This window comes from Mya arenaria, chromosome 4 (assembly GCF_026914265.1).
Source record: "Mya arenaria isolate MELC-2E11 chromosome 4, ASM2691426v1".
In the NCBI taxonomy this organism is placed as follows: domain Eukaryota; kingdom Metazoa; phylum Mollusca; class Bivalvia; order Myida; family Myidae; genus Mya; species Mya arenaria.
Genome location: NC_069125.1, coordinates 7,093,250 through 7,237,428, shown reverse-complemented (window position 1 = coordinate 7,237,428; position 144,179 = coordinate 7,093,250). Strand labels below are relative to the sequence as shown.

The 144,179-nt window shown below is 35.9% G+C and overlaps 6 protein-coding genes and 3 long non-coding RNA genes across 12 annotated transcripts; 7 read left to right on the top strand and 2 right to left on the bottom strand.

Moving 5' to 3' along the window:
• The first annotated feature begins 6,357 nt into the window (after positions 1 to 6,357).
• On the top strand, positions 6,358 to 8,593 carry LOC128232141 (protein ABHD15-like). The gene has a single exon (XM_052945528.1). The coding sequence runs from the start codon at positions 7,367 to 7,369 to the stop codon at positions 8,552 to 8,554; it is 1,188 nt and encodes a 395-aa protein (XP_052801488.1). The 5' UTR covers positions 6,358 to 7,366; the 3' UTR covers positions 8,555 to 8,593.
• A 7,973-nt stretch (positions 8,594 to 16,566) lies between these two features.
• LOC128232204 (protein ABHD15-like) lies at positions 16,567 to 18,797 on the top strand. The gene has a single exon (XM_052945617.1). It carries the CDS (start codon positions 17,571 to 17,573, stop codon positions 18,756 to 18,758), a length of 1,188 nt encoding a protein of 395 aa, XP_052801577.1. The 5' UTR covers positions 16,567 to 17,570; the 3' UTR covers positions 18,759 to 18,797.
• A 6,742-nt stretch (positions 18,798 to 25,539) lies between these two features.
• LOC128232151 (protein ABHD15-like) lies at positions 25,540 to 27,795 on the top strand. The gene has a single exon (XM_052945545.1). The coding sequence runs from the start codon at positions 26,569 to 26,571 to the stop codon at positions 27,754 to 27,756; it is 1,188 nt and encodes a 395-aa protein (XP_052801505.1). The 5' UTR covers positions 25,540 to 26,568; the 3' UTR covers positions 27,757 to 27,795.
• A 9,923-nt stretch (positions 27,796 to 37,718) lies between these two features.
• On the top strand, positions 37,719 to 40,725 carry LOC128232774 (uncharacterized). Its single transcript, XR_008260569.1, has 2 exons — positions 37,719 to 37,850; positions 40,450 to 40,725. It is a non-coding gene; the product is annotated as an uncharacterized LOC128232774 (long non-coding RNA).
• A 10,924-nt stretch (positions 40,726 to 51,649) lies between these two features.
• On the top strand, positions 51,650 to 60,782 carry LOC128229933 (uncharacterized). Its single transcript, XR_008260146.1, has 3 exons — positions 51,650 to 51,807; positions 55,897 to 58,617; positions 60,528 to 60,782. It is a non-coding gene; the product is annotated as an uncharacterized LOC128229933 (long non-coding RNA).
• A 17,170-nt stretch (positions 60,783 to 77,952) lies between these two features.
• LOC128230326 (uncharacterized) lies at positions 77,953 to 93,266 on the bottom strand. Of its 3 annotated transcripts, none has more exons than XM_052942509.1 (4): positions 93,081 to 93,266; positions 81,780 to 81,955; positions 81,159 to 81,311; positions 77,953 to 80,253 (listed from the first exon to the last, which is right to left on the bottom strand). In XM_052942509.1, the coding sequence occupies exons 2-4, from the start codon at positions 81,952 to 81,954 to the stop codon at positions 80,108 to 80,110; spliced, it is 474 nt and encodes a 157-aa protein (XP_052798469.1). In that variant the 5' UTR covers position 81,955; positions 93,081 to 93,266; the 3' UTR covers positions 77,953 to 80,107. The 3 variants fall into 3 exon arrangements, with proteins under 3 accessions (XP_052798469.1, XP_052798470.1, XP_052798468.1); XM_052942510.1 differs by having other exon boundaries at positions 77,953 to 80,271; positions 81,852 to 81,955; XM_052942508.1 differs by having other exon boundaries at positions 77,954 to 80,271.
• LOC128230327 (uncharacterized) lies at positions 86,454 to 91,314 on the top strand. 2 transcript variants are annotated; one of them, XR_008260198.1, is made up of 4 exons: positions 86,454 to 86,774; positions 87,118 to 87,243; positions 88,083 to 88,241; positions 88,872 to 91,314. It is a non-coding gene; the product is annotated as an uncharacterized LOC128230327 (long non-coding RNA). The 2 variants fall into 2 exon arrangements; XR_008260197.1 differs by having other exon boundaries at positions 87,118 to 87,321.
• A 13,230-nt stretch (positions 93,267 to 106,496) lies between the features above and the next one.
• On the top strand, positions 106,497 to 119,106 carry LOC128231477 (RNA polymerase-associated protein LEO1-like). Its single transcript, XM_052944360.1, has 15 exons — positions 106,497 to 106,570; positions 106,787 to 106,946; positions 107,077 to 107,472; positions 107,725 to 107,880; positions 108,218 to 108,243; positions 109,351 to 109,455; positions 109,606 to 109,727; positions 111,198 to 111,346; positions 111,850 to 111,934; positions 113,564 to 113,682; positions 114,980 to 115,114; positions 115,720 to 115,855; positions 116,185 to 116,374; positions 117,210 to 117,322; positions 118,397 to 119,106. The coding sequence occupies exons 1-15, from the start codon at positions 106,513 to 106,515 to the stop codon at positions 118,556 to 118,558; spliced, it is 2,112 nt and encodes a 703-aa protein (XP_052800320.1). The 5' UTR covers positions 106,497 to 106,512; the 3' UTR covers positions 118,559 to 119,106.
• A 332-nt stretch (positions 119,107 to 119,438) lies between these two features.
• Positions 119,439 to 127,399, bottom strand: LOC128231478 (ubiquitin-conjugating enzyme E2 L3-like). Its single transcript, XM_052944361.1, has 4 exons — positions 127,347 to 127,399; positions 124,264 to 124,359; positions 123,175 to 123,361; positions 119,439 to 122,355 (listed from the first exon to the last, which is right to left on the bottom strand). The coding sequence occupies exons 1-4, from the start codon at positions 127,371 to 127,373 to the stop codon at positions 122,201 to 122,203; spliced, it is 465 nt and encodes a 154-aa protein (XP_052800321.1). The 5' UTR covers positions 127,374 to 127,399; the 3' UTR covers positions 119,439 to 122,200.
• Between the last annotated feature and the right edge of the window lie 16,780 nt (positions 127,400 to 144,179).

Here is a 144,179-nt window from a genome sequence, read left to right as displayed (position 1 = left end):
TACACCTAATACAATTTACGTGGGCAATGTCTTTTATTCGCAACACATCTAATTAGCTTCTATTTTCCGTTTGAAAAGTGAGCCAGTGTGTCACCTGTTTATTTGATAGACAAGCATGGCAATTTTTGGTGTATTTTAACCTTCTGAATTGCTCATTAACAAAAGATCTGACAAATTAGATTTCCTTTAATGAATTGGTAAGACCAAGACCAATTTAATTTCTTTAATGAATAGAAAAAAGAGAATTCATTAAAGACGTATTTTGTTTATCTCTTCAAAAAATACTTTGTCAAGAGGTGTCTTTGTGAATTGTTACAAAGACGGAACAGAACTTTTTCTATGTCTATATCTCGTGTTTAATTTGTCTCCGTTAAGTTTGAGCATTAATATTATGACACACCAAAATGATGATTTGTGTTAAATGTAGGCAAACATTGTTTTATGACTGATACTGCACAAGTACTAAAGCAAACAAACCTATTGCTTTGATAATGCAAATGTAACTTCCAGCGACAATGAACATACTGCTCTAGGTGGATTAAGCACCTTTGCATGTGGTGTCTGTATCTTGTCTTTTCTTCAGTTAAAAAAGGGATGATGATATCATAGCACATGAGGGGGTTGTTTATTGAGCGATTCTTTCGAGGAAATATTTTTGTTGAAAATGGTTCTTAATTCGTACATATATAAGGTTTAACTCAACACATCATGCCGGAAGAAATGTTACGCTTCCCCTAAATTTCCGGTATACATGACAAACATGAATTAAATGAGGTTAGCAATTGCTTATCATTTGCCCAAAAAATATATTTTATATAGTACATAGTCTCGTTATTTTTTCACGTACATTTTGCTCTTGAATATTAATTGTTGACTAGATTTTCAATAGGTTTAAGGAACGTCGGCAATTGTCCCAAACTTCATGAACAACCATCGTATTTTTGGGTTTCGTCATCTGTACACAGTAAAATATTGTACACTTAGAAAATGATTATGCATAACATACGGTTCATGCCCCAGAACACGTATTTTTGTCACATCCATACCTTCTATCGTTCTTTCTAATCTTAATTACAAAGCTCAAAGTTGAATTTTTAAACATTTCTTTTTTACATATGTTGTATTACGAATTGCGAATCTTGCATGTTCTGATTACCACCACTACTCCAATTTAAATATAATTTGTATTTGATAATAGACATGTATTAAAAAAGGAAAAGGAAACTTCAGGGTCGTTATGCATGTAACATATAAAGTCATTTTCTACGTTATTCTCCTCATACGTTACTCACTGTACATATGATATAACATCTTAATAATATCTAAAAGTCATAATTTGCATTAATCGTATGTTATATACAAAACAGATATATTAAAAACCCTCGTACTTTTCATTTAATCACACTATGTAATTGAAAAGAAATTGACTTTATTATAAATTATAATATATGTAAACAAATCAATAACAATAAGATGTCGTAGAATGGGGAAAGGTAAATGAAATTACAAAACTAGGTTTCATTCACTGTATTAGTACATAGTTACCATACAGTATTACTAGATGTATTATTTATAGTTATCCTTCCTATCTGATATATTTGTTTGTTGTATATAATTTATGTAAATTTTTGTTCAATATGTTTCTTTGTATTATGTTTATAATGTGTCATGTCTCTTCATATCAGAGGAAATAAAGAATCTCTCTCTCTCTCTCTCTCTCTCTCTCTCTCTCTCTCTCTCTCTCTCTCTATCAATCAAAACTTTCGAAACAGGTTTACAAACTACCGAAACCCTTAAAACAACACTATAAACTAGTATGACAACAACAAAAACGCTCTCAAAGGCTTTATAATTGAAATAGGACACACTATTTGATATTGAGTTGTTTTTCAGTGGTGGACAAAGTCATCGTAAGAGGCGTAGAAATTAATCACGGCGGACGTCGGACGCCTTTTTGAATATTAAAATATTTAGTATTACATTATATTCAACTTACAGATATGTATGACATATATTGTACAACGACACGTGAGCCATTAATATCGCTTATTTTTTCTCTACAACTAGGCAATATAATTCCTCTAAATGATGAGAAGGTTTGGAGAACCTAACAAACGGACATACACATTTTGAGCAGCCAACGACCGGATACAGACATTTTTCCCAACAACCGGACAAAGTCATCTGCAACTAGGTTGTAATGGATTAGAATCCAACACCTGCTTTAAAGTACGACCATGGTACTTTTTGAAACTATACGATATTGGTTTTGGCACCTTATCCAAAGTGGACGCGGATTCACACCCAAGTAGGAGCATCTTTTTTTCTTTCTAAAATTTGACACAAGAAAAGATTTCTTCCCGGGAAACAAAAAGACTCGAACGCGTTTTAAATGTTTCCATCTATTTTCATAACATATTCCGATACATCACGAGCGCAAAGCAATTAAAATATACCATGAACATGTGTATGTATGTTTGCATGCACAGTATCGACATATTACAACCAAATTATGTACCTACTACTGATATTTGATGTTTGAAAATGTCGCAAAAATGCTGCTTGAATTTATTATTTGTATTTACTTTTGAAATAGTGTGTGCCCTTAAATTTTGTAAATTAGATACGACCCAAAGAAAAAGTTGATCGATCTTTCCTCTTTTGCTACATGTTTTCTTTGTTTCAAATATTGTTCAATTAATGTTCAAGTGCGTAATAACTTTTTCTTAAACCATTAGTGTTGTTGTAAAATGTTATAAAGTAGAATAACGTCATTGTAATAAATGGGAAAATTCTGAGTTTTAGCAGGGAATTCATTTTTTCCTTTTATAAGGAAACCTTATAATGGTGCACAAATACGCCAAACAGCAAGACAATTTAAACAATTATAGGATGTGTGACCTATGACATTCATAAAAGAAAAACCTCTTGTGATGTCTTATACTGATATTCTGAACAGAAGAACTCAAACCTTAACTCCAACCATGAATATCAAGACGCTTTACGTCTGACGTTAGCGACATATATTTTATTGTATTAATAATTGTTGATGATACCCCTGGACACTCTCAAGAAACCTATGGTGTGGAAGTTAAACCGCTTTACATGCACACCAGACCACAGTTTAGATACTAATTACAGTTTCTCAGGTGTTACATAGTAGCGCATACACTGTCTGTGGTGAACAAAACCCAAACAATAGCTTTTCTCAGCAACTTAAAAACACTAAAGCAATTAACAACTGGTTGAATTATTAACAATGATGTGTTTGTTATATGCCTATCAATTTACTTTTCTATAGCCAACAGTTAACATTCAGCGCGCCGTTTTGAAAAATCATTGTCAAGATTCTGTCCAAACCCGTATCAGCATAGTAGCATTTGTCGATTGGTACCTTTTCCAGACTGATGGGTTTTTTTTTTAAGATTTTTTTTTCAAACTTTCTATTATTCAGTAGCATACATTTTAGGATCGTTCAACTTTTCCTAAAGAAATGGATTCGAATGTATTCAATTGCTAATTTGTATATATATTCAATAAATACGACATCGAACTTCCGGGACATTTCCTGTAAAAATTAAGCTATTTGCATTTGCCATGGTGTTAACTTAAAGCAGTACGTTTAAACATGTAAATGATCAAAGGACACATCAATTAAGGAATATTACAATATGACGCTTTTCTGACTGTCTGTAACACGTAATAAGAATAGCTGCTTTGCATATGACATCTGATGATAACATAAACGGTTGAAACTCATTAGAATGAAAACAAAAACACAATAGAGGTATCAATATTTAGTATGCATATAACACAAAATAACAGTTATTTCAAATTCTGAACAGTAAAAACCATTCATGATACATATGATATGAAACTTTTCATGAACGGTTAAGATCAAGGAACTCCATTATGCACCTGCCATTGATGTAAAACTCGGTGTTGGAATGTATAAATCAAAATTATGGATGTAATAGATCTGCAGTAATGATCAATTACATGACGTACCAAGGTGATGCATGCCAACAATATCAGTAAAACCAAACATTTTTTGCGGACAAAATGTTTCATCGCTGCGTCTTCTATTGTCTTTCACTTCAAATACACTTCCGATTTTAATGTTAAAATGTTTATAGACTCTAACGAGTAACATAATAAACTGCAGCCGGATTCATTCATTCGTATCACACGTAATTATTACAGCTGTCAACAGCTTGGTTTATTTATTAGAGGTTTTATTTCCATTAAACATGGTTTAATGAAGTGCCATTTTATCAGATTTACTGCACTGCACTTTAGTATTCAAGCTATAAAAAGGTTATTAGTACGGGAGGTTGTAATCGACTCAAATATTATTTTTGCAGACACGGAAAGCACCTCATGAAATCAAATTCTGCTTGATCCATGCGAGTGTAATCCGACCCCCGGGTCATTTAGCAGTTCTAATTAACCTTACTGGTTTTAATCATCAACAAGGGACGTTTCAACATACTAGGAAACAAAATTTGCTTTCATAACGATGTTATATATCATGCAATGGTACTTTTATGTTTGTTTATATATCATAAGTTAATTGTATAGTAATAAACAGAAATCAATTAAACATTCCTTTTGTCCAAAATATTATATATAATACTGAAAAGTTATCATTTTACCCATGTGACCGTCTCATTATTGTGTAGAATTTAAAAAGGACTCTAATTTCTAAATGATATAAAAAAATAACAATACATTGCCCTTTTAATAAAAAGTACAAACTCTCATGTGTCACATGTGTCTTCTATCGAACCCCTTTTTGGCATATTGGTAATAATTTTGACTTTATGACCAAAGTTGCTAGACAGTAAGTATCAAAACACAATGGCATAGATACATGAGTGTTTAATCTGATGTGTTATGCTATCAAAATAATTAATCTTCAATCATACGACCCGATTAGGCAAATATACCTATTTCCTTCTTCATTGTCACCACGATCAAGTATTACACCCTATCTTGACACCATCTGTTTCGTTATCGCTGTGAAACATATTGGTAACCCTGACCTATCGTTACCTGCTACAGATTGAAAAACAGCATGTGTCACCACTGGGCAAATGACTAATATCTCACACCTTTCTTAATAGCGGGGATGCAAAAAACCTTTCGATACTCACGGATAAGCCTGGAGCTCGTTGATACATCGTTTCATGAAGGCGGCCTATAAATGCTCAGGTAACCGGAGGGAGAAAGTTGTCAATTTCACTTAGGATGGACTGGAAACGTATGTTTATGCTAGAAAGGCCAAACAAATAATAAGTCTCGATTGGTGAACTGAGCTATCCGTAATTATAGGGGCCGACTCTAACATACTTCTATGGAAAAAAAAGAAATTGAGTGCGAACAAATATTACAAAGGATGAAAAAGCCTTACTGTATTTAAAAAATTATTCGGTTTTGATTGTAATTTAGTACCGGGGTGGCAAAAAAATAAATAATACTATGTCCACAGAAAAGACGCATATATAAATGGCTTATTAACACTGATATTTTATCAAATAAATGTACCTTTTTACCGGCATGTCACATGAACCAGATCAATTGTTTTCTTTGGCTTTTAACCGAAATGTTTATCAAAACATATTAAAAAATAGAATAACGAAACGTTATTTTGCAAGATCTGATAACGATATTTTCAATTGAAAAAGTTTGTAATTAGAACGCAACGTATTTTTTACGCGGAAAATTTTAATTGGTTTTATGGCAATACGTGTTGATTTGAAACCTTGGATTGTATTTCAATGAGTCTTGTTTAATTTATACCTGACTCTGTCGCTGTTGAACAATCAGCCGTATTTCATTCATAAAATGCAAATTTCATGAAATGGGTGGGTCGTTTGAATGGAAATTTTATCAACTTTCATTGACATTGCATACATTAGTTTGAACGTTTTAAAGAACAACACTTCAATATCACTGGGTAAGGCGATATTTTATTTTGGCAACATTTTTATAATATGTTCAATTAAGTCGTTTAGTCTTCCTTTTATAAAAAAGCAAAATAGTAAACATTAGTTTGTAAATCAATGCAAATGTCGTTTTCAAATATACGTTTACTTACACTGTTTATCAAAGTTTGAAATCATTCTTTAAGATACAGCTCTTATTTAAACAGTTGATGATGGTTTTACTCATTAAAACAATGGGCTTTTCACATTTCACACAAAATGGTGTTTGGATGTTTTACCCGTTACACGTGAACGTGTCCCTTTAATTGTAAGTATGCGTGTACAACGCGCTATGTCAGATATGCGCAAAATGAATATAAAACTGGTGATCATGGGATCATAAAATTGATAGCATAGCGACAAACAATAAAATAATGAGGATATTGGACTTATTTGTTCTAACGTCAGGTGTACTGGAATGTATGTATCGCTGTGTTAGATCCACAACCTAATATTTATTTATTCGGAACAGTACATCTGGTTCAACTAGCGATTGCATCTCACCTGTTGCAGGCAGTTAAACATAAAGTCATACCTTCGTAATGACAATGTTTCTATGTGGTGGGATGCGGTTAAAAAGATTAAAACGAAAAGCTTCTATAATTCTGTTTGAACATAAGAGAACAGTTATCGCTTGAAAATATTCGAAACAGAAGTAAGAACGTTTTTATGGAGTTTCGCTGTTGAATGACAAGGAGAGGATATTTATTTTAGAGAAGTTGGAAAGAATATTGTGTTATGATAAGTTGAAACGCTATATCATGATTTAATAGTTGAACAGTGTTTATGTTCATTTTAGTTTTGGTTATAATATCAAATTTCGCTTTATCGTTACATTATTACGTACAAAGGAAGCATGGATATCATGTAACATAGATCTGGGCCATGGAGTCACATTACAAAATATAAAATGAATACATTAATGTGTTTTTCGACCGAGAGCAGGAAATGCTTTCAAACTTCAGTAAAGTGTATTGGTGATAATTGCGCATTAAGGCGATGACATTTAATGGTGACCGCCGGGACGTTTTACGACCTGATATTGCATAAATACACCAAGCGATGTGTGTATGATCATACAGCAAATGCTTGGACAATAAATATTGGTTGTGTGAACGCCACCGTAAGGCAGATCGCTTCATCGAGGGAAACTTTATGTCTGATCATTAAGTCAGGGAGCAGTTTGAGTGACAAGGCGTTGAACAAGTGGATAAGAAAATATTCATGAGTAACATATGTAAGATATAAGACAAATGCTACTAAGAAAAGCAGGATTAACAAGTTAACTGACCGCACTTTGTAGACAAAGTTTCTACCAGATATTATATGATATGGATACTTTTATGTGCGCCTTCCTTGGAAAATAGTACAGTTACAAAATGTTCTTTGCTGTTTACTCAGGGATAACATCGATTCCTATTATTGTGGCTATCTTTGGAACTATAATTGTTAGTGGTTTCATTTACGTAAGTTCTTTCTTGAAACCGTCTTCAACTATTCCAAAACTGTACTTTAAAGAATCGGCTTTGGCATCCCACCTTCTAAAGCGATGCAGACTTATGAACCGCAAATTCGATCCACCGTGGTATTTAAGGAACGAGCATGTGCAAACGATAGTGTCGTATTTAATTCCAAAAATCTCGAAGGAGTTCGACAGAGAATATTTGCAGATCAAAGACCGGGGTGTTGTTGCGCTTGACTGGGCTTTGCATGTTTCAGTCTACAAAAGAAAGCGGTGTACAGTGTTGATTATACTTCCTGGATTAACAGCGAGCGCATACGATGTCTCAAATATGTGTAGCCTAGCTGCCCATAAAGGTTTCAGACCAGTGGTGTTTAATCCAAGAGGGTTTGGAAACTCGGTGCTAACAACAGCAAAGATTTTAAGTACCGGTGATCCGTACGATATGCGTGAAGTAGTGAAATATATCCATGGTCGTTTTCCTAAAGCTTTGGTTTCAATGGTTGGATATGGAACAGGATGTTCTATTATGCTGTCTTATCTCGGTGAATTCGGGTCATCGGCAAATATTTGTGCTTCAGCCTGTATATCAGCGTGCTTTGATAGCCCAGAGAGGATCTCTAAAGGCATTCAGGGAATTTACGATATATTTTACATGTTGAAATTAAAGTTCATTTTAAATGCTCATTCAAAAACATTTTCAAAGATTGTTAATTTTCATGAACTCCTTAATTGTTGGTCTTACAAACGCTTTGAAGAAATTTTATATTCCAAACTGTACAATATCTCGAGCGTAGATGATTTTATAGAGCGCAATAATCCCCTCAGGGACGCAGACGAAATCGCCGTTCCCTTACTGTTTATAAACAGTCTAGACGATCCATTTTATTCCAAAATGAAAATTCCATATGAACTTTGCAAGTACTATCCTCATATCCTAATGGTGTCTACAAATAAGGGCGGCCATTGTGGATTTATTGATAAACTGTGGGATGTAAGCTGGGCAGAAACATTGGCCCTGGATTATTTAGATTCAGTTTTAGATTTCACAAACAAAGGCCATAGGATTAATTACGGTAAACGGACTGCAAGATCAACAATTTGATACCTATGTCAAGGAAACAAGAATAAATGATAAATGTACCATTGTGTTATGTGTAAATTGAAAACTACAGCCAAATAGCCACATAATAAATAATAACCAAGTTTAAAGGCACACGGTCAGAGTCCTACATACACTAAACGAAAAACAACGTACTAAACAAAACAGACATAAAAGAAATGCAAATATATTTATCGGCAAATGAATGGTTACCTACTCCGGACCTTCCTCGTTTGAAGTCATTGTGAGTTTAAATGTATTACAGATTTCGAAGTTAAAGATATAAGCCTAATCGAGGACCTCTTCAAATTGAAGGCAATGAATTCTGAAGAAAAATAAATAATTTAAACCATCTAAGCAAATTAACGTACTCAAAAGGCTTAAATTAAAGTTGGCGATGACTCCTAAGATGCATACAAAGCGTTAAGCGATTCTTTGATACATTTGCTATTTTAATTTTCTACTTTAGAAATCTCCTTTCTAATTTTATGTTACAGTTTCGTGGCTAAAATTCAGGACCTTATATCATAAAAACTCAATGCCTTTAGCACCAATTTAATTTACAATTTCGCTGCTCTGAAATATAATTGATATATTTGAATGTTGAGTGTTGCTTTTTAGGTGGGAGAGGCATGATTACAAGTTATATTTAGCAATAATCATTTTTTATATGTTAGGCAATGTTCATGAAATTATACTATTGGAAAATCTGTGATCAACACAGACGCCACAAGGTTCACAAATACCCTGTTTAAAGGCAAGACCAGCAGCCACATATTTGATATCGGACTAGTCACAAGGCACAAGGTCGAAGCCAAATATATACACTGAACAAGATACACAACGTACAAACATGACCAACAGACCACATCTGAATCAACATTTCCTTATATCAATAAATGTTGGGGTCACCATATTGGAATAGTCATCGAAAAAGGAAGTCAATTGGGGTTAAACTAGCGGATAAGTACCACCAAACCTCACACTGGTCCCGAAATTGTGGTCACCTCCTTGGATCTTTCATCGAAACAGGGGGTCAATTGGGTTAATCTAGAGGATGACCACCCAACCTCATACTTGTCCCAAAACTGTGGTCACCTCCTTGGATCTTTCATCGCAACAGGGGGTCAATTGGGTTAAACTAGAGGATGACCACCCAACCTCACACTTGTCCCATAATTGTGGCCATTCCTTGAAATGGTCATAGAAACAAGAGTCACTGGGGATTAAACTCGTTGATGAGTTCGCAACCTCACACTTGCCCCAGAATTTTGGCCACGCCTTGGAACTGTCAGAGAAACAGCGGGTCACTGGGGATTAAAATTGTTGATGAGTTCCAAGCCACACACTTGCCCCAAAATTGAGGTCATGCCTTAGATCAGTCTTCATTAAGGAGGTCACTCGGGGTTAAACTACAGGATGAGCACCAAAAATCTCATACTTTTCAAGAAATTGTAATTGGATAGAAAGCCAAATCGAAGCAAGCATCAACATGAAGACAATGTAGAATAAAAATCACATAATCTAAAATCTTCCGAGTAGATACAGACATCACTTCCATCAAAAGTGCTACCTACTCATTTAATGTACCATACAGTCATACAAAAATAGCTATTTAAATTATGGGCGTAAATTTAAGGTATACAACTAGGTGTGCGTATTGTACTGTTGTACAGGTCAATCAAACAAAAACACAACAAATGCTATGATGAAATAATTCAAACGCTTCCAGACAATCTAACTCTTACAATGTGTTTACTTAAAACGAAATACATTTATGATTTTTTTTGTAGAATACTACATACAATCAGTAAATCTGATTCAAATTGACAGTATATTAGAAAGAACCTTGGAGATCACGCACTGATACCGCGTGTGTAACAGCTTTCGAGTCAAATGAGTAATAAATCATATTTTGCCTAACGCAAGCGAAGTGGAAGGAATATTTGTGTCGCTATACAAGTAAAAACATTGTGTTTCACGTTCAATTTATGGACTAGCGTGGAAAATATATTGTGGTGTTATAATCTGATAAGCTGATCAAAAAATAAACGGTCTTTCCAATTAACTTTAACCCTAAGAAATTTGGTGACTGAGAACAAATTAATAGCTTTAACGAATAGAAGTAAAACTAAGTGTTAACACCGATTGTCAGATACAAACAAGAGCTCAGTATTCATGTTTCTCAGTTTATATTATGTATTATTTGCTTCGCCTTTACCATCAGACATAACAAATATATTACTTGTTAAAATAACACGGAAATAACGTAAACAAAAGAAAATTATTGTCTTACGAGTAATGCGTATGGAACGCTAACAACACACAGTGAACACAATGATTAAGCAATGTAAACCTAGATGGTTTCTTACAGCATACACTGAACACAACTAATTGGCAATGTAGCAATGTAGCCGCAGATGGTTTCTTACAGCAAACAGTAAAAACAACTATTTAGCAATTTAGCCCCAGATGTTTGCTTACACCAAACAATGAACACACCTGTTAAGTAATGTAGCCCGTAGTGGTTGCTAACAGCATAAAGTGGAAACAGCTGTTTGGCAATTAAACCCATTATGATTTCAAACAGTATACAATAAATACAACTGTTTGGTAATGTAGCCCAAAATGTTTGCTAACAGCATACAGTGAACACAGCTGTTTGGTAATGAAACCCATAATGGTTTCAAACAGCATACAATGAACACAACTGTTTGGTAATGCAGCCTATATTGGTTGCTAACAGCATAAAGTGAACATAACAATTTACAACATAACAAATGGTTTCTTACAGCCTGCAGTGAACACAACTATTTGGCAATGTAACACTAGATGGTTTCATACAGCATAGAGTGAACACAACTGTTTCGCAATGTAGCCCAAAATTGTTTCTAACATACAGTGAACACCACTATTTGCCAATGTAGCATCAGATGGTTTCGTACCTCATACAGTGAACAGAACTATTTCGAAATGTAGCATCAGATGGTTTCTTACAGCCTGCAGTGAACACAACTATTTGGTTATGTAGTTCAAGATGGTATTAAACAGCATATATTAAACACAACTAGATGGTTATGTAGTCCCAGATGGTATTAAACAGCATATATTAAACACAACTAGATGGTTATGTAGTTCAAGATGGTATCAAACAGCATACATTGAACACAACTAGATGGTTATCTAGTCCCAAATGGTATCAAACAGCATACATTGAACATAACTATTACGCAATTTAGCCCCTGATGGTTTCTAAAAACATATAGTGTATACAAATATTTAGCAATGTAACACCAGATGGTTCCTAACAGCATTCAGTGGACATGACTGTTTGCTATTTTAACTCCGCATAGTTTCTACCAGCATTCAATGAACATAACTATTTAGCTATTAAGCCCCTGATGGTTTCTTACATCATATAGCGAACAAAACTTTTTGACAAAGTAGCACCAGATGGTTTCTAACAGCCTAAAGTGAACACAAATTTTGGCAATTCGCCCCAGATGGTTTCTAACAGCATAAAGTGAACACAAAAATGTTTGGCAATTAGCCCCAGTAGGTTTCTAACAGCATACAATAAACACAAGTGTTTGGCAAATAGCCCCAGATGGTTTCTTACAGCCTGCAGTGAACACAAATGTTTAGCAATGTTGCTCGGACTGTTTCTTACAACATGCAGTGAACACAACTGTTTGGCAATTAGCCCCAGATGGTTTCTATCAGCATAAAGTGAACACAAACGTTTGGCAATGTAGCCACAGGAGGTTTCGAAAATCAAAGAGTGAACACAACTATTTTGCAATATAGCTCCGGATGCTTTTTAATAGCAAACAGTAAACACAACTATTTAGCAAAGTAGCCTCGGATTGCCCCAGCTATTAACAATTGTGTTCTGTATGATATACAAGTACATTAAAATATTTAGATTTAAGTTAATGTGACTTTAGAAGATATAATTTACTTTCATGAAGCATGTAAATCAAGCAATTGGGACACGTTTTGGAAACTCCATTTCAAATAATTATTTATTAATACATTTCTGTACATAAGCCACCAACCACACCCATTGGAAGTTAATACAGAACGTCAATTAAATATTGATTGTATTGCTCCTTTGTTTATGCAAATACAATTTATTTTTATTCCATGCTGGTAACTCATACAAAAATCGTTTATTCATACTAAATTGTGAAAACGCACTAAAATTTAGCCAAATGACATCAAACCGGATTTTTCGTCCAAGCAGCTTTAACGTTTGCGATCGTTTTTTATTCTGAAAATGGTGAGCTTACCAGGATAATCAATCATTACTTTCAAAACTGCAAAATATTAGAATTGAACAAATATCAATGATTTGTTCTCGATATATAAGGCTAATTATGTCAGATCTTAAACAGGAGAATATAAACATAAATTTCAAACAAAAATCTATAATTCATGCATATCTCCGGGTTCCGAATTTTGCTGTGATTTCATGAGTACCCTTAAAAGGTTCCTCCTTATATGCAACACAGTTTCAAGTTTTTAAGAAAAAGACTTCGTACATACACTTAAATAATAGTTGTTTTAAAAAAAAACACACTATATCGTGGCTGATGAGTTGTACGCGCAAGGCAATCTTTAGTTTAATTAAGTCTAAAGTTAACTGTTTTGTTTGGTATATTTCTGTTGCATCACATACTGAAAGCGGTGAACCGAATTGCAAATAAACGCTTCAATCACCTATAGATAGAAATACGATACGGACGGAATCATTTAATTGCGTTGTTTGCCGTTACTGATGTTTGATTATTGTTGTAAGGATGATTTATCATTGTTTGAAAAGTACAACTATTAAGATATAACAAAGCGGATTGTTTTTTTTCTTTGATTGCCTCACAAATTAAGGTTTTCCATTTTCTTAATTCTGATCCTATAACTCATCGCAAAACTTAAATAATGAATTATTTCAATATTGTTTTTAATTACTTTAAAGCTGGATTGTATTCATTACATTTTTCATCTTTTGCATCAAAAATGTTCCTTAGAGTGTTAAATTAATACTGATTTATTATTTCGGTTCGTTTATGCAGTATCAAGTATGGGCGAGAGTTTACAATTTCATGAAGCACTTTCGCGTAGAAAGAAACGGCAGATATTCCAAGCGCCGTGTACATTGGTCAAACTGCGTTGCGCTTGTCCAATCAGATTGCAGCATTCATTAGCAACATCGTCATAACGCCAACCGTTTCATGCAAAAATGAAGTCAATACTAATCAACTTCTACAACAAAGAATAGTTTAATAGTATCAAAATGACACCATGTATGTAATACGCCTTATCTTTATACTGCATTGTTTTGGCATTCAGTAATTGTAATTAAACCATACTTCTTTGAAGTAACGAAGTACATTTAAATATATATAAATTACTGAGCCGTATCTTTCATCATATTTGTATATATTAATCGTTTTGACCTTGTCGTAATTGATTTTTCAAATAATAATATATGTATTTCTTGTGAATCGATGTATGCACAACGTTAATTGTATACGTACATATACAAAGACCTTTTACGTTTTAGTCATTATGATTTACCGCTTCAGATATGATATGGAACTTTTCATGAACAGCTAAGATCAAGGAACTCCATTATGCACCTGCCATTGATGTAAAACTCGGTGTTGGAATGTATAAATCAAAATTATGGATGTAATAGATCTGCAGTAATGATCAATTACATGACGTACCAAGGTGCTGCATGCCAACAATATCAGTAAAACCAAACATTTTTTGCGGACAAAATGTTTCATCGCTGCGTCTTCTATTGTCTTTCACTTCAAATACACTTCCGATTTTAATGTTAAAATGTTTATAGACTCTAACGAGTAACATATTGAACTGCAGCCGGATTCATTGATTCTCATCACACGTAATTATTACAGCTGTCAACAGCTTGGTTTATTTATTAGAGGTTTTATTTCCATTAAACATGGTTTAATGAAGTGCCATTTTATCAGATTTACTGCACTGCACTTTAGTATTCAAGCTATAAAAGGTTATTAGTGCGGGAGGTTGTAATCGACTCAAATATTATTTTTGCAGACACGGAAAGCACCTCATGAAATCAAATTCTGCTTGATTCATGCGAGTGTAATCCGACCCCCGGGTCATTTACCAGTTCTAATTACCCTTACTGGTTTTAATCATCAACAAGGGACGTTTTAACATACTAGGAAACAAAATTTGCTTTCATAACGATGTTATATATAATGCAATGGTACTTTTATGGTTGTTTATATATCATAAGTTAATTGTATAGTAATAAACAGAAATCAATTAAACATTCCTTTTGTCCAAAATATGCTATATAATACTGAAAAGTTATCATTTTACCCATGTGACCCAAGGACTCTAATTTCTAAATGATATAAAAAAAAACCCAATACATTGCCCTTTTATAAAAAGTACAAACTCTCATGTGTCACATGCGTCTTCTATCGAACCCCTTTTTGGCATATTGGTAATAATTTTGACTTATGACCAAAGTTGCTAGACAGTAAGTATCAAAACACAATGGCATAGATACATGAGTGTTTAATCTGATGTGTTATGCTATCATAATAATTAATCTTCAATCATACGACCCGATTAGGCAAATATACCTATTTCCTTCTTCATTGTCACCACGATCAAGTATTACACCCTATCTTGACACCATCTGTTTCGTTATCGCTGTGAAACATATTGGTAACCCTGACCTATCGTTACCTGCTACAGATTGAAAAACAGCATGTGTCACCACTGGGCAAATGACTAATATCTCACACGTTTCTTAATAGCGGTGATGCAAAAAACTTTCGATACTCACGGATAAGCCTGGAGCTCGTTGTTACATCGTTTCATGAAGGCGGCCTATAAATGCTCAGGTAACCGGAGGGAGAAAGTTGTCAATTTCACTTAGGATGGACTGGAAATGTATGTTAATGCTAGAAAGGCCAAAACAAATAATAAGTCTCGATTGGTGAACTGAGCTATCCGTAATTATAGGGGCCGACTCTAACATACTTCTATGGAAAAAAAAGAAATTGAGTGCGAACAAATATTACAAAGGATGAAAAAGCCTTACTGTACTTAAAAAAATATTGGGTTTTGATTGTAACTTAGTACCGGGGTGGCAAAAAAATAATACTAAGTCCACAGAAAAGACGCATATATAAATGGCTTATTAACACTGATATTTTATCAAACAAATGTACCTTTTTACCGGCATGTCACATGAACCAGATCAATTGTTTTCTTTGGCTTTTAAGCGAAATGTTTATCAAAACATATTAAAAAAATAAAATAACGAAACGTTATTTTGCAAGATCTGATATGCAACGTATTTTTGACGCGGAAAATTTTAATTGGTTTTATGGCAATACGTGTTGATTTCAAACCTTGGATTGTATTTCAATGAGTCTGGTGTAATTTATACCTGACTCTGTCGCTGTTGAACAATCAGCCGTATTTCATTCATAAAATGCAAATTTCATGAAATGGGTGGGTCGTTTGAATGGAAATTTTATCAACTTTCATTGACATTGCATACATTAGTTTGAACGTTTTAAAGAACAACACTTCAATATCACTGGGTAAGGCGATATTTTATTTTGGCAACATTTTTATAATATGTTCAATTAAGTCGTTTAGTCTTCCTTTTATAAAAAAGCAAAATAGTAAACATTAGTTTGTAAATCAATGCAAATGTCGTTTTCAAATATACGTTTACTTACACTGTTTATCAAAGTTTGAAATCATTCTTTACGATAGAGCTCTTATTTAAACAGTTGATGATGGTTTTACTCATTAAAACAATGGGCTTTTCACATTTCACACAAAATGGTGTTTGGATGTTTTACCCGTTACACGTGAACGTGTCCCTTTAATTGTAAGTATGCGTGTACAACGCGCTATGTCAGATATGCGCAAAATGAATATAAAACTGGTGATCATGGGATCATAAAATTTATAGCATAGCGACAAACAATAAAATAATGAGGATATTGGATTTATTTGTTCCAACGTCAGGTGTACTGGAATGTATGTATCGCTGTGTTAGATCGACAAATATTTATTTATTCGGAACAGTACATCTGGTTCAACTAGCGATTGCATCTCACCTGTTGCAGGCAGTTAAACATAAAGTCATACCTTCGTAATGACAATGTGTCTATGTGGTGGGATGCGGTTAAAAGGATTAAAACGAAAAGCTTCTATAATTCTGTTTGAACATAAGAGAACAGTTATCGCTTGAAAATATTCGAAACAGAAGTAAGAACGTTTTTATGGAGTTTCGCTGTTGAATGACAAGGAGAGGATATTTATTTTAGAGAAGTTGGAAAGAATATTGTGTTATGATAAGTTGAAACGCTATATCATGATTTAATAGTTGAACAGTGTTTATGTTCATTTTAGTTTTGGTTATGATATCAAATTTCGCTTTATCGTTACATTATTACGTACAAAGGAAGCATGGATATCATGTAACATAGATCTGGGCCATGGAGTCACATTACAAAATACAAAATGAATACATTAATGTGTTTTTCGACCGAGAGCAGGAAATGCTTTCAAACTTCAGTAAAGTGTATTGGTGATAATTGCGCATTAAGGCGATGACATTTAATGGTGACCGCCGGGACGTTTTACGACCCGATATTGCATAAATACACCAAGCGATGTGTGTATGATCATACAGCAAACGCTTGGACAATAAATATTGGTTGTGTGAACGCCACCGTAAGGCAGATCGCTTCATCGAGGGAAACTTTATATCTGATCATAAAGTCAGGGAGCAGTTTGAGTGACAAGGCGTTGAACAAGTGGATAAGAAACAATTCATGAGTAACATATGTAAGATATAAGACAAATGCTACTTAGAAAAGCAGGATTAACAAGTTAACTGACCGCACTTTGTGGACAAAGTTTCTACCAGATATTATATGATATGGATACTTTTATGTGTGCCTTCCTTGGAAAATAGTACAGTTACAAAATGTTCTTTGCTGTTTACTCAGGGATAACATCGATTCCTATTATTGTGGCTATCTTTGGAACTATAATTGTTAGTGGTTTCATTTACGTAAGTTCTTTCTTGAAACCGTCTTCAACTATTCCAAAACTGTACTTTAAAGAATCGGCTTTGGCATCCCACCTTCTAAAGCGATGCAGACTTATGAACCGCAAATTCGATCCACCGTGGTATTTAAGGAACGAGCATGTGCAAACGATAGTGTCGTATTTAATTCCAAAAATCTCGAAGGAGTTCGACAGAGAATATTTGCAGATCAAAGACCGGGGTGTTGTTGCGCTTGACTGGGCTTTGCATGTTTCAGTCTACAAAAGAAAGCGGTGTACAGTGTTGATTATACTTCCTGGATTAACAGCGAGCGCATACGATGTCTCAAATATGTGTAGCCTAGCTGCCCATAAAGGTTTCAGACCAGTGGTGTTTAATCCAAGAGGGTTTGGAAACTCGGTGCTAACAACAGCAAAGATTTTAAGTACCGGTGATCCGTACGATATGCGTGAAGTAGTGAAATATATCCATGGTCGTTTTCCTAAAGCTTTGGTTTCAATGGTTGGATATGGAACAGGATGTTCTATTATGCTGTCTTATCTCGGTGAATTCGGATCATCGGCAAATATTTGTGCTTCAGCCTGTATATCAGCGTGCTTTGATAGCCCAGAGAGGATCTCTAAAGGCATTCAGGGAATTTACGATATATTTTACATGTTGAAATTAAAGTTCATTTTAAATGCTCATTCAAAAACATTTTCAAAGATTGTTAATTTTCATGAACTCCTTAATTGTTGGTCTTACAAACGCTTTGAAGAAATTTTATATTCCAAACTGTACAATATCTCGAGCGTAGATGATTTTATAGAGCGCAATAATCCCCTCAGGGACGCAGACGAAATCGCCGTTCCCTTACTGTTTATAAACAGTCTAGACGATCCATTTTATTCCAAAATGAAAATTCCATATGAACTTTGCAAGTACTATCCTCATATCCTAATGGTGTCTACAAATAAGGGCGGCCATTGTGGATTTATTGACAAACTGTGGGATGTAAGCTGGGCAGAAACATTGGCCCTGGATTATTTAGATTCAGTTTTAGATTTCACAAACAAAGGCCATAGGATTAATTACGGTAAACGGACTGCAAGATCAACAATTTGATACCTATGTCAAGGAAACAAGAATAAATGATTAATGTACCATTGTGTTATGTGTAAATTGAAAACTACAGCCAAATAGCCACATAATAAATAATAACCAAGTTTAAAGGCACACGGTCAGAGTCCTACATACACTAAACGAAAAACAACGTACAAAACAAAACAGACATAAAAGAAATGCAAATATATTTATCGGCAAATGAATGGTTACCTACTCCGGACCTTCCTCATTTGAAGTCATTGTGAGTTTAAATGTATTACAGATTTCGAAGTTAAAGATATAAGCCTAATCGAGGACCTCTTCAAATTGAAGGCAATGAATTCTGAAGAAAAATAAATAATTTAAACCATCTAAGCAAATTAACGTACTCAAAAGGCTTAAATTAAAGTTGGCGATGACTCCTAAGATGCATACAAAGCGTTAAGCGATCCTTTGATACATTTGCTATTTTAATTTTCTACTTTAGAAATCTCCTTTCTGATTTTATGTTACAGTTTCGTGGCTAAAATTCAGGACCTTATATCATAAAAACTCAATGCCTTTAGCACCAATTTAATTTACAATTTCGCTGCTCTGAAATATAATTGATGTATTTGAATGTTGAGTGTTGCTTTTTAGGTGGGAGAGGCATGATTACAAGTTATATTTAGCAATAATCATTTTTTATATGTTTGGCAATGTTCATGAAATTATACTATTGGAAAATCTGTGATCAACACAGACGCCACAAGGTTCACAAATACCCTGTTTAAAGGCAAGACCAGCAGCCACATATTTAATATCGGACTAGTCACAAGGCACAAGGTCGAAGCCAAATATATACACTGAACAAGATACACAACGTACAAACATGACCAACAGACCACATCTGAATCAACATTTCCTTATATCAATAAATGTTGGGGTCACCATATTGGAATAGTCATCGAAAAAGGAAGTCAATTGGGGTTAAACTAGCGGATAAGTACCACCAAACCTCACACTGGTCCCGAAATTGTGGTCACCTCCTTGGATCTTTCATCGAAACAGGGGGTCAATTGGGTTAATCTAGAGGATGACCACCCAACCTCATACTTGTCCCAAAACTGTGGTCACCTCCTTGGATCTTTCATCGCAACAGGGGGTCAATTGGGTTAAACTAGAGGATGACCACCCAACCTCACACTTGTCCCATAATTGTGGCCATTCCTTGAAATGGTCAGAGAAACAAGAGTCACTTGGGATTAAACTCGTTGATGAGTTCGCAACCTCACACTTGCCCCAGAATTTTGGCCACGCCTTGGAACTGTCAGAGAAACAGCGGGTCACTGGGGATTAAAATTGTTGATGAGTTCCAAGCCACACACTTGCCCCAAAATTGAGGTCATGCCTTAGATTAGTCTTCATAAAGGAGGTCACTCGGGGTTAAACTACAGGATGAGCACCAAAAATCTCATACTTTTCCAGAAATTGTATAGAAAGGATAGAAAGCCAAATCGAAGCAAGCATCAACATGAAGACAATGTAGAATAAAAATCACATAATCTAAAATCTTCCGAGTAGATACAGACATCACTTCCATATGAATGAATCCAGCCGCATCAAAAGTGCTACCTACTCATTTAATGTACCATACAGTCATACAAAAATAGCTATTTAAATTATGGGCGTAAATTTAAGGTATACAACTAGGTGTGCGTATTGTACTGTTGTACAGGTCAATCAAACAAAAACACAACAAATGCTATGATGAAATAATTCAAACGCTTCCAGACAATCTAACTCTTACAATGTGTGTACTTAAAACGAAATACATTTATGATTTTTTTTTTGTAGAATACTACATACAATCAGTAAATCTGATTCAAATTGACAGTATATTAGAAAGAACCTTGGAGATCACGCACTGATACCGCGTGTGTAACAGCTTTCGAGTCAAATGAGTAATAAATCATATTTTGCCTAACGCAAGCGAAGTGGAAGGAATATTTGTGTCGCTATACAAGTAAAAACATTGTGTTTCACGTTCAATTTATGGACTAGCGTGGAAAATATATTGTGGTGTTATAATCTGATAAGCTGATCAAAAAATAAACGGTCTTTCCAATTAACTTTAACCCTAAGAAATTTGGTGACTGAGAACAAATTAATAGCTTTAACGAATAGAAGTAAAACTAAGTGTTAACACCGATTGTCAGATACAAACAATAGCTCAGTATTCATGTTTCTCAGTTTATATTATGTATTATTTGCTTCGCCTTTACCATCAGACATAACAAATATATTACTTGTTAAAATAACACGGGAATAACGTAAACAAATGAAAATTATTGTCTTACGAGTAATGCGTATGGAACGCTAACAACACACAGTGAACACAATGATTAAGCAATGTAAACCGAGATGGTTTCTTACAGCATACACTGAACACAATTAATTGGCAATGTAGCAATGTAGCCGCAGATGGTTTCTTACAGCAAACAGTAAAAACAACTATTTAGCAATTTAGCCCCAGATGTTTGCTCACAGCAAACAATGAACACACCTGTTTAGTAATGTAGCCCGTAATGGTTGCTAACAGCATAAAGTGGAAACAGCTGTTTGGCAATTAAATCCATTATGATTTCAAACAGTATACAATAAATACAACTGTTTGGTAATGTAGCCCAAAATGTTTGCTAACAGCATACAGTGAACACAGCTGTTTGGTATTGAAACCCATAATGGTTTCAAACAGCATACAATGAACACAACTGTTTGGTAATGCAGCCTATAATGGTTGCTAACAGCATAAAGTGAACATAACAATTTACAACATAACAAATGGTTTCTTACAGCCTGCAGTGAACACAACTATTTGGCAATGTAACACCAGATGGTTTCATACAGCATAGAGTGAACACAACTGTTTCGCAATGTAGCCCAAAATTGTTTCTAACATACAGTGAACACAACTATTTGCCAATGTAGCATCAGATGGTTTCGTACCTCATACAGCGAACAGAAATATTTCGAAATGTAGCATCAGATGGTTTCTTACAGCCTGCAGTGAACACAACTATTTGGTTATGTAGTTCAAGATGGTATTAAACAGCATAAATTAAACACAACTAGATGGTTATGTAGTTCAAGATGGTATTAAACAGCATATATTAAACAAAACTAGATGGTTATGTAGTTCAAGATGGTATTAAACAGCATATATTAAACACAACTAGATGGTTATGTAGTCCCAGATGGTATTAAACAGCATATATTAAACACAACTAGATGGTTATGTAGTCCCAGATGGTATTAAACAGCATATATTAAACACAACTAGATGGTTATGTAGTTCAAGATGGTATTAAAGAGCATATATTAAACACAACTAGATGGTTATGTAGTTTCAGATGGTATCAAACAGCATACATTGAACACAACTAGATGGTTATGTTGTTCCAGATGGTATCAAACAGCATACATTGAACACAACTAGATGGTTATGTAGTCCCAGATGGTATTAAACAGCATATATTAAACACAACTATATGGTTATGTAGTCCCAGATGGTATTAAACAGCATATATTAAACACAACTAGATGGTTATGTAGTTCAAGATGGTATTAAAGAGCATACATTAAACACAACTAGATGGTTATGTAGTTCCAGATGGTATCAAACAGCATACATTGAACACAACTAGATGGTTATGTAGTTCCAGATGGTATCAAACAGCATACATTGAACACAACTAGATGGTTATGTAGTCCCAGATGGTATCAAACAGCATACATTGAACATAACTATTACGCAATTTAGCCCCTGATGGTTTCTAAAAACATATAGTGTATACAAATATTTAGCAATGTAACACCAGATGGTTTCTAACAGCATTCAGTGGACATGACTGTTTGCTATTTTAACTCCGGATAGTTTCTACCAGCATTCAATGAACATAACTATTTAGCTATTAAGCCCCTGGTGGTTTCTTACATCATATAGCGAACAAAACTATTTGACAAAGTAGCACCAGATGGTTTCTAACAGCCTAAAGTGAACACAAATTTTGGCAATTCGCCCCAGATGGTTTCTAACAGCATAAAGTGAACACAAAAATGTTTGGCAATTAGCCCCAGTAGGTTTCTAACAGCATAAAATAAACACAAGTGTTTGGCAAATAGCCCCAGATGGTTTCTTACAGCCTGCAGTGAACACAAATGTTTAGCAATGTAGCTCGGACGGTTTCTTACAACATGCAGTGAACACAACTGTTTGGCAATTAGCCCCAGATGGTTTCTATCAGCATAAAGTGAACACAAACGTTTGGCAATGTAGCCACAGGAGGTTTCGAAAATCAAAGAGTGAACACAACTATTTTGCAATATAGCTCCGCATGCTTTTTAATAGCAAACAGTAAACACAACTATTTAGCAAAGTAGCCTCGGATTGCCCCAGCTATTAACAATTGTGTTCTGTATGATATACGAGTACATTAGAATATTTAGATTTAAGTTAATGTGACTTTAGAAGATATAATTTACTTTCATGAAGCATGTAAATCAAGCAATTGGGACACGTTTTGGAAACTCCATTTCAAATAATTATTTATTAATACATTTCTGTACATATGCCACCAACCACACCCATTGGAAGTTAATACAAAACGTCAATTAAATATTGATTGTATTGCTCCTTTGTTTATGCAAATACAATTTATTTTTATTCCATGCTGGTAACTCATACAAAATTCGTTTATTCATGCTAAATTGTGAAAATGCACTAAAATTTAGCCAAATGACATCAAACCGGATTTTTCGTCCAAGCAGCTTTAACGTTTGCGATCGTTTTTTTATGCTGAAAATGGTGAGCTTACCAGGATAATCAATCATTACTTTCAAAACTGCAAAATATTAGAATTGAACAAATATCAATGATTTGTTCTCGATATATAAGGCTAATTACGTCAGATCTTAAACAGGAGAATATAAACATAAATTTCAAACAAAAATCTATAATTCATGCATATCTCCGGGTTCCGACTTTTGCTGTGATTTCATGAGTACCCTTAAAAGGTTTCTCCTTATATGCAACACAGTTTCAAGTCTTTAAGAAAAAGACTTCGTACATACACTTAAATAATAGTTGTTTTAAAAAACACATACTATATCGTGGCTGATGAGTTGTACGCGCAAGGCAATCTTTAGTTTAATTAAGTCTAAAGTTAACTGTTTTGTTTGGTATATTTCTGTTGCATCACATACTGAAAGCGGTGAACCGAATTGCAAATAAACGCTGCAATCACCTATAGATAGAAATACGATACGGACGGAATCATTTAATTGCGTTGTTTGCCGTTACTGATGTTTGATTATTGTTGTAAGGATGACTTATCATTGTTTGAAAAGTACAACTATTAAGATATAACAAAGCGGATTGTTTTTTTCTTTGATTGCCTCACAAATTAAGGTTTTCCATTTTCTTAATTCTGATCCTATAACTCATCGCAAAACTTAAATAATGAATTATTTCAATATTTTTTTTAATTACTTTAAATCTGGATTGTATTCATTACATTTTTCATCTTTTGCATCAAAAATGTTTCTTAGAGTGTTAAATTAATATTGATTTTAATTTCGGTTCGTTTATGCAGTATCAAGTATGGGCGAGAGTTTACAATTTCATGAAGCACTTTCGCTTAGAAAGAAACGGCAGATATTCCAAGCGCCGTGTACATTGGTCAAACTGCGTTGCGCTTGTCCAATCAGATTGCATCATTCATTAGCAACATCGTCATAACGCCAACCGTTCCATGCAAAAAGGAAGTCATTACTAATCATCTTCTACAAAAAAGAATACTTTAATAGTATCAAAATGACACCATTTATGTAATACGCCTTATCTTTATACTGCATTGTTTTGGTATTCAGTAATTGTAATTAAACCATACTTCTTTGATGTAACGAAGTACATTTATATATATAAAAATTACTGAGCCGTATCTTTCATCATATTTGTATATATTAATCGTTTTGACCTTGTCGTAATTGATTTTTCAAATAAAAATATATGTATTTCTTGTGAATCGATGTATGCACAACGTTAATTGTATACGTACATATACAAAGACCTTTTACGTTTTAGTCATTATGATTAACCGCTTCAGATCTCATGGATGAGAAATGAACGATTAAAAGTGTTTTTCTCACTTAAAAACCACTTATGATATGTTATAAATTAAATGGGTTAAAACAAACAAGTGTTGTGGATTGTATTTCAATGAGTCTTGTGTAATTTATACCTGACTCTGTCGCTGTTGAACAATCAGCCGTATTTCATTCATAAAATGCAAATTTCATGAAATGGGTGGGTCGTTTGAATGGAAATTTTATCAACTTTCATTGACATTGCATACATTAGTTTGAACGTTTTAAAGAACACTTCAATATCACTGGGTAAGGCGATATTTTATTTTGGCAACATTTTTATAATATGTTCAATTAAGTCGTTTAGTCTTCCTTTTATAAAAAAGCAAAATAGTAAACATTAGTTTGTAAATCAATGCAAATATCGTTTTCAAATATACGTTTACTTACACTGTTTATCAAAGTTTGAAATCATTCTTTAAGATACAGCTCTTATTTAAACAGTTGATGATGGTTTTACTCATTAAAACAATGGGCTTTTCACATTTCACACAAAATGGTGTTTGGATGTTTTACCCGTTACACGTGAACGTGTCCCTTTAATTGTAAGTATGCGTGTACAACGCGCTATGTCAGATATGCGCAAAATGAATATAAAACTGGTGATCATGGGATCATAAAATTGATAGCATAGCGACAAACAATAAAATAATGAGGATATTGGATTTATTTGTTCTAACGTCAGGTGTACTGGAATGTATGTATCGCTGTGTTAGATCGACAACCTAATATTTATTTATTCGGAACAGTACATCTGGTTCAACTAGCGATTGCATCTCACCTGTTGCAGGCAGTTAAACATAAAGTCATACCTTCGTAATGACAATGTGTCTATGTGGTGGGATGCGGTTAAAAGGATTCAAACGAAAAGCTTCTATAATTCTGTTTGAACATAAGAGAACAGTTATCGCTTGAAAATATTCGAAACAGAAGTAAGAACGTTTTTATGTTGAATGACAAGGAGAGGATATTTATTTTAGAGAAGTTGGAAAGAATATTGTGTTATGATAAGTTGAAACGCTATATCATGATTTAATAGTTGAACAGTGTTTATGTTCATTTTAGTTTTGGTTATAATATCAAATTTCGCTTTATCGTTACATTATTACGTACAAAGGAAGCATGGATATCATGTAACATAGATCTGGGCCATGGAGTCACATTACAAAATATAAAATGAATACATTAATGTGTTTTTCGACCGAGAGCAGGAAATGCTTTCAAACTTCAGTAAAGTGTATTGGTGATAATTGCGCATTAAGGCGATGACATTTAATGGTGACCGCCGGGACGTTTTACGACCTGATATTGCATAAATACACCAAGCGATGTGTGTATGATCATACAGCAAATGCTTGGACAATAAATATTGGTTGTGTGAACGCCACCGTAAGGCAGATCGCTTCATCGAGGGAAACTTTATGTCTGATCATTAAGTCAGGGAGCAGTTTGAGTGACAAGGCGTTGAACAAGTGGATAAGAAAATATTCATGAGTAACATATGTAAGATATAAGACAAATGCTACTAAGAAAAGCAGGATTAACAAGTTAACTGACCGCACTTTGTGGACAAAGTTTCTACCAGATATTATATGATATGGATACTTTTATGTGCGCCTTCCTTGGAAAATAGTACAGTTACAAAATGTTCTTTGCTGTTTACTCAGGGATAACATCGATTCCTATTATTGTGGCTATCTTTGGAACTATAATTGTTAGTGGTTTCATTTACGTAAGTTCTTTCTTGAAACCGTCTTCAACTATTCCAAAACTGTACTTTAAAGAATCGGCTTTGGCATCCCACCTTCTAAAGCGATGCAGACTTATGAACCGCAAATTCGATCCACCGTGGTATTTAAGGAACGAGCATGTGCAAACGATAGTGTCGTATTTAATTCCAAAAATCTCGAAGGAGTTCGACAGAGAATATTTGCAGATCAAAGACCGGGGTGTTGTTGCGCTTGACTGGGCTTTGCATGTTTCAGTCTACAAAAGAAAGCGGTGTACAGTGTTGATTATACTTCCTGGATTAACAGCGAGCGCATACGATGTCTCAAATATGTGTAGCCTAGCTGCCCATAAAGGTTTCAGACCAGTGGTGTTTAATCCAAGAGGGTTTGGAAACTCGGTGCTAACAACAGCAAAGATTTTAAGTACCGGTGATCCGTACGATATGCGTGAAGTAGTGAAATATATCCATGGTCGTTTTCCTAAAGCTTTGGTTTCAATGGTTGGATATGGAACAGGATGTTCTATTATGCTGTCTTATCTCGGTGAATTCGGGTCATCGGCAAATATTTGTGCTTCAGCCTGTATATCAGCGTGCTTTGATAGCCCAGAGAGGATCTCTAAAGGCATTCAGGGAATTTACGATATATTTTACATGTTGAAATTAAAGTTCATTTTAAATGCTCATTCAAAAACATTTTCAAAGATTGTTAATTTTCATGAACTCCTTAATTGTTGGTCTTACAAACGCTTTGAAGAAATTTTATATTCCAAACTGTACAATATCTCGAGCGTAGATGATTTTATAGAGCGCAATAATCCCCTCAGGGACGCAGACGAAATCGCCGTTCCCTTACTGTTTATAAACAGTCTAGACGATCCATTTTATTCTAAAATGAAAATTCCATATGAACTTTGCAAGTACTATCCTCATATCCTAATGGTGTCTACAAATAAGGGCGGCCATTGTGGATTTATTGATAAACTGTGGGATGTAAGCTGGGCAGAAACATTGGCCCTGGATTATTTAGATTCAGTTTTAGATTTCACAAACAAAGGCCATAGGATTAATTACGGTAAACGGACTGCAAGATCAACAATTTGATACCTATGTCAAGGAAACAAGAATAAATGATAAATGTACCATTGTGTTATGTGTAAATTGAAAACTACAGCCAAATAGCCACATAATAAATAATAACCAAGTTTAAATGCACACGGTCAGAGTCCTACATACACTAAACGAAAAACAACGTACTAAACAAAACAGACATAAAAGAAATGCAAATATATTTATCGGCAAATGAATGGTTACCTACTCCGGACCTTCCTCGTTTGAAGTCATTGTGAGTTTAAATGTATTACAGATTTCGAAGTTAAAGATATAAGCCTAATCGAGGACCTCTTCAAATTGAAGGCAATGAATTCTGAAGAAAAATAAATAATTTAAACCATCTAAGCAAATTAACGTACTCAAAAGGCTTAAATTAAAGTTGGCGATGACTCCTAAGATGCATACAAAGCGTTAAGCGATTCTTTGATACATTTGCTATTTTAATTTTCTACTTTAGAAATCTCCTTTCTAATTTTATGTTACAGTTTCGTGGCTAAAATTCAGGACCTTATATCATAAAAACTCAATGCCTTTAGCACCAATTCAATTTACAATTTCGCTGCTCTGAAATATAATTGATGTATTTGAATGTTGAGTGTTGCTTTTTAGGTGGGAGAGGCATGATTACAAGTTATATTTAGCAATAATCATTTTTTATATGTTTGGCAATGTTCATGAAATTATACTATTGGAAAATCTGTGGTCAACACAGACGCCACAAGGTTCACAAATACCCTGTTTAAAGGCAAGACCAGCAGCCACATATTTGATATCGGACTAGTCACAAGGCACAAGGTCGAAGCCAAATATATACACTGAACAAGATACACAACGTACAAACATGACCAACAGACCACATCTGAATCAACATTTCCTTATATCAATAAATGTTGGGGTCACCATATTGGAATAGTCCTCGAAAAAGGAAGTCAATTGGGGTTAAACTAGCGGATAAGTACCACCAAACCTCACACTGGTCCCGAAATTGTGGTCACCTCCTTGGATCTTTCATCGAAACAGGGGGTCAATTGGGTTAATCTAGAGGATGACCACCCAACCTCATACTTGTCCCAAAACTGTGGTCACCTCCTTGGATCTTTCATCGCAACAGGGGGTCAATTGGGTTAAACTAGAGGATGACCACCCAACCTCACACTTGTCCCATAATTGTGGCCATTCCTTGAAATGGTCAGAGAAACAAGAGTCACTGGGGATTAAACTCGTTGATGAGTTCGCAACCTCACACTTGCCCCAGAATTTTGGCCACGCCTTGGAACTGTCAGAGAAACAGCGGATCACTGGGGATTAAAATTGTTGATGAGTTCCAAGCCACACACTTGCCCCAAAATTGAGGTCATGCCTTAGATCAGTCTTCATAAAGGAGGTCACTCGGGGTTAAACTACAGGATGAGCACCAAAAATCTCATACTTTTCAAGAAATTGTAATTGGATAGAAAGCCAAATCGAAGCAAGCATTAACATGAAGACAATGTAGAATAAAAATCACATAATCTAAAATCTTCCGAGTAGATACAGACATCACTTCCATATGAATGAATCAAGCCGCATCAAAAGTGCTACCTACTCATTTAATGTACCATACAGTCATACAAAAATAGCTATTTAAATTATGGGCGTAAATTTAAGGTATACAACTAGGTGTGCGTATTGTACTGTTGTACAGGTCAATCAAACAAAAACACAACAAATGCTATCATGAAATAATTCAAACGCTTCCAGACAAGCTAACCCTTACAATGTGTGTACTTAAAACGCAATACATTTATGATTTTTTTTGTAGAATACTACATACAATCAGTAAATCTGATTCAAATTGACAGTATATTAGAAAGAACCTTGGAGATCACGCACTGATACCGCGTCTGTAACAGCTTTCGAGTCAAATGAGTAATAAATCATATCTTGCCTAACGCAAGCGAAGTGGAAGGAATATTTGTGTCGCTATACAAGTAAAAACATTGTGTTTCACGTTCAATTTATGGACTAGCGTGGAAAATATATTGTGGTGTTATAATCTGATAAGCTGATCAAAAAATAAACGGTCTTTCCAATTAACTTTAACCCTAAGAAATTTGGTGACTGAGAACAAATTAATAGCTTTAACGAATAGAAGTAAAACTAAGTGTCAACACCGATTGTCAGATACAAACAAGAGCTCAGTATTCATGTTTCTCAGTTTATATTATGTATTATTTGCTTTGCCTTTACCATTAGATATAACAAATATATTACTTGTTAAAATAACACGGGAATAACGTAAACAAAAGAAAATTATTGTCTTACGAGTAATGCGTATGGAACGCTAATAACACACAGTGAACACAATGATTAAGCAATGTAAACCGAGATGGTTTCTTACAGCATACACTGAACACAACTAATTGGCAATGTAGCAATGTAGCCGCAGATGGTTTCTTACAGCAAACAGTAAAAACACGTATTTAGCAATTTAGCCCCAGATGTTTGCTCACAGCAAACAATGAACACACCTGTTTAGTAATGTAGCCCGTAGTGGTTGCTAACAGCATAAAGTGGAAACAGCTGTTTGGCAATTAAACCCATTATGATTTATTTCAAACAGTATACAATAAATACAACTGTTTGGTAATGTAGCCCAAAATGTTTGCTAACAGCATACAGTGAACACAGCTGTTTGGTAATGAAACCCATAATGGTTTCAAACAGCATACAATGAACACAACTGTTTGGTAATGCAGCCTATAATGGTTGCAAACAGCATAAAGTGAACATAACAATTTACAACATAACAAATGGTTTCTTACAGCCTGCAGTGAACACAACTATTTGGCAATGTAACACCAGATGGTTTCATACAGCATAGAGAGAACACAACTGTTTCGCAATGTAGCCCAAAAATGTTTCTAACATACAGTGAACACAACTATTTGCCAATGTAGCATCAGGTGGTTTCGTACCTCATACAGCGAACAGAAATATTTCGAAATGTAGCATCAGATGGTTTCTTACAGCCTGCAGTGAACACAACTATTTGGTTATGTAGTTCAAGATGGTATTAAACAGCATATATTAAACACAACTAGATGGTTATGTAGTTCAAGATGGTATTAAACAGCATATATTAAACACAACTAGATGGTTATGTAGTTCAAGATGGTATTAAACAGCATATATTAAACACAACTAGATGGTTATGTAGTCCCAGATGGTATTAAACAGCATATATTAAACACAACTAGATGGTTATGTAGTTCCAGATGGTATCAAACAGCATACATTGAACACAACTAGATGGTTATGTAGTCCCAGATGGTATTAAACAGCATATATTAAACACAACTATATGGTTATGTAGTCCCAGATGGTATTAAACAGCATATATTAAACACAACTATATGGTTATGTAGTCCCAGATGGTATTAAACAGCATATATTAAACACAACTAGATGGTTATGTAGTTCAAGATGGTATTAAAGAGCATACATTAAACACAACTAGATGGTTATGTAGTTCCAGATGGTATCAAACAGCATACATTGAACACAACTAGATGGTTAGGTAGTTCCAGATGGTATCAAACAGCATACATTGAACACAACTAGATGGTTATGTAGTCCCAGATGGTATCAAACAGCATACATTGAACATAACTATTACGCAATTTAGCCCCTGATGGTTTCTAACAACATATAGTGTATACAAATATTTAGCAATGTAACACCAGATGGTTCCTAACAGCATTCAGTGGACATGACTGTTTGCTATTTTAACTCCGGATAGTTTCTACCAGCATTCAATGAACATAACTATTTAGCTATTAAGCCCCTGATGGTTTCTTACATCATATAGCGAACAAAACTATTTGACAAAGTAGCACCAGATGGTTTCTAACAGCCTAAAGTGAACACAAATTTTGGCAATTCGCCCCAGATGGTTTCTAACAGCATAAAGTGAACACAAAAATGTTTGGCAATTAGCCCCAATAGGTTTCTAACAGCATAAAATAAACACAAGTGTTTGGCAAATAGCCCCAGATGGTTTCTTACAGCCTGCAGTGAACACAAATGTTTAGCAATGTAGCTCGGACGGTTTCTTACAACATGCAGTGAACACAACTGTTTGGCAATTAGCCCCAGATGGTTTCTATCAGCATAAAGTGAACACAAACGTTTGGCAATGTAGCCACAGGAGGTTTCGAAAATCAAAGAGTGAATACAACTATTTTGCAATATAGCTCCGGATGCTTTTTAATAGCAAACAGTAAACACAACTATTTAGCAAAGTAGCCTCGGATTGCCCCAGCTATTAACAATTGTGTTCTGTATGATATACGAGTACATTAAAATATTTAGATTTAAGTTAATGTGACTTTAGAAGATATAATTTACTTTCATGAAGCATGTAAATCAAGCAATTGGGACACGTTTTGGAAACTCCATTTCAAATAATTATTTATTAATACATTTCTGTACATATGCCACCAACCACACCCATTGGAAGTTAATACAGAACGTCAATTAAATATTGATTGTATTGCTCCTTTGTTTATGCAAATACAATTTATTTTTATTCCATGCTGGTAACTCATACAAAAATCGTTTATTCATACTAAATTGTGAAAATGCACTAAAATTTAGCCAAATGACATCAAACCGGATTTTTCGTCCAAGCAGCTTTAACGTTTGCGATCGTTTTTTATGCTGAAAATGGTGAGCTTACCAGGATAATCAATCATTACTTTCAAAACTGCAAAATATTAGAATTGAACAAATATCAATGATTTGTTCTCGATATGTAAGGCTAATTACGTCAGATCTTAAACAGGAGAATATAAACATAAATTTCAAACAAAAATCTATAATTCATGCATATCTCCGGGTTCCGACTTTTGCTGTGATTTCATGAGTACCCTTAAAAGGTTTCTCCTTATATGCAACACAGTTTCAAGTCTTTAAGAAAAAGACTTCGTACATACACTTAAATAATAGTTGTTTTAAAAAACACATACTATATCGTGGCTGATGAGTTGTACGCGCAAGGCAATCTTTAGTTTAATTAAGTCTAAAGTTAACTGTTTTGTTTGGTATATTTCTGTTGCATCACATACTGAAAGCGGTGAACCGAATTGCAAATAAACGCTGCAATCGCCTATAGATAGAAATACGATACGGACGGAATCATTTAATTGCGTTGTTTGCCGTTACTGATGTTTGATTATTGTTGTAAGGATGACTTATCATTGTTTGAAAAGTACAACTATTAAGATATAACAAAGCGGATTGTTTTTTTCTTTGATTGCCTCACAAATTAAGGTTTTCCATTTTCTTAATTCTGATCCTATAACTCATCGCAAAACTTAAATATTGAATTATTTCAATATTGTTTTTAATTACTTTAAAGCTGGATTGTATTCATTACATTTTTCATCTTTTGCATCAATAATGTTCCTTAGAGTGTTAAATTAATACTGATTTATTATTTCGGTTCGTTTATGCAGTATCAAGTATGGGCGAGAGTTTACAATTTCATGAAGCACTTTCGCTTAGAAAGAAACGGCAGATATTCCAAGCGCCGTGTACATTGGTCAAACTGCGTTGCGCTTGTCCAATCAGATTGCATCATTCATTAGCAACATCGTCATAACGCCAACCGTTCCATGCAAAAAGGAAGTCATTACTAATCATCTTCTACAAAAAAGAATAGTTTAATAGTATCAAAATGACACCATTTATGTAATACGCCTTATCTTTATACTGCATTGTTTTGGCATTCAGTAATTGTAATTAAACCATACTTCTTTGAAGTAACGAAGTACATTTAAATATATATAAATTACTGAGCCGTATCTTTCATCATATTTGTATATATTAATCGTTTTGACCTTGTCGTAATTGATTTTTCAAATAAAAATATATGTATTTCTTGTGAATCGATGTATGCACAACGTTAATTGTATACGTACATATACAAAGACCTTTTACGTTTTAGTCATTATGATTAACCGCTTCAGATCTCATGGATGAGAAATGAACGATTAAAAGTGTTTTTCTCACTTAAAAACCACTTATGATATGTAATAAATTAAATGGGTTAAAACAAACATGTGTTTGTCGAGCTTTTATACTTTCAATCATAAAAATATCAAGTAAACAATGGAGTTATTGACAATTATTAAGACACCTTGGTTAAAAAATGCAAATGATTTCGCTCTTTTAAGTAGCATTGTGTTTGACTAAATGGCAATTCAAAACAAGAAAAACTGTGATACAAAGTATCACAGCGGGCCCACAAACAGATCTATCATGTAAATATTTTGAAGTTGGTAATGAACAAATAATAAATAAAAATAAAAGGTTATACTTATTTAGCCATTAATGATTCATGCTTTATTTTTTTTCACATATGAACATTTCATTAGCAACAGTTTGCCTTGTTTTCCACAACGAAAATACAACAGCTTAAAATGAAATCATTTCTCAATTAAAATGATCAATGATGGATTGGCAAACAACATTTTTTTGTTCGTTCTTTGATGTTGTGCAGATAGTTTTTCACAAGTTGTGAGGCTAACATTTAAAGCTACATTTACAATTAAAATGATTGGTTTAAACAATTGTAAATGAAACACCTTAAACAGTAATTTAATCCGTGATATCTTCTCATCTTTTCACCAAACCAGCAAAAAAATAAAAATTACTCTTTTCAATGAACTGCCATTTTCAATAAAAATACACAAACGTCCGTCTTTACGTACACTTTAAGTAGTATATAAAATACATTAAACAAAATAAGTTTTAAAAAATCTTTAATTTCAAAACTTATTTTGTTTCCTTCTTTGTCTATATGGTCAGCAACTCTACTCTATTTATATATCGTCAGCTAACTCGTCAGCACTTTAGTACGTGCCCAGAAATGTTGCGAAAACAAACGTACGAAAGACAACTCTGTAAAAAAAATAGACTGTGTCTACAATTTTGATGTCAAAAGTAACACCGTTTATTTAATGACGAGACAGTCATATGGTAAGAACGACAACTTATGTATTCAAGGGAAATATTGACTGCGTCTACATTTCCAGCTCAAAAGTACTTGAATATTTTAGGAAAAAGAGACGCATATTTTCAACCAAGTTCTTAAGTCTCCATCAACCTTTTACTCACCACGTATTAAATATAGCGGGCCGCTGCAGTCATGTTCTAAATAAGTGTAACATAGTCATTTGTGTAACATAAAACCTCCTAAAACATTGTTGCAAAAATTTAACACTAGAAAATGAATGTGGATTCAAGGGGCAATGAATTGATATGAACAACACTTTTTGTGATATATGTCGAAAAGTATCCATTTTTAAATGATGATATATGTATATAAATTATATATATATCGACCTTTCAAAAATGTATACTTCTATATATATGACGTTACATGAGTGAAAGAGGTTGGCAAAAAAATAGGATGTACGCATGTAATGTCTCTTTCAATTTGTTTATAATTTTCTTTGACCGACAAGATTTATATAAATGTCACATCACATAGTTCAGGCATACTTCATACATTCAAATTCAAAACCTAAATGCATAATGGTTGCAAATAAATTTTGTTAATGCTTGTATAATGTTTGAAATAGTTAAATAAAGTAATCAATTATACATCAGTACCAGACTGTAATGTCGCGAATGTTATTTAGTGTTTAGTTCAAAGACCAATTCTCAGTTTATCATCATTTGTATCATTCTGTACTGTCTCGATTATTTTTAAAATGCTACCAAAGTCGGTCGTTCGTAAAATCGAGCAAGAGAACCGTTCAATGGCCAAAGATCGCCTGCCGGAGGGTACAGCTGTAGGTATAAACTTACGCCATAAAATTCAAAAATTCATATTCCTTATTTAAATGTAATTTGATTCTGCCCATTCGAAACTCCTCGGCCATTTTTATCGAAAAAACCTCAGATGTATTTGGACGGTTTACATACTCAAAAAGTGTGTACGTTTTAGTCCGCTGCAAGTAGATCGCGTAGTAATTTTATTTAGCATTTAAACTTTATGACTCAACGTTTGGGAAACTTAATTATGTTTGCAATAATACACTTCACTGGCAATAAATTCAAACTTAGACCAATAAATACAATTCTAAAACACTATATTTAATTAATGATATAATTAATGATTAAAAAATACGAACTACTTCAAATGATGTATCAGCATAAATCCGAGGTTGTTTTCGATCAAAATGACCGAGGAGATCCGAATGAATTCTGCCAAGGAACTATGTTGCATTATATACTTGTTTTACAAGCAGGTAGGAAACGAAAAGAACATTCTAGAAGCCATTACTGCAGTAAAGTCATTGGTACCTGGTTTGTATTGCGGGCATTTCAGTTGAAATATGATGATTAGTAGGCACTAAGTCTGTTTTAGTGTGTGTTTTTTTTATTTTGTTCACATAGGAACTTTATTAACAATGTTGTGGTTTCTTTATCAATAGAGCTTGTGGAACGCGTCCATGCAAAACATATACGGATGCCGGCACTCATTATAATCAATGATAGTAATAGTGATTCTTTATTTATAAGATTACCCTTTATTCTTTCGTTTTTAACGGTGTTTATGCTTTTAACTTTCAGCTACTGAGCTTGTTTCTGTAGTTTTTCATATAAGTATTATGAAAGTTCATTATTTGCATGAGTCTAAAGTTTGACTTGAAGTTGAAGTTTGAATTGACTATTTATGACAGCTTTGAAAATAGCCAAATCCACAGTCAAATTCGAGTTTTTGAGAAAAAGGTATTGTTTTAACATATGTCACTCGAAATCCTACTTAATAATTGAAATTCAGAAAATGCCAAAAGGTTAAAATTTACATTAAATAATGCAAAAACAACAAGTCGATAATGGCGCCAATGCACTTCCATAAAAGCTATTAATGTCACGATTCTAATATAAGAGTGCAAATATGATAAACAAAACACTTATAGTCAGATTGTATTAGGTTTACCTGGTTGTTACTGAATTGTTACATACCACTTAATAAGTGTTATATATATATATATATTCCTTAGAGAATTGACAATTGAAAATATTCATTGATAGTATTTCAAACCCCAAATACCATATATAAAATTTCCAAAATGTGTGTACTAAACATAAAATAAAGCCTGAAAAAGGTACGTTTCTTAAAAGAGAAATGAAATAAGTTGAACGTAACCAATATGTCTTAAAAAGTCATTAGGACAACCTCGGCCATTTTCCATCGAAAACAACCTCGGATGAATATTGACGGTTTACAATGGCAAAAATCTTTATATTTTACTACGCTGCAAGTATACCGCGTAGTAGTTTAAATTTATCAGTTGAACCTTATAATTTTCCTCGCATGAATCTAAATCATTTATGCAATAAAACACTTCACTAGCAAACAAATTAAACTTAATAATACAAAATACACGTTAAAACACTACGATTAGTTATTACTCTTATTTACAATTTTGTGAACTATTTCACCAGATGTACCGGCATACATCCGATGTTGTTTTCGATGGAAAATGGCCGAGGTGTTCCGAATGCAGTTAAATGACCCAATTCGGCGTAAGTTTACCAACAATGAGACGAAAATGTGGAATATGTAGAGCAATTACATCCAGCATGTAAGGCAATATTTTGAAATCAAAAACCTTTTAGCTTCAAAGCCACTTAAAATTGGAAGTTGTCAATGATCTGAGATGGTCTAACCATGCCTAGATTTACTGCAATGTGTTAAAAAAAATAACACTGAGTTTATGTTATTTGCGTTTTTAAAATGTCTATCCTGGAGTTATATTGTTTTGGGTAAAGTATCCTAGAAGTAAATGAGCGGCCCCAGTCTCTCCATTTTGTTTTGCCCAGGCGAGCTTTAGAGGTAAAACATTGGAAAACACGTGATCCCGTTTTAATTCAGCCGGATCGACTTTGATGAAATTTTGTATAAAAGTAGTTTGCCAGGATAGATTACCTATATCCAGGTCTTCTCTTCAAGATGCGCTGCACACTGATTATCTGCGTTTTGTTACTTGCTCTGATAGGAAGTACCTGTGTTCCGAGCGTCGAAGGTACGTGTAATAGTGTATATGGCGTTGTAAGTCAACTTAGTAAATAAAGATATTGTCAAATTGTAAAGCCTCAGTGCCACTTAGGAATAAATAATTAGAGAAAAAGTGAGTGTATGAATAAGATAGAGTCTTATATAATGTTTGGTAAATTCTAGAGGTCCACACGATGCTTTATTAATAGGGAATGTTTGGGAAATACCAATATAATTCCAAACTGGAACACTGACTCACTATATGCTAATGAGGTAGATAAGTGGGCGGAGCATGGCGCTTTGCAAACAGTTTTTAAGCAGCTGCCAGAATAGACTGGAGAAATAACTAGATAAATACTGAACATTGTCAAAATTCACATGAAGAAATCAAGCTTCTGTTTCTAAAGTAAATGAGATAAACGTATTTTTGAATGAAAAACTATTAATGTTGTTTAGTGGAGACTCGCAGATTGGTACTGGCTCATGTTTTTGTAAAATGCAATTTTGGCGTATGACAAAATAAAGTGTGGCAAATCATTTTGTGTGTTAAAACTAAGATACCAAAAGCTAAAACTCAACAGCAAATCTTTATATTTGCTCAGATAATGTTTTCGAAGACTACAATTTTCAAATAAGCGTAAACAGCTTTGTTGTTGTGTAATTGGTTAATTGACATTATCACGTGATTTTATCAATGTTTGCTTAAAAATATGTCAAAATAGTTCATGCTTTTATGAAAATCCTAATGGTCACGTGGTTAATGTGATCAATTTCTAGTGTTTTTTACTTGACTTTACCGGCGGGGGTCCGCACGCCACTAAAACCAACATATTGTTTCTGCAATTTCGATATCGTAAAGTAAAATAATAAAAAATAAGTGTTTTCAGATGCATAACCGGGAAAACTATTTAAACCTTACACGTCTTAGTTAAAAAATGCAAATAATTAGTAATTCACGTAAAAGTCACGTGAAAGTTTTTTGTTGTTTTTTGTGGGGGGAGTAAAAAAGGATAAAACGGTTAAGAGAAGTCATTTGGATATACATACAAACAAATAAGTTTGCATTACTTAAACGTAATGGGACTTTCAGAGACGAAATATATTCAGCGTCATTTTAGTACGATTTGACATAAAATAACACTAGGGCTTTGTACGAATGCTGAAAAATTAAGTTAATATTTATCCTGTCACATTTTTTTCGTATATTATAAATTATTTGAAAAAAATATCGGTTTTAGAAAAATAAATGCATTGAAAAACAACAAAATAGGAAATAGTTAATGTTAGGTATATTTTTTATAGAAGTCATTATTCTTGAAACAGCTCAGAATTAACTCCACTAGCAAAATTTGAATTTTCATGTCGCCATTTCCAGCATCCCATGCATCAACTTACGAAGTGGCATAATCAGTGTGTGTATACCTAGTGATAAATTACGTCATATATGCTACATCGGAAAAATGAGGACTTACATCCAAGTCAAGTCAAGTCAAGTCAAGTAATATTTATTTATAAAGTTGGGTTTACAACATATAGAACACAAGCTCTGAAGAGCTTTTAAAACCAACATAACTTTTCATTTTTTCACCATTTTAAATGAAATAAAGGGCAGTCTATGCCGCTTAAAGAGCCCCGACTTCTTTTCATTACCGGAATTTGAATAGGTGGCGGTTTTGTGAAAAGATTGTCGAAGTGTTTTCAGAAACTAAACTCTCAATCAAACTCAAAATATTGCCTTTCGACGTAGCATTTATGACTCAATTTACCACGTGGTACTTGCATACACTGATACCTAATTTGTCGATATATTCATAACACGTTGAATGTCCAATTTTCACCTTAAACATCATTTCTTACCTGACATTGTGTTAAATACTGAGTCATTAAAAAAAATACCTACCAATTCAATGTAAAATAAAAGGAATGGACGTGGACTTTATCAGTCCATTCAATATTAATACGAAGTCGCACTTATATATGTTAAGAAAAAAGTGGTTTAACGAAAATACATATTTCGAATAACTTCATTTGTCTCGTGACCTAGGATTAGAATCACGTGACCAATAAAGCTTGTAACATTTATCAGGCACCTTGTTATTATGCTTGAGGACTAGCTCCAGACTTTTGTAATAGACCACAACGTTTCAACTGAGTCCCTGAGGAGTTGAAAATCGAACTAGAATGTACCAGAGTTCAATGAAAATCAATTCATGAAATATACCTGGAATAATGATTGATTTACAAAATAAGTCAATGTTTAGTTTGAAGTAAGAATGTGTGATAGTTTACATATATTAAGAATTAACACACTTATAAAACACGGTTATGAATGGAAAAAACTCCTTTAAACTGGAAAACACTTGGCAGTTGTGGTTTTGACCTCATTGCAATAAGATTGCATAATAATTCTAAAAATAAGGTTCTACAGGGGAGGTAATTCAGATATACAGTACATAAATAATGAAATGCGATTTTCTCACTTCTGTACTGCATCAGCTCTAAAGTAAGTTAACGATGAGAAGGAATCGTCGCTCAAGCCGTTCAGCACTATCAGTGCTTTCATTTTGTCGATTGCTATGCAAGTGTCACTTTCCATTGTTAAACTAAATCACCATTTCTTATTTCAGCCCAGTGCCGTTGTGGGTTTTCATGCGGTAGCTCTGAATGTTACGCCGGAAGATGTGGCAGGTTGGGTTGGCGTAAATGGTGCTGCCGAAAAGGGACTCAAAAATGCCGCTAGATACTGCATGTGGACACTTTCATCTAGACTTTTGTCAAAGATTGTTTTAATTATATCTTGCTAAAACTGTTCACATGACTAGTGTTTACCTGCAATAAAACAAAAACAAAAACTATCTGCATATAAGAAATATGTTTACTAAAATAAACACATACTCTGCATACTTAAGCTTTTGTTTGTGTCATTAAAAAAGACTCAAAATGTATATACTGATGACGGTACTTTGCGGTGCATATTTGATCACAATGTTCCGAATCTTTTTGCCTCCACACACAAAACCAGATTTCATTTTTTTACTTATTATCTAGGGAAAGACGACTATGACTATCAATTTCCTTTCCTGCATCCATTCCTGAAAAAACAGCACGTCGTATCCCGTATCATGTTAGTGTCGTGTGTTGATTGCTACCTTTAACACACTAATGTGAGTTTTTGTGCAAATGTTTGCATCATTGACCCACTTTCGTTCAGAAACCAGGTCAATCAGCGTCCATTGTTATGATGCGGACCCTGATAGCGCTAATGTAAAACAAAAAGCCGGGCATTAACGGCACGCGAATTCACTGAATAATGCACGTTTTCTACTGATAACGCCCGACTTTGCGTTTTAACACACCAAAAACGGACCGAAAACACACATTGTATGCAATAATGTTAATTAAAACAACGAAAGGTCCGCTTAGATATGAAAATTATCAAAGAAGGCACACATGAAAAAGAATTCTACGAGATGACGCTTTTAAAAAAATCTGTATCACATAGTGTTCGATGTGATTAAACATGCATCTGGCTCGACTGTTATGCGATCTCGACAATGCGGTACAGCACTCGACGTAATACAGGACGTCAGAAGAAAAAATACGTTTATATAATCTCATATATATCACAGACATCGCCAAAATATCTTCTTTGAAAGTACAGAAGATTCGGTACATTGATTTATGTATTTTGAAATAATGAGACAGATCTCGAGCAAGTGACGTCGTTTCCAAAAGTGCACTTACACTTTAATTGAGCTTAAACATATTTTAACACAGTTTGATTACAATATAATATCTTGAGCAACGCAACCTTCGCTTAAAGATGCACTCTACTTCAAAATAACATTTACCACAATTAATAGTATTGTTTTAATATGCCAAAAAGGATGAATAAATGTCGAAAACAAGCGTTGTTATGAAGGATACCGAGATTAATTTGAAAGAATTGAGCATAAAACACGGTATTTCTACCTAATGAGACTATAGAATACCGCAGTAAATATTTTACCATTTACCAATCATTTAATATTTTTGCTCTTTCTGCTATTAAATACACGGTTACAATCTTGTTATCAGTAATTTATATTTTCCATAATTGCAATATTTAGTAAGTAGTTAAAGGTTTATCAGTCAAGATTGATGTTTGTTATACATGACTGTCTATTGATTTTGAATAAGAGTGTCACTTAATCTATTAATTTATACAGCACATATAAGCTAGGTGGTCACCAACTCGGATAAGTGGGTTTGACCCCCGCAGCACAAAATAACATTCTGACGTAACATCGTGTCAACGAGAGGAATAAACATGATGTTGAATTAACTGTTTCACAATCGTTGTAAAATAAATAAGTTTAAACAATCTATTGTTAAAGCTGCATGTTTGAATATTACGCAAATCGCGCTGAGAAAATAGTGTGTGTCTAAAATTCCAGGGCCATGAGCAATTCCCATGGATGTTTATGATGCAGCATGGACAGTGTTGTCCTCTCTGTTCTCGTTCAGGTACAAAATACAAGATACAAGAATCTTTATTTAAAGACGAGTATACATAAACAAGAAACATTAGCTCAATGGGCTATTTTCCGACATGAATGACAAACATACATAACAGATCAAAACATAACAATGAGCTTTTGACACATACTGGAACAAGTATTTACAAAAGCCGTCCCATGCGTATTCATGCATACACTTACAAAAAGTAAGATGGAATAGAGCATTTAAAACAGTGATACCATCAACAAGTTATGGAAAACAGCTACAAAAGTTATACACATTGTTATGCACCAGTCAGTTGTAACCACGGCACCCCCAGGTCCGGGGAATAGCGGGGACTTTGACTTTCGGTTCAGCCAAGCCCGGATAAAATCCCCGCCAAATGCCCCCGCACCCCAGGGACCCAAGGTAAGGCCCATTCCCCGCTATTTTTGGCCCAAAGACAAAACCACCGCATTTACCCGGCACTGCGGGCCACATGAAAGATAAAAACACGGCCCATTTCCCCGGCTATTCCCGGTATACCCCCGGACCACGGTGGCGTGGTTACAATTGACTGGTGCATTACGTAAACAGAACTATTTGTAACTTTAACTATAGAGCATGGACTTGCGTTAAATAGTTTTTGTAAGAACAAACCAGCTGTCGGGACAGTCCAAACGCGCGAGGTTTTCCCTACAGATTAAACGTTTTAAGATATTCAACCAACCATCAAAATATTACAAAGGGGGATGAACATGTTAACTTGTAGAATAATCTAGACACATAGGAACACTCTTTGGAAAGTATTCCCTATAGGAGGTATTATATTGAACATGTAATTTGAATACTACTAGATTTTTCTGATATTATCAAAAACAGTAGCGTACAAAGGCAGTGTTGACCCTATGGTTCGGTCAATCCCTACACCTATAGGTAACCATCCATATATATTCCCGATCACTGACCATATCAGCACCTACTATTGTGTAAGTATTCTTATTGAAAATGTAAACTCGTAACATCTAAACAAAATACTTGTCGAAAGAAAAAAAAGTAGTTGTATGTGTTCGACAGATTCTATATAAAATTGAAACTCTCATAAATAGATATAAGCCCATATAATTTAATTTCATTATTTGTTGTTGTTTTTTAAAATGTCCGCTGAAATATTTTCTGGCAATGTTATGCTATATATTGTCCAGTGGGTGTAGGCCATTCCATTGAAAACTCATTTTCCGTTAAAACAAAGGCTAAAAGATATTCAGTGAAACATCTCATAATCTCAATCATCTATGTTTTAAAGCAGTTAAGTATAATTTGCACTTAAAGCATTTACAAGATGGATCTGTCCAGGTGCGGATCAGCCCTCGTAATTCCAGGTAGTTTTGAGAGCACTTTATTTCCTTTTGGAGGCTGTTCCATACCTGACTGGCCTCAAAGCGGTTCTTCCCATAATTAGTTGTTCTTACTGATGGAACATCTTCATATCTGAGATTAAAAGTAAATGTCTTAAAAGCTACACGGTTTTGAACATATTCTGGTGAGATACAACACAGAGTTTCAATAGCAATGTATCTTATCCTTCTCATATGTTATGTTGGCAATTGAACTCTATGAAGACGATTTTCGTAAATTGAGGTGTAATCATAAAAAACAATTTTAATACTCTGTATTAAATCTTTTCCAATTTTTCTAAGTTGGTCTTGCTACAAAAATGCCAAACGACAGAACAGTAGTTGAAATTAGATCTGATAAAAGATAATAAGCTTAGTATTGGTTTTCAAAACATTGCTTAGTCTATGAAGGATATTCAATTACTAAGCTGCCTTTTTGCACATTTTTGAAATCTTGGCATCAAAATTTATTAAACTATTAACATCAACGCCTAAAACAATGGTGTGATTAAGTATATTGATTTGTTCGAGTAAACTATGCAATAAGAAATTTACTATTCATTAACTGCGGTGCATACCTCAGGGCACTACAATCAAATGGAATTCAAGTGAGTATATGACTGGCATTTTCAATGTTTGCCCATGTGCTTATATAAGCTTGATATTTGAGAAAACCTACTATTAAAAGGTAAAACTAAAGCACAATCGATTAACATTACAAACAGTAAAGAGATAGAGAATACTTTACATGTATGGGCATTTGTCTTCGCATCTAAAACAAACGTCCGTATGTTCGAGTCCTGCCATGGGGTGGATCTAGTGATATAACATCGTCGGATACTCCCGGTGCACTATCATTCTCTGCTTCATTGAGTACAATGGGTCATTTCGGTAAGAACATCTCGTAACCAATATCAATTCATGCGTTATCAAAGCCAAACTTGAGTGAGTTTTTTGCTATATTTAGGTACAAAACCCATGGTGACGTCTTGGTTAGCATTATTTTGTTATATGCGATTTCACAAGAAGTTTTCTAACCTACCTCTTTACACATTCACGTAAATGAGTGTGTCAGTCAATTTCAAGTTTTATAATGTAGTGTTAAAGATGGTGGTATAAGTATTGGTGATTTATTGTTATCCGTCTCCAACTATAGAGGTAGCAGCAGATTTAAGCACTATCAGTGGGGTTATAGTTGTTTAGTGGTATTACTCATGGTAACTTTCGTATAAAGCTGTCGTCAGAATTCGATGTATGATGATTTATATGACACTGGCACATTATCTTGCCAACTCCTGAACCGCCCTTAAACGCTAGAATTTATATCATACAGCAGCGTCGTAACCATGAAAATTTATGCTCTGTCTAAACCTGGGGTAATTTGTTGCTTAGGTTGGTTCCTTCGTTTTTCCAATTGTATATACTATGGAGAAGTTTGGTTTTATGTCAACAACATACACTCTGTGTGGGAACGGACACCGGATATAGCTTAAAAAGTGATAAATCGATAAGCGTTTGATTGTGACACATGGACAGTTTTCTATCATTTTTTTGTAATTTATGGTGATATATTTAACAAAATCGAAGAGTTTTGAATTACTTGATACTTTGCAATATATGACTACGATGGAAATGTGTCTCTTTTTTTCATAATAGCCCAATTCTCGCCGAAAGTTGCATGATCGCTCACAAATGTTAATTTATGTGGTACGATTCCAAACATAAATCAACAAACTTAAAATAAAAATAAAAACTGAATCGAGCGATTTCATTGTAATTACATAATCTAGTAATGTGTAAAATATCAATATGATATATATTACAAAGATATTCATACCTTTTGATGCCCTGACAGTGTACTGGGGATAGATGAAGCAAATAAATACCTGCACAGAGGAAACTTATTAAGTGGACTGAGGAGAGTAACGATGTATTTAGAATAACGAGACTGTGATAATGATAACGGCTATTTACATATACGCGAGCTCAAGGGAAATTGTTCGATGTTGTCCATATCGAGGGATGGGAGCAAAAACATGTTGTTGTTTTTTGTATCTGTATGCACTTAAAACTGTTTTATTCATACATATTAGTTAATCATGATGTGTTTTCACAAGCATCAATATCTAAATATTTGAAATACGCCGGTAATCTGATTTATTGAGTAACACAAAACATATGGCCGTAGAATTTATGTGGTGTTTGCTATTCATATATAGAGTATTGCTTTGTAAATCAAGTAGGTACGTTTTTGCACACAGAAAGTCACCAGTAGGGAATGAGATATTGTGATCAAATTTGGAACACGTAAAGCTTTTTTTCTAAGCTTGGGTCGATGTTGGTATTACTTAGAACAGAATAATGGTCTCTGCTCGTTCACTTCAGTGAGAAAGAATGTATTGTGACCAACCCTGATATTTACGCAGCTTGCATATATACGTTCATTTAGGAGAGCATGGATCAAACTCATTGTTAACCAAAGTTTGCTCAATAATTTCTTATCAAATTGTACTCTCACTTTTTGCTGATTATTTGAAAGTTCGAAATAAACATATACATGTATATTGTATATTATTGTGTTACTATAATTTTTTGTTCGATTTTACATGTTATCACCAGGACACACATTTCTCAACTTTGAAACTATCCCCAGTACATAATACCGCTATCCCCAGTACAGTATTGTGAACATTTCTAAGGGCATATCTTTAACAGTTTAAAAGTTACATTGCCATCTCTTACAATAAAAAATAGTTGAGCTTATGCTTGTGAAATCCTTCCATTCAGATTTTTTTATTTATTCGATATATTTCCTAAAAATAACTTGTCGAAATTCTGAAAGTTTTCAGGTGATCATCTAAGATTTGTAGAAACATTTTACGAGGTCTGCTAAATCGTAAGCACTTTAAAGTATACCATAGGCCAAATTTAGCATTCAGCTATTAGTTCAAGCACTTTAAGTAATGAATGTGGAAACGTTTTAAGTTACCTGAAAAACATAAACACTTAAACCGCCTTTTCTTTCATATCTTTTTCAGTCTCTATGTTGGAAATCAACGGATCCAGCTCTAGTTCGGCTTAGAACATCATGATGTAAATCTAAGTATTTATAGACTTCCAAACGATTGGAGTGACTCGCTCAAGTTTTTGGACCAACAATAAGTTTTCCCGGTTATGCATTTGAAAATACTTATTTTATCATTATTTTACTCTATGATATCGAAATTGAAGAAAATATACAGTTATAGCATAGAAATGTGTTTTGGTTTTAGTGGGGTTTGAACCCACGCCGGTAAAGTCAAGAAAAAAAGGAAACAGCCGGCTAATCCAAACGGCAACCGGAACTTTAACAAAAATAGCGGATATGTTGACCTGTTAAGGATACATTGATAACATCACGTGATAATGTCAATCAACCAAACACGCAACACCACATCCGTAATTAATTTACAGTTATAAACGCTAATGAAAATTGTGGTCCTCAAAGACGATATTTGAGCATATATCAACATTTGCTGAAGGGTTTCAGCTTTTGGTATTTTTGTTTTAACACTCCTTATGATTTGCCACATTTTATTTCGTAATTAAAAATAGTTCATTTTACAAACCGAGTCACTTTAAGTCTGCAGGTCGGATGCCTTCGCCGTTTAATCGTTTAGTAGACCAAATATAAATGCTATTTAGAGTATTCAGCGCGAAATAACTATCAAAAATCCTTATACTAGTCAGTGCGCATGAGCAAGCTTCTTAATAACTAACTTGCAAACTGGTTTAAACCCCCAGTAAATTTATATTTTATTGACCGTTCCAAGGCGGTACCTTACAGTCCTTGATAAACACACCTAGTTTTTATATAGTATATACGCACTGTGTTGTTTGTGCAATTTTGTGCTGTTGTTCCATGTTTCTTGTTTGTGATTCTTGTTTATGTGTTATATGTCTTTGGCGTTTACGCTGTGTCATTAAACCGGGTTTATGTTTATTTTTTTGGCTACTGAGCTTATTTCTGTAGTTTTTCATATAAATATTGATAAACCAAATATCTACTAAATGGCAATTTGGCGGTTGCCTTCGTTTGTAAATGGATGTGGGTGGTATTTGTTTGTCAGAGCTCTTTTTAAAGATTAATTGTGAAAGTTTAAATTCTATTTGCGGAGGCAAGTGATTCAGGTGATGCAATATTTATTTTACTATTTTGTTATGTTAAATATGAATTTTTGTTATATGCAAGTTTTTGTTTTTTTGTTTATTTTAAGACCCGAAACTTGTTCGAATGCTCCGTGCTCCAGACCATTAAAGGGGCTGTACTCCGTATGTTGAAATAGCGGAAAAAAGAAAATTTCAAAAACTGACATAAACTTGGTATCAATGTGTACAATGCATTCGAACTTACTAACTGAAGTACCACATAGTTTACAATTAAATTATTTTTCGCAGTTTTTTCGTATTTTTCCATTAAAAGAGATTACTAGGTATGTCTACCTAGTAGAATTCATTCCTTATGCGTGATTGGCTAGTCGATATTTCACGTGAAATTACCAAGTTAGGTAATATAGCTTTAATATTCCAACCGTTTAGGGTACACTTTCGTAGCACAGTGAATACAACACTGGACTGTAACTTTGGCGACGCCGGTTCGAACCCGGACTCCGACCCGATTTTTGTTTACATTTTGTTAAAAAAAATACAATTATGATATCAAAGAGTAAAACATTTTATTAAATGATTGTCCTGAGATTCGTTACAAATAAAAACTTTTTTGGTGCCAATCTGGTGTAAAGTCCCTTTAATTCATTAAAAGCAACAGTAACTATAAAACGATACAATCATATCTTCAAACATGCTACTGAAATATTTTATAAAGCTACTTAACAATATATCCAGTGTGTGTATACCACATTGTAAATTGCGTCACAAATGCTATGTCGGATGGCAACATTTTGCTTCGAATGAAGACTTTAAACAAAGATAACTTCATTATTTTTTACCATTTTAAATGAAACATAGCACAGTCTATGACGCTTATGGAACCCCGCCTTCGGTCTTTTACCGGAGTTTGATTAAGAGTATAGTTTCTTAAAATACTTCGAAAAATCGTTTCACAGAACGGCCGTCTGATGGAGCACTGTCAAAACATTATTTTAAAAACAGGTTTGTCGAAGTGTTTGATGAAACTAATCACCTTATCATATTCAGGTAAAAAAGGCGGGGCTCTTTAAGCGACATAGACTGTCCTTTGTTTCTTTTAAATTGGTGTAGTAAAAGAAAAGTTATCTTTGACTTAAGTCTCCATTTGAAGCAAATTGTTGCCTTCCGACGTAGCATGTATGGCGTAATTTATCACCTGGTATACACACAGTGATATGGCCCATACAAATGTTGTCATCATAATTATATTCATGTCGACTTATTTTATATCGACACGATAGTTCGCAATAATGTCGACGTATTGAGTTAATAAGTCAACGCGTCGATTATAAGTGTTGCGACATTTCGAGCTATAACTTGCAAGTTGACATTTAACTAGTCTACATGACCACAACATCTGTATGCACGATACCCTCTTCTATCGAACATCGTTGTAAACGGCATCGTTTTTTATCTTTAAAGTGACACTCTTATTTCAAATCAATAAATACACATTTATAAAACTAATATATTTTGAGTGATAAACCTTTAACCACTTACTGAATAACGAATTTAAGATAAATATTAATAACTGATAACAAGAGTGTAACCGTGTATTTATAGCTAACACGCACAAATATTAAATGATTGGTGAATGCTAAACGATTTTTAGTGATAAACTATCGTCTCATGGGGTAAAAATACCGTGTTTGCTACACCTTTCTTTCAAACGCGACCCTTCATAAGAACCATTTGTTTTCGATATTTAATTATCTTTTCGGTAAATTAAAACAATTGTATTTATTGTGGTATTGCTTATTTTGTGAGTAAGAGTGCATCTTAAAATTCTTATCTGCTCTGTAAGTGTGATAGATACACTTGTGAGCTTTATTTTTTTAAACAGTTTTAACTGATTCAACTGTACTTATATTATCATATGTACACCTCAGCTTCCATTCCTTGAATGAACTACCTTTCGGCAATTGCGGATATTTCCGATGAGCGAAACATCTTCGGATATATTCATATTTATGACAACTGTTTCAGCTGAATCTATATTATTCAAATAAAACATGTCAAATTTTTATGTTAACAGCGATGACGTGAAAAGAGGTTCTGGCAATCGGTTCTTTATGGTTTTGGAAGAATTAAAAGTTGTGTGTAAAGAAAAAAAAGTGCAAAGAATATAACGAATAAAAATAATTCATGTATGCTTTTGTATCCTTGAACGCTTGCGAAATATGTCAATTCACTCCACTTACAATTTAACTAAAGAGCAAAAACAAAAAACTTTTTTGTGTCTGATTTCATTTTTTTTTAAAAAACAATCATCAAAAAAATTACCTTTCAAATGATACAAACATTATATGAAGTCACCGGGCAACATATAATTGAATGCCGAAGTATTGATGAAATGACAAGCGTAACAACAACAACAACAACAACAACAATGACAACAACAACAAAAACTTCAACAACAACAACAACTATTATTGCATAGGCGATTATAAATCGTAACAGCAAACATGGGCTTCAATCAATATTGATCGCATGAGGACACTTAGCTTAAAGTGACACTCTTATTTAAAATCAATATATACACATTTATAACAAACGCAAATTTTGAGTGATGAACTTTGAACTGCTTACTGAATAATGCATTTAAGCAGAACATTAATAACAATATTGTAACTGTGTATTTAATAGCTAAAAACGCACAAATATTAAATGACTGGTGAATGCTAAAAGATTTACAGTGATCTACTATCATCTCATAAGGTAGAAATACCGTTTTTTCTGCACCTTCCTTTTAAATACAACACGGTATCCCTCATATGAACCATTTTGTTTCGATATTTATTCATCCTTTACGGTAAATTAAGAAAAAATGAATTAGTTGTGGTATAACTTATTTGGAAGTAAGCGTGCAAGCGTTTGTTGTTGCCTGTTAAATTGGGATGATAGATGACTTTGTTTACATAATAAATATAAGAAAACAGACAAATCGTGTTTGATTTCAAATGGAGATCGCTAAATATGCATCGGTACCACACTGTAACGTCGCGAACGTCGTAAAGATAATTGTGTGTCGTTCGTCCGTAAAAATGAGCAAGAGAACCGTTCAATTACCATTGGACGCCTTCCTGAATCTCTACCAAATAATGATTGTTTTGAACAAAATATTATAAGCAAATAAATAAATTTCTTCCCCGGAATCGTTCATTTCAAATAAAAAATTAATAATCATAAGAGAGTTCCAATTGTCCACGGTTTCCAAAACTATTTCACCATTTTTGATAACCAAAATTTGTATGCTTGAAGAGCTTCAATTTTTATTGTATATTTTATTGTTATGTTTTGTTTAGAATTTCAGCCTGTTTTAACACCTTAGTCTCTCATTCGGAATTCCTCGGCCATTTTCCAAAAAAGTGTAGTATTAAAACGTGTATTTTGTATATCTAAGATTAAAATGATTGCCAGTGAAGTGAATTATTGCATAAATAATGAAGAGTCCCAAGGTTTAACTGCTTAATTGAAATTACTACGTGATATACTTGCAGCGTAGTTAAAATGTAAAAAAATCTGACATTGTAAACGGTCCATATACATCCAAGGTTGTTTCCGAGGGAAAATGTCCGAGGAGTTTCGAATGCTTAATCTCTAGTTTTGCCGAGCAGAACTTCAATCTTAAAGATTTATACAAAAATAGTACGCATCAAAAACAACTCGTTAGCCCTTTATTTTGTTCTCATTCTATTTAGAAGTTTCAATGTTTGAGGTTTGCCCAGACGAGCTTTTGTTGTAAAGTGATAGACAAGAACGCTTGATTAAGACGTGATAAGATTTTGTATAAAAGGAGTTTGCATGCCGCATTAATACCATTATTCAGTTTCCTCTATGAACTCAAAATGCGGTGTACACTGATTGTTTGCGTCTTCATACTTGCTCTGATTGGAAGTGCGTGTGTTCCGAGTGTCGAAGGTAGGTTATGGTTTGTACATTTAAATACATAATTAAGAAACATGCCGTCAGATTGTAAATGGCTTGTGGATGGCATTAAAAATAAACAAGATGTTTATATGTCTTATCAAAATGAATGATACTTTTGTGTCGCTTGGAGAAATGATATAAATGTTTTACTTTTGGCGTCGGCGGCAGGGTCGGTCTCGGCCGCATCAGCAAAAGCTTTATGCAGACAATAACCATAGTCAAGTTTGTGTGTTGGGAAATACGCAACGTTAACTTAATAGTTATGACCATTAACGTTAAAGCTGCACTCGCACAGATAGAAAGTTTTGACTTTTATTTTATTTTTTGTCTCAGAATCAGCTGATTTTGGCATCACTGCCTTCATTTTAGTCGTATAAGATAACTAACAATAAAACAAATCTTAATTGTTTTGAGAACTGCCGAAAACTCATTTGTCTTAAAGCGTTAGTAACGCCACAAAACAGCAATTTTCGAACAAAAATATGAAAAACTGCAATCCAAAATTTTCTCAACAGTTATACATTAATCGTTCCTAGACGTGTATGCAAGAATTGGCTCATTCCAAAAAAAAAAAACTGTTGTCAAAACGGTCAATCTGTGAGAGTGCAGCAATAAATAATAGTTTATGTCTCGTAGAGACAATTACTTAAGTAGTATTACCCTATCATTATGAATCTTGGTGACAGTATTTGTGTGAATAATGTCTCGGTCAAGTTCGATCGCGGGGTCAATCGAATCGGTAACTCTAGAGCTATGCCCCTTTATGTTAAAATAATAGAGTGATGTCTTGTTAAGACAACACCTGAGGAAGAAATTATCCAACTCTAATAAAACTTCGTGACAGTTTTTGTGTGCATAAACGGTCCGAATTTCCTAGATGGTGAACAACCCGTCGATAGCGTTGACCATTTAAAACAATGTCCGAGATGGTGAACAACCCGTCGACAGCGTTGACCATTTAAAACAATGTCCGAGATGGTGAACAACCCGTCGATAGCGTTGACCATTTAAAACAATGTCCGAGATGGTGAACATCCCGTCGATAGCGTTGGCCATTTAAAACAATGTCCGAGATGGTGAACATCCCGTCGATAGCGTTGACCATTTAAAACAATGTCCGAGATGGTGAACATCCCGTCGATAGCGTTGACCATTTAAAACAATGTCCGATATGGTGAACAACCCATCGATAGCGTTGACCATTTAAAACAATGTCCGAGATGGTGAACAACCCGTCGATAGCGTTGACCATTTAAAACAATGTCCGATTGGTGAATATCACGTCGATAGCGTTGACCATTTAAAACAATGTCCGAGATGGTGAACAACCCGTCGACAGCGTTGACCATTTAAAACAATGTCCGAGATGGTGAACAACCCGTCGATAGCGTTGACCATTTAAAACAATGTCCGAAATTGTTAACAAGCCGTCGATAGCGTTGACCATTTAAAACAATGTCCGAGATGGTGAACAACCCGTCGACAGCGTTGACCATTTAAAACAATGTCCGAGATGGTGAACAACCCGTCGATAGCGTTGACCATTTAAAACAATGTCCGAGATGGTGAACATCCCGTCGATAGCGTTGACCATTTCAAACAATGTCCGAGATGGTGAACATCCCGTCGATAGCGTTGACCATTTAAAACAAAGTCCGAGATGGTGAACAACCCGTCGATAGCGTTGACCATTTAAAACAATGTCCGATTGGTGAATATCACGTCGATAGCGTTGACCATTTAAAACAATGTCCGAGATGGTGAACAACCCGTCGACAGCGTTGACCATTTAAAACAATGTCCGAGATGGTGAACAACCCGTCGATAGCGTTGACCATTTAAAACAATGTCCGATTGGTGAATATCACGTCGATAGCGTTGACCATTTAAAACAATGTCCGAGATGGTGAACAACCCGTCGACAGCGTTGACCATTTAAAACAATGTCCGAGATGGTGAACAACTCGTCGATAGCGTTGACCATTTAAAACAATGTCCGAAATTGTTAACAAGCCGTCGATAGCGTTGACCATTTAAAACAATGTCCGAGATGGTTAACAAGCCGGCGATAGCGTTGACCATTTAAAACAATGTCCGAGATGGTGAACAACCCGTCGATAGCGTTGACCATTTAAAACAATGTCCGAGATGGTGAACAACCCGTCGATAGCGTTGACCATTTAAAACAATGTCCGAGATGGTGAACAACCCGTCGATAGCGTTGACGCTTTAATACAATGTCCGAGATGGTGAACATCCCGTCGATAGCGTTGACGCTTTAATACAATGTCCGAGATGGTGAACATCCCGTCGATAGCGTTGACGCTTTAAAACAATGTCCGACATTTTGAACAACCCGTCGATAGCGTTGACCATTTAAAACAATGTCCGAGATGGTGAACAACCCGTCGATAGCGTTGACCATTTAAAACAATGTCCGAGATGGTGAACAACCCGTCGATAGCGTTGACCATTTAAAACAATGTCCGAAATGGTGAACAGCCCGTCGATAGCGTTGACGCTTTAATACAATGTCCGAGATGGTGAACATCCCGTCGATAGCGTTGACGCTTTAAAACAATGTCCGAGATGGTGAACAACCCGTCGATAGCGTTGACCATTTAAAACAATGTCCGAGATTTTGAACAACCCGTCGATAGCGTTGACCATTTAAAACAATGTCCGAGATGGTGAACAACCCGTCGATAGCGTTGACCATTTAAACCAATGTCCGAGATGGTGAACAACCCGTCGACAGCGTTGACCATTTAAACCAATGTCCGAGATGGTGAACAACCCGTCGATAGCGTTGACCATTTAAAACAATGTCCGAGATGGTGAACAACCCGTCGATAGCGTTGACCATTTAAAACAATGTCCGAGATGGTGAACATTCCGTCGATAGCGTTGACCATTTAAAACAATGTCCGAGATGGTGAACAACCCGTCGATAGCGTTGACGCTTTAATACAATGTCCGAGATGGTGAACATCCCGTCGATAGCGTTGACGCTTTAATACAATATCCGCGATGGTGAACATCCCGTCGATAGCGTTGACGCTTTAAAACAATGTCCGAGATTTTGAACAACCCGTCAATAGCGTTGACCATTTAAAACAATGTCCGAGATTTTGAACAACCCGTCGATAGCGTTGACGCTTTAAAACAATGTCCGAGATGGTGAACAACCCGTCGATAGCGTTGACCATTTAAAACAATGTCCGAGATTTTGAACAACCCGTCGATAGCGTTGACCATTTAAAACAATGTCCGAGATGGTGAACAACCCGTCGATAGCGTTGACCATTTAAAACAATGTCCGAGATGGTGAATAACCCGTCGATAGCGTTGACCATTTAAAACAATGTCCGAGATGGTGAACAACCCGTCGATAGCGTTGACCATTTAAAACAATGTCCGAGATGGTGAACAACCCGTCGATAGCGTTGACGCTTTTAAACAATGTCCGATATGGTGAACAACCCGTCGATAGCGTTGACGCTTTAAAACAATGTCCGAGATGGTGAACATCCCGTCGATAGCGTTGACGCTTTTAAACAATGTCCGAGATGGTGAACAAGCCGAAGATAGCGTTGACGCTTTTAAACAATGTCCGAGATGGTGAACAACCCGTCGATAGCGTTGACGCTTTAAAACAATGTCTGAGATGGTGAACAGGCCGTCGATAGCGTTGCAATTTTAAACCATTTTAACCAAAGATAGAATGTTCATAATAGAACAGCATTGTTCATCATAAACCTCTTGAAGCGATGTCATTATTTTTAATTTAAAAAAATCCTTATTGCTGTTGACACTTATATACATTCTGTTTTGTATACCCAAGTAAACAGTACTACAGTTCCGCGCGTGTTCGTCGATATATAAAAAATTGACACCGGTATCAGATATCACTTGTTTGATGAGTGTGTTGACTTTTTCGAGGCCCTGTAGATCAAGGTCAAAGAAGTGATCCAATATGCACGCTAAGAAGGAAGGGGAAAGATATGCGTATAAAACGTTTACTATTTAACTCCAGAAAAATATAATTGTTGGATTATGTTCCTCTTCGATTTTTAAAAGGCAGACTATCACCGTGTGATTGCCGGTACCGATGCCGAAGGGAGGAATGTTACGTCCGTAGGTGTGGAGATTTGGGTTTGAAAAAATTATGCTGCCGTCGTAGAGGGGGACGCTGCCGCGGCTGAACACCTGTATGTGAGCATCTCCTGCAAGACTTTCTTCAAGGATGATGTGCTATAAATACTGTTAAAACAGTTCAAATGACACAATAATATCATTCCCTGTATACTGTATTTTTATATAATAAACCTATAATAATCTCATTTATTAAACTTTTTTTGGATCAAAATGCATTCAGCATGCAAGAGGTCCCTTCCTATTAGCGCATTCGATTATGAATCGACAGTAAGAGCTGGCCCATTCCTACCCGAGCATTCGGTCATGAACCGGCAGTTAGACTTAGCTAGCCCATTTCTAATGATAATTGAATATATTTTTTTTAAATAAGATGTAAGACAACTGTTCCAGGTGAACTTGTATTATTCAAATAAAACATGTCAACTTTTGATGTTAACAGCGATGACGTTATTAGTTTTTTTAACTGCTTTTGGAATAATTTTGGTTGTGTGTGAAGACAAAAAAGTGCAAAGAGTATAACGAATAAAATTAATTCATGTATGTTTTTGTACCCTTGAACGATTGCGAAATATGTCAATTCACTCCCGATTACAATTAAACTAAAAAGCAAGAAGAAAGAACGTTTTCGGTGTATAATTTTAAGTTTTTCAAAAAACAATCATCAAAAAAATACTTTTTAAATGATACAACCATTATATGAGGTTAACGGCAATATACACTTTAAATGAATGCCGCCGACGTATTGATAAAATGACAAGCGTAACAACAACAACAACAACAACAACAACACCAACAACAACGTTTATTGCATAGGCGATTATAAATCGCAACATAGGCTTCAATCAATAATAATCGCATGTGGACACTTTAGCTTAATTGAGTTTCAAGCGGTTGTTGTTGCCTGCTAATTTCGAATGATAAATGACTTTGTTAACATAAAATAAATAAGAAAACAGACAAATCGTGTTTGGTTTTAAATGTAGATCGTTAACTATGCATCCGTACCATACTGTAACGTCGCGAACGTCGTAAAGTTAATTGTATATCGTTCGTACGTGAATTTGAGCAAGAGAACCGTTCAATTACCATTGGTCGCCCTTTTGAATCTCTACGAAATTATGTTGTGTTAAACAAAATATAATAAATAAATGACGTTACTCCCTTGAATCATATCAAAACTAATATTTATGAGAATTCGAATAAGTTAGTTTAAACGTTATATATTTTACAACGATTGTGAAGAAAGTTACGATAACTTCTACTTAGTCACTCTCGTTGGCACGATGTTGCGCGAGAGAGTGGTCTTGCTTTGTAAGGGAAACCGGAATGCCCGGGGAAAACCCACTTGTCTGGCTTGGTGACCACAAACCAACTCGCATGCGCCTAGGCCGGGAATCGAACCGGGTCGCCTCGGTAAGAAGCGAGTGCGCAAACCACTGTGCTAACTGGATCAGAGTTCCATTAGTCCGCAGTTTGGATAAAAAATATTTGCGGTATAAAAACTGTACATCCAATCTGGCTAAAAAGACAATTTCATTGAAAATGAGTATTTTTGCTAAGTTTTAAAAATGATAATGTGTTAGATAGAAAAAAATGCTAGAGGATTAAGGTGATTGCTGCTTAACCTCCCGTTCTCCCACTTATAGTTTACCAAACAAACCTATTCAGTATAATTAATAGAATATACGTGGGGTCCCGAATCCTGACAGCGCGCTTGACCACTACATGTTTGGGATCCCAGTCGAGCACTCTCCATGATACGCCCCATTCCCTGAAATACGGAATCCTCTCCAGGATACGCCCAAATCCCTAAAATACAGAATCCGTTCCGGAAAACAATTTGCAAAATACAATCACAAGTTTCTATGCAAAATTATTTAACAGTTTTTGGTAACCAAGATTTGTATCCAATCCTTGAATAGCTTCAATTTTTATCGTCGAAATAGTTATGTTTTATTTAGGTTTCAGTCTGATTTAACACCTTAGTCTCTCATTCGGAACTCCTCGGCCATCTAAAACAACCTCAAATGTAGGCCGGTACATCAGTAGAAGTAGTTCGTAAAGGTATTAATGAACTGTTGTGTTTAATCGTGTATTTTGTATCTCTAAGTTCAAAATGACTGCCAATGGTGTGAATTATTGCACCAATAATTAAGATTCCCAAGAATAAAGTCATAGAGTGCAACTGCTTAATTTAAATTACTACGAGATTTTCTTGCAGCGTAGTTTAAATGTAAATATTTCTGATACTGTAAATCGTCCATAAACATCCAAGGTTGTTTTCGAGGAAAAACGGCCGAGGAGTTCCGAATGCTGAATCTCTAATTTTGCCGAGCAGAACTTTTATCTAAAAGATTTATACAAAAATAAACCGCATCAAAAACAACTGGTTAGGCCTTTATTTTGATCTCATTCCATTAAGAAGTTCGATGTTTGATGTTTGCCCAGACGAGCTTTGGTTGTAAAGTGATAGACAAGAACGCTGGATTTAGACGTGATAAGATATCGTATAAAAGGAGTTTGCGAAGGTCGCATTAATACCATTATTCAGTTTCGTCTAAGAACTCAAAATGCGATGTAAACTGATTGTTTACTTCTTTATACTTGCTCTGATTGGAAGTGCGTGTGTTCCGAGAGTCGAAGGTAGGTAATGTTTTGTACATTTAAATGCCTAATTAAGAAACATTCCGTCAGATTGTTAATGGTATGTGGATGGCATAAAAAATAAACAAAATATTTATATGTCTTATCAAAATGAATGATACTTGTGGGTCGCTTCGGGATGTGACATAAATGAATTACTTTTGGCGTCGGCGGCGGGGTCAGCGTCAGTGTCGGCGGCATTAGCAAAAAAAAATTGCAGACAATAACCATAGTCAAATTCGTCGGTTGGGAAATACGCATCAGCAACTTAGGAGTTTTGACCATTTGCGTTAACAAATAATAGTTTGTGTCACGAAGAGACAATAACTTAAATAGTATTACCCAATTATTATTGAATCTTGGTACCACTGTTTGTGTCCATAATGTCACGGTCAAGTTCGATCGCGGGGTCAATCGAATCGGTAACTCTTGAGCTATGCCCCTTTATGCTAAAAATGATAGTGATATGTCTTGTGACGACAACACCTGAAGAAGAAATTATCGATTGAAACTTCGTGACAGTGTTTGTGGGCATAGTCGGTCAAGTTTGTCAGCGTTTCGAAGAAAAAGACGAGGTATTATGATGGCCTTGGTGTCCTCATCGGTATTGCTGTCGTCGTCGGCGTTGATCAAAGGCTTTAAATACATAACAAAAAGACGTTAGTTTCCCTTTTTGCGTATCTCGAGGTTAAAATGTGCCAATCGAATAACAAAAAAGCAATGCTGCATAATAACCAGACAAAAGCGCGAATCTTTACCTATACTTTAACAACCTGGACAGTCCGGTAAAACAAGTCGAGGATAGAAATTCAAGATCATACAGAATGCGCCTGCAAAAAGGGATGGTTTACACACTTGTCCTCTAGATCATGGAACTGCTTAATTTTGAAGCGTTGTACGTTAAAATATAGTATTTAGGTTTGACACAAGCGGTATTTAAAGTTACACAAGTGTATCGCAACGTACAAACAACGTCCGAGACGGTGTAGACAACCTGTCGATAGCGCAGACGAAATAAAAATTGTTATGACAATATTTTAAGTATAACAAAAATATGTTACATTATAACCAAGGGTAAGCAGTTTGTGTATACCATAAATGCTACGTCGGAAGGCAATATTTCGCTTCGAAACAAACTTAAAACAAAGAAAACTTCACTATTTCTTCACCATTTTAAATGAAACATAGCGCAGTCTATGCCGCTTACGGAGCCCCGCATTCGGCCTTTTTCAGACTTTGATTGAGAGTTAAGTTTATTAAAACACTCCAACAAGCCTTTTCTTATTACGGCCGTCTGTCGGAGCACTGTCAAAACATTATTTTGGAAACAGGTTTGTCGAAGTGTTAGATGAAATTAATCACCTAATCAAACTACGGTAATAAAACGAACGGGGCTCTTGGTGTAGTAAAATAAAAGTTATCTTTGATTTAAGTCTTCATTTTAAGCAGCATATGACATCATGTGGTATACGCACACTGATAATAGAACATCACTGTTCGTCATTGACGTCTTGAAGCGATATGAATATTTTTTAATAAAAGAAATACCTTGTTATAGTTGACACTTATAAACAATAAAAATTTGCTGAATACCCTTTCAAAACATTCATATAGTTCCGCGCGTATTCATTAATTTATAAAAATCTGACACCGGTAGCTGATACCACTTGTTTGAAGAGTTTGTTGACTTTTTCAAGGCCGTGTTAGTCAAGGTAAACAAGTCAACCAAAAACACGTTCAGAAGGAAGGAGAAAGTTAGGCGTATAAAAAGTATAATAAATTTTTAAGAAGAAATATAATTTTTGGGTTATGTCCCTCGTCGACTTAAAGTAGGCAGACAAGCGTTGACACCCGCTTGTGGTGCTCTTGTTTAAGTTCAAGGCGTAATTGTTCACCACTTGTCATTGCAGCATGTGAATGTCGGTTAATCCGATGCCGAAGAGGGGAATGTTATATTCGTAGGTGTGTGTTCTTGCGACTGGGACGATTATGCTGCCGTCGTAGGGGTGGACGCTGCAGTGGCTGAAGTCCTGCATGTAAGCATCTCCGGCTGGACTTTTTTCAAGGATGATGTGCTGTAACTATTGTTAAAACAGTTCAAATGACATACTAATATAATTCCCTGTATACTGTATTTTTTATATAATAAACCTTTAATAATCTCATTCATTAAACTTCTGTAACGGTCCGCTGTAGGCGGCGGATAAGTGTAACGGTCCGCTGTAGGCGGCGGATGTGCGTTCATAGTATAACATTCCGTTATAGACGGATGTACGTTCATAGTACGTATGCTAACTTGGTTGGTAATATGCAAATTTGCAAATCCTGGGCTCTGTGTGGATTGCGAATGTACTGTATATAAAGACCAGTGGACCCATTCAGGGTCGAGCATGTTTTTCTCCGAAGGGATCTGTTGGTGTTTGTTTGACGTCGCACGTAACTCTTCTATTGGATCAAAATCCATTCAGCATGCAAGAGGTCGCTTTGTCGTACAATAAAAAACAGATTACATGTATATACTAAAAGTTAGCATTCACGCTTGGCTCGAAATTTCCGAGGCTCGAAATTTTCCCTGGTAGTTGGGGCCAATAGGGTTCGACTGTAATATGAACATGTTCAATTTAGTTCACATAATTGGAACATAAGCAACAACCATGAAGTATAACCGGTTGCAAGAATGAGGGCTGGCAAATACCAGGCCCGTAAAGAAAGCCCGTTTCCACACATAATTTGCAAAGTTATGTCCTATACTAGCCATTTTGTACCCCCAAAGTCTATTTTAACCGGCAGCAAGTTCGGACCAAGTCCTGTCCGCGCAGTCGATCTTCACTGTCACCACGTTCTGTACAACTCATTAGCACAGTCGATCATGAAAGTTCAAGTCCAGTCCTATACGCGCATTCGATTATGAATCGGCAGTAAGAGCTGGCCAATTCCTATCCGCGCAGTCGATCATGAACCGGCAGTAAGACTTAGCTACCCTATTTCTACCCGCGCAGTCCATCGAAAACCAGCAGTAAGAGCTGGTCCATTCCTACTCGCGCAATGGATCATGAAACAGCAGCAAGCTCTGGTCCTTTTCCCTCAACGCAGTCGGTCACGAAACGGCAGTAATAGTTCGCTAATCTTTACCGGCGCAATTGATTATAAACCGGCAGTAAGAGCTGACCCATTCCTATTCGTGCAGTCGATCATAAACCGGCAATAAGAGCTGGTCTATTCTTACTCGCGCAGTCGATAATGGACCGGCAGTACGAGATGGCAATTTCTTATTCGTGCAGTCGCTAATGGACCGGAAGTAAAAGCTGGTCCATTCCTACTTGTGCATTCGATTTTGAAACGGCAGAAAGCTTTGCCCATTCCTAATCGCGCAGTCGATCATGAACTGGTTAAATGTTCTGGCCCATTGTTATCCTCACCGTCGACCATGAACAGACAGTAAGAGCTGGTCCATTCCTACCCGCGCACTCAATCATAAACCGATACTATGTTCTGGCCCATTCCTTTCCGCACAATCGATTATAAACCGGTAGTGGGAGCTAGCCCATTCCTACCCGCGTAGTCGCTCATGGACCGGCGGTAAGAGCTGGCCAATTTCTACTCGCGTATCCGACCATAAACCGGCGGTAAGAGCTGGCCAATTCCTACTAGCGTAGTCTGGTAGGAATGGGCTACATTGTACTGCCGGTTCATTACTTAATGCGCGGGTAGGAATGGATCAGCTTTTACTGGCGGTTCCGTATCGACTGTGCGAGTATGAATGGGCCAGCTCTTACTGCAGGTTCATAATTGAATGCGCAGGTAGGAATAGGCCTAACTTACTGCCTTTTCATGATCGGCAGTATGTTCTGGACCATTCCTACCCGCGCAGTTGATCATAGACCGGTAGTAAAAGCTGGCTCATTCCTACTCGCGCAGTCGAGCATGAGCTGGCAGTTGGAGCTTGTCCATTCCTACCCACATAGTATATCATGAGCCGGTAGTACGTTCTGGTCCATTCATACTCGCAAAGTTGATCATGAACCGGCCGTAAGAGCTGGTCTATTACTACCCGCGTAGACGATCATAAACCAGCAGTGAGAGCTGGCCATTCCTACTCTCGCAATTTCTTGTGAACCGGCAGTGAGTTCATGCCCTTTGCCACCCGCGCAGTCGATTGTGAACCGGCAGTTAGTTCATGCCCTTTCCCACCCACGCAGATGATTGTGAACCGGTGGCAGTTCTCTTGCCAATTCCGACCCGCGCAGTCGATTGTGAACCGGTGGCTGTTCTTTTGCCAATTCCTACCCGCGCAGTCAATTGTGAACCGGTTGCAGTTCTCGTGCCAATTCCTACCCGCGCAGTCAATTGCGAACCGGTTGCAGTTCCCGTGCCAATTTCTACCCGCGCAGTCGATTGTGAACCGGTGGCAGTTCTCTTGCCAATTCCTACCGCGTAGTCGATTGTGAACCGGTAGCAGTTATCGTGCCAATTCCTACCCGCGCAGTCGATTGTGAACTGGTGGCAGGTCTCTTGCCAATTCCTACCCGTGCAGTCGATTGTGAACCGGTGGCAGTTCTCTTGCCAATTCACACCCGCGCAGTCGATTGTGAACCGGTGGCAGTTATCGTGCCAAATCCTACCCGCGCAGTCGATTGTGAACCGGTGGCAGGTCTCTTGCCAATTCATACCCGCGCAGTCGATTGTGAACCGGTGGCAGTTATCGTGCCAATTCCTACCCGCGCAGTCGATTGTGAGCCGGTGGCAGGTCTCTTGCCAATTCCTACCCGCGCAGTTGATCGTGAACCGGTGGCAGTTCTCTTGCCAATTCACACCCGTGCAGTCGATTGTAAACCGGTGGCAGTTATATTGCCAATTCCTACCCGCGCAGTCAAGTGTGAACCGGTGGCAGTTCTCGTGCCAATTCCTTCCCGTACATTCGATTGTGAACCGGTGGCAGTTTTCTTGCCAATTCACACCCGCGCAGTCGATTGTGAACCGGTGGCAGTTATATGGCCAATTCCTACCCGCGCAGTCGAGGGTGAACCGGTGGCTGTTCTCTTGCAAATTCCTACCCGTGCAGTCGATTCTTAACCTGTAGCAAGTTCTGGCAAATGCCTAACGGCTCAGTATGAAGAGTTGTTCTGTACTTGCTGATTGCCATTCGCACGCTCGGGCCTTAACCGAAAGATTGTACAGGTCCAATTCGGTTTGCACCCTCTGGAGTTAAGAGTCAGTCTGTACTGGTCAATTGTCATTTGCATCACCGGGCGTTTGTCGGCAGTTGGACTGGCATATTGCCGTTCGCACCATTGGGCCGTAACTGGCGGTTTGTATTGGCAAATTGCCGTTCGCATCATTGGGTCTTACAGGCAGTACATACTAGCAAATACAAATACAAATACAAAGCATTTATATAGCGCAAAAATGTATAAAATATTCGGTTGCGCTGTACAATATCAGAACAAAACATCGCATACATACATAAACAAAATTAGCAATGACATTAAAGAAATATTATATGCAATATGATTTTAAAAGCATTTCGTATAGTCACTCTTGAGTTTAGTATCTTTGATATAGTCATTTACACAACATTTTAATTGTTAAACCGCCCAAACAAGTATGTCTTTAGTTTTGACTTAAACTGCTTTTCATTAGCAATGTCCTTCAAATAATTTGGTAATGAGTTCCACCACTGAGGTCCAACAACTGCTAGAAATCTATCAGCAAGTTTAGTTTTTGTAGTTGGAATGTCAAAGAGATGACTTGACGAGGATGATCTCAGTCTTTGTCGGTATTGGTTTTTAGATGAAATAAACATGTCACAAAGGTACAAAGGTGCTGTGCCATTAACAACACGAAACACAGTCACAATCACTTTAAACATAATTCTGGCACGAATCGGAAGCCAGTGTAAAGATCTAAGAATCTCCACACTAGGTTGTTCGTATGTGGCACCAGTAACAATGCGTGCAGCATGATTCTGTACACGTTGTAATTTGTCCAGTTGGTAACTTGGAATACCAGTGAATAGTCCATTGCAAAAGTCGAGATGTGAATGTATCAGACCATGAACGAGTATTTCTGCGGATTTCTGAGTAAGATGTTTTCTGATTGTCTTCAGATTTCTTAATTGCATATTTGCTATTTGACACTTTCTGGAAATATGCTTATCAAAACTCAGAGTACTGGTCATCTGTACCCCCAAATCTAGAACAGTATCGACACAGTTGACTTCGATCCCACCAACGTTAACACTGGTTATGTTCAACTTTGACAGTTGTTGCTGTGTCCCATAGACAATTATTTCTGTTTTACTGTTATTCATCTTTAGTTTGAACTCAGTCATCCATAACACAATATCATTAAGGCAATCGTTGAGTTGTTGAAGAACGATTGTCTCACTTTCAGTATCATCAGCTCTAAATTTGAAGGCAACTTTATGGTCATCCGCGTATCCATATAGATCTGCTGGATACTTCTGCGCTACTTTGTTAAGGGCAGCTATATATAGAGTAAATAGTACTGGGCCAGCACAAGAACCCTGAGGGACACCGAATCTCAATGGTTCGGTATCAGATGCCGACTGCTCAATGACAACTTTCATTGTTCTGTTGGTTAAATATGACTCAATCCATTTCAATGGGATGCCTTGGATGAAAAAGTCATCATGTAAAATTTTAAGCAGTGTTGGTACATCGATGGTGTCAAACGCGGCACTGAGGTCAATCATAACTACAATGGATACGCGGCGTTTATCAGCTGTATCTAAAAGGTCACTGTACATTTTCATCATAGCAGTTTCAACACTGTGAAATTTACGATATGCACTTTGGTAAGATGGTAGCAAGTTGTTGGATTCAATATGACAAGAAATCTGTTTCATTGCCGCTTTTTCAAGAATCTTTGACAGAAAAGTAAGATTGGACACCGGCCGATAGTTTTTCAGTTCTAGAGGTAGGCCTTTCTTTTTCAAAAGAGGCTTGATAACGGCACTCTTCCATTCCTCTGGAAACACGCCAGATGATAATGACCGATTGACAATTTCAGTTATTACTGGTGATAATTTTGACAAGTGTTCTTTAAGCTTTGGTGTAGGCAAAATATCCAGTTCACATGTTGTTGATTTTGAATCTTTCACACTTTTAGTTATGTCATTCTCGCTTAATGGCTGGAATTCTGTTAAAACATGGTCATACGATCTTGCATTTGTCCACGTAGCTTGTAATGACTTTTGAGTGTCCATATTGTCCAGTTCGTTGCGAAGTTTTGTAATTTTGTCATTGAAATACCGTAAGAAGTCATTTGCCAGGTTTACTTCGCTTGTGTGAGGTGGAAGTGGATTATCCCTTGACCGTCCCAGTAAGTCGGAAGTGACATTATACAGTCTCTTCACATTTCCCTCTGCCTCACCGATTAAGTTTTGATAGAACCCATTCTTTGCCGATGCTAATGCAGCAGTATACGAGTTTCGTACATTCTTATATACCTTTTTAGTAATGTCAGACCTGTCCTTAAATAAAATGTTCTCTATTGCCCGTTTAAACTGCTTAAGATGTTTCAAATAGCCAGAGTACCATGGAACATTGGGTCACATTTGCGTTCGCGTCATCTGGCCTTTACCGGCGGTTCGTGCTGACCAATTGCTGTTTACACCATCGGATATATAACGGCAGTTTGTGTTATAGCCAATTGTGTTTCGAATAATCGGACCTTAACCTGCAAGCTCTGTGTGCCCATTGTTGCTCGCACCATCAGACCTTAACCGACATTCTGTACTGGTCAATTGCTACTCATAATATAGTACTGGACCGTTGCCGCTCGCATAATCCGGATTTAACCAGCAATTGTCGCGTGGCCCATTGTCGCGTGCACGATCGCGGGTTAGCACCCAGTTTGTTCTTGCTAATTGTTGTTCTCAATATCGGGCATTAACCGGTTTTCGGTGCCGTTCAATTGCCGTTCATGCCATCACTTAATAGTATGCGTATACGTGAGTGTTTCGTAATAATTAGTCCGCACGCTTCTAATTCCAAGGAGAAGCTTCGCCTTCGTGTGACCGTCCAATATGGGAGTACATTTAAATGTATAAAACACTCGCCAACAAAAAAATAATCGAAACCGATAATAGCTAGAGAGGCCATTGAATAACATTGCTGTTCCTTGTTTTGTTAGACATGTGGGACATATTAAAGTTCACAATCGGTATTGCATTGAATAACGTGTAACTTCGATACAATACGTTTAAATTCATTAATAGCTGACATTTGTTTTATCTTTAAACCATAACTACTTCATTCAAACTCTGATCATAAATGTTTTCAGAAGGATTTGCAGGACAGAGCTTGAATTAACTAGCTTTTAACGCATTACGTAAATGCTTGTGATTTTAATTTACCAATCCTTTTTAAATGGCGAAGGAGTGCGAACAGTTGAGTTGTCGCAATTAGTTACTTAAAGTGTGTTTAAATTGTTGTTGTCCAATGCATAATAAATACATGCTTTTATTACATATTTTTTCATTGTTCTTGTTGCTTTTTTGTTATTGTTTTCGTTGTCGTTGTTGTTGTTGTCGTTGTTGTTGTTGCTGTTGTCGTATCGTTGTCGTTTTTGTTGATGTTGTTATTAGTGTTTTTGTTAATGTTGATGATGATGTTATTGCTATTGTTGATGATGAAATTGACGATGATGTTGTTGTTTTTGATGCTTTTGCTTTTGAAGATGATGGAATTTATGATGTTGTGGTTGTTTTTCTGCTGTTGCATATATCGCTGTTATTGTTGTGGTTGTTGTTGTTGTTGAAAATATCCCGTAGGTACGAACTTACTGCTAGTGTTCTGGATAAAATGGTTCACATAATTTGACATAAGAGGAGCCGCAACTTATAAACAAAAAATCGAAATAAAAACAGGCTGCAAACATGGTTTGTAGCAAACGACCACTCGCCTTCGTCCTCCCCCACCCCAGAAAATGTTAATAAGGCTCTAGGTAGGGCAATTTATTTGTTTATGTCAACAAAGATAGAAAAGGAAAGAAACCCCGAAAGAGTTACAGTTTCACACCAAACAGAAGCTCGAAACGTCTTAAATCTTAAATATACCTGACATTACAGCATAAGACTTTACAATGATGCAACCCCATCTTGTCTTTCTTTAACTGTTATGTTTATGCATAGGGCATGTGTGAAATTCAGTAGAAAAAAGTTATAATAAACTATAATCTTCTATCTATCTCTGTTTAATGTCAACTCCTCTTCTGAGTGTTACTGACATGAACGGTGCGCGCCGGCTTGTTAGTGAAAAAATAAAACACTGATGAGGCAAATCACATCAGAAAAGTGAGAACTAGGGTATAAAAGAGAACACAATTTAGGTAACATGATAAAAAATGATTGGAGAACTGGTAAAAGGATAAAAACACTGCTCGCTTATCTAATGCTTAATGGTTGCCACAGCCACCTTGAATGTGTCAGGGGTGGGGATAGTGACAATATGATTTGGCAAACTGTTCCAAAGTACAACCGAGTGAGGATAGAATGAAAATTTGTGATAGTCAGTTTTTACTTGAATTTGTCTGAAACATAGTGGGTGCATTAGTCTGGTAAATCTTATTGGTGTTTGAATATAAGATGGCAGTGTAATAGCAACATGATGATGGTATATGTTGTAAAACATTACAAGTCGGGAATCTAGTCTACGTTGTTCAAGTGACTTTCCTTTTCTTCAATATTTCTTTCTCTTTCACTCATATAACTTAGAGTTTATTTTTGTTGTTGTTTGTAGAAATGGTTGGCATGTCACGTGATCACTAATGTTCATTAGTTATATCATGTTACAATAACTCTTAATATTTTCACGTTACTTAATGTGTTTAATCTTGAATTCGGATTCTTTGATATTATTTTTATTATAACAATTCTAACGTAACTATTGTTGTGCCCGGATTTTGGGACACAAAAGACATTAATTTAAAGTTAACGTTGTTCTTGTTATTAACATAAATACATTATAAATGTAACCTATACCATTTAAAATTATCTTATTTAACACTTACCCGATTTTATTCAGAACATGATGATATTCGGAGTGGTAAAAGTATCATGAAATGACTCTGTATTTACATTTGCCAAAAGTGCATTTCAGATAAACTTTACCCTAGTCATTCTAAAATGCCGTCCAGGCTTAATTTTAATGATGGTTAGCCTGGACGTCATTCATAACAAAATTCGTAAACATGTTCAAAATGCCGATCAGAATTTGGTCGCACATTTATTACGAATTTTCCAATTTAGTCTATTTAAACAAAAAAGAACACTGTACCTGTTAAAAGTAATCCTTTTTACATCAATTGCACTATATATTATAAGATAATCACGTTCCTAATTGTTAAAACAACATACATTTTCAAACACCATCAAAATTCACCAAATGCATTTTCTTTTCTCTGCTTAAGGTTACACATGACTATTAGTTACTTTAGTACAGCTCAGTACGAGCTGTAGTGTCATTGGCAGTAGTTTTGTTAAGGCAACTTATTGTAAACCTGTAAATTATTCAAAATAAATTAAGAATGAAGTGTTTACAAACATTTATTACTTTTGTTAGTATATTGGAATAAAGACATTTAGTTTTTGCAAAATGAATCAAATAGCAATATCATTAAGTTTGTGGAATGTTATCATGCAAAGTATGGGAAGAATTTTCATTTGCATGCATGGCATTTTTTTCAGTTCGTGTCATTATTTTCTATTCTTGTAATTTACCCCTCATTTGCGCTCACTTAGATGTCTTTGAACTTATGTATGCTTAATATCCTTTGTTTGGTTTCTTTAAAGCATCCAGATTCTGACACACAACAAAAAAACTTTTTCAAGTACTACTTGTCACAAACTTGTGGTAAGAGCAACCTCAGGTACCAACTGGTGATTGTACGAGCTCTCTCCTCCCTACCCTTTTCCTACCAGTAGGCGAGTAAGTTTTCTGGTGTTCCCCAGTGAACGACCATTTGTATGTATGTTGACAAAAACCTGCCATGACGGTTTGAAATTCTGCAATTATTTGGAGGTTTTTGATTGCCATCTTTTGACATAAATTTGCGCTCACTTAGATGTCTTTGAACTTATGTATGCTTAATATCCTTTGTTTGGTTTCTTTAAAGCATCCAGATTCTGACACACAACAAAAAAACTTTTTCAAGTACTACTTGTCACAAACTTGTGGTAAGAGCAACCTCAGGTACCAACTGGTGATTGTACGAGCTCTCTCCTCCCTACCCTTTTCCTACCAGTAGGCGAGTAAGTTTTCTGGTGTTCCCCAGTGAACGACCATTTGTATGTATGTTGACAAAAACCTGCCATGACGGTTTGAAATTCTGCAATTATTTGGAGGTTTTTGATTGCCATCTTTTGACATAAAAACATTTCTACATTTCTTTCCCCTTTCCCACACGCACCTAGCCTCCCGTCTAAAAACGACCATACATTATAAATACTATATGTGTGCTTTTACTTTGTATGACAGAAATTAGAATACTGGGTAAAATTACCGGTTTGCCTTTATAAGCTTTGTTAAATTTTATAGCGTCTCTTTGAACCGCTGGCGTGTTCACGTCACAAACTGGGCATATGACCTTCTATAAGATGACATTTTAAATGTAAAGTCGGCGAAGATTGCACAAGTGTCCCATAACAACCCGAGGCATATTCTATAATAGCATGAAAGCCAATTCTCACACAGAGTCCCGGCTTTGTCATGTTTTAACCCCTTAAACACATAAGCGTTACTTCTGTTTACCAATATAGTTCTTTTAAAAAACACACAACAATTCTAACTCTAGTTGTTTTCCTATAAGCTTTAAGCTTGACGATAAAATGCACTCTAGTCGGGAAAAAAGGAAACAACAATGTTCTGTAATTATGTTTTTCTATCAATTTCTTTAAAAATAGTAATTTCCTGAATATTCCCTTTAGTTGAGTTTTGTATAGGTTTTCTGATGTGTATCATCATGAAACATCTGTTCTAGCGAATATATATATATACACATAATAAATTGATAAGTCAGCAAAATCTCTGATTATTGTAAACTTGGATTGTCGTGTTGAAGTCGAATTTTGATTAATAGGTTACACAATAAAACATTTTGATTCATTTAGTGTAACAATGCTGTTGATATACATGTTGTTGTTTTTTATTATTTAGTCTTATTTTAAATACATGTGTATAATAGTATGCATTGTCCACATTGCCCATAGAATAGTTTGTAAATAAATCTTGAATCCTGTATGTGACGATAAATGTTTTTTTCAAATTCATTAAGTACAAAAGTGTGGTAACTGATAATGATAGTGTTAGGGGAAGGTAATCCATACTAAAATACTACTTCAGATTGAAACCTTAAAGTATAGTTGTGTGTAACCTTTTTTTTGAAGAAATAGTTTGTGAATCTGCAAAATGGATATGTTTATTGATAAGAATTCAGGTATTTATTGGCAGTCTTAAGCCACAGAATACAAATGAAGAACATTTCATTTCATAGACAGTTTTTACACGTTTTTGAATTTTGTTATGAATGACTAGTCCAGGCTAACCATCATTAAAAAAAAGCCTGGACGGCATTTTAGAATGACTAAACTTTACCCCACCCGGTTATTGTAAGCATTTAGTGAACGTTTTCAACAGATGCATGCTTTTAAATTTAAATCGTTCAACAATAGCTTTCCTCGATATGTTGGTGTTAAGATGCATTTGTTTTCCTCACCGCTGGTGCGACGTTATATCCATATTTCTTGCATTATTTATCGTAAAGTTTCTGTACTCGCACAATATCAGCCATTTTGTTTTTCTGCGCAACTTCCGCTCGTTTAAGGTCAAGTGCAGTCATGTATAAGGTGACTCATCTTTTTGATTTGTTTATGTTTACATTCCAAAACTTAAGGCTATGTCCGGAGCCTTTCTTTGTATCAGTTACATATTTTTCCAAGATGGCTGCCTTTGATTCACATAAACGTTCTATTTTGTGGCAGTCACATGACTGCCATTCAAATCGTTGTCACTGCCATAATTTTTCTTAGCACTGCGAACGTTTTGGGTGGCATTGCCGTCATTCTTATTGGTAGTAGCGTTTTGCCAACTGTGCGAGTATAAAAGCGCCACGATTTTCGTTGGCAGGCAGTCTGAGTCAAGCATTTGTTCAGTGCAAAACCACGTTACGTTTGCTAAAGTAATAAATCTGAGTTTCAACTGAAATAATTACAATAGTTACATTAAAGAACTACTTGATAAAATAATCACTCAGCAAACGTATAACTTATGTGACTTTGTATGAATTGATCATTTATAGGTAGTTTTACTAACGTTCATTGACAAAGTCCTACTAGAGCAGTATACATATTGAAGATATAACACACCGACAACTTTTATAAGCAAGTAGGGTGACTTTTGTGAGTTATCTCGCTTAGATTGCATTACCAGAACAATATTGAAATCGCGTTGAACTACAGAAATAACACCGCTAGATTAATAAATAATATAACAAATAAATTATATTATATAATACGGGTTTTTCGGAACGTGCGCACCAGCGAAAACTAGTGACTTTTAATGAATATTATGATATAAATACATAATATTTCTGTATAAACATCTGTACCCAGTTCGAGTGATGTTTCACCTTTATTAATGCAATAAAACTGTTAAAACTTATAAACCGTTTTCAATACGTGGTTGATAATTGGTACGAACTACAGAATGTCTGCGTAATATCAGAGTTGAGTTGGTTACTTGAGAGCCAAACTGAGCTTGTTCACACGGCCTACAATAAGTTGAAGCGAAGTTGTGATATAAATTTGCGTCAGGTACATTCACTAACGTGAAATTAGGGCGAGTCTCCTACACTATAGCCTGATTTTACGAATATGACGTTTTGTTTGAGTTTAAACCATTTTGGTAATTTCTAATAATCAACATTCTATGAGGTTGTTTATCATATGTATACGAATATGACTTGTTTAGGTAAAACGTATGAATAGTTAAGGAAAATAAAAAAGTAAAAGTAAAAAATAAACTCGATAATGCAAGGGATTATAAGGATCTTCCATGGTCACTCGTGTAAGATTATAAGTTTCTCTCACCTCAGATAAGTAGATCCAAAAAATTAACCATGCAAAAAATTCTTATCTTGTCCACGGGCAAAGATAAAACAAGTACCCGAATGGAACTCCTTTTTTATTGTCTTCACACAATTACTCCCCTTTTTGAAGACTTCCGTCTGTTGCATCATCGAAACCTTGTCTTGTGGCAATATTTATAATCCTAATTAATTATTTCTCGTTTCAAATGGCACCATGAAATGTTTTCACGCTCCATTCAGGAAATAATGCTGCACTCTACTCAGAACTATTTCAAGAACGATTTGACTGTCAACAGTGGGAGCCAACATTGGAGATCAACAGTAGGATGAAACATTGGAAATCAACAGTGGGGGCCAACATTAGGTATCAACAGTGGGGGCCAACATTGGAGATCAACAGTGGAAGGCAACATTGGGATCAACATTGGAAGGCAACATTGGGGATCAACAGTGGGTGTCAACATTGGGGATCAACAGTGGGAGCCAACATTGGAGATCATCAGTGAGAGGCAACATTGGGGATCAGCAGTGGAAGGCAACATTGGAGATCAACAGTGGGAGCGAATATTGGAGATCAACAGTGATGACAACACTGGGGATCAACAGTGGAAGGCAACATTGGGGATCAACAGTCAGGCCAACATTGGAGATCAACAGTGGGAGCCAACATTGGGGATCAACAGTGGGAGCCAACATTGGGGATAAACAGTGAGGCCAACATTGGAGATCAACAGTGGGAGCCAACATTGGGGATCAACAGTGAGGCCAACATTGGAGATCAACAGTGGGAGCCAACATTGGGGATAAACAGTGGGGGCCAACATTGGAAATCAACAGTGGAAGGCAACATTAGAATCAACAGTGTAAGCCAACATTGGGGATCAAAGTGGGAGGCAACATTGGGATCAACAGTGTAAGCCAACATTGGGGATCAACAGTGGAAGGCAACATTGGAGATCAACAGTGGGAGGCAACATTGGGATCAACAGTGTAAGCCAACATTGGGGATCAACAGTGGAAGGCAACATTGGAGATCAACAGTGTAAGCCAACATTGGGGATCAACAGTGGAAGGCAACATTGGAGATCAACAGTGGAAGGCAACATTGGAGATCAACAGTGAGAGGCAACATTGGGGATCAGCAGTGGAAGGCAACATTGGAGATCAACAGTGGGAGCGAATATTGGAAATCAACAGTGATGCCAACACTGGGGATCAACAGTGGAAGGCAACATTGGGGATTAACAATGAGGCCAACATTGGAGATCAACAGTGGGAGCCAACATTGGGGATCAACAGTGGGAGCCAACATTGGGGATAAACAGTGAGGCCAACACTGGGGATCAACAGTGGAAGGCAACATTGGGGATCAACAGTGAGGCCAACATTGGAGATCAACAGTGGGAGCCAACATTGGGGATCAACAGTGGGAGCCAACATTGGGGATAAACAGTGAGGCCAACATTGGAGATCAACAGTGGGAGCCAACATTGGGGATCAACAGTGAGGCCAACATTGGAGATCAACAGTGGGAGCCAACATTGGGGATAAACAGTGGGGGCCAACATTGGAAATCAACAGTGGAAGGCAACATTGGGGATCAACAGTGAGAGGCAATATTGGAGATCAACAGTGTAAGCCAACATTGGAGATCAACAGTGGAAGGCAACATTGGGGATTAACAGTGGAAGGCAACATTGGGGATCAACAGTGGGAGCCAACATTGGAGATCAACAGTGAAGCAAATATTGAGGATCAATAGTGGAAGGCAACATTGGGGATCAACAGTGAGGCCAACATTGAAGATCAACAGTGGGAGCCAGCATTGGGGATAAACAGTGGGAGCCAACATTGGAGATCAACAGTGGGAGCCAACATTGGGGATCAACAGTGGGGGCCAACATTGGAGATCAACAGTGGGAGGCAACATTGGAGATCAACAGTGTGGGCCAACATTGGGGATCAACGGTGGGAGGCAACATTGGGGATCAACAGTGGGAGGCAACATTGGGGATCAACAGTGGGAGGCAACATTGGGGATCAACAGTGGGAGGCAACATTGGAGATCAACAGTGGGAGGCAACATTGGAGATCAAGAGTGGAAGCCAACATTGGGGATCAACAGTTGGGGCTTACATTGGGGATCAACAGCAGGACCCAACATTGGGGATCAACAGTGGGAGGCAACATTGGAGATCAACAGTGGGAGGCAACATTGGGGATCAACAGTGGGAGGCAACATTGGAGATCAACAGTGGGAGCCAACATTGGGTATCAACAGTGGGAGCCAACATTGGAGATCAACAGTGGGGGCCAACATTGGGGATCAACAGTGGGAGTCAACATTGGGATCAACAGTGGGGGGCAACAATGGAGATCAACAGTGGGAGCCAACATTGGGAATCAACAGTGGGGGTCAACATTGGGTATCAACAGTGAGAGCCAACATTGGGTATCAACAGTGCGGACCAACATTTTTGAGATCAACAGTGGGGGCCAAAATTTGGTATCAACAGTGGGAGCCAACATTGGAGATCAACAGTGAGAGCCAACATTGGGTATCAACAGTGAGAGGCAACATTGGGGATCAGCAGTGGAAGGCAATATTGGGGATCAACAGTGGGAGCCAATATTGGAGATCAACAGTGAAGCCAACACTGGGGATCAACAGTGGAAGGCAACATTGGGGATCAACAGTGAGGCCAACATTGGAGATCAACAGTGGGAGCCAACATTGGGGATAAACAGTGGGGGCCAACATTGGAGATCAACAGTGGAAGGCAACATTGGGATCAACAGTGTAAGCCAACATTGGAGATCAACAGTGGAAGGCAACATTGGGATCAACAGTGGGAGCCAACATTGGGGATCAACAGTGGGAGCCAACATTGGAGATCAAATGTGGAAGGCAACATTGGGGATCAGCAGTGGAAGGCAACATTGGAGATCAACAGTGAAGCAAATATTGGGGATCAACAGTGGGAGCCAACATTGGAGATCAACAGTGAAGCAAATATTGGGGATCAACAGTGGGAGCCAGCATTGGGGATAAACAGTGGGAGCCAACATTGGAGATCAACAGTGGGAGCCAACATGGGGGATCAACAGTGGGGGCCAACATTGGAGATCAACAGTGGGAGGCAACATTGGGGATCAACAGTGAGAGGCAACATTGGGGATCAACAGTGGGAGGCAACATTGGGGATCAACAGTGGGAGGCAACATTGGGGATCAACAGTGGGAGATAACATTGGGGATCAACAGTGGGGGCCAACATTGGAGATCAACAGTGGGAGGCAACATTGGAGATCAACAGTGAGAGGCAACATTGGGGATCAACAGTGGGAGGCAACATTGGGGATCAACTTTGGGAGGCAACATTGGGGATCAACAGTGGGAGGCAACATTGGAGATCAACAGTGAGAAGCAACATTGGGGATCAACAGTGGGAGGCAACATTGGGGATCAACAGTGGGAGGCAACATTGGGGATCAACAGTGGGAGGCAACATTGGGGATCAACAGTGGGAGGCAACATTGGGGATCAACAGTGGGAGGCAACATTGGGGATCAACAGTGGGGGCCAACATTGGAGATCAACAGTGGAAGGCAACATTGGAGATCAACAGTGAGAGGCAACATTGGGGATCAACAGTGGGAGGCAACATTGGGGATCAACAGTGGGAGGCAACATTGGGGATCAACAGTGGGAGGCAACATTGGGGATCAACAGTGGGAGGCAACATTGGGGATCAACAGTGGGAGGCAACATTGGGGATCAACAGTGGGAGGCAACATTGGGGATCAACAGTGTGGGCCAACATTGGGGATCAACAGTGGAAGGCAACATTGGGGATCAACAGTGAGGCCAACATTGGAGATCAACAGTGGGAGCCAACATTGGGGATCAACAGTGAAAGGCAACATTGGGGATCAACAGTGGGAGGCAACATTGGAGATCAAGAGTGGAAGCCAACATTGGAGATCAACAGTGGGAGCCAACATTGGGGATCAACAGTGGGGGCCAACATTGGAGATCAACAGTGGGAGTCAACATTGGGGATCAACAGTGGGGGCCAACATTGGGGATCAACAGTGGGGGGCAACATTGGGGATCAACAGTGGGAGGCAACATTGGGGATCAACAGTGGGAGGCAACATTGGAGATCAACAGTGGGAGGCAACATTGGGGATCAACAGTGGGAGGCAACATTGGGGATCAACAGCAGGAGCCAGCATTGGGGATCAACAGTGGGAGGCAACATTGGGATCAACAGTGGGAGCCAACATTGGGGATCAACAGTGGAAGGCAACATTAGAGATCAAGGGTGGAAGCCAACATTGGAGATCAACAGTGGAAGGCAACATTGGGATCAACACTGGGAGCTAACATTGGGGATCAACAGTGGGAGCCAACATTGGGGATCAACAGCAGGAGCCAACATTGGGGATCAACAGTGAGAGCCAACATTGGGGATCAACAGTGGGGGCCAACATTGGGGATCAACAGTGGGGGCCAACATTGGGGATCAACAGCAGGAGCCAACATTGGAGATCCACAGTGAGGGCCAACATTGGGGATCAACAGTGGGGGCCAACATTGGAGATCAACAGTGGGGGCCAACATTGTGGATCAACAGTGGGGGCCAACATTGGAGATCAACAGTGGGAGCCAATATTGGGGATCAACAGTGAGAGCCAACATTGGGGATCAACAGTGGGAGCCAACATTGAGGATCAACAGTGGGGGCCAACATTGGGGATCAACAGTGGGAGTCAACATTGGGATCAAAAGTGGGGGGGGGGGGGCAACAATGGAGATCAACAGTGGGAGCCAACATTGGGGATCAACAGTGGGGGTCAACATTGGGTATCAACAGTGAGAGCCAACATTTGTATCAACAGTGGAGGCCAACATTTTTGAGATCAACAGTGGGGGCCAAAATTTGGTATCAACAGTGAGAGCCAACATTGGAGATCAACAGTGAGAGCCAACATTGGGTATCAACAGTGAGAGCCAACATTGGAGATAAACAGTGGGGGCCAACATTGGGAATCAACAGTGGTGGTCAACATTGGAGATCAACAGTGGGAGCCAACATTGGAGATCAACAGTGGTGGTCAACATTGGAGATTAACAGTGGGAGACAACATTTGAGATCAACAGTGGGGGCCAACACCAACATTGAGGACCAACTGTCGGGGCAAAATAACTCAGAATGTTAAAATTCAAAAGAAGGCATTGCAAAGTAAATTTATTTATAAGTAAAATAATACATAAACTATAGTATGTACATGTGAATACATGCTTACAATAATTAGCTTTATCACAGTGTTCATCTACATGTTGTGCAAGAGTCTGACAAAAACAGAACATAATTCACTTAATATTGTAGCGTTCCGATATTATGTACACCTTTCCACTCGCAATCTAGGAATACCACCGAGTGGGTATTATCCACATATGTTAACAATGGAGTACCAACTACAGACTACTTTTTATTCATATATTTGACCTTTCAGAAGAATTCCGTCTATGCCATACACTGGCTGATAACCTGCCTCAGTGGGCACTATTTCGAATTATGTAAGCTCGCTGTATAGATTCTCTTGCCCATTTACAGCTGAATGATGACCATTTTGACAAATTCTCCTCAATAAACTTCTGGGTACTGGTTATAAATATATGTGTGTGTTCTCTCACCCTTACTCAAGAATAGCTTTGATGTTTATATCTTAAATAAAATGGACTCTGGAAAAATATCAAATTAAGCTAAAATATGCTTAAACTCATAATTTTCCTAAGTAAGTAATAATAAAACAAAAGATTACATGTTAACTATTTATTTGTAATTCTTCTAGAAGTGTATTTATTAAACTTTGTGCAAATATCAAGACAAATAATATTTAACTATAATCTACTTTCAATATATTAGAGCACAAATGCTGAATCCCCAGAATCTAAATAGAAAGTTCTCTCTCTCTCTCTCTTTCTCACTGAAACTTTAAGTCAAAATATTCTAAAAAAATACTTTAATTCGATTGAAATTCATTATAAAGAATTTAACCAATGACTTCTATACTTAATTCCTACTTATAATGTATCTCTATTTTGAATTTATATAAATATAACAAACATTTTCTTCAAAATGAAAATTCAGCTTGTCGCTGTGAAAATGGCTGCCAGAGTCCTTGATCGTCTGCAAGCTCGAACTTATATACTAGAGCCGAAGGAACATAAAAAAAATGTTAATTGGGTAAAAAAGTGTTCCTTCGTGAGTTTCCGTAAAAATAGAACGTTTACTACTGCTTCAATTTAAACAGTGCAAACATTATAATAATGAATAAAATGTTTTCTAAAATTTTGTGTATGGTTAGGGGAAGGTCTAAATTACATGACTGCCACAAAGACAAAAAAATCGAAATGCTAAAAAGAGAGAGATTACAATGGAAATCTCAAAAATCGGCAATATTATGTCAGCATCTTGACAGTTGCTAGGGAGATTTCCCAGAATGCAAAGCGGAAGAAGCTCATTCAAGATGGCTGTCCCCATACAGAACAACTTGCTGTTTAATAATTATTCAATAAAAGGGTACATATAAATCGTGGCTGAATAAAAGTGAGTTGTATTTATGTTATCAACTGTTGTTATAACTTTAAAGGAAAATATGGATGCTGTCATAACATATTACAAAACAGCTTTGTTACCATGGCAAACATCAAAAACACAAACATGTACATCATTTATGAATAATAAAGATTTGTTGAAAATTTGGGGATATAACAATAAATAATAATCTAGTAATAAACACTGCAGCCACCAATGTAGATATTGATAGTATAGATAACGAGCGTAAAGCGTAAAGTATTTTAAATTTCAATCATGGGTGTTACTTGTATCATAGTGTATAGCATAACGTGCAACAAATAGCGTGCGTATATCGAAGCTGTGCACACGTTATTTATTGCACGGTAACACCATACAATGTAGTACATTAAATAAAACTCTATATAAAACGTACATGTCAACACTAAAACGTATATAGCGCAAACTGAAAATATTACAGATGTAAGACAAACAATAAAAACAAATAAATAGAAATAAGCTATATTTGAAATAAATTTCAACATACTTAACAATTCATCAATTTCAAAAAGGGATAGTATTTCAAGCATATCATTTGCAAAATTTCAAACAAGAAAAACAGGTTTTTCTACTTGAGTAATTTTCAACACATTAATAATCATAATAAGCACTGCGATATTCAAAAAAAGCTATTCATACGAAATATGCATCGTACATAAAAGTACAAGAAAATACACAAAAGCAGGTACAAAAATAAGGTTGGTGTTCATCACATATCGGCATTTTTTCACAAAGTTACATTTGACCAATTCTATTTCTGGATAGAAAGAAGATGGCCCCTGCAACAAAAGCATGTATGGCGGCGATGATTGCCAGCCCAAAGCCAGCGTGAAGATCTCCGGAAGCTTCCTTCGTAAACTTCACACCGGCAACAGCAAGCCCTATGATGCATAAAACTCCTAAAATTGTTAGTGTTTTTCCAGTAAATAGTAAATACAAAGTTTATTGTAATTTAAATGTGTTATGTACGGATAATTGGACACTTAAAGTGACACTCTTATTTAAAATCAATACATACACATGTTTAACAAACATCACTTTTGACTGATAAACCTTTAACTACTTACTAAATAATGCATTTATGGAAAATATCAATTACTGATAACAAGATTGTGATCGTGTTTTAAAAGCAGAAAGCGCAAAAAATATTAAATGATTGGTGAATGCTAAAATATTTACCGTGATCTCATAAGGTAGTAATGCCGTGTTTTATGATCATTTCTTTCAAATGTAAGTCGGTTTCCTTCATAAGAACCATTGTTTTTGACATTTATTTATCTTTTTGGGAATATTGAAACATTTTTTTTAATTGTGGTAATTCTCATTTGGGAGTAAGAGTGCATCTTTAAGTTTATTGTAATTTAGACGGATTATGTACGGATAATTGGACACTTAACGTTGTTTTCTTTATAAGTTGTATATACTTCTGTTGAAAACAACTTTTACGCGCCCACGAAACTGTTAACAAAACGCATTCAATTGCAAAAGGTTAACCTATTTGTTGCCTCTTCTGAAACGCCTGACATAAAGTACAGACTTCCTAATAAATATCCGAAAGGTGGCCATGAAGTCAGCTAGGCTATTTGGCTAACAGTATTCCTTTATCAACAGTCTATAAGACGCGTATATGAATAGCGTAATAAGTAATAAATGGCAATCGCAAACCAAAAAAAGTATTGCTTGATTTCATAATGAAAAAAACAATGACCAAACTATCTAACTTGGTGACTACTTTGCATATAAATAAATGAAAACCAAATTTGCCACGTGTTTACATAAGACTTACCAGCAGCAAAGCTCATGAAAGCAGCTCCGATGCAAACTATCGCCTTGTCCTTCAGGATCGTCAAGAACATAATTCCCAGAAGAATACTTGCACCAAGGGCAAGCACGCTCGATATCATCATGGCCTGGGAAGCCATGACCCAGTCGGGCAAAACTAAAATGAAATAACTTCATTTACAAATAACCTACATTTTAAGCCATTGAAATTACAGGTTGGCAATCATTAAGTACTAGACTTAATCATTAAGAATTTCACCTTTCGCGTGTGTTTGAAGGTCGGCCTACTGCCACCCATCCGATACACACTGTCCTGAAATAATTTCTTAATGATTCAAAAATATTGCCTGAGATTTGCCACAGATGTTCATGATCGTAACAACTCGGCCATCTCCGGCAAGCTTCGAAATAGACCAATTCCTAGTTGGATACTGGCCGAGGTGTTCCGATTGAGATGTTCAATCAAACAACCGGATTTCTCCTCATTAGTCATGCATGAGTACATACAAGGTTACTGCAGTCAATTTGCCGAGGGTTGCCAGTGTATTTATACGTCAGGAATAAACTGGGTAGCGAGGATGGTGAGGCCTATAACAAACTTAAATTAAATAAACTAAAAACTTACTGTGCCATTTCTGGCAGACGGAACCAATTGGCGTATATGCACAGGCCATAAACAGCCCATAGTAGAACGTACCACTGCCAGATCCAATTTTATACCAGTATGGTATGCCCGTGCTAATGACATCCTCAACAAAGGCAGCGCATGCAACTACGAGTCCTAGAGTGAGCGAGTTCATTCTGAAACATAAATATCTTTGGTTGTTATATATGAAAGTACATAAATCCATGTCTGTAAAGGTCCATCAACCATAATGTTATATGTTGATGCATGGTGACCAAGGTACGTTATGCTAATGTTACATGTTGATGCATGGTGACAAAGACACGTTATGCTAATGTTACATGTTGAAGCATGGTGACCAAGGTAGGTTATGCTAATGTAACATGTTGATGCATGGTGACAAAGGTACGTTATGCCAATGTTACATGTTGATGCATGGTGACCAAGGCAAGTTATGCTAATGCTACATGTTGATGCATGGTGACCAAGGTACGTTATGCTAATGTAACATGTTGAAGCATGGTGACCAAGGTACGTTATGCTAATGTAACATGTTGATGCGTGGTGACCCAGGTACATTATGCTAATGTTACATGTTGAGACATGGTGACCAAGGTACGTTATGCCAGTGTTACATGTTGATGTATGGTGACAAAAGTAAGTTATGCTAATGTTACATGTTGATGCATGGTGACCAAGGTACGTTATGCTAATGCTACATGTTGAAGCATGGTGACCAAGGTATGTTATACCAATGTTACATATTGATGCATGGTGACCAAGGCACTGTGACCAAGGCACGTTATGCTTATGTTACATGTTGATGCATGGTGACCAAGGCACGTTAGGCTAATGTTACATGTTGATGCATGGTGAACAAGGCACGTTAGGCTAATGTTACATGTTGATGCATGGTGACCAAGGCACGTTATGCTAACAATTATTACAGTTGTTTCATATTTGCTCTTTATTTTCGGAAGTCGGAATATGACATTAAATACAGAACGTGCAGTTTCACTAACATTTTCTTGGTTCGGCCAATGTATGTGTATAAGTAAATCTAAGATAAGAAGGTATTTTTCAGTGTAGATATGAATTTGAAAATTGATAAAACCCTTGGTTCATAACAAACTCACCTTTGCCATGCATGTATGGCTAAGCCTCCTTTGCCATGCATGCATGGCTAAGCCTCCTTTGTTGACAATATACTTTTCATTACTTACACATGAACAAACCCACCTTTGCCATGCATGCATGGCTAAGCCTCCTTTGCCATGCATGCATGGCTAAGCCTCCTTTGTTGACAATATACTTTGCATTACTTCATGCATGGCTTAGCCTCAACAAAGCTTCTTTGTTCATGCAGACACCAGCATAGCTATTTTGTTGGTGCAAGTACCAGCAAAACTGCTTTGCACTTTTGCCAATACTTGAGCATTGAGCCATTGACACTTGGTTACCTTGACATTTTCTTCTCTCTGACTTAACCATTCAACATACAATTTTAACGAAACTTTCTTATTGGAGTTATGTTTTAACACTTCTAATAAGTAAGTGTATGAGGAAAAATAGATATCAGAGTTACATAAATTTAATATAAAATTAATTTTGATTCAAGCAATGGCATATGAGTCCAAACATTTTTATATTGCCATATTGATATAAAAGTACAACACAGTTTGCGTCAGTGTCACATGTTGCAGAATATCCAGGTCCTCTTGTCTGAGTTGAAAACTCCCAGATCTGAAAAGTCAATAAAATGCCAATTATAACAAAATATTAATTTATTTTTATATCTATACGAGGTCACAATATTGCAGACTGGAAAAAGTTCCTTAAATGTTAATATTTTGGTTGTTATAATGCCTTTGTGATTTATTAAAAGTTTGCACAAAGAAACATGCATCTACATCCCAAGTGAGTTAATTGATTACAATTATCAAAAATTGAATTAAATTATTGCGAACATCAAGTATTAAATTAAGTTATTGGGAACATCAACTATTTAACAACCAAAAAATGCTGTTCTTGGCCATTTGCCTTGCTGGGCTTTCTCCCTTTATTTGATTTGCTAAATACAAACTATAACAACAACATATAACAGTAAAATGTAAGAGACTGCACAAATTGCTGGTTATAAAACAAGAGCCGTTGTAAGACAGCGCGCTAATTTTGAATTTGTTTAAGTGCATTGAATGACAGGTATAGAAGTTTTTTTATTTAAATCCCAACTTGCCCTTAACTTTTACTTGCCTAAAACTTAACCAAGTCAATCAGGGGTCATGACTTGTATTAAAGATATGGAGTTATGTAACCTCATTGGGTGATGGTCCTGAACAATTGGGTTAAGTATTAAGTCGATTAAATGAAGGGTACTCAGTATAGAAGTTATTAATAAATACCACAACCTGCCCTTAAACTTTGACCTAAGTTCCATCAGGGGCCATAAATTGTATAAAAGATAATATGGAGTTATTTAACCTCATTATGTGATGGCTCTGAACAACTGTGTGAAGTATTAAATCAATTAAATGAATGGTATTGGAGTTTTAAGTGAAAATCCAAACTTGCCCTAAAACTTTAACCTGCCCTTAAACTTTAACCTAAGTAAATCAGGGGCCATAACTTGTATTAAGGATAATATGGAGTTATGTAACCTCATTGTGTGATGGTCCTGAACAACTGTGTGAAGTATTAAGTCAATTGAACAAAGGGTATAGAAGTTATTTATAAATGTCCCAACCTGCCCTTAAACTTTAACCTACAATGTAAGTTATTTTAACCTAAGTTCCATAGTCCATAGTCAATCAGGGGCCATAATCTGTGTAAAGAATAATATGGAGTTATCTAACCTCATGTGATGACCTTGAACAACTGTGTGTAGTATTAAGTCAATTGATTGAAGGGTATTGGTCTATTAAGTGAAAATCCCAACTTGCCCTAAAACTTTAACCCGACGCCGGGGCGAGTAGTATAGCCCACCTATTTTTGAATAGTCTAGCTAAAAATCAGTATGCAATAAAAAGTCTAAAACTTACATCTTGGTTCTCAATAAGTCGGTAACTGCAAATTTCTATGCTCAGACTGTACCAGGATATGATTCGGTGAAGACAGGTAATCCACATTTGAACTGGCTCTGTAAAATCAGAGCATTACTCATACATAAATCTGAATTTTTATGCCCCCCCCCCCTTGAAGAAGAGGGGTATATTGCTTTGCAGATGTCAGTCGATGGGTCTGTCATTAGGTCCGTCGGTAGAACAAAGCTTGTCTGAGTTTCACAACACATGGACATAAGGTCATCACACTTTGATTGGTCATACTCATGCTGGACAAATCAGGGGCGTAGCCAGCGTTACGCACCAACGCACGTCCGTAACATCAATTTGAAAATGGCCAAACATGTCATCAAAGTCGAGGGCTAAGCTATGTATTGACATCAGAATAAAGCCTTAAAGGGACGATAAGCTATAGAAAGCATTGTTTATCTGTGCTAGATAGCTTAAAGAGCCTAAAAAATCACTTGGTAGTTCCATTTTCCCTTCGGGAGAAGCCCGCCCTGAACCTCCTACGGTTACAGGGATATCCCCCTCCCACATTTGTGCGTAACATTCAGTACAGACTGGCTACGCCCCTGCAAATCAATTGTCCATATAATCCTGACAACATAGCTTGCAGGGGGGGGGGGGGGATATTGTTTAACAAACATCTCTTTTTAAAATTAGCTTTGAAAGGAAACTGGGTTTTTTACCAATACAGTGAACAGTTCTTTCATCATTTCACATTTTTCTAGTTTAACTTATCCAAACACAATAAAGATATTTTTCAAAATCAAAATTTGATAAAAAGAAACATTACTGATATTATTTTTAATAAATAAATAAAAGCCAAAATTCACAATCAATACAAAAATAATATTTATAAACAAAAAAATACATACCAGCAGACACTGTCCTGAGAGACTTGGCTGAGTTCCAAAATCTGTGATGTCATCAATACTGCATGTCATGCACATTATAGATAGATAGATTTATTCGTGCATATATATGACATAGTAACAAACCAAATATCTCATAAAGTTATAACACAGACTGATTAACAAAGTATTAGTGATGATATCTATACTAAAGCGCAACATCATTAGAATGTTTTGGATACATACGTGCGTTAACAAAGATTTAATTCAATGTGACAAATATATAACACAGGATAACCCATTAAAGTTATTCAACTTATATCCAATGGGGTCCTTATTCAACTTATATCCAATGGGGTCCTTATGACAAATATAATTATTTGCCAAGATCTCAGTTGTAAGCTGTTTAAATTAGGTTTACTTATACAAAAATAACATGCATGTACTCTTGACCAGTTAAAGAATGATTAAATGTTTGATATCGAACTTTTACAGTTATAATGCAACCGACTGATTAAACCATATGACACTTTAGCATAATATGACAAAAATATTTGGACTGATATGCAAGATTAAATGAATAACAATTAATAAAATAGGAAATCTTCCATTTCTGCACATTTCATACCAACAATGAGATGTGATTCCACTTCTTTTTTAAAAGTATTCTTATTTTTCAATTCTTTTAACTTTATTGGAAGACTGTTCCAGTCCTGGATTGCTTGATAAAAGAAAGTATTTGATATAAAACTGTCAGCCTGTGGCACTTTAAAATTTCCAGCACTATGTCTACTGTTGTAAGAATGTGTGGATGAGACTAAAGTAAAATGTTCATGTAAGTATGATGGGCATTTGCTATTAAAGATTTTATGTACATGGTTTAGTCGTAGTTGCTTTATCCTATTTTCTATATTAAGCCATCCAATATCACTGAAAGCCGAGACTTATGATGTCATCAACTTGAAATTTTCCCTTAGGTGCCCCAGATTATCAGCTACATCACACATGATTTACTTCTGCTGATCATTTGATGTAAACAGGAAAGTTGATGCAGTTTAAGATTTTTGGTTTATGTTGTGGTAAGTAGCAACATTTTTATTTATGAGAAATATATAAAGTGAACTTATTATACAGTATACCACTGGTAATGTTTTTTTAATATTAATAACAGTAATAAATTTGATGGTTGTTTTTATTACTAAAATGAATGTTGGCAGTTGTGGTTATCAAACATATTCTTAATTAATGAGAAATATAAATTTGGCTGGTGATCAATCAGGCTGAGAGGCATGAGGCTCTTGGTATGTTAAATGTGTTTATTTTAAATTAACGGCATAAACTTGTTTAAGTTTAAATCTTATTTGATGAACTGTCAGTATTATGCACCAGTCAATTGTAACCAAGCCCCACCTCTCCCCAAAGGTCTGGGGATTAGCGGGGACATTGACCTTCGATCCAGCCAACCCCAGCTAAAACTACCGTCCTGCAGGGACAAAACGATGGTAAATTTGCACCAAATGCAGCTGCATCCCAGGGACCCTGGCCTAGGTAAGGCCCATTCCCCGCTATATTTAAAGCGAAGACAAAACCACTGCATTCTCCCGGCACTGCAGGACCACCGGAAAGGTAAAACACGGCCCATTTCCCCAACTATCCCCTGTATACCCCCAGACCTGGGGGACCTGCTACGAAGTCGAATTTTTACAAACAACCTATAAGTGGCATGTTTACACTACCAGTTAAAGAGACGACAATATGGAGTCACGCTCTAGTAAGTTTTCAAAAATAGAACAAATACGGAAAAGGCCCAGTTTTATCTCGAATCTTTCGAGTTGAAATGAAGTAATCACCTAGCTCAATCATTGGCTAAATTTAGCGCTTTCGCGCACCATATATAAACCCCATTAACCTTTGAATATATCCGCTCAATTGAGGGACCAAACTGCTTTGTTTAAAAAGTGTCATAAATTTTGGCAAGAAATGTATTGCATTTCACTATTTCTGGCAAATTTTTACAATTAAATGCATTTATCTTGTCCGGTTGATCAAAATATGCTATTTCCTGGTTTTCACAACTTTCGTCTATTTTTTAAAAAAAAATGAGTCGTCTGCAATCTTACGAGCACTGAAAATGTCCGAATTTGGTGAAAATTTGACTGCGAGAACTTGAAATGTGTGCAAAGGTGTGTAGAACTGCCCCATTTGATGATTTGAGTCCAGGTTCAGTTGAAAAACCTCAACATTTTACCAGTGCAGGGCTTGTGCTAATTTTGACCACTGAATTGTATACATGATATTAAATCGAACTGTACATAATTTATATTATAAATAATATATCAAAATTTGATGTTTTCGTACAAAAATTAATTTGATTTTCCCTTTTGCAGGTCCTCAACTTCTTTAATGCCAAAACACTAACACAGGTGGTTGTAACCAGCTGTGCCAAACCTGTCCCCTTGGCCAAAATGATCCCGAGCTGGTTTGGTTGTTGGCTCCTTGTAACCGAGGAAAAAAACAGTTTGAAAATCTAAATGTTCAGGACAAAGGTATATTTTTGTTATTTTTTTAAAATCTTTTGAGTATGGCTTGCTTTCTTTCTGCAAATTTTGGATCAGTGATGTAAAAAAAATGCCTGATTCTTACAACCAGTAACAAGCTTTTGCCATTCCAATTTATCTATTTACACAGTCATCAAAATTAAGACTTTTGGATCAACAAGCCCAAACTATTATACTATTGCTTGGCATCAATTTTTTTAACAAGCCGTGCTATATAAAATTCAGAATTTGAGCAAGCCCGAAAGACATTTAATCAGTGCAAGGCTTGCGGGCTTGTGCTAATTTCGACCACTGTTTACAGTATTGATATCACAAAAAAAATGAAAATGTAAGCATTGGTGAATAGTATCAGTATTAATAGTGATTATGTAAAGATATATTATCAATATGTATAAAAAAAAGAAGTAAGAATATTCGAGGAAATTTGTAGCAAGCCTATGAAATTGTGAAGCTTAATGTAAAAAGTTAAGATCACTGTGGTGTATTTGTTAAATTATATCATAATGGTCCAGCTATTCCAACTAACAGGGGCAGCAATTTTTTCACTTCAAATATTTTAATGATTTTTGTATGTTTGTTTCTTATCATGTGTTTCAATACGGGTCTATTTGTATGCAGGATGTGAGCCAGTTAGCCAGGAGCAGTCTTCAAAGTCACAAATGCAGAAAGTGCTGTGTTCTTCGAGAAACAAAAGCTTTTATACAGACAATAACAGGCCTACAAGACTATCTGTGGAGGCAACAATACCTCATCAAATGTTCTTTTTAAAAAAAGAAGATACCTCATAGACATAAAAATGCAGTTGAAGGGATTGTACACCAGATTGGCATCAAAAAAAAGTTTTTTTCTGTAACAAATCTGAGGACAATTATTTAATGGAATGTGTTAAGCTGTGATATCATAATTGTAAAATAGGTACAAAAATGTAAAAAAAAAATTGTGTCGAAGACCGGATTCAATGCTGTGTCGACTAAATTGCAATCCACTGTGCTACGAATGCTTACTCCAAACGAGTGGTATATTTAAACTATATACCTGATATCACGTGATAGCATCGAATAGCCAATCACGCTTTAGGAATGAATTCTACTAGGTAGACATACCCAGTAATCTTTTTTAATGGAAAGATATGAAATAACTGCTAAACTTAAATAAAATTGTAAACTATGTGGTACTTCAGTTGGTAAGTGTCAATGCATTGTACACATAAATACCAAGTAGTTGCCAAGTATATATGTCAGTTTTCGACAATTTTCTTTTTTTCTTGCAAATTAATCATCTGGTGCACAGTTGCTTTAAAGATGTTACTTGTCCTTTGAAATGAAGAAATGTAAAGTTCCATCAATATCAAAATAGTTCCTCAATTGATAATTTGTTTTAAATCAATGGTGAATGAGATCATTGGGAATTTATTGAATCCAAAGTATACAGTTTTTTTGGAACGATTTCATTGAATGAAAATTAAGCATTATATTCTTTATAAACTTATTAACTTTTTTTGAGTTGAGGCCTTTCTTTTTTAATAAATTGGTTAACGGATCTACCGCCCAATTATTTCGAAAAGTCCCCCCCCCCCCTCCAATTTTTTTGGTTATTTGTTTTTTAAAAAAATATTGAAAAAGTGACACTATAACTAAAAGGTTGTAATAATATTGACTTTTAATGTCACATTATTTGAAATTGGAAGTGTATAATATGCTTATATAATGATTACAATAACTGAAATTTGAAATTGGTAGGTGAGAACATTGGACTGTCAAGTCAAAAATATATGTATGACAAAGTGAGCTTTTGAACATATCAATATTCATTATAATATTGAGGCATTGCAGACATTTTGTTGCATAGAAATCAAAGCATTTCAAATGCCATTCATATGTATCTATGAACATGTCTTTCCTTTTTGGTGTTAATTTTTATCTTTTGGTTTTGGGTTTGGCCACAAACGCTATGAAAAATATGTATTCACTACTATTGTAAAAAAAGATGAGTATGAAATCCTTTTTTTTCTTATTTTTCACATCACCACCCGTCCAACATTTTTCCAAAAAAAAAATATGTTGACCAATTTATAAAAAAAATGGCGTTATTTTGATATCTGTATTGAGATTGTATTTGTTTAAAACCAATTAGTTTCATTTTTCTTATTCAATATTGATCTTATCCTTATCTTAAAACATGCCTCAGTGATTTCATTCAGCCTATTGGTCAGCTAAATATGCATGCCAATCAAAAGTCTTAGTTCCCAATCTTAGTTGCTTCTTGAATACCGCACATGATCTAAAGGTATTTTGGCATACACTTGTTGAAAAGGTGGCTGTTGTATGTAATGAAATTCTCTATCATAACTTACTGCCAGGATAATACTTTTTTATCACTTTTTAGTGTACATATATCTGTCAACATTGTTCATTTTTGAAAAAAATGAATTAATCATTCCTGTAGCGTTTTAATATTAAAATATTTTCATTGTTTTATGTCTACATGCATATTTTTAAAACAAATTGAAAATGAGAGGCATGATCATTGAATTTCCTTTGTTAAGAAATAAGTGCAGATCCATGACAGCCAGCAATAATTTCTTTTGAGATGGCAGTTTCATGTAAAATGGAAAAAAAATATACTTCACATAATACACTTTAAAAGTAGCAGGTTTATCCATTCTTCATTAATGCATGTAAGCAAATTCTAAAAGTTTTACTTAAATCTTTTTATTCTCGAAATATGATTTGTAAAGCATCATAAATAGATTGTTTTTATAAAAGAAAGTCCCATGTAAACATTACTTAAAGCAAAGTCATATTAATTTTACTAAACATTTTGTAAATTATGTGTTCAGTTTAATTGCAAATTAAATGTGTGTGCCAGTCTGAACACAGGACAAATGACATAGTTGTTTGCTCATTCATTAAAAAAACATGGAGACAAAACGTATTTTCAAGTATTAACTATGTATTTAAGGTTGAAACAGATTTTTCTTATATTTTTCTAGTTGACTGCGATTTTGTAGCAATCACAGTTTTTCTTAACCATATAGGCTATTTTGACCAGAATTGTTGGGGTGGGGTGAGGGGATGTTAATTATCATGAAAAGTATATATAAACTCAGATAAAAATATTCTATTTCAACTGTTTTTCTATTTTTATTTATACTTAACTTGACGTTTACCTCTGGGGCTCGGGATCCAATGAAAGGTCAACATAAGCTCTTTCTTCACACAAAGTTTGGTCATAAAGTGTCAACCCTAAATTAAGATATTCAGTTTTACCCATCTAATGTGGAAATTTCACTTGGTCAATGCAAGCTTTGAAAATGGTACCAATAAGTATTAAATGGTTACAAAAATTGCATTTGTCAACAAATGAGGCTTGGTCCATGGATGCATGCATGAACAAAGGTGGATTTGTGCATGTATAGGTAATGAAAAGAGTATTTATCAGCAAAGTAGGCTTAGTCCATGCATGCATGGCCAAAGGTTGGTTTGTCCATGTATTGGTAGTGAAAATTTATTTGCCAACAAAGTAGGCTTAGAACATGCATGCATGGACAAAGGGGGTTTGTTCATGTATAAGTAATAAAAAGTATATTACCAACAAAGGAAGCTTGGTCCATGCATGCATGGCAAAGGGGGGTTGTTCATATATAAGTAATGAAAAGTATTGTCAACAAAGGAGGCTTGGTCCATGCATGCATGGCAAAGGAGGCTTAGCCATGCATGCATGGCAAAGGTGGGTTTGTACATGTATAAGTAATGAAAAGTTTATTGTCAACAAAGGGGGCTTAGCCATGCATGCATGGCAAAGGAGGCTTAGCCATGCATCCATGGCAAAAGTGGGTTTGTTCATGTATTAGTAATGAAAAGTATATTGTCAACAAAGGAGGCTTAGCCATGCATGCATGGCAAAGGTGAGTTTGTACAGGTACTCGATAAAACAAGACCACAAATGTATGAACCAAGGGTATTATCAATTTTCAACTTCATATCTATACTGAAAAATACCTTCTTATCTTAGATTTTATAACTTATACTCATACATTGGCCGAACCAAGAAAATGTTAGTGAAACTGCACGTTCTATATTTAATGTCATATTCCGACTTCAGAAAATAGACTCAGGAGTGAGTAAAAATCTGTGATCTGAATTTTTGTCAGCAGTCTTATATGGTACGTGTTGATGCACGGTGACTAAGGCACGCTATGCTAATGGTACGTGTTGGTGCACGGTGACCAAGGTACGCTATCAGGGTTCGAATTTAGACTCGCATACTCGCAAAATGCGAGCGACATTTGGAAATTGCGAGTGACTTTTATTCAAGCTCGCAAAATTCTGCGAGTGGCTTTTTCTAGACCACAAAATGTTAAAAGGAAAGTAGAATAAACATGAACTTAATTCCGCTATGTAGTCGAGTGTAAACAGCCTATAAGTGGCATGTTTACACTACCGGTATAAAGAAGACAGTACGGAGTCACGCTCTAGTAGGTTTTCAAAAATAGAACAAATACGGAAAAGGGGGAGTTTTATCTCGAATCTTTCCGGGATGCTCCGAGGCGTGCATAATACAAAGTAAATACGAATGACGTAATCACCTAGCTCAATCATTGGCTAAATTTAGCGCTTTTGCGCACTATATCAGCCTATGCTTTAATATTTGATTTGGGCGTTCCCAACGTCGTGTGCAAAACAAATACTGTTAAAATTTCCGTATCTGTTTAAACCTGATTTATCTAGCAACTCTAACTAATGTTTTTCATTAAGTATATCTTAATTACTGAATACAAACAACCTATTGTCACAAGAAATGAATAGCTTCAGTAAAAACTCTTACCTTTTTTCTTGTGTGTGTTGTTTGTTTTTTTTTCTTTTAAATTAAAACTCCGAACACTTTGTGTTATGACTGCATCAATGATGTGGTATTTACGTTTTAACTCACAACAAATACCACTTAACTACCCGTGCAAAACATCAACATATTAAATGCGCACCTGTATGTACAGTGTGGGTATCATTCGGAGCTCCTCGGCCATTTTATCGAAAACAACCTCGGGTGTATGCCGGTACATCAGTTGAAGTAGTTCGTAAATTTTTGAATTATATCATTAATTAATTGTAGTGTTTTAGAGTTGTATTTATTGATCTAAGTTTAAATTGATTGCCATTGAATTGTATTATTGCAAACATAATTAAGAATCCCAAGAGTTAAGTCACAAAGTTTAACTGCTAAATAAAATTACTACGCGATCTACTTGCGGCGGACTTAAACGTACCACTTTTTGAGTATGTAAACCATCAAAATACATCCGAGGTTGTTTTTGAACCATTTTCTTTCGATTCTAAATGACATGATTAAATTCAAGTCACAGGATGACGAAGCTAACGTTAGTGAGGACGGCACTCCATCGCCTTTCCTGATTGAGAGTGATAAAAGTACATGTCACAGAGTTGGAGGTAAAACTAACGGTGCTGGCAAACCCAGGCAGATTATTGTTAGATTTGTGTCCAGGCAGAGTGTTCACCTAGTCTTCAGAAATAAGAAGAATCTTGCCTTAATGGAAAAGTATAAAAACATATTCATCACTGATGATCTCACTCAACTTCGTATGAAACTTAAGTCTGTTCTGAAAGAAACAGTTGGTGTGTCTAGGTTCCATTCCAGAGACGGCAACTTACGCTGTCAAAAGGATGGAAAGCAGTATACGGTTGCCACACCAGATGATCTGCATGTGTTGGGCATAGAAGTGGACCTGAAAAGACTTGGACTGGAAGCACTAGAATAGGAAAAGGAGGATGATGACATTTGTGACAGTGATTCTGACCAGCATTTAAATATCAGTGACCTTTTCAATGGTCAACAACATTCTGATCATTCTTATTGTTCACTTAATGTAAATAAGTTAAAAATAGTTAGTCTGAATGTATGTGGTCTATCTTCTAAACTAAAATATCCAGACTTTGATGATTTTATTAAGAAGTTTGACATTATTTGCATGAATGAAACAAAATAAGATGAGTTTGATAATATTGATGTACAAGGTTACAAATTCTTTGGAATTAATAGAAAACAGTTTGTTAAAAAATCTGGTGGTGTTGGGGTATTGTTATGCAATAGTCTTTGGAGAAAAATTAGTTTTTTTTGAAAATTCAAATGAAAATTGTATTTGGTTTCAAATTGATGAATCTATTCTTGATACTAAATGTGTGTTTGGAGCAATTTACATACCTCCCATGGGTTCTCCTTATTCAAGTATCGAAATATTTGATCAGATTGAATCTGATATTGTTGATTTTCGTTCCGAAGGTCTTTTAGTCTGTATGATAGGAGATTTCAATGTTCGTTCTGGTTTATTGTCTGATTTTATTTCTGTTGATCAACATATTTCGGATGAGTTACTTGATATTGAAACTGAAATGCTATTGAATAAGAATAATCTCGATGTTCTAGGTTTTCCTTCAGAAAGATATTCTGAAGATTATACTTGTAATAATTATGGTCACAGATTTATTGATCTATGTAAATCACTTGATGTGCATATTGCCAATGGCAGATTGTTTAAAGATGCCTTTATTGGTAATTTTACCTGTAAAAATGCAAGTGTTATTGATTATGTTGTATTATCTCCAGAACTTTTTCCTTGTATTCGAAATTTCGAAATTTTGTCTTTTGATCCTTTATTGTCAGATGTCCATAATCCTATTTACATAACTGTTAGAGCGGAACCATTACCTGTTGTTGAAGAAATCTCTAATGATATTAGCGATGACGCCAATAATGTAAAACCTACTTGGAATCCTGATAGTTTAAATGATTTTATAAATTGTATAGATCAAGAAAGTGTTGAACAACTAACTGTCTTTGTTTATTGATAGGATTCAAGTAGACGGTCCTTGTACATCAGATTTGATTAATGATATTACTATGAAAACAGGAAAAATACTTACTGATGCAGCTGATAAATGTAAATTGTTCAAAGTTAAAAAGAAACAAAATATTTTTAAAAGTAAAACTAAGCCATGGTTTGATAATGAATGTAAGGCTAAACAAAAAGAATTTTATGGTTCAAAACAAAAATATAGACGTTTTCGCTCACATAATAATTTTGTAAGCTTGAAAAATCATAGTAAAGCTTATAAAAAGGTTTTAAATTCTAAATTTAAAGATTACCATGATTGTATAGCTCCGAAATTGAAGAACCTTAGGTATAGTAAACCTAAGGAATATTGGTGTCTTCTTAATAAATTTTCAGGGGAACGTAAAGAAGTCCTTAATAAGGTTTCAATGGAAGCTTTCTATTCTCATTTTCAAAAGCTCAATGATGTTGATATTGATGATATGTTTGATATTAATTCAGTTTCTGATTATAATGATGCTTTAAACCAGCCATTTTCAGTTGCTGAAATTAATAAAGTTATTAAATTGTTGAAAAACAATAAGGCATGTTCACCTAAGGATAATCTTTTAAATGAATACATCAAGTACTCTAAAGATGCGTTGTTACCAATATATTGTAAATTGTTTAATCTTATTCTTGAATCAGGGAAAGTGCCTGATCTCTGGTGTACTGGCGTCATTTTACCTATTTACAAAAATAAAGGTGATGTAAATAACCCAGATAATTATAGAGGTATTACAATTTTAAGTTGTTTGGGAAAGCTTTTTACTTCAATTTTAAATAACAGAATTAATTTCTTTCTAGAAGACAGTGGTTTATTAGCAGAGGAACAGGCAGGCTTTCGTAAAAGTTATGGTACTATTGATCATATTTTTTCCATGAAAATGTTGATTGATTTTTATTTGTCTAAACGTAAGAGACTGTACTGTGCTTTTGTTGATTATAGAAAAGCTTTTGATAGCATCGAAAGAACTGCACTTTGGAGAAAATTGTTAAGCCATAATATTGATGGTAATGTTTTAAGAGTAATATATAATATTTATGCAAAAGCTAAGTCATGTGTCAAAGTTAATAATGTTTTATCTGATACATTTTGTAGTTTCATAGGTGTCCGGCAAGGGGAAAATCTTTCCCCTATATTGTTTTCTATATTTCTGAATGATTTAGTCTCGTATATGTCTAGTCAGTGTGAAGGTCTTGACTTTCTTTCAAGTCAAATTCATGAACAATTGAGTGATAATGATGTTGATGTTTTCTTGAAGTTATATTTACTTTTGTATGTAGATGATACTGTTGTTTTTGCTGAAAGTCAAACTGCTCTTCAACAGGCGCTTAATTGTATGCAAGATTATTGTGTTTTATGGCATTTGCATGTTAATACTGATAAGACTAAAGTTGTAATTTTTTCACGAGGTAAATTGAGATATAAGCCTGTTTTCTACTTAAACAATGCTCTATTAGAGACAGTAGATGATTTTAGTTATCTTGGTGTAATGTTCAATTATAATGGTAAGTTTGGCAAAACTAAGAAACATTTGACTGATCAAGCACGTAAAGCTATGTTTAGTGTTATGACTAAAGTTAAGAAACTTTGTTTACCTGTTGATATTCAACTACAGTTATTTGATAGTATGTTGAGTCCTATTTTATTATATGGGTCTGAGGTTTGGGGATATGAGAATATTGCTATTATATCTCAATTTCAACTCAAATTTTACAAATATATGTTACAATTAAAAATGTCCACTCCCACCTTTATGGTGTTGGGTGAGTTGGGAGCTTGTCCTATTGAAAACAAAGTTTATTCCAGTATGTTGAATTTTTGGGGTAGATTAGTTAGTGGTAATAAAGATAGAATTAGTTCAATTTTGTATCGAACTATGTATAATCTACATGAAAAGGGTATTCTACATTGTGAATGGATTGTCAAAATTAAAAATATTCTAGATAACATTGGATGTTCAGAGTATTGGATTATGCAGAGTATACCTAATTTAAATTATTTTAAAAATAAAGTGAAATCTGCATTGTATGATCAATATCTACAAAACTGGCATAGCAGTGTTTATGATTCTCCTAAATGTTTGAACTATAGGATTTATAAAATTGAAATGAAACTGGAGAATTATCTGCAATGTTTGCCAAAAAACTTGGCTATTGATCTTTGTAGATTTAGATGCCTAAATTTTAATTTACCTATTGAAAAGGGTCGTTTCTATGGCATTGAAAGAAGAAAAAGACTTTGCTCACTGTGTGATAGACAAGAACTAGGAGACGAATTTCATTATATTTTTAATTGTAATCACTTTATTAATGAAAGACGTAAATATGTTAATCATAACTTCTAAAGATATCCAAATATTTTGAACTATAAAAATGTAATGTGTAGTTCTGATAAAAATACATTGATAAAGCTAGCACTCTTTGCAAAAATAATAATGCTGAATTTTATTTGAATCATCTTCCTTAATTTTATTCTAAAATACTTTTCATGATATGCTGATATGTTTGTTTGTTTTGTTTTTATTGCTGTTCATCTTCATATTTATATTTTTCTTGCTGTTGTATGTTTTGATACATGTTTTTGTTACCTCTCATGCCCATGTGGGCCAAGAGTATGAATAAAACTTGAAAAAAAAACTTGAAACTTGAAATAAATGGCCGAGGAGTTCCGAATGTGTGGGTATACCACGTGGTAAATTGCGTCATAAATGCTACGTCGGACGGCAATATTTTGCTTCAAATGAAGACTTTAAACAGAGATAACTTCACTATTTCTTCACACTTTTAAATGAAACACAGCGCTTACGGAGCCCCGCCTTCGGTCATTTACCAGAGTTTGATTGAGAGGTTAGTTTTTTAAAACACTTCTACAAACCTTTTCACAATACGGCCGTCTGATGGAGCATTGTCAAAACATTATTTTGGAAACAGGTTTGTCGAAGTGTTTGATGAAACTTTTAAATCTTAATTAATAAAAAAGGGGGTGCTCTTTAAGCGGTATATACTTCCCCATTGTTTTATTTAAAATTGTGTAGAAAAAGAAAAAAAATATATTTGATTTAAGTCTTCATTTTAAGCAAAATGTTGCCTTCCTACGTAACATATATGACGTAATTTATCACGTGGTATACATACACTGATGTATTAAAAGTTAAGTTTCAAAAGGGTTGGGTTCGATACTTTGCGATACTTTATTACTTAAAGTGTATTGTAAATAAATAAATTAAAAAATATTAAAATAAAGTATTCAATTCTAACTCTGAAAATATCTTCTCAATTTAGCATTATACTTCTGCGATCCCGCTGGGATGCCGAGGATGTATGATACGCTGGGGTGGCGAGAATGTCTGCGATATGATCGTATAAAACACGCCCGATGGTTTTGTATATATTCAACGATGTTGTTTATATTTATCAAAAATATACAAATCATGTACATTTCGATTTTGTTCCTAATACATGGAATGGAAACTGCTCCTGTTAACTAATAGAAAGGGCTGAAATTAGTGTTGTTGTAACTTGTAGATTAACCATCTTTTGAGGGCTCATTGCAATACAATCGTATCTCTTTCTATTTGTTATGTTCTATGGTTTCCGGAGTAATGAACAACCTGGTTACACTTTGTATGGAAATAATAACTACACATGTTTGAATTGAAATAAGGGCATTAGTTTATTCTAGAATGCCGTTTTTTAAGTGATTTTATTGTGACGTAATACCGTAATACGTTAATTAACGTTATATTTAAGATATAATTAAGATTTCATTAAATGGATATGTGTCTACATACTGTATGTTTAGTAATGTAGGGCATATGTGAGTGTCGTTTGAATATGGAGGTGGTTGACAGCCGACCTGGTACAAATGTACAAAATGGTCATGTTAATTACAAAAACGTGTATTCCTTGGGTTATAAAGCTGTCACATTTATACAAAAAAGTAGTACTTAAGAGAGTGATTTTTGATGTGAAACCAGAGGGGTTAGGCAAGGCAAGGAAAGCGGCCTTGGGTCCTTAATGGACGGCCGTTAGGATGCGGGATTACCTTAAATGTCATGCTGTATTTAGAACTTATTATTATACTTAGAAAGAACGTGGAACAATAAAGAACTAACATTCGAACGGTTGTTGTTTAATAGCTTAAAGACTTCCAACAAGTTAAGTGAAAAGTAGCATTACGGGACACGTGTAAAAGAGTTGGTGCCGTGACCAGGATATCAACGACGAAATGGGTTGCACAGCGGCGGGAAGTTACACAACGAGCGAGAAGTACTCGACAACTACATACGAATTTGCGGGCCACGGGACAAAAGTTAGTGACGTTTTATTACTTTGTATTTCTTGCCTAGATATGACATGTGTTGCTATAATTTTGGGATATTTAACGGGGCAAAATTTTAAAGTTTTGGATAATAAATGCAATCAGAGCAAAGCTGTTCTTTTGAAAGAACCCCTAAGCAATCTTATTTCTGACTTAACAACGTTCCATATTATTTAGTACAATAAAACCATTTGATTTAAATAAGAATAAACTTAAGAATGAGTATTTAAGGTAACAAAGATAAAAATATTGAGAAAATCGATAAAAAAGTAAAACAGGTGTGAAAAAAACGTTGTTAAATGAAAACGAAGAGCTTGTCATGTATTGAACTTAATCATTTAAGTACATTATTGAATAACTATGAAAAAGAAAACTAAGTCATTTAAGGGCATTCATTGAACAATTAACATGGAAAGAAATGTTATTAAAAGAAGTCTGAGTAAACTAATTTAGCAGGTCTAACATTAATGAAAGTTGCATAAATACAAAAAATAATGACTTATACTCAGGGTTTAGTGCAAACACTGAAGATAATACAAAATGTGATGTTTTTTATGTCGAAGAAGGAGAAAAATGGCAGGTTTTATTACTTCAGTTGTCATGTAACTGTAAGTCATTGTCAAACAAATCAGATAGGTAAATGAATTCAATGTTACCTGTAATTAACTTGACATTAATTATATGAAATCATTAAAATGAAGTAAGGTTATAGTTGTGTAAATAATTGTAGTATTTTGTCAATATATCATTTTATATAATTTTGAGTAAATTGGTGATGGTTTTAAAGTTTTAAAAATCAAATAAATAAATCATTGTTTGGATCATAGCAAGGTCTCGGAGAGAAAGCGTGCAAAACGAAAAGTAATTTCTTAGATGTCATTAAATAAAGTGTATCGCCTGAATACGGCAAGTAATTTCCAATTTCGAAATCACTAATTAAATTGTTTTTTAGTTAGTAAGTAATCTAATTAAATTATTTAAGTAACTCACAGATTAGTTTGGTAAAACTAATGAATCAATTATAAAGTTGTAAGTTATCAGATGATAAGCATGACGGTAACATGTTAAGCTAGAGTTTAGCTTTCTTATAACTATGAAGATGTACAAAGTTGTACAAAGATAAACAAAGATAGTGGTCAAGAAAGACCAGGTTTCTTAAAAGTGATTGGAGATGATATGTTCAAGATATTGAATTTCAACAAAAAATTTGGACTCCTGTGAAGTCACATTAGGGTGTGAGTTATTTGATAAATTAATTGAATCACTTATGTATTAGTTTTCTTAAAATAATGGAATAATTATGAGATTAAAAGTTGTCAAATGATAAACATAACGGATCATCAATCTTGTTCTAAATATCTGTGTTAGTTATCGGCTGATAAGCATGCAGGACAGAACGGAATTAATGCACATGTTGAATGAAAGGGTGTTTAAGTGTGGTAAAGGTAACATATGAGCTTTGTAAAATATTGCATAAAAAAGGTTCTTAATAAAATAAAATGTTGTTCATGAAAATAAAACGTTTCACAAAAAAAAACTTAGGTCAAACATTCATTAAATCAAACATACGAACACTTACGCACAGATACAGTAATTAATTATAAATGGGGCCACTTTCAAAATATAAGCCTGCTTGAAAATATCAACACAAAAGTTCATGGTAATAGCAACACCTATGTCAATGAAAGGTTTTAGAAGTACAGGTAATATGTCACGTGATACGAACAGTCCATGTCATCATACTTCTTCAGCGGATATTGAGATAATATACCTAGTGGCGATATTGTGTTAAGTGGTCATCGGTGTTTCATAAAGGATCGAACTATATTCTGGTATTGCGTATGTGATGTGCTAACCAATTGTTACACTTCGGAATATCCAGAGGAGCTAAGCACACATTCTCGTAGGACCTGTGCTCGGCTTGACGTCACATGATCAAGTCTTTAGGACCGTGATGATTCCTGTGTGATGGACAACACCAACTTGATATCGTTAGTATCTTCAGTAACATGAACACTTGCACACATCTATCTAAGTACACTTTAAGGATTAGCAGTCGTATAATGGCAGAACATTTCGAGTCGGTGGGGACATTCTACAATCAAACACCCCCTTGGCTATAAACTCTTCAGCTACAACAACACGGCAGCAGCAACAACAACAACGATGATTCCCTGTTTCAGAATGATGACATGAAAAGCAGCGCTACATAATACATTGACTAAATACCAAATTTGACAACAGTACTGTCATTGTTAATTACTTGTACTCAATCTGCAGTGTTATTTTCTAATTGTTGACTATGTTAATTACCTGAGGGCTAATTACCAATTAGTCTATATTATGTCATAAATTTTGACAAATATGGTGTCAGTTTACTTTCTATTGCTTACGAAAAGAAAATCTTGCATTAAAAAGGGATGGTATCTACGTATCTATACAATTTGATCATCATTGTTTGAGATTTAGGCACAGATTTTCTTTGGCGTATTTTTTGTCGGAATTATCTTTTTTTAATTTACCTGTTTGGGGTTGAAAAACATATTTACTTACGATTTTATTTATCTTATTTATCTATTCAATTATAAGCATTGTTTGGGGTTGAAGCAAAGATTTTCTTAAAAATCTTGATAACAAAAGGGGGGGACGAATGTGACGTAATACCGTAATACGTTAATTAACGTTAAATTTAAGATTTCATTAAATGGATATGTGTCTACATACTGTATGTTTAGTAATGTAGGGCATATGTGATTGTCATTTGAATATGGAGGTGGTTGACAGCCGACCTGGTACAAATGTACAAAATGGTCATGTTAATTACAAAAACGTGTATTCTTGGGTTGTAAAGCTGTCATATTTATACAAAAAAGTAGTACTTAAGAGTGTGATTTTCGATGTGAAACCAGAGGGGTTAGGCAAGGCAAGGAAAGCGGCCTTGGGTCCTTAATGGACGGCCGTTAGGATGCGGGATTACCTTAAATGTCATGCTGTATTTAGAACTTATTATTATACTTAGAAAGAACCTGGAACAATAAAGAACTAACAGTCGAACGGTTGTTGTTTAATAGCTTAAAGATTTCCAACAAGTTAAGTGAAAAGCAGCATTACGGGACATTATCATATCTGGACAGCTAATAAACCGCCCATGAAAACAATGTAAGAACAAATATAAAAACAAAAGGAATAAGAAATTATAAAATGAAAAAGTGAGGTAAGCCAATGTCTTGCGCTGTAGGAGAGGAGGAGAGGAGGGGGTGTTTTTTCCAATAATTTTAACGAACAGTAATGGAATAAGAGTGCCTTGATTGGCTGATATTAGACACGTGGTTTTAAGTTTTGATCACGTGATTTAAGACGCTAAGACAATTGACTCTGACGTCATTGGTCTAAATATACATCTAATTAATAGCAAACAAAGGCATAAATACATTTATATGTTTATAAAATTCATTTATGTTCTATTGTTTCCGGAGTAATGGACAACCTGGTTACAATTTGTATGGAAATAATAATGTTCAACACATGTTTGAATTGAAATAAGGGCATTTATTCTAGAATGCCATTTTTTAAGTTATTTTATCATATCTGGACAGCTAATAAGCCGCCACAAGGAACGACCGCCAGATATGTAGTTGCAACTGCCTTGCGTCGGCCCTCGCAATTTTGATAATTCAAGTGGTGCTAGGTTAGTGTACGCATTGTTTATTTCATGAAATGCATTAACCAACACATTTGTCATAAATGATACCGTCACTATTAAGGATATGTTAAAGCTGCACTCTCACAGATTTACTGTTTTGACAACTTTTTTTATTTTTTTTGTCTCGGAAAGAGCAAATTTTTGCGTAAATATCTACTAACCAGTGATGAAAGACTGCTGACAAAAGATCAGATCGCAGATTTTCATATTTCCATTCCAAATTTAATGTTTCATGGCTTTAATCGTTACTAACGGTTTAAGAAAAATGCATATAACATCACGTAACAGAGCAACTAAATGATATGCAACCAGGTTCAGCACTTTATTCGTCAAACAGAACGTTTACCATATAAATCAGAGCAAACCTGATTTTACTTCTAACAAGACTTGTACACTTCCCTCTCATTCGGAACTCCTCTGTCATTTTCTATCGAAAACGACCTCAGATGTATGCCGGTACATCAGTAGAAGCAGTCCGAATCATTTTGAATTATATTATTAATTAAATTTAGTGTTTAAACGTGTAATTGTATATCTAAGTTTAAATTGATTGCCAGTGAAGTGTAATTTTGCAAACATAATTAAGATTTCCAAAAGTTAAGTTTAACTGTTTAATTGAAATAACTACGCGATCTACTTGCAGCGTATTTAAAGTGTAAAGATTTATGAAATTGTAAACCGTCCATATACATCCGAGGTTGTTTCGATAGAAAATGGCCAAGGAGTTCTGAATGCGCCCCTCTCTGCTACCCTCCGTTTCTTTCCCTTTCTTTCCGTTTCTTCCCTTTGTTTTTTTTCCAACTGATACTCATAGTACCAATTTCTTGAAAAAATACAACTGTCTTTAGAAGCAGCTTGACAAGAGTGACAGAAGCGATATATTCTGATGTGGTTATATTGTTTGGTGCATTTATCACATACGTATTGTTCTAGTATTATAATAACCACAGTTGTTCCTTTGATTGTGCTCAAACTTTGTATATCTGGTAACTGAAAATGTTCTGTTGAAATAAATATTGTTTAAACCAAGAAGAAAACAGAGTTCTCTTCCGTCTCCCTGACTACTAGGAAACACACATTCACTCTGGGGCAAAGGCCTTGTGCCCTTAACCATTCTTTGAACATTGTATGCTATCAGCGGTAGAATGATAGCTGACTGATGTGTACATATATTTGCGTCATGTTGTAATGGAAGAAGGTCGGCAATCGGTTCTTCAATGGCCGTTGACCAATCGGCATCAGTCGGCGACCAATCGCCAAGTGGACGAAATACAGGAAATCCATTGTTGGCCTCGCATTAGTTAAGAAAATATCTTCGTGGAAGATATGAAGTTGTGGAAACGAATAAAAATGGATTGGTTAGTATTCTCGTCTTAGCGTCTATTTCCAATCAAGTGTGTTTGAACTGAGATAGGTATATGTGAGGGAGAACAAATTGTGACGTCACCACAAATGTGCACGACCACCCAATCCTTCACCCCATGTTGATTTGTTAAAAAAACATGGCCGCCAGGGGCGGGGCTACTCCTCAGAATCTGCTGGCTCCGTTTTAAAATAATTTCACAGAAATGTTCCTCTATTTAAACACTTCACCCCATCTTGATTCGTTAAGAAATATGGCCGCCAGGGGCGGGCTTGTTTTCAAAATATTTCTATATAGAAAACTATGAAAATCTTCCCCTCAAAATTCTTTGGCCCTATTTTAAAATGATTTCACAGAAATGTTCCTTCAGTAACCATATATCAAATTTCTTTACCCATGTTGATTCGTAAAAAAGCATGGCCACCAGGGGGCGGGGCTACCTTTCACTATATATCTATATGGAAAACTTCTCTTCAGAAACCATTTGACCGATTTCAAAATACGTTCACCGGAATGTTCCTTAGGTGAACCTTTTATCAAAATATTATATTTTATTATAATTCTTTTTTTAAAACATATATAATTATTTTATTGTTTTACAATCACTGAAGACATCAGCTTCAAAACTTAATGAAATTATTCACAGTAATAATGTGCTGTAAGAGTTATGGCCCTTCGTTTTGTTTTTAAAATAAATACATATGTTTTATTTTTTATACGGGACGAACTATAGATTTACCTGTGGCGTAAGGGCGGGTGGCGTCCAGTATGTTGCCCGATCAGTAACTTTAGAACCCTTTATCCAATCAGGTGAGCGATATAGGGCCATCTTCCCCCTCTTGTTTTTCTTTACTAAATTGAATCAAATTTAAACAAGACCTTGCCCATGGTATGCCACTTGATTTCCGCTTTCATTTGTAAACTGTTTGTCATTCTTGATGTTATGGTTTTTAAGAATGTTCAAAAACAAATTTGGAATCGGCGATGCAGATGCCACGCATTTAGATAATCTTGCATTAAAATGATAGATCGGCTGGCTTCAACTGGTTATTTACAAAATCATATATAAACAGCAAATAAATACCATTTGCAATACCTTTTCAATGCGAAATTATGTTTTTGAAACAAATCGAAATATCAAATGATGCTAACCACAGTCGATATATTTAGGCACACTTTTAGATGGAGAGTCGACAACCTCAGATCTGCAGATATTATGGCATGGTCCTTGCGAACAATTCCATACTGCGGTTGCATGAAACATGGTTGAAGAAGAATGTATATTGCAGCGAAAGGAGTAGTTTTCCGTTGATTCAATGAAAAGTGTTCCCGTCTGAGACTTTAATTATTGTATGATGGATTGGGTCTAGCTAGACTACAAGCTAGGTTGCCTTTGTAGTAAATAACCAGTATATTGGCCTTAAACTATAGTTAGTGCGAATGATGTTGCTGAACCTCGCAGTAATAAACATGGTGACTTTCTTAAAATAAAGTTTTATGGTCCAAACGGCCACGGGACAAAGACACCGGATATAATCAGGTATTATAATGCGTATGTCTTGGTTGGAGTATGAAAACACACCTTTGTGATAATAGCAGTTTAGGATGCATTGATGAAAATCGTTTCTATTCATAGTGCCGACGATATATTGATTTTGAAACAATGATCAGATAGCCATACGATTTGTAACTTGACACATTTTGATGATAACCAGATCAGATCATCGACTGATCTACCGATGCGGGCTTCAAAACCCACAGAAACCATTGATCAGGAGAATGATACTCTTATTAACCACTTATTGCACTGATTCTATCGAAATAATGTCTTTTGGAATCATTAACCTCTATAAGTCCAATTAGGGTAATTAAATCATTGATAAATTGCATTTCAAGTAAAATCCATGCAGGCGAGGTAACTGCTACGAGGTCACCCATAATAGTAATAATAATAATTGTTGACTGCTACCAACGCCAAACATGGCGGAAGAAGGAACGAAAAAAAGTTTGTTTGGCGATAGCGATGCAGAAAGTGGAGGTATAAGTTTATATTTACCATGTCTATAATCGTGTTGTATCAATGTTTGGTTTTCTGGTGAAGATTATTGTCGAAAGCTCCTTTTTAATGATTAATTATTGAAATGATTCTAACAGCATTTCGGTTATCTTTTTTCCGGACAAAAACAAGCTATATATAACTGTCAACAGTTAGAAATTTACGCTATCTAAACCATTTTTTTTACGTTTTACTTAGGCGGAAGCCCAGTGCAGAGAAGTAGGTCAGGTAGTCCAGCAAGTAGGGAAGGCAGCCCAATGGAAACGGGCTCACCGGCTCACAGCAATGCTTCAGGATCACCAGTGAACAGTCGATCTCCCAGTCCAAACCACAGTGATAGATCCAGATCACATTCAAGGTTCAGTACAAATTAAAAAGTATACACTCCTGTTAGAAGTCAACAAATAGTTGGTGTACAGTTAAATTGTAAAGCAGCAGTAATAATTGTAACTCTTGCAATTGTCTATAACTACATCCTCTTTGTACAGGGAAGGTTCTGCCAGTCCAGCTAGGTTGGGGTCACCAGGGAGTGAACACTCTGCCCATTCGCCTGCCCACAGTAGCAGAGGCTCACCAAGCCCAGCTGGCAGTAGAGGGTCAAGTCCTGCAGGAAGTCCGGCAGGTTCAGTGAGCCCTACTCGCAGTAACAGAAGTGGTTCTGGTAGCCCAGCAAGAAGTCATCGGAGCGGGTCAGGAAGCCCAGCAAGGAGTGCTCATAGTGGGTCAGGAAGCCCTCCGGGATCAAGGGCGGGCTCTGCCAGCCCGGCTAGAAGTTACAGAAGCGGTTCGGGCAGTCCACAACGAAGTGGTTCTGGAAGCCCACCCGGGTCTGCTAGTCCTGCCCGTAGTGGCCGCAGTGGTTCTGGAAGTCCTATAAGGAGTAGGTCAGTACGCAGGGAAGACAGATAAAAAGAATATCATGAGATAGTTACCTAGCTCTCTGTATAGCAAAAAGGAACAAAAACTGATTGTTGTTTAAAGTTCAAAAGTATTTATTATCCGTATTTTTTATCTGCAGGAAAGAATTAAAAAAAAATTGAGAATCTCCAAAATGTCCAATGCATTTTTCACTAAACATGCTAAATGTTTAAAATCTTTTGACATAATAATACATACCAGATTTGTATCAATATCAGGTCAGGCTCTCCAGTCAGAAGTAGGTCGGGGTCTCCTGCAGGGAGCAGAGAGGGGTCTGCAAGCCCTGCCAGAAGTGCAAAAAGCGGGTCCGGGTCACCAGCAAGAGACAGAAGTAGGTCAGGCAGTCCCGCACATAGCCATAGGAGCAGAAGCAGGTAGTTATCTTAAACAAATATACAGGATTTGTTTTTAAACAACATAATAGAATAAATAAAACTGATTTATTTTACTATTTTGTGATATTTTTTCTTAAAATAATGTGTGTAAAATAGCAATACTCCGAAGAGATTTAAAGTTCGAGAATGATTGATGCATTACTTAAAGTTAATTTCACACATCATCCTTTATTATTGTAAAGGGTTATACATGTGAGGCTTGACTGAGTACAGATCTTTCATTGAAAATGTAAATTTATTTGAAACATTATATCAATGATTTTTCTCAACTTTCCAACCTTATTCTTGATTGTTTTTGTTTTGGAAATACTTTCAGGAGTGGATCAAGAAGTCCTACCAAAGGTAAGAGTTAATTACTGATTTTTAGCTCGACTGTATAAGAAATAAGGAGAGCTATACTACCCAACCTAGCATCGGCGTCACACCTTGGTTAAGGTTTTGCATGTAAGCGCCTTCAAGTCATTTTCTCAGCAAATATTTCATGTATTGCATTGAAACTTTAGAAGTGTGTTCCAAACTATACAACCTACTCAATTAATGAAGTTAGATAACTCTATTTTGAATATTCTGCAAATTATGGGCCTATTATTCAACTCTGAAATTCTTGTCAAGGTTTTGCATGTAAGCACACATAAGTTAAAATATCAGCAACTACTTGGAGTATTACAGTGGGACCTTTATACATCAGTACTTTACCATCCAATCTACTTGAATAACCAAGTTAGATTAAATGGTGTTTTTTTGCATATAGTGCAAATAATGGCCATTTATTATTTGATAGAAATTCTGGTAAAGGTTTTGAATGTAACTTCATAAAAAGTTTATTTAAGTCAATACCTCAGCTTAATTGATTTTCAATTTCAATCCATTGAAACTTTATAAAAGGACTTCCAACCATCCAACCTTCTTAATTACTCATACATATAATATAAATTTTACCCCAAAGTTTGGTTTAGGTTTTGCATGTATATACATATAAAGTCAATAACTCTGCAACTACTTTATGTATTGCATTGAAACTTAATAATGGTTAAGGTTTTGCATGTAATCTAAATTTACAGTGTTCAATGCAGGTTTCACCAAAACTTTGCAATCCTAAAACTTAAAAGCGGCGGAAAAGGTTGAGCATCCTGTCTCTTTGAAAGCTCTTGTGTTTATTATTTTTATTTAAACTTGCTTATCATATGCTGCCAATTACATAATACAATTTAAGGAAAACGTTTAAGTCAAACTTGTAATCTTTCTTGGCTCAGAAAAAAATCTTATTTTTTACTGTACCATAAGTTTTAAATTCAGCTTTTGTGTTTTGAATGTCACTTTTATTTTACTTACCTTTGAAATTACTTTAAAAGCAAGTGAATATTTCGCACAGATACATTGTATCACTTACGGTAATCCATTATCTGTCTTGTTATATAAACTTCTAAATTTTGCTCCCTGTATATCCAGGGAGTGGGTCCGATTCTGATGGTTCTGTGATAGGCAGGAAGAAGAAGAAGATTGTAGATAGCGAAGATGACGGGCTGTCAGATATGGAGACAGGAAATGTACAAGGTAGCTCAGTTTTTGAATACAACAATATATCTTACCTTTATGCTATAAGCTGAAATGAAACATATCCTTTGAATCTAAAATTGTAAGTAAGGTAAGCTCATGATAAATTTTATTATTAGTGTTCTGAATATTTCTCTCTCAATATTCCAGCCACTGTGGATGAGCTGTTTGGAGATGCAGACGACATAAGTTCAGACGAGGAGGATAAGGCGAAGGCTGGTTCAGACGACGATGTGAGAAGGGGTTCAGATGATGAGGAGGGGAAAACAAAGGTATAAAGGGGCTCAATCTTTTATGAAACTGTTATGTGAAATGAAACTGTTATGTGAAATCAAACTGTTATGTGAAATCAAACTGTTATGTGAAATCAAACTTATGTGAAAATGATGAAAAGAAGGTAAACTGAGATAACACAGGTCCATGTGTAAAGATAGGAAGGATAGAAAACTGGTATACGATTGTTACATGTGTACCAGAAGGTAGTTTAATATTGAGATATCTATATTTTAGCTTTAAAATTGATTAGGTTTGTTTAAAATCATGAAAGCTTTTTGAGAAAGCCGGAATTAACATTAAGAGTTTGAGACTTACCCTCAGAAAACTGCTATTACAGAAGCAAATATGATCAATATTTCTGTATCTGTTACAAAGAGAAGGCTCTACAACAGACACACATTCTTTTCTCAAAATTAGTTTTAAAATAGATATTTGGAAATATTTAAGCAATCAGTTTTCTGAGTCTTAATCTCAGACTAAAGACGTTGATGAAATCGGACCCTGGTTTTTAAAAAGTATTGTGTCCACAAATTTTTACTTGTACTGAAAATTTCAAAAAGCAAAATCTAATTTTCACTTAAAATGTTTATGCACCCCTTATGTGTTGTTTTGTATTTTTCAAAAGAAAATGTGTTTTTTAAAAACAGAGTAATTTCATGACATTCTATAAGTTGAAATTCTGTTGTTAATTAAAATGAATAATCATTAAATTGTATCCTGAATAAGGAAGTCTGGTTTGGCCGGTACATGTAATTTATGCAGTCTGAAAAACATTTCTTGATTTTTGGAGCCATTTTTATCGACGTCTGTACTGGAGGTTAATTTAATGTGGATTTTCGCCCATTAAAAAACTCCCTCTGTCTTACGGATACCCTTACCACATGTTTGTAATTCCTAGTTAAAGGTGTTGACAAGTTGATAATGTTAATGTTCATTATATGGCTGTTGCTTTTACAATTTGCGTGCCTAAAAAATCTAGAAAGTGAAGAACGTAATCTACTTTTGATGACTTCCTTATTTTATATGTGTCAACAGGAAAACAAAAGCGTACAGACAGAAATTGAAAGTCAATACATTTCCCAGTATTTTGCATTTGCAAAACTTTTTCAGTAAATGTACCTTGAAATCAACTAAGGAATGCATATAGAAATCGCACTGTCCATCCTTTAGTAACCTGTCTCGGCTGTCATTTTATTCAATTTGATCAAACTTAACAGAAATGTATAGCTGTACAGGAAGGTGTGTATCATAAAGCATTCATACTCTCTCTTCGCCCCACTCAGCTGGATTGTTGCACTCCATACATTTTACACTATATCAGGGTTATATGTATTACTAGTATACACTTCAAGTCGCACATAGAAGTGAATTGGCAAATACTCAAACAAGGCCGAAGCAAGGGTATTAGCAACATTCTTTTTAGAGCTTTGTTATATTTTTTAATCTCCATGTTTATTCACAACTAGCGTCCAGTGATCGCAGGTTCAGACGAGGAACAAGAGCCTGAGGAGCCAGTGGAGACAAGGATCGAGGTGGAGATACCGCGTATAAAGACTGACCTGGGAAGGGCGGTGCACTACGTGAAATTGCCAAACTTTCTCAGTGTTGATACCAGGTGGGTACATGTACATAGAATGATGGACTGAAAGAGAATGAAACGTGGTGGGTTCTTGTATTAACTGTATGTATACTACATTTAATATTCCTGAAGTTGCCAAACTTTCTCAGAGTTGACAAAGGTGGGTACTTGTACTTGGATTGAGAGAGAATAAAATGTTTGTATGCTTCATTTTATATTCCTAACCTCAACTGACTCTATAGGGGCTGGCCTTTTTCTGGGTATTTTGGGAACATGTACTTGCACCAAGCTTTGGTAACTATGATTGCTAAAACCATTAGATTGGAAATAAAATACCCAGGAGAAAAATGTCTAGGTAACTTGTCAAGGTTGAGAATTCAGCATGTTTTTTATTAAGAATTTTGCCATTAGAATGGGTAAGGATTATTGTCGGGATGCCTAAAAAATGCCTCGAGGTTGACTTTTCCCCTTCAAAGAAACGTTGTCCATTGTTGTTGCTGTTACAACCACTTACATGTAAATTGATTTATGTTGTTCAGACCGTTTGATTTGGCCACATATGAAGATGAAATTGATGAAGATGACGTTTTAGACGAGGAAGGACGCACAAGAATGAAATTGAAGGTATATCATACAACCTTGCAACCTTGTTCTGGACTTAACATGACACTTATGGTTAAATATGGTAGTCCGTATTCCACTCCAGTGCAATACGGCCGTATTCCACCCTTGTGACGTCACGTCATAACAAGTATCGTTGCGTAATGTTAAAATGATGTCATGAAACAAAATAGTGTGTTGTTAAAATGACATTTATTATGAAAACATTTGGCTTTTGAGTGATAACCAGTAATGTATATAATGAAAGTGTTATTAGTACTGCATTATGATCCAGAATGTCATATTCGACTTCCGCCTCATGAAATCCGAATCTGCAAAAATCCACTCGAATCAAATACAACCTCCCGGATCAAAACGCAGAACTAATAACCCTATTTTATTACTTTGACCACCTTAGCCAAACAACTACCAACAAGTGACCAGGCAGGCTTAGCTCCCCATTTCTGCCATGTTAATTGCACACTAAGAATTTGTTTCCTTATTGAATTCAGATAACAAAGTGATCTTTATAATTATGTCTACGCTTTTTTTTTTAAGGGAGTCATGTTTGTTTCATTGATAGAAGTGTTCTTGTAATTCTTCTTTTTCTTCAAAAATGTCTGCACGCTCACAGATTTACAGTTTTTACAACTTTTTTATTTTTTGTCTTGGAATGAGCAAATTTTTGCGTAAATATCTGCAAATCAATGATAAAAGATTGCTAACAAAAAATCAGATCACAGATTTGCATATTTCCGGTCGAAAATTCATGTTTTATGGCTTAAACCATTACTAATGGTTTAAGAAAAATGCATCAAAAATTGATTTTTGAACTTAAATATAAAAATCTCCGATCTAATTTTTTGTCAGCAGTGTTATATCACTGTTTTCCATGGATTTTCGTAAAAATGGAAACTACATAAAGAATTCAATGTAACTTGCAAAGTTATCTTCCCTTGTACTTGCATTCTCTTTGTACAAAGCTTGTATGAAGCATTACTTCAACTGCTGTAAGGAAATGAATGAAATTTGATAGAAGACAATGCAAGGTTGTGCACAGCCAAGAAGTATAACTCATGGCCTTGTTTGTTGCTGTGAGTTTCTCCCCTTGTACTTTAAAGCTCGTTAAACTAGTTCATAGAAAGCATAATGGAAGGAATTGATTTAAACATTGAAAAATGAGACATAATATTGTAAAGATGTGTACAGTGCAGGAACTGTAACTCTTGGACACATTGTTGTGAAGTGATCTCCCTTTTGTCCAAAGCCTAACTCGGAAACCTTTGAAAGGAATTGATTGAAACTTGTGTCATAGATAATGTAAAATTGTGCCTTGCAAAATAATATAAGGTCTTGGACCATTTGTTGCAAAGTAATTTGCCCTAAATCCTTGATTTCTTTTTAATAGATTATGTCCTCAAGTAAACATTTTGTGCACTTTTTCGACCCAGTACTTATCAAGTACTTAGCAAAGTTGCTTTCACACTTAAATAACATTTTTCCAAAATGTTTCTGTTAAGGGAAGACTTAAGTTTTTAATTATGGTGCAGAATATTGCTTCGATAAGAATGATGGTTTCTGCTCTTCTTGCACGTACAATTTAGCTATATTCAGTATCATAGTATTCATTATGAACATCTGTTCCATTAACAGGTGGAGAACACGATCAGATGGCGAACACTGAAAGATGAGGAAGGGAATGATCTCAAGGATGAAATGGGTCGACCTGTGCGTGAGAGTAATGCTCGATGTGTTAGGTGGTCAGATGGAAGGTATGCATTGTCAATAATTTGAATTGTTGCGCTAATGTGGAGGGTAACTCTTTTGTTGTCAGTGGGTGAGATTGAAGGAATGCATTTTCTTTAAATTGTAGTTTATCTTGTGTCTAGTCCCTTAAATAGAACTAAAGCGAGCTGGGTCAGATGGGTTTTGCGAGGGTTTTCAGGTAGTGAGATTGAACGAATGAAATGTTGTTATTATTGAATAATTATTGTTGCTCCTGCCCATAAGACTATTGCTCTTTTGCTCAGATCTAAGGTATGCATTGTCATTTTCTTTAAATTGTAGTTAATGGATGAAAGACTGATATAACTTTTGACTACATATTAAAACAGATTTGGAGGTACTCAAACTTGCACATTCAATTTTAGTGTCGTACAGTAATAGTTATAACATCATTATATTTATCTCATTCTTGTTGGCACAATGTCTGACAGGGAAGAATATGGTCTTGTGTTGTGGGGTAAAGTGGAGTTCCCAGAGTAAACAAACTTGTCCAGCTCGGTAACAAACCAAACTCACATTCTGTATTTTTTTTATTTTGTTGAAAATTATCTAATGTTGAATAACTTTGTACATCATATATTTTTAAAATGATTATTAAAACATGAAACTTGTCATGTGAGTTCTGTGTATTTTACTAGTGGAAAAAAGTACCGTAAAAGTAGCTGCGCATGATAAGAATTTTGTTCAAATTTGATCTGAAGAAATTACCTTAATTTTTCGACCTATTGTTGAAACTTTGTAACACAGTAGTACTCCCACATAACATATGATTATTTTTTAGAATGATAGTAATCAACTCAATAGGTTCTTTGTATATATATATATATATATATATATATATATATATATATAGTATGTAAGTGGGGGTTCTCAACTGAAAATGGGGCAGCATTTCCGTTCACAATCCCAAAAAGATTTATTTTTTTACAAAAAAATTGGACTCGAAAATCACAAATGTAATAAATCTTACAGGGGCCTTTGCTATGTTTCTTTGTTCAAATTGTACTGAGGTAAATTCTCAATTTAAGGCATTTTGATTATATTCACAATTACAAGGGCCCAGGCCCCATTCACAATTACAAGGGCCCGGGCCCCATTCAGAAGGAGGTAAAAAAATAACTTTGATTATGTTAGCACATATATTTTATTCCACTACTCTAGTATACTAGTGTACTTAAGTTTTCTGAATGTGGTTATTAAAGATATTGTTTTAAAAGATAAGGTTCAACATTGATTTACAAACAACAGCCTCTACTTACTTCCACGTTCTTGTCTTGTTTGCAGCATGTCTCTGCACCTTGGAGATGAAATATTCGACATCCATACTATGCCCATACAAGGGGACTTCAACCATCTCTTTGTACGACAGGGAACCGGTCTACAGGGACAGTCCATCTTCAAGACCAAACTCTCATTCAGGTACATGTGTACTTGGATTGATTTCAGCTTGGCTGATTTTAGAGGAAGAAAAGCCTTGGTATGCTGATGGTGTCGTTATGCAAACATCTTGGTTACAACTAAAAAAATGTTATTCTCAAAAGATATTCTCATAAAACTTGGCTCACTTATTGGGAGCTACATAACTCTGGCCTTGATATATACATGTATCAAGTGCTCCTACAATGTATTTGACTGAAAAAGAACCCAGACAAGTCTTGGCATCAGGGCATATCCGATAAAATAATAATCTCACCATAAATTATCTCTGTTGGAGAGAAGTCAATCCACAATTGTTTTGTTTATATCAAATTTTGGTTTCACTTCTATCAGATTCTGCCCATTAAACTTTCAAACACTTTGAATGCACCATAAATGGAGTTTTTGTTATTCTTCTACAAGAGACATATCTGCAGTTTTTTGTACAGATTTATGGCCCTTAAAGTATGAAGGTCTTGTTCAAACTAGGTCAAGTTTCATCTTCAGGTTAACTTTTCCTGTTTTATATATTTCCTTTCACCTGTCAACCTACTTCTGTGGCACCATTTGCCTTCTCTACCTTACAATCTATGTTGATTCTTTTCCAGACCCCACTCCACAGAGTCGTTCACTCACAGAAAGATGACACTGTCGCTGGCCGACAGATCTACGAAGAAACAGAAAGTAAAGATTCTGCCTATATCAGGCCATGATCCTGAGTCACAGCGGTCAGAGATGATCAAGGTATGTAAAAGGATAATTATGTGCCTATAATGAAATTGGATGGTAAATATAAAGAACTGCTTCTTAATTACATTACAAATATACAAGATATATTTTATAAATCACAGTGCACATAAATTGAAACATGGTAAATGAAACTCAAAATTTAACCTTTCTGGTCTGTCAAGAACTGTAGTCACTTCTACAAATACCAGGGTAATCATGATTTAAGGCAAAAATCCCATTTGTAAAAGATTGGATATGTTGATTAAAACAAACACACATAACTACGAAAAACAAAAAGCACTACTATAGATTCCTTAGTACAAATCCAACCTTTCTCTCTACAGAAAGAGGAGGAGCGTCTGCGTGCATCTATGAAGCGTGAGAGCCAGAAACGGCGTGTGCGGGAGCGTGCACATGGGAAGGGGCTTAGCGGGGGCTACCTGGAGGGCTATGAGGATGATGAGGATGAGGAAGGCATCTCTATATCAGCCATCAAAAACAAGTACAAACCTGGCAGGAGGGGAGGAGGGAAAGGTAAGAAAGAGGAGGGCATTTTGTTCTTTGAAATTTAATAATACTTTTAGAAAGAAAGTATTATAAAATGCCAATAGGAAGAGGGCATATCTATACCAGCCTCAACAAGTTTTGCAGATTTGGCAAAAAAGACAAGTTGCCAGGTATTACAGTACTTTGAGTAAACTACAATCAAATTTACGTGATATTGCCATGTTAATTGTATGATATCAAATACCTATCAATAGAGGCGAAGATTTATTAAACATATGCAATATATAGTACTGCTATTTTAAATATCTAAACATTTTTGTTAAAACTGTAACTTGATAACTGCATGCACTTTGAATATTACTGTTTTTGAATGTTGTAAGGGCCCATGGGGATGGCCCCGACCCCATGGCCCCTATTACGGGGCAAATAAAAGGGGTCCTCGAGACCTCAAAAAGAAAAAAAAAATAGAGGCGAAGGGAAAAACAAAAGCAAAAGGAAATATTCTAAATGTTAACATCCAGTTCTATTTTCATTCGTATATGAAATGGGGAAAAATCAGTTTACTCTCATTATTCTTAAGAATTTAGGAAAACAGAGTGTATTTGGTTGATTCGAAGTTACATGTGTTTAATGGGTTGTAAATGTTTCCAAAGGATTGTTAGGGCGTAGTTTAGGTAATCCTCTCAAAAGTCTTGGATTCATGTCCCACCAGCACATTTTCTTGGGCTTTGAAAAAGGACACCTGTACTGGATTCTCTCAAGGCAACAGATTTATATCAGCTTCCACCTGTCATTACAGTCAAGCTAAATAAAAAAAATCAGAATAAACAAAAATCTTATTATTGTGATCAATTATTTCCAGAAAGGCCAAACATCTATTCATCAGACAGCGAGGAGGGTGGATTTGACTCGGATAAGGAAGACCTGGGTGCCAAGAGGCTAATGAAGGCCAAGAAAGTCATCAGCGATGATGAGGTATGGACAGGATTTTATTATATGCCTTCCAGTGATTTATAGAATCAGTGATATAATATGATATTGCTCTGTTTAAATTTGCATGGAGGGCCAGGACAAAATTTTAATAAAGTCATTTCCCAAACGATGTTACATTTAGTTGATTTTACAGACAATTTGCCATGCTTTTCTGAAAAACTAAACTAAGCTGTCATTTAAAATCTTTTGTAGGCATATAATGAATAGAAAATTTGTTTCAGTATAATATTGGCTATGCCACTCGTGAAATATAACTTTTGGTGCTCACTCAGTGAAATATATTGCCATCTTACACTTAATTAACCTGTATGTAATATTGAGTTCTGAAGAGAATCAGAGGAAATTACGGTTTTCAGTTGACAAATTATCAGCTGTTTTGATGTTTTTTCTTTCTACTATCACAGATGATAGAAAACTCCTACTTCCTATAATCCTTAATCTTACATTTAAAGTAGTCCTGCAATTGAATTTGATACTGCTTTTTATGCACAGTGGAAATATTACATTGGAAGTAACATGGACATGGCCAGCCACCTAGAATTAATCATGATCCCCTTCATTTACATGGGGATCAAGGAAAGTTGTAGAATGACTGTGACCACCAATCATGGTCTGTGTAGTGTGTTTAAGGTTTCCATAAAAAAAATAACATTATTTACTCACTCTGGTCAAGCTAGTCTAAATCTGTGGTCCCTGTAGTTTCTTTACGGTAGTTTAAAGATGGCGGAAAATGGTGAGCACATGTGCTGAAGATAGTTTCGGTATTTTAGAAAATTATTACCGTAATGTAAAAAAGGTCTTCTTGTATACAACAGGCGATATTAAATTTAAAAGGCATTTTTATTATCAGAAAAGTATTTGTAGCTGGAATTGGTATGTACTAAACACAAACTAAAGCATTATTTATGAACTCCTTGAATACACATGTGCATTTACCATCTCCACTTCTGTAACCTGACTAGGGTTGGTGATCATAGTCTCCCATATTTTCATTAAAATATAGATATTATGTGAAATCAACTTTGTATAATTATTCAGTTTTCAAAATCTTTTCAGGACTCCGATGCCGACACAGGGCCGAAGAAAAAGCGAGCGAGGATGGTTGAAAGTTCTGATGAAGAGGCGGGAGGGGCCGGGAGTGACCATGGCAGTGGAAAGGAGATGGACACTGGGGGAGGAGCCAGCCCCGCCAAGGGAGCTGTCTCAGACTCTGATTGACACTCTGTCAGGGATAAGAGGGGTTTATGTATTTTGATGATATTGAAGAGACAGTGGTTCCGAAACTTCAGCACTTACAGAAGGAGACATCACATGTGTAAAAATATTGTCCTATCTTATAAGTGGCTTGCCGGATGTTAATAAAATGCTGGTGGACCTCAGCTTCACTGAAAAAGAAATCTGAAATAAATTTCAGTATAAAACAACATATGATAGTGTCAGAATGTAGAGCAGCATTATTTCTGGAATAACTGGTATCAGACTGTTGCTTTATAGTACAACTTGTGTACTGGTACAGATGCACCTGTTGCTTGTGAATAATTTCTAGGGATTGTAAGTTCATTTTTTTAAAGCAAATGTCTTGTTTGACTATGAAACATTTCTATGTTTATTTAAAATATGTCAAAAAAAATGCACATATGTGCCACATTGTCAAAGTATTGTTATATTTGTAAGCATACTCCAATTTTTTAGTACCACTAACTTCCTTTAAATAATTGCAAAATAATAAAGATCACTTTTGTATGTGTAGATGACAGTTTACAAACATCATTTGGAAAAGTACTAACTGTTGCCAAAAACATGTGCTTGTTACACGGGCAGAGCGCTATTCCCAAGTACCAGTTAGGGACCCTTCTTACTGAAGTAATAACCTGATAGTTTAAAAGGCCTTTGTAAATAAAGAAAAGAAGAAGTTAACGTTAAGCCCACCTCAACACACATTGAATGTGTTCAGTTTGTTTTTGAGGCAGATTTTATATGCAAAACCTGTATCAAAAAAGCACTCACCAGGCCAAAGGTAAGAAACATACCCTTGCATAGGATTTGTTCACGAGTCGCAATTTTACTGGACCGAGGGTCTAACAAAAGAAGTCATACCTCTAACAAAATGTTTATTATGACAAATAGTACATAAATTGTGCAAACTTACATTTCAATCATCACCAACACACAGCGTCTAAACATTCGTAAATATACAACTTTCAGGTAATGTGTGTATTTGATTTTCCTATGGTCCATTCTGGAGGTTAAATTTGAAACGATTTTTTATACATGTATTGCCTAAAGGTTTGAGATAGGTTTCTGAATGTGTTTTGTCATGATGTTAGTAAGTATGAAAACAACTCGGAAAAAATATGCAAGGGCCTACTTAGTAGGGATATAAATATGCATGTCATATTAGAAGTAGACTGGTGTCTTACTCCTTCATACATGTCTTATTTTCTATTTCTTGTCTGGAAAAAAATCTTCCTTTTTATGAGGAAACCAGGTAACTGTCCAGACATTTCTCAATGCTAGTTATTAGATTCAAACCATTTGACTTGAATTAGAAACTTGCTTGTAAATTGTCATGCATAAAAATATTTATTTCAAAAAATAAGCCTACACATTTTGTAGAACAGATAACTAACATTTGTTAACTAAATCAAGCAGTATGGATATAAGTATGGATTGTCACATATTAAAAACGAGCGTTGCCAACCAAACACCAACGCTGTTCTGTGTCGGGGTTTTCAGTCAAAAAAGGGGGCATAACTCAACCAGTGTTAAAGCCATAGTTAGCGCAGTACATGTCTCTGGCAACATGTGTACCAAGTTTGATTAAATAACCGGTATCTAATATCAATTTATGAGTTGTGGCCAAGGTTCAAGTTTTGAATGCCACCATCACCAATACCAAGGCTATGACAATATTTATTTTTTTCTTTAAAGAACAGATGCACTAACAAAACAGGTATTTCAAGATAATTGGGTTCTAAGTCATCCTACAATGCTCAATCAAACACAGTGCCCATTCAGACCCACAGTGATATGACAGGTGAACAAGATGAAACTTCATAAACACAAGTGATTCAAATTTGAACATTTACAGAAGTGACTGTTGTCCTTGTGCCGTGGTCAAAGCCCCCAGAAGCCCGCAAGCCCTGCATTGGTAAAAGGCTTTCTGGGATCACTCTAAAAAGAACAGATCTCTTAAAATTATAAACAAAAAGTTACCTGTAGACTATTATTTAAGGTGATTCAACATTGATTTTGCAATTTGAACAAACTCAAGGAGTTACACATGACAACTTGATCTCCGAAAGATAAGTACTGTCTGAATGGTATCTTAATTTTTTTCTCAAAAGACTCGCAAAGAAACTGGAGAACCATAACCTTTCATTATGATACGATTTTAATTTGACCTTTAAAAACAATTGCAAGTCTTCTTAGCCTTAGATACCCAGTACATCTGATAAACTAAATAGATTATAAAAACAAACTTATTTGTTAAAATCTTATTAAAGCTGCACTCTCACAGATTTACCGCTTTTACAACTTATTTATATTTGTCTTGGAAAGAGAAAACTTTTGCATAGATATCTGCAAACCAATGATATAAGATTGCTGACAAAAAAATCAGATTGTAGATTTTCATATTTCCGTTCGAAAATTAATGTTTTATGGCTTATACCGTTACTAACGGTTTAATAAAAATGAATAAAACATCGATTTTTGAACTTAAATATAAAAATCTGCGATCTGATTTTTTGTCAGCAGTCTTATATAACTGGTTTCCATAGATTTTCGCAAAAATGGCTTGTTTCAAGACAAAAAATGAAAAAATTGTCAAAACGTTCAATCTGTGAGAGTGCAGCTTTAATACTAACCTACATTAGTATTTTTTTAAACTCATACACTCTTGAACGTTCAATGATAATCTAATCTACGCCAATGAAATAATTATGCACCAAACAAAGCATGTTAAAGGTCTGATATGACTATTCTTTCCATATTATTGCAACTAAATTGTCTCCTTCACTCATGTTTATTCAAGTTCAATCAAATTTGTTATAGATATTAACTGAAAGACTAGTTTTGAACAGAATTACTACAGTTTTGAACAGATTCCCCCCCTCCCCCCAACAAAATATAATACTATAAAAAGAAAAATTAGGCCCGTTCATTTACATACTGCTAAAGTAACACCCAAAAACATGTATTTTTAAAGACATATTATTCGTAAAAATCAAGAGTATTTCAGCATCCTGCTATGTTGTATAGTTCAATGAATCACAAAAGGTAACGTCAGATATTTCCCTTGCATTAATGGTTGAAAATCGCCGATATAAGAACAACACAACAGTGTCAACTATACATATCACTAATTTCTCTCAGAATTATGTTTTTCATCAACTTTTGTAACTGTTGGAATCTTATTAGGACTATGATGTTCTCGCCCCTCAACTTTTGAAAATGTCCAAGAAAATACCCCACAAAGTTTGTTTCATTTTCGCATCTTTTTTCTTTCAAATTTGTAGGTTTTTGTATAGGAACACCACTGTGTTTTCATTTGAAATTGGTCTTAAGATGGAAAAAAAATGTGAAATTTAACATTTACTTTGATGCATCTTTCTTAATAAGTATATCTGGAGAAAAAGGTGATATTTACTGTTGCATCATTGCATCCCTCTTCTCTGACTACCTGGATGTTTTACTGTATAAAGTATGATACAAAATAAAAAAAGATTTTTGCAAACAATGATCACTTCTATTTTCTTGAACATTTTCAAAAGGAGAGGGCGGATCACAATGGCCCAAACAGGATTCAGTAGTTGGCTTTTCAGAACTCGTGTCTTATGTCATGATCACAGTCAGCGGTTAATCCGATGGGCGCTTTTCACTGGTTTTTCTAGTAAACTCCTGTGCATTTTTGGTGAACTTCTTCTTGTCCTTGGAATATTCTTCAGCAAGATCTGCCCTCAGAGGATGCTCGGGCTCCGGCTCATGGACTAAGGCAACAAGCGATTGTATAACTGAAAAAAAGAAACACAATATCATTGGTATATATTTATATCTATTTAGACCTCAATTTCCATTCCTTAAATGAACTGCCTTTCGGCAATTGCAGTTATCATCCGATTAACACAACTTCATCGGATATGTTCGGATTGCGAATCGTCGCATAACGATATACCGATATACGGTATGTTAAATGCATTGTTGCTACCGGTATATGTGATCCCATTTCACACTTATGTGATTTCAAATGGTTGATCTTTTCCCAGGTTATTGTTGTGGTCTGGTTTTTATATAAATTTACAGAATGGGTGAGAAATGGATTACTGTAAGGTTTTCTTAAATTTTTGAAGTATTTTTTTTTATAATTCTTGAATGAACTGGTGTAAATATAAGTATTCGATCACTTTTGTATCTGTTTTTGAAAATAATGATATAATTTAATGAAAGAACTATTTAAGGATTGAATTGCGGGATTGATGTCATTATCGGAGATATGAATGCAATTGGGCTGGTCAAAGTACAAGTGGAGTCCTTCAGACATTAAACCTTCTTTCACTAATCATATCATTAATTTATTTTCAAAAACAGATACAAAGATGATCAAATATTGTTTAAAATTTATCTGTATTTGTAGTCGATGATCAATTCTTGTTTTTAAAAATTGATTATCGCTAACAGTTTATAGATATCATATAATACATGTAAAATAAAAAAATTAAATATAAGAATTTATTATTATTTATTTTTGGGAATTTAGTGGAGCCATCAAATCTGCAGATCTTGCATCAGCAGACAAATCAATTGATAATCCTACAGACTTATTTAGTACTTACCCTGATCAGTTTTCGTGGCTGGCTTCCAGTTTTCAGCGCTTATGATTGGCAGACAGACCTGGCCTTTCTCGTCAATGTTTGGGTGGTAGATTTTTGTTTTGAACGTTACTTTCGGCGGTTTGAACGGATATTCTGCAGGAAAATCTATCTGGATTTTAAATGCTCCCTTATTGTAATAGTCACAATCCTGAAAAAGAAATATCTTCTATAATTCTTCATACATTTGTATATCAAGTAACAAAATGACCTCAGAAAATATATTTATATACATGTACTTCAGAACTTAAGTTTTGAATGGGGTTTTGTATGTTAAAATTCATGGTACAATGTACAAGTAATATCCAAACATAAAATATAATTTTCCTTATGTTCAAAATCCTTTGAACCAGAAATATTTAAAGCAACGTGCATTCCTTACATATGATTTATCATGGGCATACTCAAATTATCTAGTATCTTCTCTTTCAGATAGAAGCAGTTATTGAAATAAGACTTTTGTATACATGAACAAGCCCATCCTCGGCACCCCAGCGTATCATAACTGATAGGTTATGATACGCTGGGTTGCCGAGGATGGAACAAGCCTGATTTCTTATATTATTGCGTGGCATCATTTTTTTTAAAAAGCCCTGTAATATAAAATCCAGAATTTGAGCAAGCCCAGAAAGCATTTTATCAGTGCAGGGCTTGCGGAGTGGGCTTGTGCTAATTTTGACCACTGTAAAAGTGTAGTCATTTCAATAGATTCATGGTTAACTTTCTAGTCAAGTTTCATGAAGCTTCCACTGTAATGCACTTATACTTTTGTAGATGCATGTGAGACCGGATACATGTAGCATGCTACATATGCCATATTTGCACAAAGGGCCAATACTCGGCACTTATTGGGCAAAGCCACACACAAAACTAAAACAACTCCCCTATCCTACTTAACATTCCTATGAAGTCTCTATCTCATATGCTCATACACAACCAACATAATTTTTATGTGACAGACAAACAAGGGCAAGTCTGTATGCCACCATTGCAATAGTGGGGACATAAAAAAATCAACATATAAACTGGAGAGTAGAAAGAGTTTTTTCATACCGGTACAATTAAACCCTGCCATTGAAGTATGTTAGATTCATCCACAACAATGTTTTTGAAGTTCTTTAAACCTTGCCTCTGGATATCTTGAAGCTCCTGGAATCAAAAAATACAAATTACATGTATTGCAAAATAAGTGTAACCACAAATAGTGATGAACAATCAGTAGTTTTAATTTGAATATTTCATTTAAATTATCTTTACAGGCATTCCCTGTCCATAGTGACTAATAACGTGTGTCTCTCCAGTTTAATAGTTTATGTTAGCCTAAGTAATATCAAGTGTTTAACTCGTAAGGAAACAAAATTATCAATACACTGACTTCTATCAAATTTGCATGTATACTTTGCTGAACTTTCACTATATTTTGATATCAAGTGATTTTTCAAGCAATTAACTTCACTGAATGTGTCTTTCAATTGTGATAATGAACCTAAAACGGCCTTAAGTTGGGGAAAAAGAGGCTGAGCATTGTAATTTTACTTAATTAAAATGATTTAAGTTTCTACTTTTGCCAATTGTGTTATGCCCTTATCCCAAGTTACCACCCTGCCCCTTTTCATGCAAGAAGTGCTCTTCTTAGGTTTTTAACTGAAAAAAGATTTATTTTGATTTGTGAAAAAAGGATAATTCATTTGGGGAAAATGGACAGAGGAAACAGCTGATATACACTAGTAATATAACCTAAAACAAGATATATGCTTGTCAAACATTATGCCCTCGGAGTGCCGCTTTGTCAGAAACAGAAAACCGACTTGGGAATCAAATAACATATTCGAAATGATAAGATATTTGTCAGAACATTTTTAACTATCCTTTAAAATATTCTTGACAAAATTCACTTTAGCGTTTTGAAACACTGCATGATATATACAAAGTAATAAACATATATGTCAATGTATTTCGAGGGGCACAAATGCAGCATGTGTTTGAATTAATGCATTACGCATTCCGACATCTACACTACCGAATATGAGATCGGATTTGTAAACTAATGGTTATATCACATCAATGAAATGATTGATAAACATGAAAGAAAATTGTTTTTTCTTACTTTTAAGCGGTATTTGATGATAAATAAAGATGAAATATTCATTATCTTTTACATCTGGACGCGAAAAATGGTTGGTCAGATAAACACTGTTACAAATTTAGTCGGTCAGCGTCATAAATGTTTGTGCCATCAGACCTACTGTTAATGTGAGTCTTGATATGTCTGGCCAAAACCCTGCACCTTATCACCTCGTTTATTGGTTACATTATGCAGTGTTCAAAATTGGCGGTCTGATAGCCAGTGGCTACCGATTTTCTGCAGAAACTAGCCAGACTGGAATACTGTTTTTTCCTAATGTGATTAAAAAAAACACATGCCAAATAAATGCGTAAAGCATCATGTTTTTTAAATGCTTATTATTTAAGATTGCATCCAATCTAGCTAATTGCTAGAGTGGCGACTCAGGGCTGCAAGCCATGTGCTGATGTTTGTTTATTCAATTGATGTATATAAACACGTGCCAACAGAAATCCGAAAGTGGTAAGTGATTATCGATATGTTTCAAACCAGGAACTGTCTCTATCAGCAGCAATCAAACTCGATGACTTTATTAACTCTGCCCATTATGTAAATGAACCGATACCTTCGCCAGTTTTCTTTAGCCACAATAATGTGTGTTTTGGGAACTTATTGAACATTTATTTATTCATTTAAATATATATTTTATTTATCAGCTAAAAATTAAAAGACAGATCTTTAAGTTTTTAATGCGTCACAGAAAATAAGCATTTTACAAACATTAAATGGGCGGGAAACATTTGCCTGTTTACTCCCTGACAAATTAAATGAAAGTGAATGGAGAACTGTTTGGCATAATAAAATTGTTGTCAGTGTATAGAACAGTAAGGTTCTATTATATACCTTAAAATTGCTATGACATTTATTTTAAAATACAATCATAGGAATATTGGCAAAAGAAACACTTCAAGTATTTTTGTTTTTACTTCCGGAACATGAAAGCGAAACAGAAAGTAGAAAAGGGTAAAATGTCATTGCACAATCACGGGTGCATATCGGATTTGACAAGGATGCATTGGATAACAGAACGAATAGTACATACATAATTTTTATCATCCATGAAATAAATTATATGTTCAACAGTCAGAAAATATTTTTCCCTTTTTTTATTTACCTTTTTGAAAGTCCTTATTATTTATACAGTATTGTATTCATTTTCTGATGACTACATTATTATATGTATAACTACAATTTACTTTATTTTTTTGCAGGGGGGGGGAAGTCGGGAGACAGCGAGAAGTTCAATTCTCCCTCAAATTTCGACATAGGATGAGCCAACCATGCTTATTGAATTATAGATGCACCATCCAGTTTGAGAAACGTTTATTATTGAAACTGTATGAGCATAACGGAATCGTGGGGGAATCGTATTCAAACTTCCATAAATTCTTCCAAACGAGTGATACTTTATTGCGTTTAAGTTTGGGCTAGTGAAATTGGTTTTGGGCATGTAAAATATCCTACCTGATAGCCCGAACGGGCTAGCTGATTCAAATGCGAATTTTGTACCCTGAATATGACAAATGTGGTTACGAATTCACTATCACAACTGTTAGAACTGACCAAGATTGAGTGGTAACAAGATGACCGGATCCCCAAGACAGTGCTTAATTGACACATCATTAATTAATACATAATCTGTAAATTTACATCATGTATAAATTTAGCACTTGGGTAGTGACAAAGCATAAGCAAGTAAAATACTTTGAAAATTATATTATATAATTATGTACTGTATTATTTGCTTAGTTAATATGTATTTAGTCAACATAAAGAAATATGTTGTGGTGACGGTTACCCGACCGACTAATGTTCTAATTATTATTTTTAAGAAATACTTCTGAATAAATCCATCACGACACTTTCAAAACAGATTTCTGAGGGTATATAAGCGTGAACAGTTTAAAGACTCGAGCATATTTATAGATAAGAATGCACTTAAGTGATCTAAACGTTCGTCGTCATTTTATTTAGAGTATTAACACCCAAAATAGCCAATATTTATCCCTACCTTAGTCAGACGCCTGGTCGCTGCCATCTTGAATAATGTCACGTGACAATGCAATACTTTCGTTCCCTTTCCACTTCGAACTAAAAACATTTTATTGGTTGTAGCCAACAAGTACTCCAGATCTTTTAAGTGGCCCAAAAAATAACAATACGACAATGTTCAGTGATCTATCAAATCTAGCTACAGATGAACATGTATATTATTTTCTGGGTACATGTACTTGCTGATGACGAAATACCGTACGGCATATACTGTATGTCGAATTATTTCAGAGCGTTGAAATGCACGTGATGCACGTTAGTATTGAAATGTCAGCCCCATGCAATTTTTAATAAAACCGCCCGATAGCTCAGTGTGTAATAAAAATCCTGATGTTGTTAAGACCACTCTTGAAGAAGAAAGTAACATTTTGATAAACTGGTTTACTTCCAATCAAATGCAGGCTAACCCTGACAAATTTCAAGCAATTTCAGTTGGCTCAAACTGTCTGTTAAAAAAATAAAAAAAATCAATATACTTTATCGCACTATTGTTTGTGAAGATCATTTTAAAATTTGAGTCGTTGAGGTAGATAAATTATTAAATGTTGATGCCCAGTTTTCTTAAGTGTGCAAAAAAGCAGCTTATCAACTGAATATCCTTCAAAGCCTAAGCAAACTTTTGACAACCAATACTAACTTATCATTGTTGTAATATGATATCGGCTACCTGCGAGTGGCCAGGCTTATCAGCAGTTTGTAGTTAGCTAGCGTCGAATAAACACCGTAAATTACATAGCAGTCTTTATCTATCATCCCTTTAGTTAATAAATAATACGACATGGTGGCAGCGCGGGATTAAACTCAACAATAATATTGGCACTATTTGCACTAGAGTTAATAAACAATATGGTAAATTTTAATTTCCAACATCCGGATAAATTTGACTTCCAAAAGCAGGAACAGTGGGAAAAGTGGTTAAAACGGTTTGAGAGATTTAGGCTTGCGTCAGGATTAGGAGAAAAAAACGAAGAAGTGCAAGTTAACACTTTAATTTATTCAATGGGACCAGAAGCAGAAGAAATTATGTCATCGTTTAATCTTTAGAATGAAAACAGCAAGAAATTTGATACTGTAGTGGAAAAACTCAATCAGCATTTCATTCCTAAAAAGAACGTTATCTTCGAGAGAGCAAAATTCAACCAACGATCACAAATGGCTGGTGAAAGCGTGGACAGTTTCATCACAGAACTGTACCATTTGGCAGAAAATTGTGAGTTTAGGGACTTACATGATAGTTTAATTCGCGACAGGATTGTGGTTGGAATCATGCAGAGACCACAAATTGTCCGAAAGACTGCAGCTTGACCCAACACTGTCGCTAGAAAAGGCGGTGACTGAGGCCAAACAACGAGAGTCGGTTCGAGCCCAACAAGCGGTAGTAAGAGGCGAACCGTCATCTACAGTTGAGGCAGTGACAAGACGGCAACACAAGACTCAGGGGCACCGGAACTGGAAGCCAGAGAAAAAACCGGTCCTATCTACGCCAGCAAGCAGGGATTGTCAGCGTTGTGGGCTGGCAACACGCCGGGGCACCCTCGAAACAAGTGCCCGGCAAAAGATGCGAAGTGCCATAAATGTCAGAAAATAGGACACTTCCAAAAGAAATGCCGCTCAACCGTTGGAGCCGTGATTGAGGCTAGCAACTCCGAGCATTCCGACGAAGACGAGTCCTTCCTTGGTACAGTACGGGCATCAACGACCAAGGACCCGTGGAAAGCGACACTAGCCGTAAATGATGAAGCGGACGTGACGTTCAAAATCGACACCGGGGCAGACGTAACAGTTATCCCAGAGAAACTGTTAAAACACATGTTTGGAGTGAAAATACAGAAAACTAACAGATCATTATTTGGCGCAGGCAATTCTAAATTAACAGTTCTCGGTAAATTCCAAACCACAATTGAATCTTCATCAAAAATGTGTGTTACAGAAGTGTTTGTTGTAAAAACTTTGGAATTTCCTCTCCTTGGCCGACCTGCTATTGAGGCTTTACAAATTGTTCAGGTAAATGATTTTAAATACATTTCATCTGTCAAAGCATCGTATGAACAAGTATATGAGAAATTCCCCATTGTCTTTAGCGACAAATTAGGTAAAACTGATTGGGAATACAAAATCACATTATGTGAAAACTCAAAGCCGTACTCATTGTCTACACCGCGTCGAGTACCATTGCCTTTAATGAAAAAAGTCAAAGCCGAGCTAGAGCAAATGGAGAGATCGGGGGTTATTTCAAAAGTACCAGAGCCTACCGAGTACTGTTCGCCAATGGTAGTAGCTCCTAAACCAAATGGTCAAATTAGGATATGTGTAGATCTGTCAGAGTTGAATCAGTCAGTAAAACGAGAGCGTTTTCAATTACCATCCGTAGACGAGTCACTTGCAAAGCTCGCTGGAGGACGTTTCTTTTCGAAAATTGACGCACGCCACGGTTTCTGGCAAGTAAGATTAGCACGCGAATCGTGACATTTAACTTCATCCATAACCCCATTCGGTAGGTTTTGCATCTCGCCATACGGTATAAATGCTATGCCAGAATTCTTTCAGAGAAAAATGTCAGCATTGTTAGAAGGAGTACCGGGCGTAGTTTGCAAAATGGACGACGTCCTCATATTCGGTGAGAATAAGAATGAACATGATCAGCGTTTATTTCGCGTGTTAAGGCTCATTTCTGAGGCTTGCATCACACTGAACAAAGAAAAATGCCAGTTTGGTAAACACAGTTTGACATTTCTAGGTCATGTTGTAGGTCAGGGCGCAATTGGGGCCGACCCAGCCAAAGTGAAAGCAATTATTGACATGCCAAACCCGCAGAATATTTCAGATATCCGGAGATTTCTTGGAATGTGCAATCAATTAGTTCACGCCAAACTTAGCACAAATGTCTAAACCGTTGCGAGACCTTTTAAAGGACAAAAACTCGTGTTTCTGGGGTCCAGATCAAGAATCGTCCTTCCAGAAATTGAAAGAGGAGTTAAGTACTCCCAAGATTTTGGCCCAGTATGATCATAATAAGGAAACCATGGTCTCAGCAGACTCTTCTTCATTTGGCATGGGGGGAGTTGTTAGGCAAAAGCAGGGAAGTACATGGAAACCAATAGCGTTTGCTTCTCGTTCGCTTACTGAAGCAGAACAAAGGTATGCTCAAATAGAGAAAGAATGCCTTGCATTAACATGGGTTTGCGAAAAGTTTCAAAACTTTTTAATAGGATCCAAGTTTGTCCTAGAAACGGATCATAAACCGTTAGTTCCTTTATTAAGTACGAAAGACTTGACCGATTTACCTGCTAGAATCCAGAGGTTTCGCATGCGCCTTATGCGTTACGATTTTAGCATTGTTTACATAAGCGGATGTAAACTGGTTACAGCCGACTGTCTATCAAGGGCACCTCTGTGTACGTTAATTGATAAAGAATCCGAAAGTCTGCAGTCCGCGAGTGACGCATATGTTCAAATGATTGTCAATGACATCCCAGCGACCGCTAATCGACTGGAACAAATTAAGTCCCTTTACAAAGAGGATAATATCTGTACACAGCTTTTGTTGTATTGTAAACAAGGGTGGCCAGATAAGTCAGCACTTCCTGAATACATGAAACCATACTGGTGTTATAGGGGTGAGATAACTGTTCAAAGAGGTCAATTGTTCAAAGGAACGCGACTAGTAATACCAAACACATTACAATCAGATATGATTGATAGACTTCACGGTGAAGCGCATCAGGGAATTTCGAAATGTAAGGGAGCGGGAAAAAACAATCTGTTTGGTGGATTGGTTTGAGCTCGGCTCTAGAAAAGGTTGTAAAGTCATGCCATAAATGCATTGAAAACGGTTGCGATAGAGCAGAACCGCTTATGCCGTTCGAATTTCCAGAACGCCCTTGGCAACGCGTAGCAACAGCCTTATTTGAACTAAAAGGTCACAAATATTTGTTAGTAGTGGACTATTTCTCGCGTTATATTGAGCTGGCCAAACTTTCAAATGCTACAGCAGCGTGCGTAGTAAATCACATGAAGTCCATTTTCGCGCGACACGGTATACCAGAAATAGTATTTAGTGACAACGGGCCGTGTTACAACGCAGCGACTTTTAAAAAGTTTGCACGTGAGTATGGATTTGCACACCATACTTCTAGCCCAAAAATGCCTCAAAGTAATGGTCTTGCGGAAAGGTCTGTAAGAACTATTAAAGAGATGCTGAAGAAATCAGACGACCCGTATTTGGCACTGTTGTCATATCGTGCAACGCCATTGCACAATGGATTCAGTCCGTCAGAATTAATAATGGGCAGAAAATTAAATACGTCAATACCGGTTAAACCCGAAACTTTAAATCCAAAGTGGCCAAATTTAAAAATTGTCCGAAATCGGGAAAATAAGATTAAAGGTAAACAAAAAAGATATTTCGATACAAGACACAAGGCAAAAACTTTGCCTTGCCTAAAAAATCGCGACCGAGTTCTTGTAAAAGATCAAAACAAGTATGGGGTAATTGAATCACAATCTGTATGTCCACGTTCATACAATGTTAAGACGGCTGAAGGTATTATCCGCCGGAATAGGCGCCATCTTATAGAAACACCCAGGCGGCCTAATGGTCAGCAGAATGGTCAAGGAGAACAGATGGTTCAGATTAATGAGAGTGATAGTGAAAATTATTTATCTTCATGGGAAAGTAAGGAGGAGACCGTGGAACCAAGGAATGGTTACGTAACAAGATCAGGAAGATTGTCAAGAAACCCATAAAGACTAATCGAATCGTGTTAGTTAAAATATATTATATTTCATATAAATATGTTTATTTGTTTCAGAAATAAACGCCTCTAAATAATACATTCATTAAATTACTTATTAACTTGAAAGGGAGGTGTTGTAATATGATATCGGCTACCTGCGAGTGGCCAGGCTTATCAGCAGTCTGTAGTTAGCTAGCGTCGAATAAACATCGTAAACTACATAGCAGTCTTTATCTATCATCCCTATAGTTAATCAATAATACGACAATCATCTTTAATTTTTTTAATCATATCCTATTTCAACTGCTGTCCTGCCGTTTGACATGTTTGTAGCAAGATCAACACAGAAAAAAAAGATTCAATACAGAGCTTTTACACCTCAGCTGGTCTCAACAATCTTCTTCATAGAGTTCAATTGCCAACATAACATCTGAGCAGGGTAAGATACACCCCTATTTAAACTTACAAATATCTGTATGGTATCTCACCGGAATATGTTAAAAACATTGTAGCTTTTAAGAAATGTAATTTTAATCTTAGATATGAAAACTGTGTAGATGTTCCATCAGTAAGAGCATCTAAATATGGGAAGAACTCTTTCCGCTTTGAGGCCATTCAGGTATGGAACAGCCTCCCAAAGGAAATAAGGTGTTCTCAGAACTACCTGGAATTTAGAACGCTGATCTGCACATGGACAGGTCCCTCTTGTAAATGCTCAATGTGCAAGTAATACTTTATGGCTTTATTTTTTTAGAAGAAATTGAGAATTATAAGATGTTTCACTGAATATCTTAATTTTATCCTTTGTCTTAGCGGAAAATGAGTTTTGTTTTTAGTGGGATGGCTTAAACCCACTGGACAAAATATTGCATTCAAATACCAGAAAAGATTTCAGCGGATATTTTGAATAAAAATAACAAATAATCATATTAAATAACATGGGATAATATCTATTTATGATTGTTTAAATTTATAAAACATCTGTCACATCTGAACACATACAACTACTTGTGTTAGGTGCTGATACTGTCAGGAGAGTGGTCGGTCAGAGGTTTGGATGGTTACCTGTAGGTAGGGATTGCCCCAATGGGATCAACAATGCCTTTGTACGCTACTGTTTCTGATAATATCAGTACAATCTAGTACTGTCCCAATTACATGATACATATAATACCTCCTCTAAGCAATACTTTCCAAAGATTTTTCCTATCAAGCTAGATTAATTATAATTTTTTACCAACTCCACATCAATGTATCATGTTATTCCCATGCACATAATGCTGCTTACAATTTTGCTGTTTCAATGTATACGATTATCCTTTAAGTTAAACTCTTGAAAGAACTAACCGTTTTACAGTGATATGTCAACTAGCGGAACCGTGCGCGTGTGGAATGCCCGTACAGCCGGGAAAACTATTTATCACTGTTTTCAATGCTCTAATCCAACTAACATTTTGTAAGTGTATGCATGAATATAATAACGAACGGCTTTTGTAAATACTTGTTCCCATATTTGTTCATTTTTATCCTATATTCTTATTTTTCCAGGTCACAACCGCATTGCTCTGTTTTGGTATGTTATGTATGTTTGTTATTCATGTCGGAAAATAGCTCAGTGAGGCAATGTTTCTTGTTAACATATACTCGGACTTTAAATAAAGAAACCCAGGTCCAATCAATGCTCGGATCCAATTGTTAAAACTTGACGATATGTTAGTAAAGCTTAAAGTATTCAAATTGTACAGCCAATATCACAACAAAACAGCCTAAGGTATCATTGCCTTCATTACTCAATCCGTCTCAACTACTTTTTAATACAACAGGATGGCATGGCATAAAATATGGGGTCTAGGAAGTATTATAAGGTCGCGAGAAGGAGGAAGTGTTGTGTAGATGGTAGTGTGCTGGTATCAGATGATCCTGGAGGTAGCGGTACGATTGCTCTTGTTGTGTAGAACTGGCCCCCAATATCACGAAAATACATAAGTCAAATCTCAATCTCAACTCATTTTACCATATAACATCAAACTTTATTGAAAAAAAAGATTTACACATTTTTAAACCTCATTCTATCATTGAGTATGCTAAATTGATTAAATCCTTTGGTCTAGATTCCAAGAGAAAATATTCTACAGCTAAAAATGTACTTGAGTACATTTCATTGCCTTTTTACAATTACTCTAAAATAATTTTTGCTCTAGAAGTAGTTTTCTTTGATTTATTGACAAAATCTATAGGTTTATATAAATAATATAATGTTTTTATAAACTCTGTTACAAAAATGCGTTTTTATCGCAGTCAAACAAAATGGAATATACGACAAAAACTTGTTTGCTGTAAGAAGATATTAAATTTACTATAAACCGTGTTTTGTATCGCGTTTTGTGCATTTTAAGAATCTATGGTATTGTTGGGATTTTTTATGATCTTTACGACATTCAACATTATTTGGAATTGAGCATTGGTCTCAATGTGTTTTTTAAATACTAGTTTCATTAATATAGATAAGTACGAGTAGATTGTAATTCATAAACAATAGTATGTACATGATATACGTCAGACAATTATAACATTATAAGCAGCTATGTTTGCTGAAACAAAACAACAACTTTGAGTGAAAAGATATCTGCAATTAATATAGGAGTAAATACAATATATTTTGTAGGCAGAGTCAAGGGGTTATTATTATAAAACTCTATTTTCTTTTCTATCAATAACGCTTTAACCAAGGCATCAATGGATTGAGTCAAATGCCGTCTCTTTTACTCAAACAATAATAGTATTTCATTACAGCATTCAATTCTAAATATATCGAAGTTTATATTAGATGATATTTGGTATTTAAAACCTTTGTTCGGTAAGTTATTTTCTATAATTTAAGTGTAAAAGAGCTAAGACAGTCACAGTAGGAAGTATTATTTACATAACTGTGGTGATCAGAAACGACTTATTATTATAATCAAATATTAAACTTCGAATGGGCGTTATATCTTTATAAAATGTCACAGGCATTACCTTATTTTTGAGGAAAAAAACACACAACAACATGCGAAATGCATTTATCAACATTTTTATTTTTAAACAGACTGTATTTTTTTGTTACAGAAGCAGTGTGTGTATACCACGTGATAAATTACGTCACATATGCTATGGTTAGTATTAAGACCTAGAGTACATGGAGTTTGTAAGCGTTTAATACAATCGCGTTCAGCTTTAGATACATCTTGCTTTGAATATCTATGTACATCACTATGTAGCCTGGTCTCTAGATTGAACATGTTCAACTGGATGAATGGTTAACTTGTTTAAAGAATGTCCCGTTCAGTAAAATGCTGGTACATAATTTTTTTTAAAACTCTTGTAAATATGTTCTCGTAAACGAATTATTTCCTACATATTGTATACCATATAATTTCCAAATGTAAGTTTAATCTACGAATACTAGCTACAGGTGAATTCTTTATGTAGGTGCTTGAACCAGCGGTTTTGCAATCGTTTTCTTAATGCTTAAAGGTGAACACAATAGTCAGGCTGGCAAGGATGAACATTTGTATGCTGTTAGGCGGTCAATATGAATTGGTTTTTGCAGGGTTTGTTGCCACCGATCACTTCATCAAATAGACAAGATCATCAGATGTCAGATAGTTTGGTGCAGTCATCTGGCTGACGAGAAGTGTCATGATCCCAGACAATATCAGCACACTTTAAAGATCTCCTTCTGGCTGTAGTGTCATATATCGCCTTCAGTTTGTTGCGGAGAGCCTGCGCGTAACTCTTGAGCGACACGGCATCCTGTGTGACCATACCCAACAGTGGAGGCCCATCAACGTCTGCAGTGGTTTGCCATCATTTCTAGTGTGTGGGGGGTGGGGGGTAACTCATCCCGTTTTCTCTGATTATTTGAGCAATACATTGCAAGTAAGACTCAAAAGCTGTCACTGTGTATCGGTAATGGAACACGGAATCTATCCACAGTTATTAACAAACGCTTTTGCTACTGTTTCAGAGTGTTGGACTGGCAGCAAAATACTCTCGGTCCAATGAGAGAACAAATCTGAAATAACTTGAACAAATTTGTTTCCCTGGTCAGTAAGGGACAACGGTCCAAAGATATCAAGGGGCGACACGTTCTATAGCTGGAGCACAGGATCAAAACCAAATGGGGATTAGGAAATGATACTGTTTATGTTGTCAGCTTTGGACTGAAAATGTGCTTTGCTTGAAGGCTGACTAAGGGTCAGTGTTCTTGGTATTATTCGAACAAGTCTGACACTGCAGCCATGATGTAAGTATCATGGGTGAACACTTCATTTTTGTCACGCTTCTTCGGTCTCATCTTGGTTATTTTGCTGCTTAGAACACTTTGTACAAGGTGACCGTGAAAGGGCATCAGCATTACGATGCTGAAGACCTGGCCGATGGACAACTGTGATATCAAACAGTGCCCAAAGTCTCCAACCACCAAGCAGCTTGACCTGTTGGATTCTTTAGTGACCTCATCCAGGACACTGCTTATACTTGTCTGTCCGTTATAAGATTGGCTGGCCAAATAGTGATGGAAGGACTTTAGTGCAATGACCATTGCATTAAGTTCTTTACAAGTGACACAGTAACTATTTTCACGTTTGTTCATGCTCTTGCTGAAATGACGGTTTCTCTTCCTCTTTGGACTTGAGAAAAAAACAGCACTTCTTGCAAAATTGCTGGCGTCTGTGTCAAGTATAAACTGGATAACTAAGAATCAGCGCTGTAATAAGAGCTTGTCTTACAGTTGAAAAATGCCTGAGAGCATTCATCTGATCAAATAGATTTGCTATACTTCCTACTTAACTTGTGAAGTGGTAATACACGTTCAAGACGTTCGAGGCCCTCGGTCATCGGTTTGCTTGGAACTATGATGTCGTCCGTATAGAGTAGGTATTCGACCCAAAGCAGACTACGGTAACATTTTCGACAAGCCTTTCGAACATACTAGGAGTATTAGCAAGGCCAAAAATCATGACCGTGATTGAAAGTATCCCATAGTTGTTCCAAGAGCAGTCTTTTCATTGTCTGTTTCCATGCCCCCTGCCATTTACCAGACTTCAGGTCCATAGAGCTGAACAACTTAGCATCCGACAAAGCGCCGATTCAATCATTGCTGTTTTGGAGAAGGTTAGCAACTTCAACCAGCTTCAGATAGTCAACACAGAATACCGCCCGAATAGCTTAATGGTAGGGCTTGCGCTTCGGGGGGAGAGGTTCACACCCCGGCCGTGTCAAACAGAAAAACGATAAAATTTGGTACATGTAGCTCCAATGTTTATCGTTCGGCATTAAAAGGGTGTACTTAGAAGTGGTTTAACCAAGAGAATTTGTATCCCGTGCCTTGGTGATTACACCAAGCACTTTAAAGACTAAAAAGTAAAAAGGTATTTTCGTAGGGAGCTAGGGTATCACATCCGGATCTCTATTATTTCACTTTGTTTCTTCAAATCTTCAAATGTCTGGATTTTAATTGCAGTCACTTATCTCATGCCACTCATCGCATTTAAATAATTCAAGTCGAGATAAATTCTAATAAATAAACAAAAAAATAGTAAATATAGAACTTCGGCGTTCCATCCTTCTTTATGACAACAGACGAAGACCAGGCACTTGCAGACTTCTCAATGACACCTTGATTCAACATTTTAAACCCTCCTCGCGTTCTATTTGTCACCTTGCAAATGGCAACCGACGTGGGATTGATGTATTGGAATTGTATCTCTGGTATTTATTGAATGCTGCATAGTTTGACCGATATATTCAGCGCTTTTGAAAACGGTGGGTTGATATCTGAATTGGAATTTAGCTAAATCATATTTTTGAGAATCATTTAAGTGCGTTGAACTACGAGAATAAACATCAGTGAGGTCGTCTGGTATGACAATTTTATTCGAAGTAGGAGATTTAACCTCTCTAACAACTGTTTGTACGCCACTTCCGGTGTTAGCATGTTTGAAAAGATATATGTGATTAAAGTGGATTTTCTAAATTAGTGGATGGATAAGTAATGAGCAAATAATCATATACCAATGGTGAGGGATATAACTTTGTAGATTTTGTGACAGGTTTTGACTCGACCATTGCTGGATTAGTTTAGATAACAACATTACAAACGAATTCCTTCGTCTCTCTCTCAAAATTTGGATTACCCAAGCAAATCGGTAGTCGGTCATGGTTGTCTTCATATATACAAGAACCAGACTTATTCTCGATTGATACATTTATGGATGTTATGGATACCTGTTCATGTGATCAGTGATAATTGATGTGTGCTCACCATACTTGGATCGGCTTTATCAGGCCGCAAATCGTATGCGATTATGATGTTATTGTTATTGTGATGCCGTTATTTTTCCGTTAAGTGGCGGACACTGCTATATAACAGTGGGGATAAGTCTGCAATTGTGGAGAGCATGAATCGGAACTTTTGCCCAACCAGCGATATGCAAAAATCTCCAGGTAAAGTCCTTAATGCTGAACAATATTTCACTCAACATTCACATTGCCCTGTTTCTGCTACTTGCTACCCAGTGTGTAGAGAAAAATCCTGGTCCGGGTCCCGAATTGCGAGAACATTCCGGCCGTCAACCGTCTGTCTCCCGGCAGACATCGGTCGGAATCTAAGGACGTCAATCAACTTCGATCCCTGGTGCTGGTGTTACTGCTGGCTCATCCTCTGGAGCGTCACTACATAACCAAGAAGTCAGTAGGACATTAATGCCGGCGTCTGAATCATCGCAACATGAAGGAGATACGCGGATCAACGGCGGGCACCATGACACACAGGCATCGCTATCGTCTTGGTTACATCCTGTGACCGTTCAAACAGATAGCGTTCATCATGTTGATGATATAGACCTTGTTGATGAACAGGACGATCGATTTGAGTCCACGGAGATTAATATGGCGTCCGTTTTGCTTGAAATCAATAAATCAATAAATAACACAACAAGAAATGTTTGTCAAACATTATGCCCCCCGAGCGCCATGTTGTCAGGATTATATGGACAATTGAATGAAATATGCATGGACCGAAATGACAGCTGATTTGTTGCCGTTAAGGCAGTTTTAAGATTATGACCATTAAAGTGTGATGATAGAGTGTGTTATGACCATGACCTTTGACTCTATGAACTCAAAATCCAGAGTCATCAGCTGGTCACCAGAAACCTAAATGTCAAGTTCGAGGGCCATGGGTGCAGGCATTGTCAAGTTATCACACAAACAAGTTTTTTTCGTTCAAGGTCACTGTGACCTTGACCTTTGACCCAATGACCCCTTAAATCATAAGGGGTCATCTACAAGTCAGATGCAACTCCAAGTCAAGTTTGAAGGCCATGGGTTCAGGCATTGTTGAGTTATCACTCGGACAACCTTTTACCATTCAAGATCACTGTGACCTTGACCTTTGGCTCTATGAACCCTAAAATCAATAAGGGTGATCTACTGGTCAGGCTTAACATCCATGTCAAGTTTAATGATCATAGGGTCAGGCATTGTTGAGATATCAGTGGGAGAAGATTTTTTAACTTTTTTGCGTTGAAGGTTACTGTGACATTGACCTTGGCCTGATGACCCCTAAAGTCAATAGGGGTCATCTACTGGGCAGGCCCAACCTTCATGTCAAGTTTGATGACCATAGGTCCAGGAATTGTCGAGTTCGCTTTCAAGGTCACTGTGACCTTGACTTTTGACCCCTAAAATCAATAGGGGTCATCTACTGGTCAGGCCCAACCGCCATGTCAAGTTTGAGGGCCATGGGTGCAGGCATTGTTGAGTTATCACTCGGACAACCTTTTATCATTCAAGGTCACTGTGACCTTGACCTTTGGCCCAATGACCCCTAAAATCAATAGGGACCATCTTCTGGCCAGGCCCAACCTCCAAGTCAAGTTTGAGGGCCATGGGTGCAGGCATTGTCGAGTTATCACTCGGATAACCTTTTACCATTCCAGGTCACTGTGACCTTGACCTTTAGCCCAATGACCCCTAAAATCAATAGGGACCATCTTCTGGCCAGGCCCAACCTCCAAGTCAAGTTTGAGGGCCATGGGTGCCGGCATTGTCGAGTTATCACTCGGACAACCTTTTACCATTCCAGATCACTGTGACCTTGACCTTTGGCCAGATGACCCCCAAAAACCATAGGGGTCATCTCCTGGTCAGGCCAATTCTCCAAGTCAAGTTTGAGGGCCATGGGTGCAGGCATTGTCGAGTTATCACTCGGACAACCTTTTACCATTCAAGGTGACTGTGACCTTGACCTTTGGCCAGATGACCCCCAAAAACAAAAGGGGTCATGTACTGGTCAGGCCCAATTCCAAGTCAAGTTTGAGGGCCATGGGTGCAGGCAATGTCAAGTTATCACACGGAAAACCTTTAACCATTAAAGGTCACTTTGACCTTGACCTTTGGCCCGATGACTCCCAAAAACAATAGGGGTCATCTACTGGTCAGGCCCAACCTCCCATTCAATTATGAGGGCCATGGGTGCCGGCATTGTTGAGTTATCACTCGGACATCCTTTTACCATTCAAGGTCACTGTGAACTTGACCTTTGACCCGATGAGCCCCAAAAACAATAGGGGTCAGCTACTGGTTAGGCCCAACCTCCAAGTCAAGTTTGAGGGCCATGGGTGCAGGCATTGTCAAGTTATCACTCGGACAACCTATTTCCATTCAAGGTCACTGTGACCTTGACCTTTGGCCTGATGACTTCCCCAAACAATAGGGGTCATCTACTGGTCAGGCCCAACCTCCATGTCAAGTTTGAGGGTCATGGGTGCAGGCATTGTTGAGTTATCACTCGGACAAGCTTTAAAATTATTTTACCATTAAAGGTCACTGTGACCTTGATCTTTGACCCGATGACCCCCAAAATCAATAGGGGTCATCTACTGGTCAGGCCCAACCTTCATGTGAAGTTTGATGACCATACGTCCAGGAATTGTTGAGTTATCACTCGGACAAGCTTTGGTCTACCGACGGACCGACCGACCGACCGACCGACATACCGACATGCCTGTGCAAAGCAATATACCCCTCTTCTTCGAAGGGGGGCATTAAAATAAGTTCGATGGTCTTGAAAAAACGTAAGGGAGGTGAAACAAGATAATAGGGTGATAAATCAACAAAATGAACAACTAAGTAAAACAGATAACGTCTGATCTTGCGAACTTAAAACAGTGAAGGAAAAGCTCTCAAAAAATGAAAAAAACAACAACAAAACACGAAAGCGTAGACACGCCATTACGTTTAAGCAATCTTAATTTTTATGGCTTGGCACATACTCTTGGCGAAACAATGGACCAAACCATTGAACAAGTTCGGAAATTCAGATCGGAAATATTCGGTCTTACAGTTGAACGGTTTGAATTTCAAAACGTGTACAGGGACAACTCTAAGACTGACAAGCCGGTGCTTGTAAAATTTGATATAAGTTGTACCGGAAAGATTTAGTATTAAAAAAGCGTTAATCTGGGGTAATAAATGGACGTAATTTGAAGATTTACCGGCAATTACTGTTAAAGCCCGCACCGGACTGTATTCTCTCTTACAAGACTGTATAAAAGATGGCTTAAAAGCATAAATATGATAGACTTGTTGTAGACAATCAAGAATACGAATATTATTTCTGTTGAAAGAGAGCCAATCTTGGTGGCGAAATAGGAAAAAGGCCGAGGCCAAGAATATGTTGATATAAATAGATTTTCTAATAATTTTATTGATATTACTTCACTAAATTTACAGGGCTTAAAGAAACTCTTGTGAGATAATCAAATTTTGTTAAAGGTATGACATAATGAGTTTTAACGAAACATGGCAAACTCAATAAGACGAGTTTAATGGATTTATCTATGGCTTTGTGCGCTATGACATATTTAGACTGTCGCAATAGGCGTGGATTAGGTGGTGCCTCAATTTTCATAACATATTGGGTTGCTAGTTATCTTACACGGATATTTGAAACGTTTGAGGATTGTGGTATTCTGCATATGTCCGAGTCTTTATCATATCTCCAAAACGAGATTATTCAGGTTTTCACCTAAGTTTCACCTGAACGATCACCTATATATTTGAGACTTTCAATGTAAATGACATTGAACGTTTAAACGACCATTCTGTCTGACTTTCCTACGGCTCACTATTTGATAGCGGGTGGTTTAAATGCACAAATGGGAGACCTGGTCGCAGGCAAGCTTTAGAAAAAAAAAGCTCAACTGTTGACAATAGTTTTAATTTACAATCGGTGATACAAAAATACTTATCCAAAAAGGGCGGTCGTTTCTAAGTATTTTATGTCGACTTTCTATAAGCATTTTCCCTGTGAAATAGGGACCAAACAAGGATGCATCTCGTCGCCCGGAATATTTTCATTCTTAATGAATGATATAATAAACGTACTCAAAGAAAAATCACCAAATGGAATCTACGTTACGGAGGAGCCGGGGATTTTGTATGCGTTAATGTTTGCGGATGGTGTTGCTAGTTTTGCAGATACAGCCCGTAATCTACAAGCTCAAATTCACCTTATCGATAGGATCGGTGACAGCACAGGTATGAAAATTAATACGGACAATCAAAAGTAATGGTTTTCCGTAAAGGGGGCACGTAGCGGCATTATGAAAGATGGTGGTACAGGGAAATACCACTTGAAGTTGTGTCGTCATAGAAGTACCTCGGCTCATTGATTACGCCTAAACTAAGATGGACTATGACAACCGATCATCTTTCAAAACAAGCAATGAAAGCAATTTCAGTTATATTCCGCTACCAATAGTATGTTACTTACCAAGTGGAATTCGCAATAACTAGATAATCTGTTAGCGCCTGAACCAGGTATGCATTTATAGGTAACTTGTAACACAATCTTATCTAGTTAACCAGTTAGTAAGTCACTTAGTATTTTGTCTGAATCATTCCAGAATCGCTCATGACGCATCCTGAAATATATTTTTTCTTCTTCATGGAACCCTACCTTTGTAAGGTATAGACATTTATTGTATGTTCGCCCCACTGCGCAATTTGTTATAACCGATGATTACATAAATGGCCAGTGAAGCTAAGATATTGATTAAATGACGCATATTGACATAGGCACAAACTATTGCCCCAAGTGTATATAACCTTAACTTTGGCCTATAAAGTGAAGGTTGATGGCAGAACAATATGCACGGGCAATATTCCCAATTTGCTCTACAAATTGAATTTCCAATTCTACATAGGTGACGTGATCCGCGAAAACCAGGCAAAGGGTAAAATATTAAATATAATTTATTTATATTAAATGGTATTTCGAATGCTATACCAGAAGTCCAAAAATGACCGGTATACCAAATTCTAAAGAGAGATGGTAATGTGGCACCCTCGTAAAACTACAAATGTGTTATTCTTTTAAAAAGTGCATTATATAATATATTGTGTTGATAAACATCATTGCTCAATCACTTTTAAGAAAACTATTCTAGGGCAAAAATATTTTGAGTAACAATTTAAAAATCAGAAATTATACTCAAATATATATTAATTAATTAGACAGTTAATTAAAAGTGATTGAGCAATGATGTTTATCACCGACCAAATGGTATTAATTAAGACAACAGTTTTAATTCAATACCATTTGGTCGGCTAGATGCACCAAATGTATTCAACAATTTAATGTTAAGACATCTAATTGTTTGTATGCACCGAATTCATACAGTAGTTTAATACAATGAAAGTTGGTCAGCCAGTTGAACAAGATGAAAACAACAGTTTAATTCAATAGCATTTGGTGCATATTAGCAACCAAATGTACAAAACAATTCAATGTGAAGACATCTGGTTGCTCATATGCACCAAATGCATACAACAGTTTAGTGCAATGAAAGTTGGTCAGCCAATTGTACAAGATGCATTCAACAGTTAAATACAGTGCCATTGTGTCTGCCAATTGCACCATATACATACAAGGCTTTCGTATAAAACCCGGCAGGGTATTAATAGAGGGAAAGAGAGCACACATTGAAAAATACTATTTCCTGAGTGTG

Bases quoted from the DNA above. Each gene is read 5' to 3' on its own strand.
- LOC128231478 (XM_052944361.1), bottom strand. From the start codon at position 127,373: ATGGCAGCGACCAGGCGTCTGACTAAG. The intron at 124,360-127,346 runs GTAGGGATAAAT...TTTTGATTCCAG, and splicing joins CGACCAGGCGTCTGACTAAG to GAGCTTCAAGATATCCAGAG. The intron at 122,356-123,174 runs GTAAGTACTAAA...TCTTTTTTTCAG, and splicing joins AGCCACGAAAACTGATCAGG to TTATACAATCGCTTGTTGCC.
- LOC128232151 (XM_052945545.1), top strand. From the start codon at position 26,569: ATGTTCTTTGCTGTTTACTCAGGGATAACATCGATTCCTATTATTGTG.
- LOC128231477 (XM_052944360.1), top strand. From the start codon at position 106,513: ATGGCGGAAGAAGGAACGAAAAAAAGTTTGTTTGGCGATAGCGATGCA. The intron at 111,935-113,563 runs GTATATCATACA...TTCCATTAACAG, and splicing joins GCACAAGAATGAAATTGAAG to GTGGAGAACACGATCAGATG. The intron at 116,375-117,209 runs GTAAGAAAGAGG...AATTATTTCCAG, and splicing joins CAGGAGGGGAGGAGGGAAAG to AAAGGCCAAACATCTATTCA.
- LOC128232204 (XM_052945617.1), top strand. From the start codon at position 17,571: ATGTTCTTTGCTGTTTACTCAGGGATAACATCGATTCCTATTATTGTG.
- LOC128230326 (XM_052942508.1), bottom strand. From the start codon at position 81,954: ATGAACTCGCTCACTCTAGGACTCGTAGTTGCATGCGCTGCCTTTGTT. The intron at 81,312-81,779 runs GTAAGTTTTTAG...ATTTCATTTTAG, and splicing joins CGTCTGCCAGAAATGGCACA to TTTTGCCCGACTGGGTCATG. The intron at 80,272-81,158 runs GTAAGTCTTATG...TAACAATTTTAG, and splicing joins TTTCATGAGCTTTGCTGCTG to GAGTTTTATGCATCATAGGG.
- LOC128232141 (XM_052945528.1), top strand. From the start codon at position 7,367: ATGTTCTTTGCTGTTTACTCAGGGATAACATCGATTCCTATTATTGTG.